Here is a 144,179-nt window from a genome sequence, read left to right on the forward strand (position 1 = left end):
ACTGATAATTAAAAAAAAAAGAAATTGATCGTTCCATCATTTGGAGGTCCTTCGCTGGCATCCATATAAAAAAGAGTTCCAAGACCCAGACAAAACTTTTGTCATAGCTAAGTGATGAATCTTAGTCAGTAATTTATTTGTTGGCAAACAAGTTTCACTGTTACAACAAATATTAGTTATGAGGTCATTCAACTTGGAAACCGTTACAAAAAGGAATAAATAAGAAGCCATAATCATAGCCAATAATAAAAACTTATCTGTACCACTAAACTTAGTTCCATCCTCCATGTGATTACTGTTTAGTAAACAGATAAATAAATATATTTTCTCCTTGAGGAAGAAAAACAAACACTTCCAGTTTTTCTCACTCCAAAAGCTCTTTCTTTAATAAGTAAAACAACCATCTTTCTCTTTTGTACAAGTGCCTCGTGCTCATCAATGTTCAATTTGTTCCCCCTCTCTCTCTTGAAGCACAAGCGAATGCCAGTAGAGATGCAGGATGCACTATGAACCTTTCTGAGGGACATCTCATGATTAACTTGGACTTATTCTGTCTCCTTGTCGATCTGCGAATCAGAGCTCTGCTATCTACACAGTAAAAAAAATGGAAAAGAAATCCAACTGAAACGGAAAGTAGACCTGGAAACAGAGATGAATATTTAGCACAAAGATGGCAGCACGATACGTGTTTTGTTGTGATATTTTTTGTGTTATTTTGCTTCTATTTAGATGGTCAATTCTTGTGATAAAATAGGAAAACTAAAAAAAAACAGACTGGTACCAGAAAACCAGAAAGGTAAGCACAACAGAACAAAATTGCTCCTAACCACTACATTTACAGAGACAAAGGGTTTGCTCGGAAACAAAAAAGAAAAAGCATACTACTGTGTGCAATGCTAGTTATCTGTACAATTACATAGAAATATCTCATAATTATCTTATTAGTTTTTTCTCCCTCTTTTAACAACTGTTATTACAGTAAAATGAAAGAAAAAGAACAGCTATGCTTGAAAGCATACGATCAATAATTCCTTCATGGTAATTGTTCAAAATGTGTGTTTGTGTTTTTTTTGTCTTTTTTTCATCGAAGGGACACTTCAGCAAACAAAATGTGCTGCAACTCACCAAAGAGGAAGAAAATCTTTCAAAAAAGCAATATAGATACAGAAGTATAATAAAATAGTCCTTTTTTTAAATTTCCCATTTATTCTGGTGAAGTCTATAGTTTAGACTTGTATAGATTGGGGCTATCCAGTTCATTCTGACTGTCAGACTATATCTCTGAGACCTACAAATCCTGTGTGAGTAATTGTCTCTTTTCACACCGAGACAAAACACGCCAAACCACACAGGGTTGGAGGGGGGGAACACAACATCAACAGATTCCCGCAATGGTTAACCAAATATAGTCACACATTAGGCCCCATACATAGCAATAATATCCTGTTCGTGGTCAGTAAAAGCGAGTAGAGTCTTTTGCTCTGCTTCAGTCTTCGGGGCACAGAATAAAAAGAAAGGCTACCACTGCCAACGACTGAAGGAACAAGGGGACACGGTGAAGAGGACTACGGTAAGAGGAGGGACACTGGAGGCGTGGGGGTAGGGGTTGTTGGGCCTATAGACTGGTAACCAGGTGCGAGGGCTCCGGCTGGGCTTCGTCTGGAGATAGATCCTCTTTGTTTGGGGGCACGATGAAGCCATCGCTGCTTCCCCGCCCTAAGTGGTAATAGGAGTGCAGCTGATGGAGGTGGTTACGTGAGCCCAAGTTGGGCATGCTTTTGTAGTAAACGTCGTCTGAACTGGCCTCTGGGCTCTTGGCGTCCCCGCCGTCCTTGGAGCCGTCAGCAGGCTCTGCAGACACATGTGGCAGGCCGGGCAGCATGGGCATGCTGGTGTAGAGGGAGTCTCTCTGGTGGTTGTGGCTTGGTGATGAGCCCTCGTCGTCGGTGTGCTCGTTAGTAAGTAAGGGAAAGAAACTTTCGCTGTTCTCCTGGGGGATCCTCCTTCGAGACGAGGAATTGGTGGCAGACGAGAAGGGGTGGTGGGGCAGAGGAAGGGGTGGCGGCGCTGACTGGTGGAGGTGATTGTTCAGGTGGTCCACCGCCTGCAGTGACGGGAGAGGTCTTTGAGGCAACAGGGGGGCATGGGACTCCTCGCGGATTAACTCCAGGCCCAGGCCTTCGTCGTGGTGTGGACCAAAGGTGGAGTGGTCATCCAGGCTCAGCGCCACATTCATGCCCATCCCCATCCCCATTCCCAAGCCCATCCCGTAGCCACTGTCCTTGCCACCGTTGCTGACATTATTGACCAGCTTATTCATAAGGTTCCGGTTCTGCTCAGTTGAGCGCTCGTGGGAATTGTTGAGGTAGGAGGGGATATAATTGGAGGCGAGCTCTTTCAGGATCTTCTTTTCCAGGGTGGTCTCCTTGTGGTTATAGCCCCGATCAATGATCTGGACGCAGTCACTCATGTACTCGGCGCTGGCGATGCTGTAGCTGTTGCCATGGTTACCATTCAGTGGTAGAGTATCCATGACACTTGTATCCCTGGCATTGTTCAGGATTCCCTCTGGAATGACAAACATGGATTGGGTTGGGGGGTAGAGTGGGCAAATGAGAAGGGTGAAATCTGATGGGATGTAATTGCAACAGCTTAAATGTCAGCCGCTTTTACAAACACAAATTACACCCATCAAATTCCGTAACCCTTTTATTCTGAAATATGTCCTGAACCCCAAGCACTCCCAAAACTGAATGTCACCCACACTTCTATAAAGTGCACTTTGAGGAAATTAAGACCCAACAGTATTTGGATTAGGAAAGACATAAAGCACAATACAATATATATCCTGTAAATATGATCATAGACACTTACCTTGTTACAAAAACAACATTTTATAAAACCCAATTTCACTTTTCATTATTCTATGGCAGTGGTGAAAACACAGATATATGTGGGACACACAACAACACAAAGCTCAAGTACAGCACAAACACACAAAGCGTATGCACTACATTCAAGCAAACAAAAACAAAAATCATAGCATGCATTTAACACTTAAAGTGAACACAAACCAGAGCAACAGCTATAAATTTGGACCCCAGCCATATTGTCCCATTTGAGCATTGCAGCGTAACATTGTAATACTGGAATATAAATATTTCTTAATGTCTGCTTTGCCTGTGTGAACATAACTAGTCCTCTCTCTCTCGACATGAATTATTAAAACATATCAACCCACACTGAAAGGAAGGGGACTTTTTGTTCTCTCTGTTTTCATATTTTATCAGTTTGACTAAGTCTATGCCATCAGCTTCAAAGCATGAATTTTGACAATAATTCAAACTACATCATACAAGACTATCCAACTTGTTACAAATGTCAAGCCTACAAGTTTGACCTTTTGGAAACTTGACAAGACTCATTTCTGAGACCTTCATAACATAGGTTGGCTTGATCAAAGTGAACAGTAAAATAAAATAAATGCACGAACAAAGGCACAGGTGTTCAATATTCACTGATAAGAATACAAATAATTGTATATTGATTGGCCTTGATGAGGTGCGTATAAATGGTGACTGTAATTTAATTAACATTATCAGAGTGCGATACCGAACGGGCCAGTGGATATTTGCCTGTAAGAAGCAGCAAATGCCTGAAGTCTTTTTTTACATCAAGAAGTGCAAAGTATAATAAGCAATGAAGTCCAGGATGTGATTTAAACTGATTTTTACAGGTCTATTTGAAATGGTGAGGGCCTTTGTCATAAACGAATGCTATTACTTCCAAAGGGAATGACATTTTGTTTTCATTACCCCTTTGTCAGCATCGAGTGAAAAGAAAGTAAAGCCAAAGTCAATTACATTTGATAAGCAATGTTTAGTTTGACTCCCATACTTGTCTCTCTGTAGGGCTCTTTTTGGGACAGCATGAGGGGAAGGAAAGAAGAAAAGAAAACACAATAAGCATAACAGTGACAGGTAGAAGAGAAATGTGCACATACAGTATGCTGATGACGCATCAAGAAAATGCTGCTGCAATGCAATCTTTTTTATATTATCGTGCAAATAGTGTGCACCCACAGAGAAGAACCACAAGATATCAAAGAACAAAATATATCGAAGTAAAGACATTTTGCAGAATTCTTGAGGTGAAACAGGGCAACGGTAGTATAGTGTCAAATACACCAGTAAATCGTTTGATGCATTTGCATTTCCTTCCAGATATGTCTTTAACATCTATGGCAATGTAGGTGAATTATAGCCCTCTCTCACAGGCTCCGATGCGGTACTTGTATTGTATCCATAAATTATCCCCTGATCAAAGCTCTCTGAGTTTTTATCTCAGTTTCACACAAGTTTCTCAGTTTTACAGACTGACAAAGTTACAGCGATCTCTTATTGACTGCCGAAAGTTGGAATAAAATAACAGCTCTGTATTTCAATAGACTGATCCCAGATTAAAATGAATATATTTGTAGTTTCTAATACTCAAATATAACAATTGGATTGATGTTATATTCAAGTACCAATATATTGACCTCCACCTTTCCTAAAAAGCTAAATAACGGGTAGATCAAACTTACGTTGACTTAATAACCTTCATTTTGAATAAATGAATGAGCAATTTTTACAATTAAAAGTTCCAAAATGGAAGAGCAATTTATTCTTTGAAGGAGTCGGAAAACTGAACCATTTATGGCTTAAAATTGAAGGAATTATATTCATGAACATATTTAAACCGAATAAAATTATTGGTCCTCATTTTTGCTTTTCAGACTATTCTATGAATTATAAATGAATTGCATTTTAAATTTAAAAATCAGATCCAATTACAAATTCATCACAAACAACAATGTTTGACGATCCAACAGGAGCATAAAAAGAAAAATGCTCAAAGAAGAGAGACAAAGGACATGGCACATAAGCTTCACTGACAACATTAGAGCACATTTAAAAATAAATGCCTGGGGATGTATCTAGCTACCAACAGGCACACATTTTTTATCATTTTTGCCAAATGTCTATGTGTGTACTTTGTAACTGATCGGCATGGCCTGACCAGAAGACTCGATACACCCCCAATGAAAACCCCACAGCAGAACAAACCTGTAGGAGCTTTGTGACAAAGCTATAGTTTGTTCAATGCTAAGACACAACACCTAGAGCAGTGTTTTTTTCTCTAATCAAAGCCCTGTAAAAACACTCAAGGGTGAACACTGGTATTTCAGCTCAGTGCAAGTCTGTTATTTCTAACTCTCCAATCATAAAGTTGCTTTCTGTTTCTGGGCATGAACAAAGATGTGAAACCTCACAGTTTCTCCAGGACCAGACAGGAACAAAAAACACTGCCCTAGCCACAATGTTAAAGAATGAAAAGAAGCTAGCACACCTTGTGTGTTGTACATGCCCAGAGGGTTGTTATAGACTGCCGATTCCCCAAGCAATGTATTATAGGGATTGTTAGTGCCATGAGGACGTAGGAGTGCATTAGGTATAAGATGGTTAGCCATAGCCCCTGGAGCAGCCAGAAAGAGACAGAGTGAGACAGAAAAAAAAGAAGAGAAGAAGAGCGTTGAGACAGAAAGAGGTAGGTGGGTAGATAAATTGAGATTTGGACAGAGAGAAAGAGAGAGAACATACATATCAGTTGGGCAGATGCAGCTGAGCAATGACAGCCATTAACACCCAAATGATCACATGATCATTAATGTAAGGGGTGTTTCTACATGAAAGTGGCAGAGCTGAACTGACATGGCTAATGGGCTCGATGGAAAGTGTATTAAATATATTGTTAAAGTTATATTGTTATAATATGCAACAATTTCCTAGAAAACGATGTATAGAGTAGACCGATACAAAAAACATCCCTCTCAATCATCCCTTCTAAGCCATTTGAAGTGTGTGGCAGCGTCTGTATCTGCAGAAACCCTGTCTTCTGACTGTTGTCTTTTCTTCGAATTTTGCTGTTCTCAGGATGTTTCTGGGTGTCAGAAAACAACATTTGGAGCCCACATGGGGATGTAACCCCAAGCCAATAAGCAGGGTGTGTAGCCTGTTCTCATTCCTAAACCAAACACCGCCTGATACAAAGCAATGGAAAGCGGGTTGTTATATCGCTGTGTGGTTTTATGTGCTTCTGTGTGTATGGAGTGTTTTCCCCTCTCAGTCTCTCTGCTGTGCGGTATATTGGACTGTGTCAGAGGCCGAGCGCAGACACAGACGGACAGAGAGAGCAGACAGGCCGCGGCAAGATGAAACATGCCTCGGGCTGCCGTCATTTAAAAAGCTGCACCTTCCCGTAGCTTTGGGAGGAGGTATGGGTGGGTTTATTTGTGCTATAGAACGTAACTGTTCTATAGCACAAATCAAAATGATGTTTTATTTTTCTATGTCAGTCACTCTCGCTCGCTCTCTAGCTGAGCCAGAGAGGAGGGGCACATCTTTAATGCTGTGTTTATAAAAAAGCAAGCGAGAATGTGCCTACATATTATACCTGTAATGCCAGATATTAGTGTTAAGCCTGTTTCTGTGCTCCACATTCAGGCAGTATACTAGTGTTAACAGACAGAAATTACAAAGAAGCATCGACATGGCCAACACAACACATGAACTGTTACATTTCTACACTCAAACAGGGCACAATGCAACAGTCACTCGGGACACTGTTTGGTTTTTGAGGCCGAGTTAATGGGGAAAAAAAAATAGAGTGCTCTCAATTATTGTAATGGACTGTTTGCACAACACCTTCCCTGAACAGAGATTGCAATAATTAGCTTTAACTAAGAACCAGATTAAAGTGGCTTTGATGCAATCATTAGCATGACTGAGAAAAGTAGTTACTACAACAGTAGTAAGCAGGAGGCAGAGGTCAAGCTCTGTGGAAGTGCCTCATACTTGCAATATTGCTAATGGCCAGTAGGGGACAACTATTCTGGTTGCAGAAATAATGTTTATAGAAGTCTATGATACAATGACTTCTCACTTGGTTTATTATCTCGGCAAACACTATGAATATGAGTTTATGCTCTCAAACGCTGGCTTCAAGTCTTTTTCAACACCGCATGATGTTCATTTAGTAAATGATGGTCCCGTTGAGAGTAAAATAGGAAATAAAGCAGACTACGCTTCAGGACCTGGCTGTCTTGTGATAGACAGGTCACTGCCATTGTATTGTCTGGGAGTTGTCTGTGTTTTTAGCTGCCCACTTTAACCCTTTCACAGTGTGTTTTTAGATCCTGAAAGTTAATTGTAACATTTTGGTCAACTAAAAAATGTCTTATTCAGCATCCGGTTGTACTTAGCCCCACCCTCAGATATCTGGACACGACCGCAATCAATTCTGCTGATCTCGATATTGACCGTTGTGTTTGTTTACATTAGATTAGAACATCAACAAATGAGAATCATATTGTTTATTTAAAATATATATAGTCCAACAAAATGACTAATCGTGACAGGCCTAGGGACATGTCCTCTCTTTAATCAAGATAGTTATTCCTTTAACCTGGCTTCCTTCACACAAACAACATTGGCTCATGTTCTATTTATGAGACACTTGTCATTGGATACTTGTTGCTAGGATCTTGCCCAATTACACATCAGTTTCCCAACCACATAACATCACAGCAAAGAAACATTCACAGTCTGAGCCCTGTGATTAGCTGTATATTTGAGAGATCTTAAAACATGAATATAGGGCGGATTCCCTGATGTTTTGGTTTTTCTTTGCCGTTAATAGAGGAAATATATTTTCAAGTGTTTGAATACATTATGCTGAATATCAAATATGCCGGAAATATTCAAGTTCATTTCCTGTTTACAAGACTTGTCAACATGAAATGATGCTATTAATTCTAAAGCAGCAAATTCAAGACTCATGAGGACAATACATGCGTGTGCTTCCAGTATGCTATGCCACAGCACGTAAATGTCTTTTATCTGAGGAACAAGTACACGGCAATTACATCGTCTGGCAGTATGTAATGTTTGTTTTCTAGTGCTCTGAATCTGTCAAACAAATGAAGACATTTTTGTATATTACCTTGCGACACTCAAAGTTGGTCTTTTACTTTTTGAGGGGGTTCTTATTGAATGACTGCCATTTTAAAATAACAATAGATTTAGAGTCTTCTTTCAGCATTAATCAATATTTAGTTTGAGTTTAATATTTATTAGCCACATTATAATTTAGCTTGGGAAACAGAATGTTTTTATTTATCTTTTTCAACAGTAATTTGCTGTTTCTGTTTGCCCTAATTGCAGTGTATTCCATGAACACTAGCCCCTTTTGAATTCTCCCCGTGACAGATCCCCCACTTATTGTGTCTATGTTGGATAAATTGGACAATTTCCAAAGCTTCACTGATTGCACTGATTGTATAGTGCAATAATTCTGAATGCTGGGATAAATTGAACATGCAATGCTATCAAGATGATTGCATGACTCTCGTGAGGAACGCAGCAGGAGTGTCAGCTGCAAGCTTGCTCTCAGGTGCCAAAGGGGGGGAGAAGCCGGGATGTGGAAAATCAAAGGGACAAATCAGCAAGAAATAGTCGCTCCTCAACTCATAATACCGTAATAACAACACAGGAGCAGCCACGGATAAGTGGAATCTGTTCCTTATGATACTTGTGACTGCTGGACTGCTTGTCTCTATCAAATTCAGCCTGGTAAGAAGCCAAGGGTATACAATTGCATTCATAATTACTAACTCCGCCTTTCGACTTTATGGAAGATCTCTGTGAGCTTTTCTTCAACTTTTCTACAGCCCCACCTCCTGCCCCAATTTAGGCTCTCCACAATGGTTTAATACTGTGTCTGTTGATGGTGCTAAGCTGAGTGTCTAATTATTGAGATCTTGACACTTCTTCCCTGTGTCGAACATTAATCCATCATTGTAACTATGCATTAGTGTCGATGCAAGCAGGCGCCCAGAGCGAATTTAGAGAGCAAGCAGTGTGGAACTAGAGCCCTCCATCAAGAGATGCGATGAGTGGGGAGAGTGTTAGGGATGGATGCCAGCCAGGGCGGTATTTGCCACTCGATGTCAAATGTAGGCTGTGATCTATTTTCTCCGAAGTTAACTCTATTCACTGCACCGCTGTCAGCTATGGTAAAATACTTTTTATTAACGTGTCTCTGAGAGGGAATTCCACTGAATTGATTTTTTGTTTGTATTTCAGCACTTTTCCTGAGTCAGCCCAGTTTCCATGTAAAGGTATTTGCAGTCAGATTTGCACTGTTTACACAGCCTTATTAAATGCCCCAAACCTGGAATTTTTATAAACAATTTGATTACATTTCATTTACTTAATTGTGTTTTTTATTGTTTGAATTATATTAAATCATTTTTGTAAACCTTTAATTTACTAGACGGTAGAAATGATTTGTTGATAAAAAAAAATAAAAAACAATTTGTGAAGCAGTATGACATGAAAATCAGGATTTTATCCTTTCCATCACTGCCTTGTATTCATTTCCACATTCTCTTACATACAGGCCAAACTATTTGAGTCGTTACATTTAACTTGCTTTTATATTTGGTGATAATTAACATTTGGGTATAAAAGTGTCTTCTACTTGAAATTTTAATCATTTGGAGTATCTGATGCAAACTTTTGTGAAATGACTGATTTACCTTGACTCAATGTTTGTAGTTGAAAGCTTTGCTTTAAAAAAAAGGATTTTCATAATCTAAAGCCTTTATATCCTATTAAATGGAAAGCGACTGCAACTACAAAATAGGAAATCTTTTGTGAAAAACTGTGTTTTGCATTAGTAATAGTCCAAGGTGAAGGCCGGTGTATTGAGAGAGATTCAAGTAAATATTTGCTGCAGGACCAAGTACCTCTGTTAAGTGATGCAGAGCTGTTGATGTCGCCGGTCATGAAAGAAGACTCTGACTGTTTTCTGACTGTGTCATTCCACATTCGACGGATGCGACTCTGCAGGGACAAACAACAAAAACACGTTAGAATTCACTCTGAACATACAGAAATACAGCTAAAAATTCACAGTCTGCACATGAAGGATAACTTTATTAAAAGGAAAATCAACCACACATAAGCAACATCATCATATATCTGAAAAGTGTATTACTTTCACCTACTATTAAGCACAATAAAGGGTAAGATATGAAGCAAAAAAAAAAAAAACTGTAAGCTTTTTAATCAAGTTTTTAAGCCACAGAATATGTCAGCCGTGGGTATAAGAAACCTCCAATTAAAGATGAGCACGAGCACTGGGATAGGTGAAGTCAATAATAAAGTCATCAGTCAAGCTCTCCGAATCAGCGTCTCAGGTTTCAAATGCTCAATCCAAAAGGGTTCATCCTGGTTAATTATGTTAGTGTCCCCATGGGCTGTTGCACAAGCTAAGAATCTGGGTATCCAACCACGGAGCTGAACACTCTCGATCCTATGCCAGACGGGCTTGGCAGAGGACTTCAGAGATTTTATGATTGAAACACGGATTGGTGATGGTGAAAAGAAAATATTGTTTAAAATGTTTCGTGATGAAATTGCTTTACATAAAAAATTAATTATGGTCTTTTTGGGGGGTTTTAGTCAACATTTCATTTATTGTAAACCACATGCAACATATAACATAGCAGCAGGGCCCAAGAGTAAAGTCATCCAATGAGGCAATACTTTTAACACCTCAAACAGGATTCAGCTTAACTAAGTCATCGACATTTGACATTCAGACCATGAGCATCTTTTTAGACATGTAATTGAACAATTGTCGAAAAGCATGTGGTAAAAATGCCCACGCAGATGTGTTATGATCAAAACGGCACTTCTGTGTCACCCCCAGGTGACACACAGCTCTTATAATCTAACAGGAACATATACTGACACAGACGATTTCATTAGCATATTGTACGTCATCTTGTCCCCAGCACTGAAGACTCAGATGGGTTGGAAATGACACCTCTGCTACTTCTTGTTTTTTGGACGGATAAAAACTTGAACCATTCATAGCTGGCGGGTTTGAATGTACTTTGCTGATTACACATTCATTTAGATGCCTCAGAGTAAGCAACAAAAACAAGCACGTCTTTCTGAGTGTTTCCATTCCTGTCTTGCTCATATAAAGCGACTGAGCATGAGGTTAAAGCCATCTTGTCAAAGCACTGTGTATAATTAAACGCTTTGATCTGTGTGCAGAAACCAGCTTGTATCGTGGGTTGCCACTGCACGCTTGACTCTAAGGACTATTTATATAACTGAACACTGGAAGGAAATCACAATCTTTAGAATATTGAAATTATGTTCAATTACAGTGTATCGTGGCAATTCATCCTATACATCAGGTCAATGTGGGCGGAATCCATTAACAATTGACTTTACAAGGGGACAGAATTAACATATTTTGGCAGAGAGAGTCCAATCTGCATCTGTGAGCATGAACACATTCCCCACAAAGCTCTAGCCAATACTTTAGTAAGCGTCGCTGTACTAATGTGCAGCCTGCTCCAGTGGAAATTAATTGCAGGCTGACTTTATGTACTTACATCTTTTTTTCTTTAGCTTAACAGGCACTACTATTCCCCGCTATCATTCCAAATAAGGACATATGCTGTACTTCCTTGCAATCTATCATGCATACTTAGTCACTTCTAAAATGTTTTCTCAAAGGTTATTAATAACTTGAGCGGTGGTCGGGCGACGTGCAACGCATTCAAGTTTTCTTGTGTCTGAATTCTGTAAAGAGTTGCACATCTCATGGATTATTATCTTGGAATAAGTCGCCCTCGATATGCAGACCGACGACTCAAAAATAAAGTTCAGTGCCAAATGAGGATTAATTTGTCCTGCTAAAGAAGATACCTTTGCAGCAAATGAAGAATGAAAACAAAGAAAACAAAAGGGGGAGTATAACTTAATTTCGCCACCTGTGACCCAGTAGAGTAACGGCCTGGAGCACGAGAGGCGGTGCCTTTTCCAGAGCCGATAGAGCTGTCCACACTTTTGCCACTGCAGCAGTGGGTACGCAGGCATTTCCCATACTCCTTACGCACCTGTATGGAATACAAGCACAGTTACAATGCAAACTAACCACCAGACCAAATCCAAGGGTAACAATATCATACTTGCCGCATTTTGGAGATGCTTTTCAGGCATAATTGCTGAAGCATGAAATGAACCTAATGATCAACTGATTTCACAAGGCTCTTCTTGAAAATAGCCCCATACCTTTTTCTGCAGCACACAGTGGAAGATGAAGATGAACATTCCTTGCAGGGAGTTGAAGATGGTGAACAGGTAGGCCATGACCACCGTGCTCTCGTTGACATACATCAGGCCAAAGGCCCAGGTCAGGCCCAGCAGGCATAGCAAGGCAATGGCCCCTATCACCCAAGATCTGGAATGGAAACAAACAGCCATCTTAAAAAAACATTTGGCAACGTTAGTATGCTAAAAGTGCTTTCAAACTGGTTTTGAACTTGGGAGAAGTGTAGATTGTACCAAACACAATATGTTGTGACAATAAATGGAGGTTTAAAACCACAACGTAAACTACTACTAAATTAGGTATAGAAATAATCAAATCTGTTCAACCTATCATTTATTTGACAGTTAAAGGTTTTCCTATGAGAGGGAGAAAAGGCACACAAATTAAGGGGGAGAAATTGATGAGAAATGAGAATGGCTTTAATCCTCATATATAATGATAAATGGTAATAAAACTGCAGATTTGTATATATACGATACAAGTCTGTACAAATAAGAGCGTAACAAATATGGCATTTTCATTAGAAGGCTTTAAATGAGTACATTCCATGTTGAATATGTTGTCACGCATTGTCAAAGCACAATAACGCACGCAATCAGATAATCTTGATTGAGTATTGTGTAAACAATACCTGACTATCTAAAACAATAGGAAACCGTCCTGCTGTTGTGTACATCAGCGGTTGGATATATCTCGATATTCTGACACCCAGGTAAATACCATCCAAATTAGCGGAGGCGTTGTCAGCCTACAGCTGCTGTGAGCATAATGACGTGGGGATCATAATCCTGGTTATACCACTTATGCTTCAATTTCACAGCAGTGTGACCGTGAATACTCTTAGTGTGAAAACTTTTGCATACGGTCTTGTTTATGACTGATTTATTGCATGCAATGTTTCAGTCAAAACTTGTTCTGCTCAGGCTTATTCCATTATCTAAATAGTAGTCCAGAAATATGAATTTATTTACATGGAACTTATTCTGCTGTTAATTAGGCTACATAAAAATGGATATAGTTTCGGTAATGTAAACTGTTTGAATCATGTATATATTATTTTCAGGTATGTATCTACTGCTTCCAGCTTATTATGCCAACCCTTTTTATCACAATGGATGCAGATAGGGAATAAAAGGAATGACAAGTGACAAATGTAAGCGCCGTATCTACGTTACAGTGCTAATATATCTATAGACTGCACTGTGAAGATGCAGGTGCCATTTAAAACTAATCTTGCTTGTCACATCTGTAGTCTTCATATATCTAAGACAAGAGTGCTGTGTGCACACTAATGTGGCCTTCAACATGACTGAGCACTCCACATTAAATCATGGTAATGATTCAGAGAGGCATCTCGACGGATTTGGGTGCGGATTGTTCATATGAAGGAGTAAATGTAAGATGGAATTATGGGGAAATGGCCCTTCCAATTTTGTCTTACTTGATCTCAGGTTCATAGTCCTGATAGCTGAGCGATATGACGAGAGCAAACATAACAAAAGAAAATAAGCAGAAATCAATAAATTCACATCACAAAACATGGACAGGCGAAATCAAAATGTGTGGCCATAAATACAATGTACAAATGTAGACATTAAGAGGGAAACCATACACCAAGAACGAAGATTACTTATTGTGACAGGGGAGATTCAAGCTAAACTCACAGCATTTACATCTAAACATCAACACCAGACATTTAATACATTTTGGGAGGGGATTTGTTTGTGATTTACAGGTGATAACCCTCATTATCCTGGTGCACTGAAGTATCTAGCTCCCCTCATAAATGCTGGCAGACTTTCACATTTAAGCCGTTATAAATGGGCCAGGTGTGCGGCAAAATAAATGATTTATGAATTCACCAGGGCAACCATTAAACATAATTTTCCCAGGGCCGTCTTAATGACCTGGTGGGAGAGGTACTTCATCAAGACGACTGCCCCCGGAATGGTCACAGAAACACAAGCAGTGGGCACAAAGAGAACCAAATATTGTCCTCTAACGAGTGACAGTTTTGTTCGGCAAATGGTTTATGATGGAGACACGAGAGGTTATAAGAAATGCATCCGCATGGACAGGATATGAAGAGGCTACAATTCCTATTGCACATGGCTTATCTTCGTCTGGAGTCAGATACAAATATGGGGATGAGTTGGAGAGCTGCATGGAAGGAGCCTGAAGGCAAAACTTCAGAGACTGCATAACAGTCACTGAATAGCACAACAGCTCACTTATAAACGAAGAGGGTGCATTTCAGTCGAGTTTTATCCTGTCAGAAATGCTGCATGCCTGAAAGCCGCTAATACAACAGCTACAAATCCTCTCGGTTCATATGTTTGGCATCATTACGCTCAAAAGTGTTGAAGTAAGGAGAAGTACTTGGTAAGGCAAATGTTATGTCATGTTATTTATGAATAATTATAATTAAATGTGTATTTGAATCACATTTGTGATTGCTAAATATAGCATCTAAGCAATATAAGTACTTACTATCACTATGTGCTTTTCAGTAAACATCTATTTTGGAATTTTCCAATGGCTGTGCAGTATATAGCTATATTATCCATCTTTGAGGGTTGCAGCAGAGCCCTTCTACGCTTTCGAAGCACAAAAAAAAAGAGACTTTATTGTGCCAATCGTCGACAAGAATTCCCAAAATTTGTAATTTAGAGCAGAGAACCCCTTCAGACTGTGGCATCAAATTACCACCAATTTCCTTCAAAATGACTTCATTTGCCGAGGTGCCATTCATTGCAATGTCTCAGATCATTTATGCATGAGATCGCAATTGGTCAATTCAACCTGTTTCAGATCTGTATGAAGTCTTTTTATAGGCCGTTTCTGGGAGGAAAAGAGGAAGTGCTGTGATCAACTCGACAGGGTGTTAATTATTCAACCAAAGGTATGCTTAAAATGCTCATAAGTGTTTAAGACATCAATAGCGCAAAAGTTTTTGATGTTGGCAGAGCCGTTTTGTATCTTTGAATTCATCCTTGTTAGCATATTTCAATTGAAGTTTCTTATCTGCACGGGGAGGAAGCTATGCAAGTCAAAAGTCACACCTTTCTCTATAAAAAATATACAGTCCATCATATTCTAAATATACCACATTCACCACAAGAGTGCAAAAGTCATATTGTAATCCATGAATCACAGGGCAGTGGCAGCCGCTGTCTCCATTATGGGGTGAGGAGGGAAAAAACACATCAAACACAATATCAATTCTACATCCTCTACTGAGAAATGTTGCATCTTACCAGTGCCATTCTACAATAACACATCCATCATAATAACGGTAGCTAAAGTGAAGAGGAAAAAAAAAATGGAAGATGAAAAACAGAAAGATGTTATAGATAAACACAGCCTCAGATTTTTTTTAAAGGCAGGATGTGTGTGCTAATCAAAAGAAGAAAGGAGGGCAGGGAGAAAGAGATACACAGCGAAGAAGAGATGAAACATTCATATAAAAACAAGGCAGCGTGATGAAATCTGAACAGAAAATGTGACATCAAACCATAAAGAGGATGCAAACGGCAGAAATATAACACAAAAGAAGACACATCTCATTAAACAGAGATAGATTGACTTAATTAACCCGTAATATCATCATCATCAAACCGCTTCACCTTGGTGACTCGAAGAAAAGCTCATTGGGAAAAGCACGGCAATAACTGACTGCTACACCACATTGGACACTAAATGTTATTTCAGCCCATGTTAAAAACTGAAATACTTAATTTCCCATCATACTTACCTATTGCTACTTGTTTACAGACCATGCCATGATGCGTTTGGTGAAGCAGTATTTTTAGTAAAGCCAGTCGTCTGAAAGTATTTGTCGTGTGTTGAGAAATGGGCCCAGACTTAAACACTGTGTCAGATGAATGAGGGCTGACAAAAGCTGCGCTACTTCATACTATTTTCCAATGGTCATGTGAAACATTGCAGACCGCTTCGGAGTGAGCAAGTCTCGGGGGTCAGGGGGTCAGTTGTTTCGTACATTATGTGAGGGCGGTGTAATAAATCATACGACACTGAGAACTCCAGCAGTCAATATTTTACTGCAGAACAAACTACGCAATGTATCTCGCGGCACTGAAGAACGGCAACATACAGAAGAACCGCCTTGGCAAATATGATCTAAAAAACTATTACAGTGTTTTGGATCAGTGCTTTGCTGAATGTACCTGCTGTTCTGGTCCAGTCGTGGACTGGAGCTTCATCAAAGTTCTCTGCGAAGCAATCTTTTTCCACACCATGCCTCACTATATAAACTGGAGAGCCAATCAAGGGGCTGCAGGTGGTCTGCCTGCGTTTCTGCCAGCGTTTGAATCACAGTAAGTGTTTAGTTCATCGTGGATGTTTGAGCTAGGGACTAAATTAGTTTGCATATGTGTGAACGAGCACATGTTTCTGAGACTCAGTTGGGTAGGTTTCTAATAACAGATCTGCTGCCGATCAGAACCTACACTGTGAGCAGAGTACTCACAATGGTATTTAATTCAATAGGAATAGCATGGGAAAAGCCACGTGTTTCAAAAGCACAGAGCACAGCCAGACATATATTTAGATCATTTGGAAGTCAAGTCTTGATGGCTGGGTCAACGATCCAGGCATCTGCTTCAAAATTCTCTTGTCATAACCTAATTGCTATTCTTTCATTACTACAAAGTGCACACAAGTGATCCAAGTTTTCTTTGTTACGCTCCTGAATCAAATAGGACCAAAACACATAACCTGCTATTTCACAGAATCGTATTACAAACTGGGACAAAGAGGTGACACTGAATGGCTTTCACCATGTAGCCACATAGGAAGATGTCAAGTTTGGACTGACCTATCATTGACATTGCAGGAAAGTATTTGGAGCGGATTATAGCTTTGACGAAGCATGGCAAAAAGAGCAGAACAGGAAATGGCGAGACCTTTATCAGATAGATGAGCAATAAAACAAAGATTGGGTTTCACCAGCTAAACATTCATTCTGAAATAAAAGTTTTTGGGGAAAGTTCTTAGTTACCAATAGATAGTTTCCAACCAGTGATTCACTACATTTGGTTGCACCGTTTCCATGTCTCAGCTGTTTAAGTCTTTAGTAATGTGTATGGTGGTTTGGGACATTTGGAGCAATAATTAGTGCAGTAGGAAGTCACCGTAGCATCCAACATTTTTTAAACATTTGCATTCTAGAGTAAGCTTGACCTTATGAAGAGATGATGCAATCAGCAACTTCAAAATAGAGCAACGTCTGTGTTTCTCAGAAGCGACACATCTAGTGAACGCTGAACATGGCTGAATGTCGCCTCTCCACTTCATGTCATCGTGAGGTAACTGTAATGTCAGTCTCACTTTGGCCCTGCTCAGAAGCAGCACTTAAAAACCACAGCTCCACTCGGGAACATCCTGCAGTGAATTTGTGATTGGGAAACAAAGTATAGTCTGACTTTGTGCCGCTTAAGCATGCTATATCATGCTTGTAGAAGATATTTTTTTTTTTTATGTGTGTATCACTGTGCTGAGAGGAGCAGGGCAGACAGGGCCACAGTGCTGCTGAGACACACACTGTGATGTGATGCCACAAAGAAACAGCTAGAGCGCCGGCCATAAAGTAGACTAATGTGTCCAGAGTGGCTTAAAAAAAGTGAGGGAGACAGCAAAAACAGAGCAGAGACCCTTATCCATCATAGCAAACGGGCGGCAAAACAACTTTACACCATCTGGAGAACGAGTGTGCACTGACACCAGGTAGCTGGAGCTTACACCAAAGTCAATGACCGAAAATGCTGTGTCATTCTACAGGGCAACAGGACCTTAAAAACAACTTTTAAAACAGTGTATTCACATCCAGCCAGACAGGATGAAACTTTTAGAAGTTTCATTGACAGTTTAACTGAACCAATCTATACAAGGTAAAGCTGTGCAGTTTAATGCACACATGGTGGAATGTTTCCAACACTGCATGAGACCACAATACATGTAAAGCTTTAGTTATTAAAGCTGCACTAATCAATATGTTGAGTGAAACAATGGATCACATGACTGACTTGATTTGAGTGTCACGGTTTTTACACAATGGGGGCAAGACAAACTAACATGAAAATGTGTAATACTTGAAATACTATAGTGTATGTTTAGGGCTTTTATTGTGAAAGGTAAGAACAAAAGGAGTGAATCTGGTATACGCTGCCTTTGTCAATATAGTTTTCCATCTTGGTTGGGACTACAAAGCATCCGTGTTGTTTCATAAATATAGGTGCAACTGTTCTGAAAAAAGTATATGGACGTGCAAATGAATAGCTCGAAAAAACGTCCCCCAGTGTGTAAAAGCCTTAAGTCTGCACTTATTATCAAAGGTTACTTTGTAAATATGATGGATTACACAACTAAAGCTATTTGACTTTCGTATCATCTGGAAAAGAACGAGCTCCTTGCAGTATACAAAATATATCTAAATCACATAAAAAAAATAAACAAACAGCATTGTTTGTAATAAATAAGCTCTCACATGCAAACCACTTATATGGTCCTTAATTTTAAACAGACATGTTTTGCATTTCTCATTTCACGAGGGTATATACATTTTAACTATGTATTGCACTCTCGAAAAGATATTTGAAACTTTTACAAGCTGAAACTTAGCAAAAGTTTACTTGGCAAAATTTTAAATTAATTTCACGCGTACAATAAATATATGTAAAAATATTACAACTTTTCCTTGCAAACCTGTTAACAGCAAAGAAAGTTTACATCTGAGTTTTATAATCGTTACTGTCCCTCAAGCGTTCATATCATCTGGAAGCAGCCAGGGACAGGCAGATAAACAGACTCAAACACACACACACACACACACACACACACACACACACACACACACACACACACACACACTATGAATATTCATTGGCGGCATGTTGACATAAAGATAACACCAGGTCAGGTCTGTCAGAATGTCTCCTGGCCTTTTCCTGTGCAGACACCAGTGTTCTTCAGATAATAGTGGGGATGCAAAAGAATACCTGTTTGATTTTAACACTGCCTGACACAACCTTTCAGCCTAATAGGAGGAGCTTACCTTGCAGGCTCAGACTCCCAGACCCTTGGGTTGGGTGTTCGCAACCTTGAGTGCTTTTAATGAGGTTTTCGAAATAGCAAAAAAAACTGGGTGGGCAAGAAAGTGTGAATTGCTCGGGAACATCGGCTTGAATACAGAGTAACATCCCAATGTTGCTCTTTGACCATTGCTTCATCAAACTGAAGAAAACAGGAGGAAAAGTTGGCTCAAATTGAGTCGTACGAGATACAATTCAGCTGTCTGAGTGCATTTGGTGGAAGTGAGCGAGTCACATTGAAACATTCTTTCCATCTGTAATAAACGTCATAAGGAGCGCTATTTCTGTACGACTTTAATGGATATCTGGATGATGTGAGTGCTCTTACTTGATGTTGTCCAGGCAACCGGAGTCTGGTTTCAAGATGGCCGTGTGATGGAACATCTTGTAGAGAGCGATGCCCAAGAAGATGACATTGAGCTGAGAGAGAGAGACAGAGAGAGAGAGAAAGAGAGAGAGAGAGAGAGAGAGAGAGAGAGAGAGAGAGGTTTCATGTTCCTGCTTCAGTTCCATTCATTTTAAATCAGAGCACTTTGTAGCACAGAGATGGAACGCTGCAGCCAGGCTTGGTTTCCCACTTTGCCAAACAGAGCACAAAATCCCATGAAACCTCTACGGTGGTATAACCGACTAAACAGAGAACGGTGAGACAAGACAGCTGCATACTTGTATGAGGGAGCCTTTCCGTCTGACTTATTCAAACTTGTCTCACACTTGGAGACAAGCACAGGGAATAACTGCCACTGCTGCAGAGTTTGTTTTCTTTTGCCTCGGGAAAAAAAAAGCATCTATTTCCATGTATATAAATCAATATATGTATATAAGTCAATATAAACATACTAATCTGCTTACTAAACTGTTAATTATAGTTTGTTTTGCTATGATCATAGTGTATTCTAATTTACATAGCTGCAATGCATTTAAATATGTATTACAATGCGCTATAATCACAGTTATAAATATAAATTATATTTTTCTTCATGTACCAAATGTAGTATTCAAATAACAATCAACACATAATGTGTGTAATCTCAATGAGTTTGACTTTTGCACCTAATTTGCCAAACAAACTAATCATTCAGAAAAGAAATTCCAGAATAAAGGAAAAGAAAATACCTCTTGTGTATCTCGTGGTCGCAGCAAGGGGACTTTTCAGAATGACTGAACAATTGGTAAGATTTCACTGACTTTGCTGATGTTCACAGTTGAAATCAAGCATATATGAGGTGAGTATTAAAACATAAAAATCTGCTTATAATGTATCTGCATAATATTTGCCCAAACCCTCACCAAATTCCCAGTGGACTATTGGATCTGAGCTCCAGCCTTCTTTCCAACATACATTTTTTGTTTAAAAATCTAACAGAGAAAGGAGTGAGTCATGAGGCTAACAGCGATGCATTGTGAATGATTTCACCGAACTGGAGCATGAAAGTGCATTATGCATATTGAGATTTAGCATCCAGCTGAGCAGTAAGAGTTGTGTTAAGAGTTGTTCGAATTTCACATGTTGGGACCCGTGGGACAATAAAATTGTCACGTTGTAGTTGTTGAGGATATTTACTAGATAATTTACTATATCCAATATTAATTATGATGGTTGACTGGTGTCTTGGATAATAAGGAGCACATATCTTGTGGCACAGCAATATGTACAGCTTTGCATTAGCTTAGCAGTTAGAAGAACATCATTCTGACATCAGATTTAAAGCAGATGGATCAATAAAAGAGATATTTCATTAGAAAAGTGGGACTGTCCTAGTTGGGAAAGACACAGAAAGTGTGCGTGTGTGTGTGTGTGCTCCTTGCATACTGCTTGTGTATCTGCCCCCAAAGCTGTCAGTGTGCCTGTGAGCAGGAGATGGAAAAAGGTAGTGGAGTACGAGTTGGAACAGGAACAAAATCAATCATAATCGCAGTGCGGATTACTCCAACACTGCATACTGAGCAGAGTTCACTCTCTTTCTCTCCCCGCTCCCCTATCCCCCAATAATTGTCTTAGCCGGTGACTGCAGCGGGGTGACAAACTGCAATATATTTTCTACACCCCTCATTCGTTTTTCTGGACGGCTCCGTGCCCGGCGGTGGCATATATGCTCAACAGGGCAGAGAAAAGAGGGAGGATAAGAGCCAGAAAAAGGAATCTCGGTGGACCATTTAGGCGATGACCCGCAGGCTAAGCAGGGTTAATGAGCAGAAGGGGTGGGGGGGGTAACGCTTACCATAATTATCAAGGTTGCTGGTCCTATGAAACTCCAAATGAAGTAGGTGTCCAGGCGAAGCCAGCAACTGTAATGAAAGAGACAAAGTGAGAGGAAAGGGGGTTGGGGGGGGGGTACAGAAAGAGAGATTTGAGGTTATAGCTTCATTCTCCTGCTCAGAGGATATACATCAAGTAGGAGGTTGGAGTGACACAGAGGAATAGGTACTTCAAAACATAGATTGCCGCAAGGGGCTTGGAGAATTATGGCCATCAGTAAGAATTTGGAGGAAAGGGGGCTTTCAGGGGCAATGACAGCAATAATGATGGGCTTTCATAGCCAAACAGATGTACTATCAAAGATAAAGAAAAAAACAGAGAACAGAGTGGGATGCAGCTAAAACTGTAAAGGATGTACCCTAAAGGCAGGGGGTGAACAGACTCGTACGATTCTGTTTCAATTTGTCGGGTTAAGATAGGAAATTAACATTACACATGATAATTTATGGAGGATTCAATTGGTTCTCAATTGAATCGTAGCTGTATCACTCCAAAGGAATTGGATTGACCTTGACCCTGACAAGCATGGTCCCACACAGTCCTTAAGCACTCAGCAAAGTGTCTTACATGTTCATGTTAACTGCAATGACTTTCTAGGACTGCTGTAATTATGTCAATAATTAAATAACACACTCTCCTGACCTCAACTCATATCAACACAGAACAGATAGTCAATTCTTCTTTGCCCAGTAAAATTAAATACAGACCAGAAGGGCCGGTGGAAGGTGGCAGTGCCCCTTTGAAATGGCAAAAAATAAAAAATTGATTCATGACCTGTGTTTGAATTATTAATCTTTTAATCTCCGCCGCTGCAGCAGATAGACGCCTCCATATTTGGCCACTGGTAAATTACAGTTCATACAGGCGCGTTGTCATTCAGGCTGACAAAGTGGGAGTAGAAGAATATTAGCTGGAATTCAATAGCAGTTTAATGCAAATTGAGATTATGGGTAACACACCACTGGACTTTAGACAGTGACTGGTGTAAAAAAAAAAGTGCAAAAGACAAAAACACAACAAATAAAAAGGAAATATTTTCCCTTGAATAATAGCACACAGCCTTAAATTCTGATTTCTGAGGAATGGTTAGGTGCCCCTTTTCCATAAAAAACGATTCTGAAAGCAAAAGACAATGGTCCATGATATCATGGATGCTATTGTGGTTCAATTCTCTTGGAGAAAAAGCAGGTTTTAAAGCAAAACATCCTAAAAACCTCATCTGCAATAGACAACTTTGTATACGTTTCACTTTTCGTCACCAAAGAACTCGCAGACAAATGAAAAAGAATACTGTATACAAAGTGTCAGGACAAAAATTGACTGTTCTTTTGTTGTTCCTGGGACTTGATATGTCTCCCCCTCACTGATATCAATGGATGAGAGGAGGAAACACAGAAAAAAACATATGGATGCATAAAGAATTGAATAAGCGCAAACAAAAAGATACACATCATGCAGAGAACTCTGGCAGCTCATCAAAGCACATGCTCCCAACGTCGCGGTTTTAAATTATGCTGACGGTTTCTATTGTCATTTTTTTCCTTCTTCTTCTTCTTCTTCAGATCATAGAAAGATTTAAAGACGTGGTGGGCGGTGGGAGCTGCAGGCTGTTATTTTTTTCTGCAATCCTCTACCTCCCCTTCTTCACTTGTGTCATGGTTTTGGATTTTGGAGCACATCTAGTTTCATCTACCCTCCTAGTATGCTTCTTCGTGTACGATTCCATTAGCAACCAAGCAATAAAAACCATAAACATGTGCAAGTCAAAACACAAGCCGTGCTTGTGCCAACGGTGCTTTGGCATTCTGCAACGATCTGAGAAATGCTGTCCTATGAGCCATGGTAGTTTAATCTGCAAAGAAGTCTTTGCAACAGAGATAGTCATTTCATTGGTGTGACAGTGAGCTGATGACCGAGAGAGTGAGTGAAGTGATGTGAAATAATTGAGCCAAGACGATTACGAGCTGCCTTTTGGTTTGGTCTTAAATCCCGAAGCACATTGTGCATTAAACTATGATTAAAATCCAGATGAAATGAAAAAAAATGCCTTTTTTAACCCTTTCAGATCACGTCGTCAGTGAAATCATGCAGACATGTGTTCCTCAAATGCATATCAGTAGCTTTAAGCTGATACACCAGGAGACATACTGTAGCAATGAGCCAGCAAAAGCCAGGAAGTAAGACCAAGAAAAATGGTACTAAACTCTAAAGGAGCCACTAAATGTACAAGGCCAGAGTGACATGACAGACGCAGACAGGCAAAGGCATCGTAAGCTACTTTTTGGTCGCCTCACTAGCTTGGGAACTTACTAGCTTGAAGAAGCCTATAATACAACTGCCCTTTTAGAAGAATTATACTTTAGATAGTTTTGTTTTTCAATGCAAACATAAAAAAAGATGAGCACATGTATTCCAAAATATATTTATGTTCATTATATTGAATTTCTATATTACAGTTTAAATCTACAGAAATATATATTTAAAATTGTGTTTGGTGTGGGTATGGTGACAATCATACATAGTCACACTCACCACTAGTGTGGTCTTAAGATAACAATAGCTAACACAGCCAATAGTTTGATGTGTCCTGACTACTACATGTCGCTAATGTCAAAATACAAGTAAAGAGAAATTATTTCAAAATCAATAAACCAGGTAAACAAAGTCAGCCTTGCAAATGTTTTATAAGAAAGAAAATGTATTCAACATGTTTGTTAGGCCGCAAGGATACAATGGTTGTGGCGAGAGACACTGCATGTAAACACAAGTGTACTTATTTGAAAGAAACCTCCACCGGACACCTTTGACAACAGCCACCATTATTCTTTATGCTTAATGAAACACACTGGACAGTTACACCAATGCGATTGCTGTAACAAAAAATCTATCTGCTGAGTTTACAGGTGGTTTGATGTATTACTTTCATTAAACCTGGGAAATTACATGGGATCACACCCTGGTTTTGCTGACCACTAGATGCCTTCAGTGGACTTCAGCAGAGTCAAGTTCTTTGCTCAAAGGCACATCTAGAATAATCACTCAGAGTAATTGAATGGAGGTCCAACTACTTTCTTTGGTTCAGAGGTTCCTATTTGAACTCAGCCTTAGAACAGGTGACTTCACAAGCTTGCTGACCTTCAGGCTGCTGCCTTTTTAATGTGCTCAGTTATTACGAGACACTGGGGCTCAGCTTTAGCCATCTAATACACCTGCGTCACTTTCGACAGCAACTTGTTGGATATTTCTGCTCAAAGTGAGACCACCTAGATAGCGCTGCTATGGTCTCCAAATCAATTTGCAGCGGTACGACGTGCCCTACCCCACCTTTTGCTATTCACCACGTATAACGTCTTGTCCTTTCCCTCATCCTTCAATGGCTGAGTATAATTGTTCCACCGGTGGCAGGCTTTAATTATTCACATGATGCCAAGGCTCAGGAGGTGGCAGCTATCACCTCATCCATCACCAAGAACTATGACTCTGCCAATCTACAAATGCACCGTCTATCAGTTGTATTGTGTGTAGCACTGTGTGTGTGTGTGAGGTGTGTGTGTGTGTGTGTCATTTATGATACACATCTTTGAAGCAACCTGCTGATGCTGGTCTTTATTATTTTCAAATGGGTTTGAGATTAACAGAGAGGAATGGAGGCCAATCCTCTGCTTGGCATTACACTGCTTTATAGACCACTTTGTATTTCAGAGGAAAGAGCTTATCTAGCTTCTGTAGGAAATAAAAAAAGGCAGTCTCTGTCACTACCCATCTTTTTGTTAATCTCCTGTCTTTTTCTCTTTCATTCACTCTCCATCTCCCTGTTCATACTCACTCTCCCCCTCCCTTCCTCTTAATCTCTCCATGCTTGTGCTGTAATTTGTGCATCCTAAAATGCTGAAGACATTAACCAGAACAGCCCGCCATTCATCCAGCAACACCATTGCCTGAAGTGAGCATTTTTCACTGTCAAAACCATGTCAATTCAGCAGTGGGGAAATGTACGCAGCTTGAGTAACCGTTCGCCTCCATTAAAAGTTGATGAGCAATGGCTACTGGAGCGTCATCTGCAAGATTGTTAAAGCTCCTGAAACCAACACAAACAGTTGTCATGTTGTTTGCAGGGTTTTCTGTGATTGTAGATACAGTACACACATAATGGCTGTTTATTTAACATATTTGACAAACTGTTCAGTTCAGTTACACTGAGAGACAGAATAAGTCGAGGCGACTGTATCTCAGTCGGTAGAGCTGGTTGGTGCGGGTAGGGGAAGTGATCGGGCCCTCCTGTCCACATGCTGCTCAAGCGTCCTCTGACTGATTTGTCATTGTCCATTCAGTTTGGTGTTCAAGCTATCTGATGTAACATTTCCCCCAGGTCACTCAAGCTTTAGTCTGGAACTTATTTCTCATATTTCTACATTTGCAGACAAACCTAAACAGCATGTACTTGCAATGATAATATTAATGACCAAAAGGATGCAGAGTGGTGTAAATCTTATACCAGACACCTTATTAGTCAGAAAGAAGTCTGCACTGAAAGGTATAGAAATAATTGGGTGATATAAATCTCTGAGGACTTTTGGGAAACATGTCTTATGGATATTTGCCGATGCTCAGTGAATGCTAGACATAAACTAATACAATGTGAAGTAACGCCAATTCTGGTCATGTCCCAACCTCCAGTCATTCTAGACTTCTGTATTTGATTTTTAGTCAAAAGCATTCACTAAGCCAGGGGTCAGCAACCTTTCGTATCCAAAGAGCCATTTTGACCTTTTTCCACCAAAAAAAAATTGTCTGGAGCCGCAAAAAATATTTGATATCACAGCTTCTGAAGTTTTATATATAGTCATATTATATATACAAAAAACTATAGTTTGTTGTATTTATGAAATTATAGAACAAGAATAAATACATTTTTTTTTTACATTGTATTGCTATTTTACCTGTTTATAACTATCAAACAAAAAATAGTCATGTGTCGGCTACATTTAGGTTAATTAAAAACACAACTATACAGACCTTTAGGTCTATCTATATTTGTGGTAGAGTGTTTGCCCTGTAACTGCAAGGAAGCAGGTTCAATACCTGTCCTCTTCAGTGAGTTTTACATTTTAAACGCATATCTTTTGCTACGTTTACACTGAGCGTCCTCCTCACTAGAGCACCGCAACCGGAGGACGGATCCGTTTTTACTAGCGGACGCCTCACTGTCTCATGAGCTGACACAGAACCAGCAGCAGTAGTGGAGTTTGGAGACGTGATCCACTTCCTGAAAGTATATCTATTTTACTCAGTTTGCTGCAGCAGTTGAGGAATCGCTCTTCTGCACTCATCTGCGCGCGAGGGCGGGGCTCTGAATCACCAGTAGCCAGCAGGGGCGGAGGCTTGGCAGCGACGTGACGCACATTTTAGTGAAAGAAATATTTAAACATTTATTTTTATTTTCAGTGACACAATATCACCTAAAACTCCAAGATTAAAAGGACTTCCCTTTAAAAGTTTTTCCACTGGGCAAAAAAAAAAAGAAACAAAAGTTGTCTTTCTTTTTTTTTGTCAAAGCCTCAGGGAGCCGCCGCAGGTTGCCGACCCCTACACTAAGCAATATGGGCCCGACCCCCTTGTGGCCATTCTGGGTTCTACTGGTCCATATTGACATGATATCGTCACGCAGTTGCTGCAGATTAGTCGGCTGCACATCCATGATGTGAATCTTCCGTTCCACATCTCAAACCACTCTGCCCATTCTCTGCTGACCTCTGACATCACGGCATTTCTGTGCACACAACTGCCGCTCACTGGATATTTTCTCTTTTTCGGACCATTCTCTGTAAACCCTAGAGATGGTTGCGCGTGAAAATCCCTGTAGATCAGTAGTTTTTGAAATACTCAGACCAGCCAGTTTGGCACCAACAACCATGCCACGTTCAAAGACACTTAAATCCCCTTTCTTCCCTTTTCTGAAGCTCGGTTTGAACTTCAGCAAGTCGTCTTCACCACGTCTAGATGCCTACATGCATTGAATTGCTGCCATGTGATTGGCTGGTTAGCTATGTGTGTGAACAAGCAATAAATAAGTGGCCGGTGAGTGTATATAAGAGGTCTGAGGGAGGGTAAAGTGAATGGGTAAAGTGAATGATCGACAATAATAACCCTTTAATATTGGTAGCTGTATCCATGTCTACTTGTACACATTACATATACTTATTTTAAATACACTTTTTGTCTGTCTTGTTCTGGTGCCCTCGTTTCCTAACGTGAGTCTTGCTTTTTGACTTCTTCACCCATTGATTGGTATAAAATTAGCAAAATATTTTTATTTGTATCTATTAAATTATTATTGTAAGAAAAAAAAGATATACCGTATATATAAGATTGCTTTTATATACCAATGTAAACTGCTTTCAGTGATGACATGCAAAATAAATAATATGATTTTTTGTGTATAACAGCTAATTTCCAATTGTGAAACCTAATCCAGCTCCTCATGTACTCACACTCGGTCAGTGCCGTAACTACGGTAGTCCACTGCGGCAGAAACGGCCACAATTAGCGCGGGGACCCCGTAGCCGACCAGGTAGAAGTAGCGCCGCCGTGAGTGCTCGCTCTCAAACACCTCCACCAGCATGATGTAGAGCTGCACACCCTCCAGGAACATCCACGTAAACGCTGCCAGGAAGAAGAAGTGGAGCAGGGCGGCGAAGACGGCACAAGCAATCTGGTAAAGGTTTATAGTGGCAGACACAAATGAGAGAGATAAAGAGGGAGGAAAAAAAAGAGGGGAGATGTGAGCATTCACAGTTGAAAACATTTTAATCAAATCTGTTTTAATGTGTCGCTAGAGGCCATAATATGACTTGCAAAATGTCCTCCAAGTGACTATAACTGAGCAGCATTTTCTGACCTCTGCAGATTTGTGTCTTCCCAACAATTAGCATTGCTAAGCTTTGTTTGGCTGAAGTGATTGGATGTTTGCCTGTAGTGACTGGCAGGAGACCGCTGCAGCTACTGAGCCCATGTGGTCTTGTTTGCTGTAGCTGGCATGGATGAAAGAGGGATATGAAGAAGCAAAGTCAATAGTCCAAGAGCCATTTGGAGCTCAATGCATTGACATCGTGGCCAGGTGTGAGCGCATAACGCAGTTACACACTGCCTGAGCTGGTAGAGATACGCAAATGCAAGACTAGAATACAGTAGACTGTCAATCGCGTGTTTGCACTTGCCCACACCCTTTCTTACAATAATAAGATACAGTACTTACATGGATTGATCTAATTATTGGCACAGTTGAACATAACTAGCGTATTTTGTCACTGAAACGGATCCAATTAAATAACTAAAAGGTTGAGTGGACATTAATTGCAGTCCAGGAGAGTGATCTTAGAGCCAGGCTGTGAATCTCACCCATAAAATGTTATGGAAGGGAAAGTTGTAGGGCCAAAGCGTTATCTTTAACCTCCCAGGGAAGTAGCTTTGCAGCCAATCTATGGCCTGTGAGTTTTGGTTTTGATAGTTATGCTGATATTGGCATAGCAAAATATAGATGTGATTTGATAGCATGAGGCTAAAAAGTAAGGACATATAATTTCTTTCTCTATGAATTTAGTATTTCTATAATAATTTCATAATTCCCCTGCACCTATAACACAGTTGTGAACTGTAGGCAATCTTGTGGTAATATCCTATAAGGAATGATTGAAAACAAATTAATGAATACAATTGTGAAAAAGACTATTAGCAATAATATACATTCCAGTGTCTGACCCAATTATAAATTCACAGACACAGAAATAATTTCATACTGTGCACAGACATTCACTCCAGCAAAGCTAACTGTGTACTCTGCCTCATTAGCAAGCAAAAATGACATGATTGCGAGAAGCTGGAGGTGGAATAAAGCCCTCCGCCATCCTGTATACATGTAATGACTCCACATTTGTCTACAGTCTGAGAGTGTTGAGCACACACACTTGAAGATGACTGTGCAGTGACAGCATGCCTCCACCTGCCACCACAGCTGAGCTCTTACAGGAAAAATAATGCCATCCAAGCTACAGTTATTATACTAGAAGATGGTTTTGTGTATTGAAGAGTTTAATCCAAATTAATCTGAAGTGTTAACAAATTGGAAAACTGCACAAGGCGGTGGTTGGGGAGTGAACGGGTGAATTCATGTCAGTGAGTATGTGCAATAGAAGAATGATCTATTATGAGGATGTGAGTTGGCAGGTGTGTGTGTGTGTGTGTGTGTGTGTGTGTGTGTGTTGTGTCTGAGTATGTGAGCGTAATTGCAAGTATGTGTTTGCTTCTGTGCAACCAGGGGACTAAGAAGGAGTGTTTGTTGAATAAAGAGCATCCAATTCTTTCCTTTCAGTATTTCTTCTCAGTAAGCCTGGAAGAATCAAAAGAGTTCAGGGCCATTGGCACTCTCTGGGAAGTACCACTCACAGCACAGCAGGACACCAAAGGTTACATTTTCTCAAAAAAATGCTTGGCTCTTAAATCTAGAGAAGAAAAGATGGTGCACACTCCTCAGAGAAGGTTAATACAAAGCTTTTAGAGAGCCCTTCTAGCAGCCTCGAGGGACCATGTATTTGAAGAAAAAAAAAGATTTTCAACAAATTTTGTGATTCAAGATTTCTTTTTCTGTCAAGGAGCAAAAAGGGGGGCATGTCTATTTTTTATTTTTCATCTAGACACTTGAATGCACCTCTTACTGACCAGATGTACCAAATACTGCTCCGGATTTTGTTACCACAATTGCATCTCAACAGAGCAAGTTGAAGTCACAAAAAAAATATTTGAAAACATGTTTGGAATCTCCCACAGACCTTTCGGCAAACTGTAAACCTTTTTGTTTTCTTCAAGCAATGTATTTTTGTTGAGCCACTTGTATGACTGACATGAAGTCCAGCTCTGTGGAGTGTATGGCTTAAATATGTCCATGGAGAGATACTCTAGCTTTCCAGCTCCTTCAGGGCTCTTTGGTCTCTTTTTTCCCTCTGATGAATGCCCTCCTTGCCTGATTCTTGAGTATTGGTTCTTTCTTGGCATATATAACTTTCCATTTTTTATTAATGGTGCTCCGTTAGATCATGTGACTGGTCATGTTAAGCTTAAGTGCACACAGGTGGACTTTGTTTCACTAAATATGTGACTTCTGAAAATAATTGGGAGCACCAGATCAGATATTTAAGGGCTTCATAGGCAATAGGGTGAATGTGTATGCACATTATCAGTTTTTTATAAAAAACAAATGTGACTATTTTTTGTAGGTCTATTACATAAAATCCAAATAATAATCCAAGTCCAATAAAAGTCCAAGAGAGGAGAATATTTGTTTAAGGCACTGCACAGTATTATATTATATTGCAGTTCTGCCAATGCATCCCCTTAAATGCGGCACACTGTACCTTTAAAGATTTAACGGTTTACCTTGTTTTGCAGTACTTTTTGCAGAATGCTAAAAACAGCGCAAAATAAATTGATACTTAAGTAAGTATCCATCAGCGGTAGTCTTACCGGCTGGTCACCCCGATTGATCCCCACCAGGAACAGGGACTCTGCGATGAACAAGCTGATGCAGAGGTTCTTATGGATGGTGTTACGATCACTCTGGAGGCCGCGGAAGAAGCAGAAGGTGAAGAGGCTGATGAGCAGGCAGACCAGGGACAGGAGGATGCCAACCCAAGTAATGACATCAAGAAGCATGTCATGAACGGGGTCTGTGTTCTGTAGGGGAGGTGAGGAGAGCAAGTGGTCAACAACGTCCAGTCCTCTTCTTATTATTGCCCTCATAACCATATTTGACAAAACTCTAAGGAAACTATACTATGTCATTTACAATGATTCATTTGGAAAGCAAAAAAAAAGAAGAAAACCTGAAAATGAAAACATGACCATACAATTAATTTGTCATTTGTTTTAGGGTGTGAAGTGCATGCAACTATCCAATACACCTCTACAGAGCAAGCCAAAAGTGGCAGATATAAATCCTGAATTAGTCAGTGAGGATCAATCTAAAATGCCCCCCCACACTGTTTCATTTTGGTCAGGCAACACAGTGGAACAAAGTGAGCAGTCCAAAGGGCGGCAGCTGTCTAAGACCAACACAACATAAATACAATCACACCACAATATGGTCAAGCTTTCACTGTCTTTTAGATTCCTTTCTCTTTTCAAATAGTAATTTGCTACCGCAGCCAGTTTTAGGCACTAAAACGCCTTTTGCTGACAATAAATTTGTGCCTTTACGGGAGAGATAAGGATCAACAGTGTTTCCACTGCAGCCATGAAAGAAAATTTACATCAGTCCATAAAAGCAAAGTGCACATAGGGATACTTGGACAGAAGTGGGGGAAAGGAAACGCTCTCTAAAACAGCAGAATCTGCAGAATGACTGACTTCTGTAGCCTTAAACACATGAAAGCAAAGACACTACAACCAACATTCTGCCAATATCCTGCCCAGGGTAAAACGTAGGACTGTTAGGATTGGAGCTTTATTAGCTATGTGTAATAGATGGCATCTTGTCACCTATTACAGGATTTTCTTGCTTGGATGGCAAACTTCATGGAAATCCCCCAAAACAGTGATTTCCCAAACAGGGGTTCCTCATTGGGTACCAACATTGAGAAGTAGCTCAACTAATGTGATGGAATAGAGTTTACAATTAGATTTATAAATAAAAACAGAAAATGAAATAACTAATATACACACATCTAAAACAGATGGCTAAAATAAATAGATAAACAGTCAAATAGCTAAAAGTAATCGATACATTGTTGAAATGACCAACTACTGCTGCTCCAAGTGGTAGTAGTACAACATTCAAATGTGTGAATAATATTGTAGAATCCAATTATAATCATTAAGAGTTAAATGATATCCAGTTTAAAACAATTTCAGGAGAATGTATTTGGAACATGACAGGTGATGCATGAAGGGGTTCTAGATTTATCTGACAAAGCTGTTGGGGGAACATCTGAAGATTTAACTGTGCACAAGAACACGTCAGCGAAACAGACGCCCAGGTTCCCTGTACAATTTGCATATAGTATTAAGGACTGCACTGTCATCTGACAATGTTGTATCATGCTACCTGTAGGGAAGAAAAGACTTGCCAAGACAGACGCCAAATAATGACACAGGCTTAAATAAGTGTCTGCTATATGTAAAACATGAGGATGGGCATCAGAGAGATAATTACTGTATGCAAGCACTTTGGTCAGCTTTTAAGGCTTCCTAATTTCCCTAAGGGATCGTCCTCGTTTTTATCCTGCCGGGCTTTGATTCAAAGGAGGGAGGAAACGAGAGAAAGTGGTTGAGGTGGTGGAGGGGGTAATTTTAAAGAAATCTGCCAACCTTCAGACATCCAGACTATCATTCCTGCTGGGACTCAAGTGCCATCTCAGTACAACTTTTGAGTGTTGAAATGATGACTATGTCTGAATGCTAATGAAGATCAAACAAGAATTATTTAAAAACAGAAGAATGTTGCATATACTTAATGGCAGACGGCTGATTAGCATTGACAGACAGTTACAAAAAAACAGCACAGGTGAAAGCAAAGATAAACTCCTTTTAACTGCCAGTCAGGGACTGGCACCGTATATTAACTACCAGACTTCAGAGTGCAGTTTGGCTCTTTGATATCAAAGATGTGTACGCAGCTTTGGCCTCCAGCAAATAATGTATGACTCTGAGCTATAGCGTTGGACAAACCCAAGAAAATATTTGCTTACGTTGAAAAATACCGCCGCAAAAGCATACTATATATCTAATATGTCTCTCAAACAAGCGCCTCTTTAAATCATATTTCGACCACAGTCGGCAGTATTTTCCGCGGGGGCAGGGAGAGACAGACCGTCAACATCCACGGGTGTTTTGTCTCTTCTTTTTTCTTCCTCACACCAGTCAAGTTGGAGTGAGGAAACTTGGGGGATGACGTATTGCACAAAAGCCTTGTTTAGTGGCAGCTCAGCTAATGCTAGCAGAGAGGGGAACAGATGCTGATCATTAAGGGGCTCTGGTACAATAACAGCCGCAGTGCTCCTCGAGTCTGGGGAGTGCGCTCTTTTGATTTTCCTGCCTGATGAGCCGTTGTGTATACGTTGGAGGGCTGGGGGGGCTGGCAAGTTGTTACATAGAGCAGACGTCTGGTTGTGTGTGTATGTCTGATTTCAGCGCCCTTACTTTAGAGGGGTTTGTACAGTATAGTATGTCCAAAAGTTTTAGCCAAGTTATATCATATAAAGACATATTATATTATGGCAAAAAAGACAACAGATGTTTGTATTTGCATACTGTTTGTAGGTGCATGGTGCATGCGACACATACGTCTGTTTTCAGTCTGCTGCATTACAAAGGCATCGATGCGGTGGGTGGTACGAGCTGCGGCGCATTGTGAGGGGGCCCTAAGGTCTCCCGGGCTAGCGAGCTGTGCACTGGCTGCAGGCTCTATCCATCACAATCTCACATTCAATTGGAGAGGGGCCAGGTCAGAGAGAAAGAGAAGCCAACAGAGCAAGAGAGAAAAAAAGACAAAGCTATAGAAACAGAGAGAGAGGGAGGGTGTGGAGTGTATCTACACCTGGGTGATGGATTTACTGAGGAATGATTTCTTTGTTCTGGGAGGTGGATGATGGCTGAGACGACACCGGCTACAATGTCTCTGCTGAAAAGTTTCCTCTTACTGCTCAGGCAGGATGGCAATTGGCAAATTATGTGATCTGCAGAGCCTCTGCACCTAACCTCACACCGACAGGCCTCAATGATGGGAATCAGTCTAGGGGTCTCCGAAGTGGGCAGACGTAATTTGCTCTGAAATCCACTCTCTTTCGCAAGGGCGGTCGAGTCATACAGCATCCATGTTACTTAGCAGGGCAAAGCACATTTATTTGATTTGTCTTCCAATCTTTCTCTTCTACATTTTTCTTTTATTTCTTAAACACACATATTTTTCATTCCAGACGGTTGCCTGAGGAGATTGGCTTTGCCTCTGATCTGCTCGCACGCAGCACAAAATAAGGTTTCCAGGCACACAAGCAGTCTGACAAGGAGGAGCAGAGGTGGCAACGAGCCTTTTGCTCCGCACACCGGTCAATCCGACAGGCCATCTGAACTTCCCTTCACATCTTACCCATCTATTTACCATAAACATTCCATGTCCAAAGCCAGAAACTCCTGAACCAACTCTCGGGAAATGCGTAAGAGGGTGAAGCGGTGAAGAGAACGGAGCTTCAATCCTTTATACCCCAAAGAACCGCTCTCAGCATGGGTCCATGAAACCAATCCAATTAAAAAGCATAAATCTCGCTATATGCCTCCAGAGCTGGGCTTTGACTCATGAAATACGGTCAGGCAGGGCAGACAGTTGCGCTAAGGGGTAGTGGCCCGCTGCAGGGAGTCATGTGACAAGTTCACCTCCGGTATGACCAAGGATTTATGATCTGCACAGGGATGAGGAACAGTTGCTAAGAGGGCATATGAATCAGGGGTCCTGGCAAATTCGTCACATTTAAAAGGGCTGGGGGAGAGATTCCGGCTTGCTTGGCGGGAGTTGACATTCAACACATGCAGCTAATGTCACACTGTGTTCTAAGCTACAATAACCATGATGAAATGCCCAAGCAGGACGTTCTGTTGCTGTGGCAGTTAATGTGGCCTCTGTCTTCTCTGTCTGTGCCTTAAACATACAAACAGATGTATTTTGAAGCATCTCCCTAGCTGTGTGTATTGTACCGTGCGTATACAACATCGTGGAATACACCACTAACCTTGACTGTCCTTTCTCATCATAGCTGTTGTCTGGTGGTGCCAGGGTGGACATGTTCTATAAAGACAGTGATTAATGTTACCCAAATATCACCCTCTCCATCATCCAGTGGGATGTGCCATTGATTTATACAAACTAGTCTGTCGGGGATAGTGCCACTTACCAGTAGCTCAATGCCTCCCTGGGGCCTATCTTAGCACCCGCATCTACTACGTAAATAATAGCCTGTAGGTGGAACCACAGCAGGTCTATATTTCTTGAGCTGGGGCATATACTCTTGCCCATATTTAAAACATTTATTTTAATCTCAATGCCCCCTAGCAATATTCACAAATGGCGGACTTAAATTCAAAGGAAAGGGTTCAGTAAAGAGCTCAAGGAGCTGGAGTGGGCATGAACCATTAGAAAACCTACCCCTGATGAAATAGTAGCCATTCATGGTTTGCCATTATGACATTGATAGAGCTTCTGCATCTGCTGAAGCAAGACCAAGTGACCCAGAAAGGTTCAAGGGAAATGTATTTATTCACCATGTAATACATAGCAAGCATCTTCAATCAGAGTAAATGCGTTCGGCTCAGAAACAAGACATCTTGAGGTAAGAACCATCAGCGTTCTTAGCAAAGTCACATTCAAGTACACCCACTCTCACATCACTTGTTCCAAAAACCCTGTTTGCTATCATTCTGTAAATATACAAGAGACATATAATCTCTTACACGCAGCTGCCGTCTGTGAGTACAGTTTTAATTTGTTTATTTGGCCAACGGCGCTTCTCGGATTTCGGGATCATTCAAAGGCATCAACTCTCCGGCTAGATAGCTAAAAATGTGCTAACAAAGGCCGACACAGGGAGCAGTGACAGAGCTTGATGCCCTTGGGATCACCTAAGTGGCGGTTACCTGATTCCCTGTATCTCACAGATATGGTAGATCTGACAGTGAGTGTGCTTCTGAAAAGTAGCAGGCTTGGTTTAGATATTTGACTTTAATGAGCTCTTGTGAGCCCGTCACATGAAAAAGATTTAACATTTGGTTATTCGAAAAAAGGACGTTGCATTACTACTAAGGCTCTAAACATCCTTGGGTACGCAGATATTCAAAGATCTACAACATGTGAGTTGAAAATTATTCCGAGGAACTAATTGACTTCAAACATAATTAATCCCGATGAGACACAGTCTGGAGTTTCTCCACTGCTGAGTCTGTCTAGTAATCTCACACACAGTACATTCGAGTTCAAGGGATTCTTATGAATTGGTGGGCAACGTTTTCACCTTCCCCACACTCACAACCACAGCATGATTACAAGGTGGTTAGTGTTAACTGGTAGATTTGTGTGCATTAGTTTTATAACAAAAGTTTGGACCTGGTTGGTAACTGATCTAAAGATCGTGAAACATGTCAAGTATGATTATATAATTATGTATAATGCTTTTAGACAATCACATTTCATTTGGAGAAAATCAACCTCTAGAAATACACTTTTCCAGACAGGATTGACATATTTTTCGACTAGATATGAGCTGGAATATAAAAAACACATTTGTATTCTGCTCATCAAAACTGTTAAAGTTCAAGCGTCCAAAACCATGCTGCAACGTCAAATCACCGCCAAGGACAAAATGACATCGGTCATAATGTCACGCGCACAAGTAGGGGCTTTTTGACACTTCGAATCTGAATGAAGTAGTTGGCACTTCAAATGCAATCTGAACTTGGTGCTAAAAATGTAACGCAATACAGAAGACATCTTATTAAACTGAACATAAAGATCCCCGAATATAGCACATGTCATTATTCACAGCTAGCATGCACACTATCCATCGACCAAAACAACTAGATGAAAGATGATGGTGATACTGTAGTGAGCATCTGTCCTCCAAAGAAAATTGTAATTGCAGCTTGTCTATCTTTTTTTTTTCTTTCATGCCGCTGAGAAATAAACAAGGTTAGAATATAATCTGTTGCTCTGAGGGTAATGAGTAATAACAATGCAGAGATCAGCAGTGGTATGTTCGGTTGCCATGGATACAAAAACAGATAGTCTCTTCAATTTATGAAATTTCTTTCTCTGCCTCACTCGCACACATACACACACACACACACACACACACACACACACACACACACATTCCCACTTTCCCTGCATTCAGTGTGTTCGCATATGTACCACTGTGACAGTTTGGCAAATGAAAAGCCTCCATATCTCCCATTCAGTGGCACCTTCCAAAAAGGGGCCTTTTATAACATCCAAGTGGAAAAGATAAAGCGTAAGGGAGGAAAGAAAGGAAAAAAAAAATCACTGTCACTCAGAGCTGGGGTGTAACTACTGTCCACTTTCCTCTGGTGAATGCAGTGCAACAAGCAAGCCAGGCTTTCCAAAATGTTAGGGATTGGCTTGACTGAAAGCGCTCCTTTTACTGCTTCCTTTTTTTTGCTTTTTTGCTGCTTTGCTTTCACTGCGTGAAGGATCCCATTCTTCGCGGCTCCCTCTCTATTCCAGACTCGGCTTCAGTCCTGCAGAGAACTTAGTGGGTCCAAAAGTCACGGTGCTGAGTGACAAATAGTGGCTCTCTCTCGCTGAAAGTAAACCATATCACCCGAGACCTCCCAGCAGAATTTCCGACTGTGTGTATGATCGTGTGCAAGGTTTTTTCTTGGGTTCGAGCATTGTGACTATGTGAAAAAATGAGAGACGGAGTTGCATTGGGGGAAAAGGGAGAGGAAGGAAGGAGTAGTGGTTTAGTGGAAGAGAGCCAACTGGGACGGCCCTCAGAGTGCTTTTCCCCCCTCTGATTCAGAGGAGAGGCTCTGGAGAGAGATGCCATAACAGATACCAAGAACTACTCTGCCCTGTCAGCAGCAAGCTCCTCAGACTTCCTATGACAGAAACGATTAAGCCGTCTGTCAGCATCAGAACTACGGCACAACTACTCCCCTGACCGGCAATCCTCCTTCCCTTTCCTTATCCAACTCGTTCCATTTTCAACACACTTTTACTTTCTTTTTTTTTCTTCCCAGTAATCACTCCAAACAAATCCCACAGCTTTATTTGAACAGGGTTATTTTTTTACTTCCATTAGCACCTCCCAATAAATAGAGCTCAAGCACTTCACATTTACGTTCTCACTTACTGGACTCATTTCACTTTGTCTCAGTGTTTACCCGGAAGGCAAAAAAGCGAACGGTGTGCAAAAACAAAAGTGCAAAAAGAGGTGCACTGAGACTGCAATTTTTCCTCCTTTCGGTCTTTACATAAATAAATCAATGACAGATGGGAAAAGGCTCGGACTCAAAATAAATCTTGATGTCAGGTTTCAATCCCTTCATAAACATATTTAAGTTTGGCTCTAAACTATTTTGTGAAATTAGGTTGTATTTTATTATTTAGCCTTTGTTTAACTAGATCTGTCCCATTGAGTTTAAAGATCTCTGTTAAACATGATACCTGGCCAAGACCAATAGCAACACAGAGTTGATGCGATTTTGCACACATTTTCACAGACGACCTGGACTCGTTTCACACTATTTTAGGGTTACTATGTTTTGCCAGTCTGTAGATTGTTCCATGCAGTAGTTATATAATATATATAGGTAATATAAAAGCTTTCTTTCCAAAATGCAACTGTACAGTACATATAAAAAAAAAAAAAAAAAAAAAAAAAAAAAAAAAAAAAAAAAAAAAAATATATATATATATATATATATATATATATATATATATATATACACCGCTATATAGATGATAGATACCGCTCAGTCTTCTTACCTCCAGTAAATCCTGGTCGTAAAGGAATGGTCAATTTGCATTTTTTTTCAGGGATTAGATATTTGCTAATTAGCTAAATGGAAGCATAAAGTGAGACATAGTAAGAAGATTCAGACAAATCCGCTTATTTTACTACACCAAAACTATCCCTTCCACTTGTAACCACTCAAAGAGAGGTGGAGAAAGAAAAGTTTGCCATATTTCTGTAGTACAGTACAAGTATGTTTTGATGTTATATATGGACTTTGAAAACGGTTTTAAGGCCAAAACAAATCATTACAAATCATCACTAAAACCAATGTGTAAAAAACAAATATGCATCGTATGATGCAGCTCTTAAACAACTGCGTGCACAAAACACACCAACCACTGGAGCCAATCTTATATCTGGGCTGCTTCATAGAGAGGACTTTTTGAGGTGGCCGTGATCAATACACACTTTACACTGACAGGATCACGGTTTAAAATTATATGAATACGGTGTGTATATTGGCACTTTAAATGTTAGTCTACAAAGTGCTGTGAAGGTTCAAAAACACTTATTCCATTTTACCCTGTGAACGAAAAAGCAAGGGGAATACAACTATATATTGACAAACAGCCACTGCTTTACAATGTTTTACACTGCCTGCACCTTACTTTTCTTGTCAACCTATCTCCTTGGAATGGACGGGCCGGGTAAACCCTAATGGATCAATGCATTTTTTATTTCTCTCGAATGCATTTGGTAAATTGCACATTTTGGTGGATACATATGTCCATTGAGAAGCAACATTAGAAAAAGAACTGGCCTACCTTGACATCCACATGGGCCATGAGGACAGCAAAATTGGTTAGATGGGTACAAGAGCATGTGGTGTGTGTCCTGTTGGTGCCGAGCAAGCGGCAGTCCTGCGTCGACCAGTAACCAGTCATGGTTCTCTTGGAGTAACTCCAGAATGAACAGTTGGGGTTGAAGTTCTCCTCAGATTGCTGTTGGAGGGCAAACACATGAGTCGAATCAGACAGTGGAATTAATAACAGGAGGACATACAGCATTTCCCCTCGCTAGGTGCAACACAGGGGTCTGGAGTTAATCACGTAATAGCTTTGTCCATTTCTACCTTCCTTTGTTTACAGAATAAACATCCTCAAAGCAGGTTCATTTCCCCCCACTGCAATCCGTATCCATTCTAAAGTGAATAGCAGGTGGTTTTACTGTCAGACAGCATCAAGCAGCCCCATGCCTGTTTCTTATTGTGTTTTTTGACCTTTCTCTTTAACTTTCACTGCATGAAAATTGACTACCCCACTGTTTAATGGGTACCAACGCTGTCTATGTCGGGCTACGACCCTAACGACAAGCACACATCCCTGATAACTCGCTTGCCATTTTATAAAAGTCACCGACGACCTGTGAGGTTGTTTAACACACAAGCACAACAAAACATAACTGCTGATAAATAGATACATCAACGTCCTTTCCCTCTTGAGCCCAATTCCTTTTGTAGCTCGGAGACAAAAGGAGTTTACCCTCGTAATCCTTTCTTTTGTGACTCACATCTTCCAAGGTTAAACATGTCTGCTGTTTTACTATTAACACCATGAGGAGCTGTAGTTTTTCATAGTTTCACACTTGCTGTAGGGTAATTAGTCTAATAAGGTTTATCCTCTGTGAATGTAAATTTGCCGCTGACTGAGTTTACCCTTCACACATACAAACCTTGCGTAAAATATTCCATAGCAAGGAGATAGGATGACCCTCTGTTCCATTAATGGATTTAATTGGTCCCATTAAGTGGTGAGGCAAGGAAGCAAAACAATAACTAGAGGACACATCATCATCCCAGAAGACCAGTGATCCAAAACATCATGGTTGAGAAGGGGACTTAAGTGTGGGAATCCCATACAGGAACCTCTGCTTGTTATGAGAGTTTAGGTTTATTTTCAAGGGCAAAGTTGAAGTCAACTCAACATACCTGACATATCCTTTTATTCTGTCTGGTAGCATAATGCAGAGAATAATTTATGCCAACAAGGTTCTCATTTCTCCCCTCAAAAAAATATGGCAATGTTCTTGCCTGCAGCAACGACCAGTTATTCAAAGTGTGCTCTTAGCACCACTTCTGATGGTTTACCAGAGAATAGTGAGCTCTAAATGTGATACACCAGAACGCTGTATTGGCACTGTATGCAAAACGGCAATAATGCATCCAATCAACTTTAAAGAATTGCGCAAGTTTGTAATCATTATTATTATATGATTAATTGTACAGCCCTTGGTGTACATAAAATGCACTCTATATGTAAATTATGTATGTCTGTCACTTTTTTGAGATGACAATACAAGCAGCAGCTCTCTTGCTGCACTCCAGTGTTATTAACACAAGAGGCTATAGTGCAGAAAACACACTTTTCCAAAAGGGCACCGTTTTATTGAAATGACTTGATCTGAGCAAGAAAAGGGTATGAAAACTCAGGCGCCCCAACATTAGACGAACGGAAAAATGACTGAATCTAGGATCCAAATTACAAATTATACTTAAGGCAGGTGAGTCACAGCAATAACTGCGCAGACGTTGCCCCTTGACATTTTCCCACCATTTAATTTGGATATCCATAAGCTCTCTCCTCCTTTATCCCTCAGTGCACTTTTTTTCCTGCCGCTGTTTCTTCCTTCTAAGTCCCTCCTACACATGAGACCCGCTTCAATTCTCTTATGGTTGTTCAACATCCTTGATAATCGCTGAGGGCACTGTTTGTAGACAAAACAGGGATATTTCGAGGGCGGCAGAGTGTGGAGAAGATAATGGAGTCAAGAGGGAGAAGTTGCGACTCCCCACAATGACTAAGCAGCCTCCAGCGAGGCTCAATATGACTGATATTTGTTCTAGAGATCAGGCTGGTATTTGTTCAAACTAATAAACAACAACATGCATCTCCAGCATCACCTTGTGAGCAATTTTTCACACCTCTCATTGAATGAAACATCATATTAACTTAATTTTCTTGGTCTGTGATGGGATTTCTATATTGTGTTGCACTTCAGGGATAGAGAAAATTGTGATGAAAGGGTTCTATTAAAGAGACGCATACAATATGCAAGTGTGCATGTGAAAGTAAAGTAGAAACAGACAAAAAGCCCATTAAATGCAGACACAGTCACATCAAAGGAAAAACAAAGCACATCTCAACTAACACACACATTCAGAGACAGAAAATTACCTGCAGATGTCTAATGGTAAAAATGACAGGGTCGGAGAGATAGACTTTATTCGAGTCCTTGTTGATGGCAGCCGTGATCACCGGTGAGTTGACAATGACGGAGTAATTAGTAGCCATGGCTTCGCTGCCCAGCTTCATGCTGGCATTCTCCGTTGATAGGTAGACCCCAATGTGTTTGTACAGCACGAACGCTATCCGAATCTCACCTGCAAGAAGACGAGTAGAGGCACGCTGTCAATCTTCCACAAATGACATGGGACTAAAGAATACCTACAATGGCCAAAAGCATTTGGACACCCCAACATTAAACCATTGAGTGATTGTTGAACACACACGTTAGTTAGGAAAAAGAGCTATACCATTTCTTCTAGCCTATGACAAGCTACAACCCACACAGCTGCTTGATACACAGTAAAGGTAAATAGCATCAGCCTGCGGTGTATAGTAAAGGTAGTTAGAAGGATGGGAGGTAGCAGCGTCCTGCTGCCGTGACAACAATGTGCTAATATGCTAGTTATATGACTTATATGGTATTGGTCTTTGGCAACTGAAGCAACACCAGATAAATACTGGAAATAACCACTCAGTTAAAGCTTTGTTAACACAAGAATCAGAAACTGTGTAAAATAAAACTGACTAAAAAAAGACCAAATGTCAAGGTTGCCGAATTAGTTCTGCAATAGGAAAAAGAGAAATATTTCCTACATCAACAAACTGTTATTTCAATTCAGCATTAAAAAAATGCCATCTATTGGCATTGAAAAAGGCGAGCATTTTTTTTAAAAAAATAATCTCTCTCACACGCACACACACGCACGCACGCACGCACGCACACACACACACACACACACACACACACACACACACACACACACACACACACACACACACACACACACCTCTTTCCCCTCCTCCTGCCTCAATATTCAGCATTGATATGAAAGAAAATTCCCTCCCGCTGTGACTGAGATCACTCACTCAGATGAAAAGAAAACAATCTGGGTACTGTAGCACTGGATGAGGGGGAAAGATCCGCCACCCTGCTCTAACGATGCGCCTGGGCACGGCTGGACATCGCCTTAGTCATCCAGCTGAGAGGCACCGGGCGCAGCTTGAGTCGATACTGATTTGCATGGGTTGATACTAACTTCTAAAATTGAGGCTGTATTGCTCCTGGAAATAGCTTTGTATTTTGTCTAACTGCCTCATTCACAGTTTAGAGGCAGTGCTTGAATGTAACTAATTCTACAGCTGGGGCGGTGTTCGAAGTCTCGGAACGATCCTCATGCTTTATATGCAGCCCAACAAAGGATTTGGGTGGCACATTGGAAGTAATTTACATGCATCTGGAATGAAATTCCTACAAAACCTTTGCAGCCCCCAATGCAATATTACATCAAAAAAACTTGTTGATTAATTACAGTTGATACACCAAGTAATACAACAGTATTTCTGTGATAGCCGAGTCAAGTTCTGTCCATTACATTTCTGTTGTATTACACACTTGAATAACACATAACGCAAAGACGCTGTGTACAAGGCATGATAACTTTTCAAACCAACAACAGGGGACCATTAAAAGAAGATTCAAAGGTTTTGATGACTCACCATTTCTCCCGTGCTGCTTTAGCGTGTTTGCTGAGAGGTGGATAGATGTGCCCTGTCCTCCAGTTTGTGGGAACTTCAGGTCAGGCAAGTTCCCATCTGTGCTCATCCTCGCCACCTCCAGCTCTTCACCGATACAGAACAAACCCAAGCATCAATACGTTTGATTTTTATGATACACAACAGACATAAAAACTGCCGTTGAGTATACACTGCACAGCCACAACAGTGCACAATATTGAAGCTGAGGCCTTCAAGGAGTTTTACGCATTGTGGGCAATATGGTTGCCCATTCACAGATTTTTTTCTTCTGTTAATAGGAAGTCATAAACATTGGAATTTTCCCTTATTTCTATCTTCCGTCCATATCACATGAACACGACATGAGACATTTAAAAAAGCGGGAATGGCATAACAGAAGTTGAAAACTAACTGAACAATAAAACCGATCATGCTTTGGAGTGAACCTGACCACCTTAAGACTTATTAGTTGTCATTGCCATTAGGTAAAGACCAAACAACTACACTACACAGCAGCCAACAATATACGCATCTCCAATCACTTCACTGTTGCAAAAGCCATTCTCCTATATAGCTGATTCTATTAATCCAAGCATCTCCAATGAACACTAAATGCAACACATCCATTCTTGATTCATGCAGCTTTGAGGGGCTGCCTCCCTCTCAACTCGTTGTATGAAGGGGAGGTTTGTGTTTTGCTATAGGCCTCCTAATGACAATCAAGTGTTCAGGTGATATTGTTTCCTCTTAAGTTTGTCTTCGCCTTTTGAAAGAACTAATTAAAAAGTCATCTTCATTTCAAAGAATCTCTTTCTCGAGGGGAGCGGGGAGAGCAAGAGATACAAGGAGATAAAGACCAGCTACGGAAGACAAGCTCGCTTCAGTAGCAGCTCAACAGCTGTTGTGTCTGAAGCCAGCTCCTAATTTATGGTTCAAAGACTCCGGCGTCATACAGCAGAGGAAAATTAGCTGCAGATAGGAGCTCAGCTGAAATAAAAAAAGCTCATTCCATCAGAGTTATTATGGCATGATACAATTCAGTTTGATCAAGCAGTCGAGTGTGCTCTAATCTCGAGTACCGGTGACCTGCGCAAAGTCTGGGCATTCCTAAATGTCAAATTAACTCCCAAAGCACTGAGACGAATCCACTCATTCCTTGCGAGGCAGAAATACAGAAAAGAAGTTGCACAAATTCCAAAAGATGAGGTGAGCCGTATGGACTTATACAGGTCATAGGAGTAAATAACTAAACTGCCATCACTGCTGCGGCAGATCATTTGTAAATTCAGATGACGTGTTGGGATTTTACATGAGGTTATCTACAAGGCTATTTCTTAGCAAATGAAATAGTCAATGGTTTACTGAAGTCTCGTCATCAGACTGAGGTTTGATGATAACCAGCGGAGCCTGCAGGAAGTTAAATGAGCCTGTCCAAGGTGTTGTATAACCTATTCTTGTCTCTGACTGAAACTATTGCAACGTTTTTTGTTTTTTTTACAAAGGTGATGTCATGAACAATTCCAGTCGAGTGTTTTGGGTCTGAATAACATTTACTTTCATCTTGGCTACCTTCATCTGTTTGAGAGGGTGATTTCCGACCGCCATCAGTCCAAACGTTTCACGGTCAATGACACAGAATTCGCTTCTGCTATGCGAATGCTAATGGTAGTCATCTCTGGCGCAACACAAAGAAATGGTTGGCAGATTAGTCTGCAGTGGAGAATCTCAAACACAATTCCATCCAAGTGGAGGAAATATAAACTTCATTAAGCCTGATAAGGCATTCATCTGATAATCTGATGTCAGTGGACTATGACACCTCTGTCTTTGCTAAAGGTTAGTGCCCACGGAAAGCTACAAGGAGGCCACATTTAATCCTCTCTTTGTATCCGTTCTCATACCACTGCTTCCCATACTTTCTCTTGTGCTTTTGCAAAGGCCAGGGGGTTTTGGTGATACATTCCTATTCAACTTAGTTAAGACAATACCCCAGATAGCTCACCATTCCCTGGATTCCAAGCCTGCCTTTGGAATAAAGAAAGCATTTTTCTTCTCCCTCTCTAACTCTCTTTTCCCTGTGTGGTTGTGTAAAAGAGCTTACGATGGGCTTTAGGGAATTCCTTTGATGCCATAGTCGTTGTTGGACCCAAAGGCTATACCTTCAAAGCCCGTCTAAATAACACACTAATCGGCAGAAATCTGCTCATAAGATTATCATGCGGAGAGTGAAGCACACGCTTGTGCAGACAAAGCCCTCCACGAGCACATGCACTGTGACGTGTAAACACAAACACAGACACAATGGGTGAGGAAATATCCTTCTTCTTTGAAAGTGAAGAAAATAGATCTCATTATGAGCTTAAACCTAAAATTGGAACGAGGCGTCCTTACTGTTGAAGATTAATTTTGAAGCAGACAAACCGGCTCATTGAGAATGTATAACCAGGTGCAATGAGCTACAGTAAACCTGCACACACACACAAAACCCGTCACTTTACATGCAATTCATTGTGAGAGATCAATAATTAGCTGCGGCAGTGATTACTGATGTTTAAAAGCCCCCCCCTGTTGTCATTTAACTACCCTGTATGGCATGAGGGATTGTGGGGGCCAACTGGCTGAAAAAAACAAACAAGCCGAACAAACAGAGAGAGTAAACATGTCACCAGCACATAATTAACCAGACTACCACTATGCGCTATAAAATCTCACCCCAGTTGAGCAGGCATCGTCTTATTCCCCTCTCCAAACGAGCACAGAATCTCCTTAATACCCACATGAATTGTGTGCCAGATACAATAAAATCATTTTATTAATTCTCCTTACGCTTCCTTCCTTTTTCGTCTGTAGACCTATATTTTTAGGTTGCCATGGCAGCAGGAACTTAGAAGAAAAAAAAACTCCACTTCTTCTGAGAGGAGGACGATACCTCATAACATTTTTTTCTTAATTCCCCTTGCCCCACTTGCCACCCTGTGCAAAAAAGGTTATTTAATTAAATTGGATTTTTTGCTTTGTAAATGTCTCTTAATGTAAACGGCAGATTTAAGAGATTCTATCTTTGAACAACTGATGTATCCAGTTTTGCAAAGCTCCACTAGGGAAAATATTGATGACAGTTGTTGATGACATCATCTGTTCTCAATTGGTATTTATACACTGAATAGTGAGCACTGATCTGACTAGTGGTTCATTCCAGCTAATAATTAACATGAGTAAAAGTACAATCATTTGAGATAATTGTTCATTTACAGCTGACTGTCATCAAACATAAGCAGCCCTGCCAAATGTAACTTCCTGCAAGGGAGAAATAATTAATCCTTCACACTTGTTCCACCGCCTCACGAGCACCGCTGTCAATATGAGCGCACCCTGGATCAATAGCTGTATGGTGAACTTCGTAACCTCTGCACAAATGGCAAGACCAGAATGAAACCCTTCAGGCGCATCAAGGGAAGGACTGGAAAACATTATAAAGACCAAACCAAAACATTCAGCTCTTTGAATTTCCAATTTGCAAAATATCATAACTGACAATGCAGAGCCAATCCTCTGTTTCTCAGCAGCTTGAGAAAAAATGAACTTAATTCTGTCCAAGATGGTTTCCTCATGCAGACAGACCAAATTAAAGTGCAATTTGTTTGCTGGCACACCATTCTCATTGCTTCTATAGCTAAAAATAAAGAAATACAGATCTCTCCACCAATTTACTTAATCAGAATTTGATCCATTACTTCTATTTAATTTTGAAAAGTGTAGTAGAGCCATTTCATTAGGAATTCATGGGGTGTCATTTTTCTCTAAAAACATTAAATGAGTGGAGAAAAAAAAACATTCCACACAAAGTATTCTCATATGTCTGAAAACAAATGACCAATTGACAATACATGACATTTTCATGTGAACATTGCCAACTGAAATGTCTTTGCTTGTACTCACGGATGTTGTCAGTGTTCTCTTGCACAATGTCCGTCTTCAGTAGGTTATCAGCCAGGACAAAGGCACCTTGCTCAACAGTGTCCAGCAGCATGGTGGCGGCCCGCAGCTGCTCACCTGTGCTCAGCTCCCTCCATGCTGCCTGGGCATGCGGCTGCAGCAGATTGTTGACCGTCTCCACCATGGCCTGGGGAGTCCAAATCATTGATTTAGTCAACAGAAGCCAAGCTGTCCTGGGACTGCTTATGTTTGACATGGTGATTTGGTAAACGGCGACAGTGAAGGAAGTGAAATGAGCATTCAGGACTGAAAAAACAAATCACATAATCCTGTGAGGTTGAACCAGGAAGAAGCATGAAGTGGGTTTTCTTCCACCATGTTTCATTTCATAATCATCTTTCTACTGAGCAATTTCATGACCGTTTTCCCAAATCATTTACAGGTTATGCTTTTGGATGGATTGTAACTGGTAGTAGCAACACCTGAATCTGCAATGTCATTGTATTAGTCGCTAAATTGCTGTTGTTACTATTTCCTTTTAGTTGTTACTATTTCCTTTTATCTAACTAGAAACCAAATTAATCATGTAAGTGAATCAGAACCAATGCTTACAAGACAAGAGGCTAGTTCTTACATGACTTGAGGCTAGAGTCTTTAATTGGTGTGATTAATGCTCTTCCATGCACCAACACACTTGTCCAAACACTTGTCCAAAACACAAAAGCACGACAAAAAACAAAGCAACATTGCGACATGCCAATAGATGGACAATGTAGTTGCTGGTAGCAACAATCCGCAACTATTCAGCACACATCCTGCATATAAAGTAAATAGCACCAAACTACTATTCTGTCCTCTTTAATCTCCTCACAACAATTCAAAAGCCAATAAGCAAGGAAGAAACTAGAACAAGACATGATGATGAAAAATTAAGAGCTATTAAACATTTAAAAATGCCAATGGCAAGATTTACGAATAGAATACTAATTGCTCAAGCAAACTAATTCATTCCCAGTGCCACTGCACTGAAGAGCAAAGTGAGCCGACTGCAAGTGGAAGAAAAGTTATTTCTAAGCCAACACAATAGGTGTTCAAACAAATAATATATATTTTGGTTTTCTGTCTATAATCATTAATGCAATATAAATATATTTACGTATTAAATACATTATAATACGGACATTTATTTGCAAGGATCATAGTGTGTTATAAGTAGTACGTATAAAAAATAACTAAAGAAAAACACACAAAAAGCTTTAACATTTTTCCTTTACTTAAAGCAAACACTGCCCACAGAGTTACTTAATCATACTACAGTGTAATACATTATGAATGTACAATTTTGTATTACAATTATTGGAATTATAAAATGCTTGATAATTTGTTATGATTATTGTCAATATTAATGGTATTAATTATATAGTGCTACAAACAGCTTATAACGCTTTATGAGTAAGTATATAATGCAGTATAAATATCAAATACCTTATTATGCTTCATGATTGTTATCAAGCACTGTTAATATTTGAGTGCTTATAATTACAGAGTACTACAATATGTAGTACTCTGTGAAGTATGTTTATAATGCATAATAGACATGGGCATCATAGTAAGTGTTGATGAAATTTCCTGCCATGATGATAATCATAACATTTCAGAAGAATCCCAGTTGCACTTCTTCAAAAACCAGCTCAGTTTTGACTTCCTAAAGTTAGATTAATGATGTGGGTTTGAAAACAGGGGGTCTCACCACAGAACCTCTCTCTGAACTTTGCTTAGATCCCTTTTTGATCAATGGATTATGAAAAGGAATAAGAGTTTTAGTATGACTCAAAATCAGCACGGGGATAAAGCCAAAGGCGATAAGAGAAATCATGTGTTCTACTGTATCAAATTCATTCTTGATCAAAAGAGAGGAAAACAAAAATGGCTTTACTAAAAACACCAGTGTTGATCCCCCACATACCTTATAATGTTAAAATGTACATTCGTTTCAAATCACTGTGATAGCAAGAGGAGACGGAGGACTGTATTCAACTCACTGGTGCTGGATGATAATTTCAAACAGCACCAGCTGGCTTTTCCTCATTCAAAACATACCCTGCACACATTAAGCCGCCCAGACACAACCGCACACACACACACACACACACACACACACACACACACACACACACACACACACACAGTGAGAGACTGACGCAAGAGCGAACACACACCTCTGCACCTGCTAGTATACAAAAACACAAGACAAACTCGCAGGCGCATGCACATACACATCCACACACACACCTGCATAGACAGTCTACCAACTTTGATGTAATTATTCATTATCTGCAGCCAATCTCCAATCACACCTTTTGACATTCTGCCAGAGGCAGAGGTTGATTCACTCTCAATTAAGGCGCTCTTTTTCTTCAGGCACTGACATTTTTTTCCCCTTTGTTCAACACTGCAAGATTTTTTTTTCTCTCAGCACTTCTTAAAACACTGAAATAATGGTTATTCGGGGGAAAGGATTGATGGACTTGCAGAGGAAGCCGTCTCGCTTTTTCGCATGCAGAAGAGACTCAAAAAAGAAAGAAAAGAATAATAGCAAACCATAAAGACATAGCGATTGGGTCAGAAACTTGATTATACAACGGATAATTGATAATGAAGTGTGGATAAAGCAACCAAGGGCAGGGTTTACATTATGTATCAAAAATTAATATTATAAAAGGTCAATTTCCATACAGGCCTTTCAGGCATGTAAAACATCGTCCAAGGAAATACAATAAAGCTGACATTCACTCATGATGCATCATTTGGACATGCAATAGATTACCAAATCCCTGTGATGCAAATTATTCATTACTGGTATTAATATGCGTGTAGCATGCCAATTTTGCCTCATTCAAACCAGACAACGACATGTTGATATCAAGACTGGAGAGTACTGTCTCCATGTTGAAAACCAGTATGCTCCACAGATAAGACAATTATCTGAACCTGAGCCACACTACACATAATATATCACGGAAAAGAAAAAGGAAAATATGTGTTTCCTTTGCTGCAGAGGAAAAAAACAAGTCAATCCCACTGCACTTCTGTGTTATTACTTTGTGCCCCTGAGAGTTTTGTTAAGCTATCTATGTTGCCAAAGATCACTAGCGCTATCACTTAAGACACTGTCTGGGACATTGGGGTTTTTGCAAAAGACGCCGAAAGATAAACTCTCATTTGATTACGTGCAGATATGAGAGACTTGTTAAGAGACTCATGTCTGTACGGTAAATATGAAGGTAAGACCGGCAGCCAGTTTGTAAATATCTTAACGTTATCTTAAAGCTAATTGGCTGCTGCAGAGAGGAATCCTTTAACCTTACTAACTTTCAGCAAGAAAACAAATTAACACATTTCACAAAATGTCAAACTATTCCTTTGAGGACACTTCAAAGCCAAAGAAAACATGTGTTCTGTTTAAAAAATGTCTAGTTTTGTAACAACTCCATTGGCAAATTCTTCCAAATCGAGAAGGAATATAATCATTTAACTGAACTAAAAACATCAAAACAAGTTTTGAATGCATAGTGTCTATATGGGGATTACATGTCAGTGTTTTTGAAAATCCTCATTATGGCTCTGATTTACATACAAAATACAACCTGTATGTATACATTTGTCTCTAAACTTATAAGCAGTATGCATGTGTGTACAAGGTGTCTATTTGGCCAATCATTCAGGACAAAAACATAATTTGTTTACTTGATCTATCCAGGTAATGTAATTATGTGACATTTTGGAAGATAGGCTTCTCCATTGTCTTGCTGCGGGATAGATGAATAGATTGATACCACTCTCATGTCTGCATGGTAAATATGAAGCCACAGCCAGCTGCCGGTTAGCTTGGGATGTGCACCCAAGCATCACATCACTATCATCAACACAGTCTGTGCAGGTGAGACGTGATGGCGGCTTGCTGCTACTTTACTGTTATTAACACACTGCCACTCCATCTGTCAAATGTAGCAGCTCAGTCTACTGCAGCAAACTCCCAATAATTTTTTTTGTTTGTTTTTTTAGCGACATGACATTCCTATGCTGAAAGAACTCAAACCAGCAGAACAAAATTAAAGCTATATTCTGGTTCCTGGTAGATGACGACATGTTAATCGTTAACTGGACTCACTGCTGGAATGTTCCACTTGGAACAAGCATGATGACTGGGCGTGAAAAGCTGCAGTGCACAGGCCATTTATACCAATGCAGACGGAAAGAAGGGAGAGGTGGACATTAGCGTGCGCTTGGCAGGAGTCCAAACCAGCCTATGGTGTGTGTGCTTTTATCTGTGTGCTGATTGATGAAATGAACTCTGGGTCTGGGAAATTGATTCTGGCTGAGGCTGATCTCCCTCTCTTCCCTTTCTGGCTTGCTCGTTGCTCGGCTTTCTGTGTACACTCGATTCTCCTCCCTCCTCCCATCCTGTTCACCAGTTGGTTCCTCTCACTTGTTTTCTCTCACTGACGTTGAAGGCTGATCTCAAAATGGGGGGAAAAAACAACACAAACAATCTTGTTCTCTCTGTCCTCTATCTGACTAGATGTCTCTTGGTGCAGGTGAAGCTGTTGCATCATTTCTGTGTTTCTTCTGCCCGTTTCATTTGACCTGCTAGTCAAATCCTTCTTTGAAAATCTCTCAAAGCTTCATGTTTAATATTTCATGAAATCTTCCTCCCCCCCCTTGTAAGTGGGTGGTTGTGTCTGTATTTGAGAGTTACTGAGGGATTACCTCTGTGTTTTTTTGTCTTCTGTGTTAGGCTTAATCTTACAACTGTGCAAGTCCCAAACAGCAGCCCTTTATATATGTATCAATGGCAGAGAGAGTCAGACTTGGAGACCTAAAGTTTTAATTCCACAGCACTAACTCAGTCAGTACAATAATCAGACCGCAACCTCCATATCTAAAAAGTGAATGCCGTAAACATGCATTATTTCTATTGTTTGCAAAAATAAGTGTGATTGTCAATGAGAACATGACCCTACTTCTCACTTGCTTTATTAACTCAACATTGTGAAGATCAGTTTTAGGTCTCAATTGCTAGTTTCAAGTCATCTTCAGCACAGCATGATATTCATTTGTTAAATTATGGTCCCATTGAGAGTAAAATAGGCAATAACGCAGGGTATGCTTTAGGGCGTGGTTACCTTGAGATTGACAGGTTGCCAGCGCTACCAAAGTGGTCATAGTTGACCGTGTTTTTCACAATGTTTTGATTTCATGAAAGCTAGTTCAAACATTTTAGTCGCCTGAAAATGTCTTGGACTAAGCGTCACCTTTTTCGTGTAACTTCTGGTTGCAAAAAAAAAAGGACGGCCGATATGCCGAACTCGAGCCTTTAAAACCGTACATCACAAACAAATAAGTGACGTCTACATCCACTTCCAGTCTTCTAAAACTCAGCACTCTATCTTGAAAAAAAGTTCAAATGAAATACAGTATATATAGTCACCATTTATTTCCAGTCCAGTATTCTTTCGTTCAATGTAAAGCTGCACAGATATTTAATATGAAACGCCTTCCAGTACCTAAAGGCATGCTATCTCTAGTTTCTGGTTGGCTTCTAATTGGAAACATTGTTTTATCTTGAAAAGGATTTCATGACGTGTTTTAATTTTGATGAATTTTGATTAAATCTCACATTGGTCTGCAACTTGCCGTGTGATCGCACTTCTAATTGGAAACGTGCAACAAGTGTTGAGTTTTATTGACGTAACATAACATCGCTAAGAAAAAGAAGCTGTGGAATTAACGACTGAATGAGAACAGTTTTTTTTGTTGAACAGGAGAAGTACGTCGCAGCATAATGGTGAGTATGACTCGTCTGTGAATCAGTGCTGTGACAATCAGCATTACAATTAATTTACTATGGGAAGTAATGAGTGCAGCAGGTTTGGGGAATTTACAGTTTGTATATATGTTTTTACTGTATGTGTATTAATAGAAAAAAAGAACAATATGAAAACCTCATGGTTTTCTTACGCTAAATTATACATAAGTTGGTTGTAACAAACAAACGTGAAATCCTGAGTGCTGGAGAAATCCTTCTTCTCTGTCCACTTTAAGCAGAAATGCTTCATAAAGACTATTCAGGCAGAACTGTGCACTGCAGGACAGATAAAGAGGTCTCGGTTATGAGGATGTGGTTATCTTCATCTTTTAACAAATTGACTACCAGGGAAATGTTATCATCTTGTTACATTCTCGAACGAGGAGCCTCCCCTCGTTTCGTCTGCTCTAAGGTCATCCTGCGCTGTGACACTCCCCCTAGTCATCTTTGCATGCAAAGGTGTCATTTTAATGAGCGGCCTAAGTCAATATCCTCCCTGTATCCTGATAATTCACACTCACTTGGCTCCCACTAAGGCACAATATATTAATTTGTGATAATGTGTTGAAATGGCCACATGCATGCATAATTTAATTGTAAGTCTCAAATCTTCTGCTTTAAAACAAAAATAAATGCCGAAGGAAGAAGCCATTCAAAGCTAGTGTGTTTGACCTAATCACGGTAATTGGACCATAAGGTCATCGCTTATGAACAAGCTGCCGTTACTAGAACCAAAAAGGCACAGGAGGCTGACCGCTATTTTCATCATGTTTATTCTAAATCAAAAGCAAAAAAAAAAACAGAGAAACATTCCTCCAGGGGAGAAACAGAACATAGGGAGGTGATCACTATACAGAGCGCTTTGTAGCTTTATCAAGGCCAAATCCTTTGTGTGGACTTGGCTATGGAATTGGCTATGGCATGTGGCAGTTTATGAACAATCAAGAAATATTCAGAAGTGGTCATGATTCATGGGTGTTTCATCTGCACAGGATCAACAGAGGCACAGAGATTGCTGCAGGTTGAACACTTTGTGAATATGTAATTGAAACAGCAAATTAAGCCGTTTCTATTGAAACTCCCGGGTGCGCTGAACAAGATGAAGACCTCAGTACTAAGTGAATTCAAGTGTCATCTTGTTTACCACAAGATAAAATCCTTCAATCAAGCCGAGAATCACTCATCTCATTTCAACATCAACCTCAAGCCCAGCACTTTATTTTGGACTATGTCCCGCTTCACCACAACCGCACCTGCACTCGCACAATCTGCATTTTCCCAAAGTACTATCGAAGTCTGTTTTCCGCACCGTCTCTGAGCAGAAGGACAGCAAAGGCAGGTGCGCCTCTCATTTGCCTTGTATTCCTCTGCTAATCCCATTTATGTCAACCACCAGGGCCCTGTTGGAGAAAACATTGCCCAATTTCCCTAATCAATGAAAGTCCCTCAAAGGCTGGCAGCGTGAGCAGTCAATGCCTGTGTTTACCTAAGGCCACAGATGTTGCTCCATTATTCCGGTTCGTCAAGTGAAAGCTCCACACTGTTTGTCAACCCAGCGAGGGAACGGATGAGAGGAGGTGCACAGCTTGTGTACAGTTGTGTATGGTAATGCACAATATATCCTCAGCATATACTCCACTACGGAAACATGAACCCAGATGCAGCCGTAAAAGCATATAGATGTGTGCACATCTATTTGTATGTAATTTTCTTTGTTTTCCCGTTCCTAGCGTGGCTGTATCTATGGCAATATTGCTGGGTCAGTCCAACACTTTATTCCAGAGTGAAACATCTTAAAGATAATTGGATTGCCATGAACTTAGTAGATATTCATGGACTGGAACCTAATAACTATGAGGTTGACATTTCCGTGTTTTAGTGAAATGTCTCCCCTCTGAATGAGTGGTAATAACATCTAGCGCCAATATATGTTCAGTTGACTTTGTGTCAATTAGCATATGTTAGCATGCTAACGTGGACAAAGCACTTCGAATTTGGTTGCCGATGGGAGTTTGACTACACAGACAATTGGCATTTGTTGGCAATACAAAGTGTACAGAAATAGGATACTTACAGCCTTGTCCTATGAGCATCTCACGCTCACAAACCCATCTGCACATGTGAGCACGCTCAGCCATATGAAAGCATTCCAGTTGGACGTCATTTGCATAATCACATGACTATACATAGGAAAGGGCCTTCTGACATGCCTCAGAGGAATCGAGGCAAATAAATGTTGCTAAACGTGAGCGCTGCAGAACATACATACAACAACAATAACAAAGTAACTCAGTAGCCCGATAAATAGCTGAGGGAAGCAATAGACACCCCACTAAATTAGGACACACATGGATTATGCATCAGGGAGAATCATAACATGCCATGACTTTGGCTGACTTAGTAGTTACAATTTGAGTTGCTGGTATAATGAGGTCACTCCTTTTGGCTCTTAAGCATTTGCTGAGAAATGTAGGAGTGCATTACATCTCAGTGAGCCCAATTTTTGACTGATGCTATCCTCTTATGTGGGTAATTTCACTGGAAAGAACATTTGATGGTTTCAGGGTGAAACCCACAAAGGAGATATGGCATTTGAAATAATTAAATGAGCAGCCTCATGCTGAGGCCAAACATACAAGAGGAGGTGGGAAAATATATTGACATACTGTATGCAAGCAAGTTACAATGATGACAATGTGGGTTTGAGACACTGAGGTTAACTTGGAAATAGTTCAGTGAAATTTGACCTTTTAATTTAACAACATGTAAATATACATATATAGTTATTTCCACTTAAAAAGGTCAAACTTCAATGACAAGGTGACAATTGAAATGACAGTACAGTTTCCACAATGATGGAATGGAAAGTGGTTGCGGGGAAAAGTTTGGTCCAAATACCTGAACATAAAACCGGCAAGAGCGCTCTCTTTTCTGCAGCTGCAACCCAAAGGAAATGCAAATAGTTAGCAAAAGGTCATCAATTCAAACAATCCCACTTGAATACATTTCCTCTGTTTTTGAAGTAGAGATTTGAGAGTAGTGAGGGAAAAAAAAACATTTTACTCTTGCAACAATCACTTTCATAAATTGTGTGCAAAGTAGTATACAAAGTACATGAATTATACACTACCTAGGAAAAACACGTGTGCGTTAATTAGCACTGAACTGAGACATGCTATACATTTGGGAGCATGTCTCTGACACTGTTAAATCTGATTTCAAGGTTTTTGGTTTCATTTATATTTTTCACTTAAGAAATTCTATGAGAACTCAGGAGAGCTATTTATCTTTTGAACGTCTGCCACGGTTGAAGGAGAGTTAGTGCTGACAACAATTAAGCAAACCGGAAAAATGACAGGAAGCACAGGCTCAAAGAAAGGCTGTCAGCACTCCATGGAGAGTGGATGATTTTAATTGAGTTCTGATACAAGCAAGGTAGCCAACAGTGCTACTATGTGGCTTAACAGTACCATGATAAATCCCATGCAGATTAGCGCCAAAGAGTACCATCTCCCCATAAAAGAGCCTCTTGCTCTACATCACAGCCCACTCTTCTGGAAACGCTCCCGTCCGTACCGTTAGCCAGCAACCCTTTGATCATGAAAACGAAACTGATCTCACCGTTTGCCAACTCAATCCTTTCATTGTCTGCTGGCAGAAAGCATTGTGCTTCGCTATCAAAAAGGAAAATCTTTAATTCGCTTAGCTCTTTGCAGATTGTGTCAAAATGATTGAACTCGGGAGGTAAACATCAGCCACTGCCAGAGCAGAGAGGGAGAGTTCTGTGAGCTCTCACTAGCAAAGGAAGTTGAACACAAGGGAAAGATATTGACAGATTTCTCTACATAGATGCACCAAAATGTAAGGACGGCGTATATATGGAGGACAGAGAATTATAAATCATAAGCAATCCCATGACCTTTTCTTCGTGCCCTTTACGCGTCTTTACAAGAGAAGCTAAAGACTTCAAAAGCAATCGCAAACAGAGCAGTAGCCTCTATCTTGAATGTGGTGTTTTGTGAGAAAACCTTTTTTCAAGAGGTATTATAAACTCTAGTTGCCCCTCAATGTGGATTTGCTCATCACAATCCCTTCTGAGGCCTTTTGGCTATCTTTACTGCCTCCCCTCTCTATTGGCGAAAACTGGCACTAAAATCTCAATGGGGACATCTGTGTCTGCTGCGGCAATGAAATAAAAAAACGTCCCGAAAAAAAACTATCTGCGAACAGGTGTTCATGTTTCTCTACAAGTGAAGCCGCTCCAGAAAATTAACGACTGACATTTTGAATTTCACTAATGTTTGCTTTTCTGTTGGCTGATCAGCAGACAGAAAGTATTATTTTAGATCGCTTTGCCTGACTGGGCCCAACTGTGCTCTGCTGCGAATTGGGGAGTAAATGGATTAGATTCAGGTTCAGCAATATAAACCCCTGCATTCCCACCATTTAGATCCAGCCTAATGAAACCTCACCCTGTCTCATTAATGCAAACCAAGTGGTGCAAGGTTAGTGCTTTTGATGAGCATGACACATGAATAACATCTTTGAAACTACATCAAAGCTAAATAAATAACATACTACGTGATGTAAGAGATATGTCAGAGCTTTCCACTGAAATTGAAGGACCATAGGAAAACGGATATCATTTTATCTGACAGCACTAGGCCAAATAGCAGATCATCAAAAGAAAACCTTCTGTTCAGTTTTGTGTGAGGTAGGCCTGCAAATTTAAAGAGGTCTTGGAATGAAAATGCTGACTTAGAGATTCCCACTTTTGAGTTAAATCGCTCACCTAAAATTCCCATTTTGAATCTGCTTCTTTACAATAGGGTGAACAAGCAGGGGGATGTCTCACCATTCCTGCAAGCCATATTTATCCGGCCTGATAGCAAAGGAGAAGATAAGATAATAACTGGCAGTTTTGACATTTCTTCTTTCATTACCTTGTTCAGGCTTCGTGCTGCACTGTCTTTGCCACCTGGCGTGAGGTTCCTCAGCTGCACGTCCAGGAGATCCACCAGCTGAACCATGGCCTTCACTGTGAAGGTGATGTCTCCTGGCTGAAGATTACGCTTAGTTTGCTCCGCCAACTCCCTGGCAATGACTGCAGCCGTCTCTCCAGCTTTTAGCTGTGAAAAGGGACAAACAGATAACATTTATTCCTCTACAGTTGAACAAGCAAGCCTCACATCATTATTTTTTTGTTTACAGTATAATTGTTTCAACCTAAATAGTGGAAAACAAAGGAAAACATGAAAAATTGCACTATACAAATGTGTGACCCCTTAAAATTAATGCCGTTTAGCCTGTACATTTTCCCCAACGGCTGATATAGTGCACACAATTAATGTGGCAAGACAATATTGTATCCAGAAGCAATTTTTAAATCAACTATTGAGGCAATTTCCCCAGATCCTTCCCAGAAATTATTCTTTTGTTCAAAAGCCTACGTGATTTTTGCCTCTCGGGATTTGTTGAAAACGGAACGATATCAATGATGATTTTGGAGCATTTTCTTTTTGCTGTTGTAAGACTTAAAACAAGGTTTGCTTCAACTTTTCTACTGAGTCTCATTTTGTTTCTCTCACATCTATTTCTGACACACAGACGCTCTACCAACATTATCAGACTCTTTTCTCTCACGTTATTGTTTCACTGACTCTCTCAAAACAATCCACCTTCATATACAAGAACATCCCTCAAAATAAAACCTCGCCACCAAACACCCACTGTCCATTGATAGCGGACGTAGCTTACAATGATGAAGGCACGGCAAGTCTGTCAAGGCTTTAATAATAAAAAGAGTTTCTACAGTGATTTTCAACAACCAAAAACACAATAATAAAAGTGTAATAAATTGATTAAAGATGATCCTATTAAACTGCAATTATTAGCATCAATTTATAGCATACATTTGCTCTGTAGTATTTTTCCAAATATGCAGCTGGTCCTGCTATTTCTGTATTTGGCAATGCAACGTTACCAGATATATTTGTGTTTGACAAACGCATCCATTAGTCACATGCATCATGTACATGGTTTTGCTTACAATAGTAGGAAGAGCCCCAATGCCACTTTTCTCATCGGTGAAACTTCCCGATATCTAACTTATGAGCTTTGGAGGCATCTGTTTATTGGCTAATGAGGCTCACCACAAACCCTGAAACGTTTGCTCACAAACTTTATACTTTGCACAGTTATTTATCCTGGTTTTCAAATTAGTGTGTCCATACAGTATTAACCCAGTTCTCTCATGTGCAGCAGTGCCCCTTGATGTCAACCATTTCCCACTTTTAATTTATGTGTCTCTACTTGCCAGACAGTAAATAAATGGGTCTTAACAACTTAGACACACAACAACTAATTATTTTCAGTGCAATGCCATGTTTTTTTTTCAATTAATATGAAATGCATAATGGGAAATAAAATACTTTGATGAGTTTAAAATAGACCTTGAAAGTCACCAAATCAGACTGACTCACTGTCTATAACCATAACATAAACTATATATATGTAATAGTTGGTCTGAACACTAGTAAGTACTTGAGTAAAAAAACACCCTTTTGGTGTCTTTCAAAGGTCCAGTACCTTCAGCATTTTCCTAATAGTCTAGCTGTGGTGAAATGAGCCTAAAAGATGCAGTTACACCAACTATTACAAGCCAATACTGATTTACTCTGTGGCATCACCTGCTGTCATCGCCTGTGAGTTTATTAGTCAGGCCAATCATGCTGCTTAAATTGGTCTTCACAGAGAGGTGTATGCAGGGAATCTTGTCTTTGCAAGATGTATTCCTCATATCCCTCCCTCATCTCTTAATGAGAGGAGCTGGGAATGCAGGGTAGATAGTTGTGTTTCCTCCCTTTCTCTCTCCCCCCCTCTCTCTCTCTCTCTCTCTCTCTCTTTATCTGATGTCAGTTCATTCTCTTTTTAGTCTCTACTGTTTCCCTTCTCATTTTGTCTCCCGAACCATCTGGTAATGAGCAGTGCCACATTCAAAACAATGGCTCCAGATATAAAATAACGAAGTGCCAGATGGGCATTCCAGATCTCTGACATGTTGATCTTCATTAAAGCTGTCCTGTCTTCACACTGCTGTAGTGTGACTTTCTTTTAAAAGATTAAAATTCTACATTAGAAACACACTGTTCAATGTATGCAACAACATAGCAACAGCCCTTATAGCAAGCTCAGGAAGACATTGCTCTAGTTAATTTCTCCAAACAGCAGTCTGTAGTGGAGCGTTATCGCGGCACTCAAACGGTGCTGCGCTGTACAGAAATGCACCTGATAATTCCTCTCCCTCCTACTTTGTTCCCCAGCAGCCATTCTCCATCCAAATCTGCAAACTGCCGTTTGTTTAATGGGCCGAGCTTTGTGCTGTTGAGTAGATCATAAGTGTTATAACATGCACGCCTCAGGGCCCTATGAGTTTAAGGGAGAACATTGCCTGCAATTCATAACCTGGAACCCTGAACCTCCTCCTCCTCCTCTTTTGATTTGATTCTATTGCAGATTTAAACATAGGAAGCTTTATGTGAGGCTTTGAATAATAAGTTACCCGTTAGGGGAGGAGATACAAATCGTTTATGCTTGAGTAATATGGAACGCAAATTACTGCTGTATCGTGTCGTAGGATAGAAAGTGGTCTGGATCAGCTGTTACCCAGAGAAGTCCACTAAACGATGGAGCTGTGGTACTGGTTTTTACTCCGCCATCGTCCAACCACCGATGCCAAACACAAGCATTACCCTACTATTAAGTAAGCCCTCTGTCTAATCCGTAACATTAATTAACTAGTTAGGGAGAGACAAAGAACAAAAGAGATAACACACAAACTAAAGCTCTCTTAGAAAAAGCAATATACACCCTTGGTTTGCATTGTGAACTATGGTGAATGTTAAGTGGAACAGGCTAAAAGGGCACAGTTTGTTTAAAAAAAACCTCTCTTGAACCAAGGTACAAATCATAGTAACGTGCCATCCTTCAAGCCATATATAGGAGTTTTTCTATAGGTACATTCCAAAGTAAAATACAAAAGACACTTTCCCAATAAACCAACTTTTTATATTAATTTAAGTAGCAGATGTTCTGCTTATTATATCTGCCTGATACCTTCTGACTGATGAAGTTGACCCAAGGGGAAGAACAGTTGCTGAAATCTGGTCCCTGGGGGTCCCAGTACCCTTCTGGACCCACGCACATGTATGAGGCCACACCTAGAGAGAGAAGAAAGAGAGTGGCTTGGTGAGAACAATGGCATCACACTGATCAGCTCAAGGGACACACCCATGTCAGTAAAGAAAGAGAAGCTACAGTGACACATGATTTGTAACATGTGTGTCTATGTACGTGTGTGTGTGTGTGTGTGTGTGTGTGTGTGTGTGTGTTTCTAAAAGATGTCTTGAGGGACAATCAAGATTCCAGACATTTTTTTCTACTCCCGTTTTCGCATGAAAGAGTGATGGACTAATAGACTATGCATTCAGGCTTGTCATCCAACGCCCCACTCTTCCCGCATGTCAAGCACTTTTCTTATTTGCAAAACTTGTCGAAATACAACTGCGATGTACCAAAGAAACACAATTCTTAAGTGATTAAATTATTGGATGTATCAAAATGTAATTGGATAGTTTTATCTTATTGTGACTGAAATTAAGTCGCTTCACTTGAGGCCAGCCAAACTTGCCCAGACAGTGTGTGTATTTAATCATTGAAAGTCAGACAGTGTCTGCATGTGAGTGTTCAACTCCTGCATGAGAAAAATATACCCAATTAGGTGCCAATTAAGTCTGCCATAGCTGAATTCATCACGAAAGGTCAATTAAGTTGGTCTGAGAAAACTTACTCTGCTGACAGATGTGTGGTTTAGGAGAGTCAGTCTTACAATGTTCCATCTGGGCTATAGAACAATAACACCTCCACATATATATCATCTGTTCAGGCTCTCTCCATTCCTACCTTCAACATGATCAGAATTAATAAATGAAATACACTTAATCAAGATATAGAAAGTACAACAGTTCTTCCACGTAGCTCAAATAACTTGCATCTATATTTTCAGAGCTGACATCAGCAAGGCATACATGCTGACATTTAATTGCCCTTGCTTGTGCTTCGAGAGACGGTGTGCTGGCAGGTGAGACGACCGGCATTAGCGGATATACATTTTGATTGACATATAATTTCCTTCCCCTGTCCACCTTGGACAGCCTTATGTGTGATGGTTTTATAAGGTAAGGGACTCTCCATTTCCTCCTATTTTGAAAGGCAGGAGAAAGAGCATGAAAGAGAGAAGGAATCAGAGAGGGAGTCAGACGGGTGTAGGGGGAAACAGAATGACAGCAAGCGAAGTGAGGTAGATGGAAGGGGAGCTCGAGGAACTTTCAAAGACTGGCAGAGGAAGCTCACAGAGTTGTGTTCTGCTTGGCAGTGTCGTCTGAAGAGCAATGGCTTTGAAGAATTTGCCGAGAGGAGGTGGGGTGTGTGTTCCTCTTATCTTGCCATATGACGGCTGTTAGTGAGGTCTCGACGGGTGCTGGTGTTGCCCATTAATGAAGCGTGTGTGTGCGTGTGTGTGTGTGTGTGTGTGTGTGTGTGTGTATCTGAATCTGAGTGCTGACTGATTGAAAGGAACCGATTGTTTTGGGATTCGAGACAGATTTGAGGCTATGATGTCACACATCGCATCTGGAGTGACTTGCTCTTTAAAAAATAATCATAGGGAAGTTTCAGAAAATTCCTTAACAAAGGCATATTTTGCAATTTAACATATCTGATTTTACTTATTTTTGGTTTAACTAGCTAGCTAGCATTACCTGTTCAGAAAGGGCTGATTGCTTCACACTCGCCTCTTCACTTCCTTGGTTCCTAAGCAATAGACCTACCATGACATAGGCGCAAAGGCTCACATCAACATCAAAGAAAAGTGAGCTGTCCCTTGCATGCTCAGCAGTGTTGGAAACCTTTTTTCCCCACCAGCCGGAGGGGCGGCGTTCCGCCTGTGGCCGGCGGAGCCGATCGCGGCCACTCTCGCCGATGTGATTCCACCAGACCTGTAGCAGAGGCGTCCCAGAAGCAGAGACCTGCTCTACCCCTACAAAACACTCACCGTGTGTCCGTTCATCTCAAGAGGTCGCACTGGACTCGACACTTCCTTGAATTCTAAACAATACACCCGCTAAGTGTGAAGTCGATCGGATAAAAATCGACAGACTCCTTCCTTTTAAAAAGATGCATTACCACCACAGAGTTGCTTTATTAATGCAACAATACTGACAGCAGAAACCCACAACAGCAAGGTTTCTAGGTTACCTTTCAGTTAAACTTTAATTCTTCCCTCACGATTCGCAACCTATTTTGAGAATGCAGCAAGATCTTCAACCGTATAACATCGAAGCCTTTACTTTAAAAAGTCTATGCGTTCAGTGACCATGTCTCATTAAAATATAAACTGCTGCTTGATCAGCACTTACATAGATATTTGTACTTTCTGGGGTAAAGCTTTTATATCTGAAGAAGCCAACATTGATTTTATCTTAAAGCAGACTGGACTTCATTCTCTTAGTATTGATACAAAGACAGAGCGTGAACAACATATAGGGAAACAAATGCTTGATAAAAAAGCTCAACAAGCCCTTTTAAAGTGCCTAACACAAACTTGCTTAGCCATTAATTAATTACACTAATTGTATCCTGAGAGATAGGATATAAATATTGGTGTGTGGTGTACTAGTTCCTGGTTTCCATACTGATGCGATGATAAACTATCTTTAGCCTTGTATCAGTGAGCCAGGAATGAAGAGTGAGGCGAGAGGACAGGAAGCAAGACGACGAGAGCTGCAGGGGAAGTGTAAACATAAACAAAACGCACACCAGCAACCAACATCAAGGGGAAGAGCCTGGCAATAGACTGTCTCCAAACGAGAGTATTGACATCCTTACAGAGTGAAAAAATAACAACACATATATATATATATATATATATATATATATATATATATGAATTAGAAGAGTTTAAACAGAGTAATGTTTGACAGAGGAATGTTTGAGGTTTTCTAAGATTAATCAGGTTGACCAAATGTGATTTGGAATATTGCGTTATACGTCATACAATATTGATCCACGTACCCTAAAGTATCCTCCAATTTCAAGGCAAGATCTACCAGAGAACCTGGGGCCAAACTACCAAAAGAAGGACTCCCTTTACCGATTTGACATTACACAAATCCACATTACCTGCGGTTCCTGGTGGACAGGACATCTTGGCCACCAAGCCCTGCTTGGTCTTGGGCCAGGAGATGTCCATCATCACCAGGGGATTGCAGTACTCCACCCTGATGTTGGGAAGCTTGGAGGAAGGCGGCGCCCTGTGGTCTTCTGGGAGCAAACCCTCCACCAGCGTCTGGCCAGGGGCCCCCGCTGTGGATGTGGTCCGTGGCCACTGGGCCAGTGCTGTTGTTGTGGCGGGCATCTTGGTGGTGGTAGTCCTGGCTGTCGAGGTTGTCATGGTAGAAGTGGTTGGTCGAGTGGTGGTCCTCGTCGTCATGGTCGTCGTATCCATGTACACCATTACAGAGGACGACGTTTCTGGTAAAGGAGAAAGAAGCAACAAAGTGAACTGACAGATTTAAGGAAAAATGCACAGAGTTGAGAAAAAAGAAGATTGAGAGTAAATGTCTTTTCTCTTTTCAGTCACACTTCATTAGTGTCTGAGGGAAATTTATTTTGGTGCTGCTTAAAAGAAAAGGCAGAGCATACGCAGGGGGGTTCTATTCTTCCCCCTTTTCCACTCCTCAGTTTGAGAGGAGATAGTTCAAAGAGGATCAATTGGAAGTTGCAGGTGTGACTTGCATGGGCATGCATGGTGTCTAGTTTTAGACCCCCGCCGGCAAAGCTAATAGACACACACCAAACATATACAGCTGTGCAGTATACAAGTTGCTGTTGACGAGGGCATATCTCTGCGAGTCAATAGCTGGGTGTTGTAGCTACATGCTATTTCTGGGTCAGCCGGGACACACTGAAATACCTATTTCCTGGATGTGAGTCTTCCCTGTGGTTACACTCCAGGAGGCGCTTGCTAATGGCACTGTTTACCTCAGCTGTTGGGGACAAGAGCTATCATAACACCAGCATGCGCACACGCACAGACACACACACACATGCACTGAGTAGGTAATCCTTCTCTTCCCACTCAGATTCATATACACCTTTTCAACTCCCTGTCATCAATCATCTCATCTACTTAGCCATCTTGTCCCCTTTATATTCCCTCCCCTGTGTCACTGATTGAAAAATAGGGGCCCCAAATTAATTTAGCAACAAGCTTTTTATGAATGGGTGGACTTGTTTAAGCCACAGAAGGTGAGAGAAAACACAGAGGTCATAACATATCTTTGAAAAGTGCGTTCATTCTTATGAAACTGTGTTCTGTGGAATATCATAATTTAGGAGCATTGCTCTGTGTTACTCATTATACATTTGCATTATTTTTGCTCAAAGATGTTACAATATGCGATACTGGCATTTTCATATGTCATGATCTTATTACTGAGTGTAGTTTGGAATAAGGCAGCTTGCTGTAGCCCCTTTCAATAAAATCCTTCGAGAGAGCACTTCTCACAAACACACACACACACATAATATGGGCCTTTGCAAAAATGCAATTTGGGATAGTTGTCTTCTTCCACCCTGATTAATGCAGAGATACAATCAAAATGACAGAAGTGACAAATGTCCCAATCTTTGCATGAAAGGGGAGCAAAACAAAATCTAATGAGGGTCGATTTTAGGTCGACAGGTATAATGGACATCACACATCCAGAAAGCTTAGATAACGGACATCACTTCTGAAATCCAGTTCAGTGAGATTCAATTTGTAATCGGGCGATTCCTCTGTATGCTGAATTTGAAAGCAGTGAAATAACACTAAATTAGTGCCGCGGTTTGTGAATTGCCGAGACGCCTGTAGGCTGTAGTGACAAACAAGGCCGCTCTCAGCAGTCAATGCACTCATTCAACGAGAGCTAAGGTTGATTAAATATGTTGCCACCACAGCAAAAGTTCCAGGCTGATTGAGTATTTGTTTTATTTAGCTAACAAAAGAGTTTGCTGTGTTTATACGATCCGCAGGTATCTTGGGCTCTCCTGTGGAGGCACTCCATCAGTAACGTGGAACTATAACAAGAATCTCATTGAATTGCAACGTGAACTCGAGGCACGCAGACCCTTATTTTACTCCCCAACTGTCTGATAATGCAGGTTATACAATTTCAAAAATATCAGTTAGATGGAAAGAAGAAGAAGGAAAATCACCTGAGTAGTACACACAAGTAAATAATAAGTGGAATACACAAAAACTTGAAAAGGATGTTATCACACGGGTGAATATGGATGCAAATGCTTGAATAAGCCAGCAGAAAAGCACAGTCCCATGCTCGCACACTGAGAGCCGCACATCAACCAACATAAATTGACACTACAAACCATCAACAGGGCTTTAAAAATCACATGAATACTCAAAAAGGTATTTAACATTTTGACCAGCCACAGAGATATCACCATTTACATTCTATAACCACTATTAGACATCACCATCAATCTGCGCCCTGGCAGCCCAGTACATCCTGTGGCCGCAATGATCATGAAAACAGGACAGGTGATATATCTCCAAGGACACCAGTCTATTTATTGGATTATTCATGAGTGAATTAATTTCTCTATGCAACTGTATTTGAGAAGTGATGATAACCTCAAATATGTTACACCAACTCTTTTGGTTCAGGGAATGGTATTCATTTACGTTTAATTGAAATCAGCCGGCGGTGCTTGAACTGCATATAGTAAAAGAGCCCATAAGGGGACCTCATGGAAATCTGATCATGGAAATTCACTGCTCATATTGAGGTCAGTAAAGGTCACCTTGCACAGACTCCGATAAGGTAGTGGCTAAAAAGGTGTGCAGACAGGCCTATTAAGATAAGGGGAATATTGTACTGGTCAGGACGGCTGATACAGGAGCGAATCTGGATGTGACACATTTTTGCTGAGCGAGTTTGTTACTATAGCGGCCCAAAATACAGACTGATGCAAGTCAGTGAACTGTACAGGGACGTGTGATGCATTAAATGTGCTGAATGCGGAATTCAACGCATTAATATAGCAGCACACGACTATTTGCTATGGAAAAATATAGTGGACTAATGCCGTCCTGAGTTGCTCTCCTGCTTTGTGTGTGTGTGTGTGTGTGCGTGTGCTTTGATCCGCGTTTCTTCGGGTTTTGTGCACATAGACCGGCAGCTGTGCTTTTAGTACACGTGGGCCCCACCGTCCCGGCCGTCATCCATCAGCTCTGTTGTCGTTACTCGTGCCGTCAGTGAGACAACCGTCAACGCGTTGAGAGCCGCGTGGAGGCAATCGCTCAGTCATAGAAGTGCTCCGAGTTTACCATCTTTAACCATGTAGGAAGGCGTAACAATTAATAGTACACCAGACTATGTATTAGACTTTAAAGCATTTCATTCACAAATATCTGCGTCATCAATAACTGCAGGTTTTCCTATTTTTTCCAATTCTGCCGACACTACATGAATGCAATTAGAGTTAACACAATGGGATCATAAGCAACACACATGTTCCCAGTGAAGGATGACGTGTTTACTTCTTTTTAAACATTTGTGATAAAACCTTTGAAATGTTTATCTGTGAAATGCTAAAATCATGTCGTCATATAGTCAGAAAACTGAGTCATTAATGTCAGTAACACAGCAATAACCATCTTTCTAGGTTTGCCATTTAGCTAACATAAGCAACAGTGTGTTTTATTGCTTATGAACTTAATTTGAAAGAGAAAGAATGCACTCTTTTTCTACACCCTTGCTTTGTAGTTCATAGCAAGCAAAAATCCAGCTGTGAGTGTCCCTCAATGTCAAAGACAATTCAATAATTCAATAAACTGATCCTTTTTAAATAATCATAATAATAAAAGTTCTATCACTTTCTTTAATGCTGGGTAACATGACAGTAGAGAGAAATATAGCTTGAGGAAATCGCCATCCACAGCATGAGGTTAATTCAAAGTCACTCGAAACCATGTCTAGAATGTAATTCCATACTGCCAGATGATCCCGTTGAGCCCACTGTATAATAATTTTTTTAACACGCAGCATGTTAAATACGCCTGCAAAGACACACAGGAGGCAGAGAGCAGGAGTGGAAAAGAAGAAAGTGTCCTTGAGCAAACTTGTATATCTTTTCCATGAGATGGGCACAAAAAAAAAGGAAAGCCAGCAGCAGACAGCAGCAACAGTCTGCAAGCACTAACGCCTTGGAGACAACACAAGGACATTTTGTTTTGCTTTGCCAGCTTCCCCATTCTCTCCAAAGGGATGAAGGGAGAATAAAAGCTCAAGAGCACCAACGAGGTTAGAAAAACCTTGGTATTCTCAGTGGGACTCGTGAGTGACCCCACAGGCAGATTTGAATGTGCGTCGTGCTTTGTGGTGTGCAGAACTAGAGACCACAAAGACGAAATACGAGTATAGATTGGTGAATCCTTTTCATGTCCTTGAACAAATTAAATTATAATTGCAATGTTTACTTTAAAAATACTACCTCTTTGCAGTATTCCTACCTAATTATTATTAGGCATTTCACAATTGATTAAAAATGAATAGTGCCAACAACCAGCTATCAGATATTCATGATTCATAAGCTTTGGGGCTTAAGAATGTTCCTACACCTGATCAGGTGACCTTTTCATGCATAGAAGACAGGAGCAAACTTCTGTGAGTGCTCCAGCTTCCTCTCATTGAACAACCAACTCCACTCGTCATTTACGCACCTCTTCTAATGCACAAAATCCCTCAGACTAAATGTACAAATTCTGTTTCCACCACACACCGAGCTTTGTGCTTCATTTTCAAAGCATTCATTTCTAACTAATTAGCCTCTCTCTGTATCCCAGGGCTTGTGGCTTTCACAATTAGATAAGCACGCTCTACTTTGCTCCTGGAAAAGAACCTGCTCTGCTACTATGAAATGAATCCGGTTTATATGACTTGCCATTTCCGCACAGGCAGCGGGCTCGTGGGCTCTGACAAACTTCTGCATAGTCGAGATCAAAAGCGGTGCAAAGGGCTTTCGGGGGTAAAAATGAAACTAGCGTTAGACAGTGAAGTGACTCCACCAACCTTGTGCTGAACCCAATTACCTCCTAATTTTAGTATTTGAACCTTTATGCATGGTTACAACTTCAGTAGTCACTTTCACCGACCCTGGAAAACATTTGACAGTCATACTGTGATGTCACCCGCTAGCTTTCTACTAGCCTGGTTCAAGCCTGCTAAATGGGATTTCAGGGTGCTGGGACATGTATTTTTAGAGTGAAGCGTACTAGAGTGCGGCCATTAGTGGAGCTCTCCGAAATACATTTCAACCATATACTTGTCATTTAGCCGTTTGATGAGAGTGTGCTGCTTCCACACGTTAGTTCAGATGTCAGAACTTCTTTTTAGCAATAGGTAGCAATACAAAAGTGGGTTATCTGATAATTATAGTTGACCAATACATATAGTAACACATTTGAGACTAATGATAAAAAGACGTGTCCTAACGTGACCCACATCTGACAGGATGAAAGTGGAGAGAACTGGAGAAAAGAAAATATATCTGAGGCTTTAATATGTGAACCAATGTGATTTGTTAATTCTCAGCCATAAGCTAATTGAGCATTACTTTGTACAACATGTTATCTTTGATGATTATACAGCACATCTATTTTAAGCCATCTCCCAAAATCAGTACACGTTTCATAATGGCATAATTCTATAAACTCCCAAGCTTATCAATTCCCTAACCTTTATGCTGCATGATCCCACCAAAATGCTACACGACACGATCCCTCGTATGCTGAGGAGAATGGTCGACAATGACATGATTACAGTCCTGTCATTTAATGGAGTCTTTTGTGGCAGGACCACAAATCCATCAGAATGCAACTGGGGTGTGGGTGTAGAAGGATGGTGGTGGTGGGAGTGTGCGGTAAATGATGCAGCTAGACATCCGGTAATGCTCCGATATCATTTGACATGATGAGAACCGTAATGGATGGGAGCTATGCATTGTTTGGCAATTAATTTCTCATTCCGAAGCTCTCTTCCAGGGACTTGAGAGGGCATCTATGGAGGTCACACAGCCCTGGGAGAACCGTATGCCATGAGCTGATATATATATGCACACATGAACGTAGTCCTGGCGAGACACTCACAGTGTTTGAGCTAAATGACAGAGGACAAGTAAGCACAGCCTGCTTGCATATGCACTGGAGTGAGGTACTATAGGGTGAAGTCACAAAACAGATGTGCTGTAAATTCATGCAAAAGCCCAAAGAAACAACTACCGTTTTATTCCCTTAATGTGCATGCATAGCTCATCTGCATTTGCAAAATTAGATTTAGCCACGTAAGTTATATTTATTTATTCAGTATATTCTAAACAGCTCAGATCAAAAACATTATGCAAATATTTCATGCATCTACACATTTATTAATATACTATATAACACAGTTATGGGATATTAAAATATCACAGTCCACAGAAATTCATATTTATCATTGTCCTTTCAAAGCTAAACGGAGGAATGCTGGATTCAGTTTTAATTCTTAGAGCCAAAACTTGAGTCTCACAGACGACTCACAAGGCCAAACATCATCAAACGTACCAGGGAAAGCAAGAGGAGGGAAAAGTAGTATGTGCACATGAGCAGAGGGGATTTCAGACTCACTAAGAGGAAAGGAACACTCCTTCAAAGTCCCATCCATTTGCCAAAAAGTAAAGCTTTTCAAAGGACTCTCAACCAACAGTAGTACGGGCCAAATGGATCGGGCAAAGCTGTGTCGGGGAACTCTGACACTGGTTTTAAAAGAGAGTTTAAGATCCTATGGAGGCCTCCAATCAGATTTTTCTTGGCTGATTGACCACAATAAATCACTTTTGAGCTTGTGTGTCACCAAGCTTGTTAAATGTAATGTGGTACATTTTCTAGAGAAACTGGTTGCCATACACAGACAGACACACATACAGTCAGGAGTAGAGCGGAGAACATTCCACACACACTACAGTACCCTCGTTGCACATTTTTTTCTTCTGTTTGATATCCATTGAGTGAAATCACTGCCAACTACCTGCTTAGTTCACACACTGCACAGCTGATTGTCTGTGTGGGGATAGCTGGGGCGTTTTAACCAAACAAATGAAAGACTGAGGAAACACACACGGTATAATTAGTTTACTCTACACACATGAAAAGGGGGCAAAAAAAGCGGTGTCTTATAATCACCATTCACCCAAACTTTTCACATGAGACAAACTTTCATTTTTGCATATTTTTTATATGTCAGGAGAGATGGATAGGTTGCTGACCCTAATTGAGGGATTGCTTGCCACCCCTCTAACCACACAGGTGATCTGTGTACGATTTCTGGATCAAGGTAGAGCTGCCAAGGCCCATGATGGATGGCCAGTCAGGAGGGACACCAGACAAAATCATGTGATATATTATGCGGTATCTCACAGAATGAACAGACATGCTGAACCACTTGAAACATGAGCTCGTCAGCTCAAAGGTTTCATTTAAAATCCATAACAGAAATATTACAGATGATTTTTACAATGATTTTATTTCACAATATAGTAGAATGTATTCTTATATGAGGGAATATGGCTTTGAAACAGTACAAGAAGCGCTTAAGCACCAACAAAGTGCTCTCTGTTTCCATGCAAAAAAATATAAAGCTGCATTACTAACAGAGCCCCATTGTGTTGCAGCATTAAATGGTTTGCAAGAAGATCGTGCATTTGTGCACGTGTTTGTGTGTGTGCGTGCATGTGTGTACACGATTTAGAAAAATCATTCCAAACTATAATCCTAAACCTTGCACTTTCCCTTGAAGAGAATTGCCCTCTGCAGGAGGTGCACCAGGCATGTGTTAAATGCAAATAAGCATGTAGCCTACATTTCTAAGCCTCAACATCAAAAAGGGATTCATGCAGCATGCAGAGAGTTTACTGAGCAAAATATTTCTTGATGCTTTGTTATCAGGAAAGAAAAGGTTATATGATGACACAAGTCAACTGCAGGGTTTCACTTGGAACTATATAGCAACACATCAAAATGGATCACTCAAAAAGCAGCATGACAGGTATGGGAGGCCAGTGCATCAGCACTGGTGCCAGAGGGACAACGGTTTGTGCCTTTAAGAGCAGACTGAGTCACACTCAAGATTATCTCCACCAGACTCTGCCAGCCAGCATTTACTGCTTAGACAGTCTTAATCAATTTAGCATGTGTCAGGCACTTCCAAATAGAGCCAAGATGGGCCCGAGCTTCCAAAACATCAGCTGCTTCGGCATGAAGGTCGGGGCACCACGTCTGCGGGCTCCCTCCAGGCTAGCAGCGCTGGCATTGTGCCTTGGCCAGATGGCAACATGTGGCAAAATTACAGGAACGCCAGACGATGGCTGTATCTATGACACCAATTGCAGAATCACTCAGACGTCGTCTCACTGGAATGTGAGCTGACGGGAACATCTCAAAGATACTGAGTGTATTCTGTAAATAGTCCTCAACACGCTAGGATCTGACTATTTCAATTTGAATAATAGAAATGAGTGAAAATCAGAAAATACATAATTGAAAAGTACGTATGAAGTCTATAGCGTAAACTCATTTTGGAGGGAAGTTAAAATACTGCGTCTACGTTAACACACACGTGATAATAAGCAGCATGGATCGTACAAGTGCTGCAGCAGCAGCAGGTGTGTGTGAGACTGAGGGTAATTCTCTCATGCGGCTGCCCTTGCCTTTGCAGTCCTGTCGAGTCCGAGTGCAGCCGACGCCGTGGCAGACAGCTCAGAGGTTATTCTGGTAAAGGTGAGGCCAGGTCCAGCAGTAATGTCTTCAGGCAAGTTCAAGGAAACAATACTGCAGGGTTTTCTTTTGCTATTGTTACGGTAGTTCTTTTCGTATTTTGAAGGAAAGTCCATTGTGTAATAAGCCTGTGGCTTCTTGACCTTTTCTTCATCATCTGTATTCCAAGAGGTCTTATGCATGTGTACACAGGTTTGTTTGTAGGTGTGTAGGGGTGTGTGTGATGTGTTCACATGTGTGAAAATCATATTAAATAAAATTAATACAATTCACTGTAAGCACAATCGTCTTTTTTTGCTTTAAATTGAGTTAATAATACTTAATCGTTTTACTAAACTGACAATCAGCACGGAGAAACAAAACAATCTAAATATGATGGGACAGTATTAAGACTACAAAACATATACAGCGGATACAGTAGTTACTCCAAACAGAACGTAGAAATCCACAGCTTTGGTTGATTCTGGATGAGTCTGTAAGGGGTTTGAGACAAGTTTTGAAACTGTGATACTGAACAGAGATAAGTGCTTAAGAGAATGGATGGATGGTTTGCCGAGCACGAACACTCTTTCAGTGAGATGTTGCCCAGATGATGTACTGGTTTTGGAACAGTAAAAAGCACTTGAAAAGGTGACTGCCTGGTCAGTATCAAATATAATACTTCTACTATCTTGACAATGATTTCAAGGAACCTTTCCAATCGGAGGTGTTTGCAAGCCTCTGCGTCTCGCCAACAATCCACTAACTGTCCTTAGTGGAGGGGGATGCTGGAGCAGAACCACACAGTGATGAAAGAGAGAACACTCTAAATGGTGGATCTGGAGAACTGGGTCATGGATAGTTGGAGGACAATTACTTTCAGAAGATCGGCAACCTCTAGCGAGGCCATAACGGCCTTTGCAAATGAGTTAGCAAAATTTTAATTCACTAATAGGACGATGCATTTTTTTTTGTCTACTGGCTATTCAACTATTGTATAGTCTGCGTCTTTTCTTTTATGTTAAAAAAAAAAAGATCATAGAGCAATTTCCCAGTTGTCCTTGGATACTCTGCATTGAATATGATCATGTGAAGTGGATTAATGGTAGGAGAGCTTTTATATCTGCCTGCTAATAGCATTCTGAGCAGCACAGTTTTTATCACCAATTCAGTGAATTTAATTATCAATGGAGTTGTCATGGAAGCACTCTCGGGCATAGATCATCCGTCCTTGAAAATGGCGTGTTTTGGCAAAAAACATATTGCTCTCTCTGTTGAATAGACTTCAACAAATGCACAGATTAGCACAGGAATGTGTTAGGGAGTATACTAATGGTGGTGAAATATATTTCTTTTCAAGAATATCATAACAGGTTTGTTTTTTTGTGTCTTTTTTCTACCAACAGATTGGGGGAGGACTAAATGATCATTTGCGGAAAGAGTTCAAGTTCACAAACATTGAGACACAATATGGCACTGCTTCTTGTGCAGTTCCAGATATCATAACCCTGTCAATGCCTACAGCCCTGTAGCAGGTGCTGTGCCCCGGCCCATGTGGTTGGGCAGAAGGTAGCAGGCTCAAGCTGTGGCCTGGCTGTTTCTCTGCTGCTCTGTTGCCAACATGCCATGCTCCACTTGTATGGCAGGTCACACTTGCACATGGAGGGGGAAATGCGCTTGTGTTAGAGCGATCACAGAACGATACCTTTCTGGGAGTGTCAACAGGCACAATGATCACTGACACAATCGACTTCCAAAAGGCCATGTTTGCAGCAACTTGGTTCTACTTAGTGTGCTGGCTAAATGTAACAGCTTTGCTTCAGGTCAAACTAGAACAAGTTGTTTTGTTTTGTTGGTAAAAGACATGTGCATCACATGGTTTACAAATCCTCATCTTCCACACCTTTGTGGCTCTTTCCAAGGAGCTATTGTTGCTGTAAGTTTCTGTGACTGCTATTTCCAGTTTCCTCCATCACACAATTTTCTACTTAATCTATGCACATTCTCACTCAAGTAGCATGTAAAGTGTTTCAACATTATGATTCAGCAGAGTACAGACTCACTTGTGTGTAGTGAAGGGGTCTACACTGATGCTCAATTAACCAATTTTGAGGCAACTATCCTACAATCTCACAAATAGGCTCCTAGTGAGACAATTGTGTGGAAAATGACAGCTAAAAACACTTGCTTTAACCAGAATAAACCTGCATCCTCTGTTTTTGTATTTGGTTTGGGAGTTGATCAAACTAAATGGTTTACAGTCCATTCAATCACTCCTTCATTTCTTATCAGTCTGTATATCTGACGTATCTAGTGTTCTTTGACTCCATTCATCCACTTAATGTAACATTTGACTATCTATATTCATGCAGCAGCCTCTTCACTGGGCAGCTTATTCTGCACAATGGCAACCAGACACACAACTAAACATTTCACTGGAAAGTCTAGTGCTGAGGATTTGCATGTGAATTAGCCTGTGTGTGCCTGTGTGTGTACATGGAAGTGTGCGTGCCCATTGTGTATCATTGTTAAAAAGTGATGGATAATCATTTAATACAAAAAGCACATTACAACATCATCTCACTCACCTTAACTATAACAAATTATATTACGAGTAGCTGTGTATCATCAAAACCAAACGCTGTAAGCATGGTCACTGAATGAATGAATATATTACAGGGAGTGTTGAAGCAGGACTCTGTGTATAAAAAAGAGTTGGGGTAGAGTAGCAGCCAGCGAAGGAAAATAAATTAAACTGGCAAGCGGCAGGTAGCGAAAGCTCCAGAGGAGAAAGGAGAGGTAGGGACTTCACACTCAAATAACTTGTGACATTTTTGACTAGAGCTGTTGATGAGATAGCGCAAAGAATTACCATGGTGTGTCAAAACAGGTTATTTTTTCGTTTCATGCTTCACAACAAGCACCAATTTATAAAAAGAACAATGGAGGGGAGAAATTAGACTTTTCAAAAGAGTTTTTTGGAAGTCTAATGCGAGCAGCTAGAGTGAGGAAAAGGTTTTGTTTGTGGCTGAAATACAATACGTGAACTATACGTCCAATTTTGCATAGACCAAGAAAATAGAAATTTTCTCCTATCATAAAAGGATAATTGATGAGGCTCATCATGTAAATACAAAACAATGGTTTTATACTAATCACTTCTACTTTATTCCACTACCGTTTTGTCAATTAAGTAAATATACAGAGGAAACACATAAGGCAGCATTTCATAAAGTAAATTTTCGCAAAAGCTTGCCATGCCAAGCCATGATATACAAAATACAAATGTGTGGAGCAAATCAAAGAACATTTTTCCTTTTCTTAGAGCCTTTCAATTAACGAGGCTAAACATGTAGTTTGTTCTCTGCGTGCGAGTAGATCTAATGGGTCATTATTGGCAAATGTATTCATTCTTTAGAAGACATGGATGTGTCAGACAAAGGTTAGGGCTATCTATAGATTATTTTCATAACTAGCATCATTATGGTCTTGTTATTTTTTTGTATCTTTTTACATGGATTTCTCTGTAGTTATATTGCATTGTATCCTGCTTTTGCTTTATACAGGACAATGGCCTGTTGGTGATGTCAGCTACATTCTTATGAAGGGTCTAGATTAATCCCCTGGGGAAGGAATTTGCATAGTAATTTACCACTTACACTTAGATAGTATTTGATGTGGCCAAGTGGAAAGATGGTTGATGTCGAGGAAAGGTCAGTGGATCACAAAATACATTAAAAAAATTATTGACTTGATTGTCATGATTATTATATACAATAATGTGGGCAGTATTTTTTTTATATTATCTTCCGCTGAACCAAATTTAAAGATTCTGTTCCAGAATGTATGTGTAAAAAACAAATGTCATTCAGATTGTCTTACACTTTAACGTTTGGTGTTTTGTTGTCATCGCCATTTGCTCTGAAACACCAAATTGCACTGACCGAAGTAGAGAAGGATATTACAACTAGTAACGTGTATGAATATTATGAGAACTGAATTAAGAAACTTACCGAGTCTGTTGTCCAACGCTCCAAAGTCCAGAGTGTACTTCACGACGTGGTAATTGTTCCAAACGTACAGCAGGTTGTCCCTGGGATTGTAATCCACTGCAGCGATGTACTGATAGGAGTTGGGGAAAGGGATGTCCAGAGAGCCATCTTTGCTTAGCTCTGTGTTGTAGATGTAGTCAATCTTGTTTCCTGTTGCCTCATTGTCATCGTCCTCATACACTGACTTTACTACATACAAGATTCCACAGATCATGAAGGCGTTGGAGGCTGAGCGCTTGTCATAAGCCGTGTCCCAGGTCCCTTCAACCCGTAACGTGTAAGGATTGAGCTGGCTGATGACAATCCGCCCGTTGTTTTGCTCAGTGGCATAAATCACCCAAAGGCCATTCTCGTCAACAGCCAAGTCAATGTCTGACTTCCCTCCCCAGCGGTATGGAGATGTGTCATGGTAGTTAGCGTTAGCAATGATGGCCTCGCCGCTCTTGATGCGAGTCCGCAGGTCAAACTTGACAATGTTGCGTGTGCGCTCCTTGTTGAAGAATAGAGCCCCGTCATAGACCACGAAGCCTGTTCCATCGACACGATGTGGGAGTTTGTAAGTTGTTGTCGGCCTTCCGGCGATAAAGTCTTCTTTGGAGGAATATTCGGTCAATGTGTCAGTGCGGTAGGGCGTCCAGGGCATATAGTAAATCTTATCGGAGGCTTGGAGAGGGTCTTTGCACCAGGCTCCTGACTGGTGGTCCGATTCAAAGAGGTGCTCGCTCTGGTACACCCTGCGCAGAAGCCCTGGGCACAGGAATACTGAGGAGCCAAAATAGGGGAAAGACAAGTACAGAGTTACATTGGCAGGTATTATTCCTCAATAACTTAAACAGCAACTGGATGCAAATGCATTGAAGTTGAAAGCTGCAGCTCAATCTTCTCCACTGTGAAGGACGCATATATTGAGTCACACTCTTTGTCAGTGTTGGGATGATCCGAATGAAAGCAGAAAAGATTACATACAGTAAATGTTGTGACGGTAAACAAGACATATACAAAGCCAAAATATGTTTGTATTATCTGTTTGTATTATTTCAAACGTGCAGTTTGTTATATCTATACAAGAACCTTCCAATTCAGTTAGTCTCTCGGCCTTAACGCAATTAGTTTACAATATCACTGAAAGAACAGACTTATGTGTAGGGGTGAATAGAGTAAGTGAGGGTTATATCTTCTGACTTAATGTAAAGCAGAAATAATTCAGATGATTATATTAAACCACGGACGGACTGACTTACCCACAGGCACTTACACACGTTACCATTTTAGTTTGTTTCCCTTTACAAAGTGGCTTCACAGTCCATGTCTACTATTACATATAAATGCAACCGCAAAAAAAGGTTTCATTCTTTTCTTTTATTAGAACACTCTTGTGACACTTTAATAAATAGTATAAAGCAGACAAACCCAAAGTTGAAATATTTGGATAAATAGCTATGCTGTAATGATTGTCCCTTTGGGAGATAGGAAACAAGACACAAATACAGTAATTACATCATCTATATAATGATTGCCTGTCCATTATTATGTCCCCGACATGACATTTTTAGTCTGCAGCAGGATTTACAATACCGCGCCGTAAACTAATTAAATGTGAAATGGTTTGTACACAAATCTGATAAAGCCAGGCCATGGCAATACAGCTGGAGCAGGTCAATAGCGGAAACTGTTTGCAAAAGCTAATTTCAGTTGATTATAGATTATCAGGGACTGAGGCAATTATAATTTTCTGTCTTTTAAAAATGATGACATCTGAACTGGATTACATTGAAATAAAATCTAGAGTACTTTAAAACATTAATCTTGATAAACGATTACAAAATCATTACTATATTCACACAAAAAAATATCATTCCTTAAAAATAAAACGTATTTTAAAAAGAGAGAAACTGACCGAAGTCTGATAGAAGGAAACAAAGGATTTGCACAGCACAGTTCTCACGTTTTTCACGGGTTTGGGCCCTACAGTACATCACATAAAAACAAAGTGTGTGTCAAGGCTCCTTTCACTGTAATGGGCCAGGAGCCTGACACAGCGCTGACAGGTTCTCGCCGCAGATCCGTCGGGAGGTAAAAGCTGCACGCTTCGAAGAGGAGGCGGAGGAGAAGGAGACAGCGAACACAGAGGCTTCTTTCCCTTGTAATCTCTTAAGATTAAACATGTTGTCTACCTGCAGGTGAAAAATGTGGCGAGATGCATGCTGTTGACACAACGCCTTGGCACACATCTCACCGGTTGCTCCACTAAATGCTAAGAGGGCCGTTTGTGGTTGAAAAAGACGAGATGTGCCGGGGTACAGGGTCAGAGAAGGTAAGCTTTGTACTGACAGCACACAGGGCTCTGTAAAATATGCTTCTCGATGTAAGCTTGGAGGAGGGAATTCAATATATTAGAGAAGTGATACAAAAGCAATCATGGCTTTCATGGGGAATAATACTGTTACCTCAGCAGCACAGACGTCTCTATGAAATGTTTTGAACCCCTTCAGCTTCATTGCTCATTCTCTTTGCCACAGATTTCAGTGTTATGTCATTAATTCATGACTACTATGAAACTTCAATTTACTGCACAGCTATTAAAGCGAAACTCTTGACTCTTGTTTAATGATTCCATTTCCATCTTTGACTTAAATACAGCTTTGTAGTTAACGTCTGACAAAGGACACATTTCCACCTCATGTAGAAAGATAACACTACAAACACAATGCTCCTGAGGCACAAGTGAATATTTAGTATATGTTCTGCAGGATCATGCGGTGCTGGTAAAATAATAATGACTGCTATGATCCGCCGCCAGTATTGACTAGTGAGTCCCTGAAGGTTATAGCCATCATCATGTTAGAGCTATAATCAAAAATGCTGACAGCTTATTGGACAAACTATTGATCACCCTGTATAGCCCTCTCCTTTAATATTATGCAGCTGATAAAGCCGACCTGAATAATCTTCTTTTATTAAAGGGACTGAAAACACCCCGGTGTTATGGGATTTCACTGGAGAGCAGGTCTGTAATGACCTTACCCTCAATAATCATCATATATGTGGCAATGTCTAAAGAGCCGTCAATCTGTGTTACTGTAATGAACAAAGACTGAAGGTCCAGTGTAAGAGTCACCGTTTTGGATGCTGCAGCATGTACAAGACTAAATGAAATAAAGCATTTAGCATTAGCTAAATGCTTTATTTCATTTAATTAGGTATATTTCAAACACTGTATGCCTGATCAATTCAATTTCCCCATGAATGCCATGTTTAACCTCCCTAATGAACCATATAATAAACACACACACACACACACACACACACAGACACACACACACACACACACACACACACACACACACACACACACACACACACACACACACACACACACAATATCAGGCACCTACTTTAGCACCCCGTCACCCACAAAAACAAGCAAGCATGTGCCAAAATGAAAGTGCAAGTGAAAAAGAAAAGTTGTTGGCATTTAGTTACCTTTTTGTTCCACTTCTATTTTTAGGCATGAAGGGAAGAGAGAGAAAGAAAAAAGAAAGAACAGATTAGTGATGTGATAACCGGGAAAAGTCTTTATTTTCTAACAGTCACACAACAGTATCAGAAGAGCTTGGGGTTAGTGGAATAAACACACAAAACATTCAATCATAAGCTTTTAGGAAAGAGAAACAAATACTGCGTCACACATGAGCCTGTTGGGAAAAAGACAGATTAATCGGGTCTTAAATTGTACGAGATGTTTTTGGGCATTTTAATTTTTTTTGCAGCGATGGCTGTGGGATGGGGATGTGTAAAACAGATGACTTTCTGTACAGCCATCAAATCATTCAACTTTATGGCCACTTACAAGCAAGCTTATGAGTCCAGGGTACAACTGCGAGAAAAAGAGCACCCAACATGCAAATAGAGTAGCCTACATTTCACACTACACACAGCTGCAGTATTAAACTGATAACCTGTCACCTAAATCATGGAAATTGCCTGTGGTGAAAATAATTAAAATGTGTCCAACGGACACTGAACAAAGCTGTTTACGATAATCCTCTGCTGTAAAAATACAGTAGGCGCTTGTATGTATGTATAAGTATATCATTTAAAAGTGTGCAATACTACACTGTACTATACTGTTTTTGCCGATGGATACGGAGAGAGGATAAATACGTTACTTTCAGCTCAGTTCCCCATAAAAAAAGGCGTACAACGGATCTTGATTTTTTGAGGAGAGTCTTTCTTTTCGGTGCCCTGTCTACAGCGGTACATGGCTTTGCTACAGTGCTGGTACATCTCCCTGCTTCTCCAAACTAGTGATGTGACAGCCGTCATCTTCTGTAGGTGATACACTGACTATGGATGAGTACCTCATACAACCTTACTTCAAAAGAACAAAGCTATCCCTTCAAGGGTGCTGGTATTGACACTGGTAACTTAATGTTCTTTTTTTTTTAAATACACAGAGATAGTGGTGTAACGGCTCATCATCGATACGTGATCCGTACAAAAATGTAGATGGGGAAATTATAACATAATGATGTGTTTGAGAGGGAATTATGACCTGTTTACACTACCTCTAAGCAGCTTATAATAAATCATTGAACCTACTAATGACACAATTTGTTTTTAATCAATAACAATCAATGAATTGTGTTTGTATAAGAAAAAAACACTATAAATGACTATGACAAAGTAAAAGGATAACATTTAGAATTGTTGATGGTTTACACTGACTTCAGAGCAGTTGAAATTATTTTTGGTAGGGTGGCAAAATAAATAGTCTGGAGCCTTGTAGACCAGCTGCTATAATCAAACAAAACAAAAAAGGGATCTGTATCTGCCAATATTGATTATCAATGATTGGCAAGTAGCATCGGCAGCAAAACAAAGTCATCAGTGATCTCTTCAAGTTATATTTGCTCCCTACCCTTATTGTATATAATATGTATATAAGTAGAGCTACGTGAAACCGGAGTCATATTCAATGTATGTGTGACACACATGGCCGATAAAACTAATTATTCTTTCTTTTGGGCTGGTCCGATCCGTGACTGGATCCGAACCGTTAGTTTTATGATCCGTTGCACCACTACTCCGCTGTAATTGCTGCAGGTGGAAGTGGAATGCAAAAGCTGCTCAACAAGTATTCTGAAAGCCTCTTTAAAAACTGCTGTGGCTATAACATCTTTATTTTCAACACACTATATGTATTGCTTCCTCTAGTGGACAAGCTGTTATATGTCAGTCATGGCATTTGGCCGGTCCTGTCCCTTCCCCTCCAGTAATCCCGGTTCTAATAAGAGAGGATTAACCTCCGTTACCAGGGCTTACAAGAGTCCTCTCCTCCAAATGGAGAGTGCCAGTGAGTGTGGTATGGAGGTCAGTGGATAGGGGCGGGTAGGGTAAAGTTTGAAAGATGGGAAGGTTATTAGAGGAGAACAATATTAATGCAAGGCTGTGAGCCAATGAAAAGCAGCAAGTGAAGTGGAGCCGTTTCAGGCGAGGGAAATAATGGGGAGGGGAGAGGCTTTCAACAAGTCGTCTGTGTTGGTCAGATCATAAAATTGTACACTGGTACAGCCCTGCACCTCATCAACAGCAAACACTCCAGCTGTCATAGAAACACAGTAAGTCCACACAGAGCCTGTGCAACAATAGCTCTGGGCTACATCTGAATCACTATTACCGCCAACTCAAATTTGCCAATAACTCGGAACTACACGTGGACCCCATCAATCAAATCAAAGTAAATAGCCGATCGAAGCCTCTTCACCTCCCATGAGCAACGGCCACACAACAGGGGCCACCGGGAGGCCGGAATTTCTGATTGAGCGATAGCTTACAGTGGCGACGGGAGAGGAGGGTAATGATCTATAGAAAAAGGCATTAAGCGGTGGGGATGTGAGAGGTGGTATACAACGCAATTGCCGTGGGAGATGGTGTGAGAAGGGAGTAAAGGATTTGGATGAAATGCCCGACAAGGAAATACGCCACTCCCGGGGCGACGGTACAGAATGCGGCCCGGTCGCTTGACCAGAAAATGCTGCAGCAAGGTCACTCCTCGGATCACTCAAACCAATTTGTTCGTGCCGCGTCCACTCGTGTTTCACTGCAAATACAGTACAGGCAGAGATATACCTGTGGTACTAGCCCTGAACGTTCCCATTTACACTGTCACAGATGCAAGCGAAGCAGCAGGAAAAGCCGAGTGAGACGGAGAATTGATTCATTTGAGAAGCTTCTTTACTCTGCCCCGCCACCCCCATTGTGACCTTAATGCGATTTTGGTCACGGCTGTCATTGAGTCACTAAAAAGCACTTAGCTCTCTGTCATCCTCTCAACCAATCCCTTTCTCGCCAATATCCTTGTATTTCTCTCTGTATCCTCACTGATGTCTGAGAAGAATGAAACTATTAAAAATATGCACACATAAACAAATAAAGGGTCCTTTTGGAGGTAGCGTCACCTCAATGAAAGGGTTACGTCCTCTTCCATCACACAAAGCAGGCCATTGAGTTGGATACATGATGAATGATCCTGTATCTGCACTGTGGTTCCAAAACACTGGACAAAGACTTGTCATGATATTTAAGGACACAGCATTGAATATATAGGTTATACACAGAACACAGCCTTGCATGTCCCGAGGTGTTCCCGATTCTATACAGACTCCGTTTCATAATGGCTAAGGGCAACAACAAGAGCCTTTTACCTGAGGTCTGTACAGGAGAGACCATGTGAAGGCATACAGTAGAACAATTAGAGATACTCCACTGGATTGTGTGATGATTATGTTAATGGTAATCACTCGCCAACACTTAAAACAGTAAATGAGGTAATGAGCTAATTATTTGAAACAAAGAGATGACGAGTATTAAGTGGCCATGCATCAAAGCATCAATGTAAAAGTAGAAATGAGATGGGGCAATTTTGAAAAAAATAAAATAAATAGGCTCCACTAATTTCATGAAAGGACCAGGCTGCACCCAGGTTGTAGTTTAAGGGTGGACAGGCCCTGCAAGCTCTTTTTCATTTCAGCAACTTCAGTTTGGGCTAAATTACTGCTTAAACCTATAAAAAAAAAAGTAATTTCAACAGTCTGATGGGGAGAGAGACAAAGGAAAAAAAAGCTCATCACTCGGTCGTTGCAATGAGCAGGACAGTTAACAAGGGTCTGGCACATTTTCCTAGAGATAAAGAAATGACCAGCTGTAATCACCCTCCCTTGGATGCCAAAGCAAACCGGAAAGAGGACATGTCATCATTGGAAATGAAAGAAGAAAATCCCCTAAATTGTACAGATCAACTTGTCTCGGCATTTAACCAAGTTCTGTTATTGTGCATTAATTATCTAGGATTCATTTGCCAACACCCGGCTTCACAAAATTGCACATGTAAGCACACCTGGAAGTAGCCAAGTGCACACTGTCTTATCTTTTGGCCATTGAGTAGCAGTTGGGGTTAAGTGCAAGGCACTAAGACACCTTAATTATACTCGCTCATCGACTTATCACAATATAGATTTATCTGGAGATTAGTCTAGGGATAGAAAACTGCTGGCCGCACAGATGTAGAAACGGTCAATGCCTATGAATGAATAGGTGATTCAATATTTAAATGATTTATTTAAATTGTTCTTTTATCTTTTTTTTATTATTTTGGGTTTGTGTTTATGACAGTTTTGGAAATCAGATAAGTGTTCAACCAGGCCATAGTTAAAGTGAATGCATTGCTTGGACAGGTGGGGACAATTTTGGCAACAGGTTTGGGCAAAACAATAACTCACTAAACTGTGTGCATGCAGCTTGTAAGAGTCTGGCTGCTGTGTGGCTCACCCTGCCAGGCACATAAAGCGGGGAAAGGCAACATGGCTGATGCTGCAGCTTACCTAATTGGTCAAGCTGTCGTAACCAAATTTTATGAACTGAACAAGAAATCTACCCTTGAAAATAATACTTTTTTGTTTGGTTATAAAAATTCACAAAAACTAAAACAAAGCAAGTTAGCATGTATGTAGATAATATAGGCAGGCAATGTTGAAGCACCCTGCTGTTCAGCCATACCCTATATAAGTCAATTATATTACCACTGTATAATGCAGTCCATACAGTATTTGCTCAGATAATGAATAATTTCAAATATAATTTGCTCCTGAGAAGTTGCTCTGCATACGTATTGTAGTCTACTCTATGCTTAAGACACACGCTGAGCTGCTAACAATGGGGACCCTGAGCGACTGAGAGCCCCGACCCCATCATGTGAGCTGTATGGATTTCCATTTGAATAATTAACGCTTCCCAATTTCACACTAATGGTTGAGAGGTATCAGAATGGTATCATTAGCCGCTAATAGAGATTCATGGTGGAATGGCTGCAATATTTTTTGCAATTTTTCCCCCCCCTCTTTTTTCTATTCCCTCTCTCTCAACTAAGGAGATGCAGAGTGCAAACCCCTTAACTCCATCCCATCAGCTATTTAATTAATGACACAAATTACGAGGCCTTGAATAGCATGTGCCTAAGGAAGGGGGAGGACACGCAGGCTAGCATCTCTCTTTCTCTGGATTCTCTCTTCATCTCCCTCATTTTTTTCCCCTATCATTTCCCTCGGTTGGTCATGAGTCTCCCACACCATCATTACAGGTTTCATTTCTCAACACCCCTCTTTTTCTTTCAACTACTTGTCTGCTCTCTTTGTGCCCCTTTCTCGTAGCTATTCAATCTCCTCCCTAGTGTCTCCCTTCGGTCTCCATCGCTTTCTCTCTCCCTCCTACTGGGAAGCTGCAACGCTATCTTATAACCTTGACGATGCAGGATGTCGCGTGTGTGTGTGTGTGTGTGTGTGTGTGTGTGTGTGTGTGTGCGTGTGCGTGCTTGTACGTCGGTTTGTGTGCATACGTGTGTTTGTCTCTCTTTGAGGGACAGGTGCAAGGACTTGGCACTCATCCAACCTGCTACCCACGCGGGAAAGAACAACAGAGGGAAGCGCAGCCGAGGCAAAACAAAATGAAATACAGTTTTTGTGGAACATGGCGGCAATCAGAGCAGAAATAACCTAATAGCACCTCCTGAAATATTTCTTGATTTTCATGGACCTTGAAATTATGGAACAGAACAGAGGAATGGGGGAGGATTGTGGAAAATAAAGGAAAGAGGATGTTTTAGCCTGGTGTGTGGCTGGACATGGTGGAACATCAGTGAACAAAGAAAAAAAGAAAAAGACAAGGAAATGCAAAAAGAGCTTTGATTAGTATGGCGATCATTAAAAGGAGAGACCCCCCGAAGAGACCAGTCTCTAATTAGTGCTATATCCTCGACACTTGGCATGTGTGCCTAAGTGTGCGTATGTGTGTGTGTGTGTTGGCAGTTGAAGGAAACACAGATAAAAGCTATGCTTGTGTTTTATAAATGTAAGTGTTTATGAACATTTCTAGAAGCTAGAATATGTTGGATTGTACATTCTTGTCTGTCCATGAAAAAGCATGGGATGATGCTGGATGTACGTTGTATTGAGCGAGAGGGCAGCCGGTGCAAAACAAAAGCCTGATAGATTGCACCATCTTATTCAGCTATTAGCAGTGGAAAACAGTTTCCGCATGTCCAGATTCACCCCTTTCACACGACCATTTATCCACATTGGTAATCACAGCTTCCCTGTGCAATTATCTCGCCTCTCAACTGGGAAAATAGTTAATTTGTATTTCTGTAGGATGTTTGTTAATCCAGCCCCAAAACTGCCATTTTTCAATCGATTTTAACGTACCACACTTTTAATATGAAGATGTAAACATCATGGAGTAGATATACTGTGTGTTATTCATTACTATATATTACATTTTCCATGTGGTAATAGTATTGTTACTTTTTATATGAACAGAATAATAGGAAAATATTGTGTTATCTTTTATCAATTTATGTTGTCTAAATTAACTTTTTGGATTAAGACTAAAATAAAAATGTCCTATAAACTGCAATAAAAACATATTTAGTTACATATATATTGTAACCTATATTACGTCTCTAGCTAATGCCTCCTCATCAAGGAACACACAGATGTCTTGTCCTGCACCACAGTGGAAAACTGCACTGCTAATGTCAGCTTGCAGGCTAGATAGTAAATTAACTAGTCAGGTGTAACAAGCATAATAAACTGCCTTAATAATTGAAAACGGCCAGTTTAGATGTTGATCCCTTTTCCTTAATATCACTTCTGACAAAATCCTGTCTGTCATTGGCTTGTAGGCTACAGTTGTATACGGCCTTTCCGCATCCCTGCAGCAAATGAGCCTGGTAGCTAAACTGTCAATCAAGCAAAAACACTAACACACCCCTCAGAGGCTTGAGAGAAAGGAGCATTTCTTATATATATATATATATATATATATATATATATATATATATATATATATATATATATATATACATATATTTCTTATATATACACATATATATATATATATATATATATATATATATATTTCTTATACATATACATATATATATATATATACACACACACATATATATATATATATATATATATATATATATATACATATATATATGTATATATATATATATACATATATATATATGTATATATATATATATATATATATATAAATATATATATATATATTTGTTCTCCTTTCTTTCAATAATCAAAGCAAAAAAAAAAAAACTGAAAAAAAAACAAACAAAAAATGGGTTTACAATATTTCTGACTGCAAAAAAAAAGAGATAAATCATTGTGATTTCAGTTGGACTATAACATGTAAAGACAGGGTGTTTCTGCAAAGCACAGATTAAAACCAATGTGCTGTGACAAGATCAATCTCTGCAAACTCAGGCCACGACACCAGCGTGAATTCAGTATGTGAAATATATGACAGAAAGTCATCGTCGTCAGAGCTTGCTGTGTGGGTTGGGGAGTGGTCAGCTGTCACTGAGTGATGTGATGGCATTACAGGCCCCCTTCACACATGGGAAGAAGTGGAGCTGGTCGCTCAGGTGGGGAGAAGAAAAAAGCTGTCTGAACAAGAAGGCTAATGCTCACTGGCATTTCGTCAGGGAGTGAGGAGGGTGTGGCTGTGTGATGTATCTGCTGTCACGGAGTTGCCTCCCACCCTAGACCTGATGAACGTGGTTTGGAGAGCTCAAGGGCAAAAAGCCACTGAACTTCCATACAATCTGCTTAGTAGATTTACCGATAACATCAAACGAAGTGATCTACTCTTGAAGAAGCTTAAAATTGCTGCAAGATTATCCAAGGCAAAGAGAACTGCCTGGATGCTTGGAAGACTGCTGATGGTGTTTGAATACTGAGTGGCTATCAAAGCCGAGCTACAATTGAACAACAGATTAGATGCAATTCCTATTAATAACCTAAAATCCTGACGTGTGGAGACACTAAAACAATGGGTGACCGTGACGAGACACATAACCAATCGCATGGTCCACACTACAGCCAGGAAGTCCCATCCTGGTCACCCAGGTGGTGTTTACCTTGGGTGTGACCACTACATAATGGACTCTGTAATCACACCACAATCTGCCCAAGCTGCATTGTACGTGATAGCCATGTGCAGAGCATCAATTTCATGGTTTCACCTGCCAACACAGAAGGACAGAGATTGGTAGCAGGTGCCGAGTAGAACATGCCAAAACAATCTACTCCATTATTCAGTGAGCCCCCCCTCTGTACTTGTTAGGTGTGTTATTATTAGCTAAATGAATTAAAAAACAATTAGGTAAGTTGGAAATTAAAGAACTGGCCAAATTACATGGCAAGTTTCTATGAAGTGTGAGCTCAGGATTATTCCGCTTCGTTCAAATCAGAGAACTGATTGCATGATTATATGTCCTGGCTTAGCTTCCAGTGTGTGAGCCATATCTGACAGGGCTGAGCTGGATCCCACTGTGTGAGACAGGATTTTACATTGTCCTTATTAGCTACAAACAGTGGGGGGAACTAGTGGCTTACGCATAGCAACAGACTGCCAGCGGGTTTTCTGCCTTTGTTCTCCCGCAGTCGTCTTGTCTGGGTCTTTCACTTTCCCTCCACGTCATCTACCATGCATACTGAAGTGTCAATTTTGAAAAGTGAACTGATCAAAAGCGTTTCCCTGAAAGGATGTGTCATTATCCAGGACCTAATGTTTTGGGGACGAGGGGTTTGACCGCTTGCCTGGACCAAATAGATCAGTCAATATGCCATGAAACTACAATGAAAGGTACATCTCACTACTGTACTACAGGAAGATGGCTGATGCTCAGGAGAAGGACAAGAAAGGTAATCTGTCAACAACAGAACAAGTCTTTTAGCGACAAAGCAGGTCTGAATGCGTTTCTTAGTGTTTGAGGGGCCGCAGAGGGGATGTAAGTGCTTCATTACTGCTGATGAAGAACACTGAGTAAGTAGGAGGGAGACACAGTTGTGTTGACCTCTTACGAGCTCGACCTCTGGGAGGAGCTACACGGAGAGAAAGATGGAGAAAGCGAGTGAGAAAGGTTTAATAAGGCACTAAGAGAATAGAGACATTCATCTCTCCACTGAACCGTGGAGAGTCAAGGTGAGGGGGCGGGGCAGAGGCAGATGTTCACCATTGGTGCAAAGTCATGTTTATGAGTCATCATGAAGGGTCAGCACATCACTTCTGCCTGAGGGTAGCCTTACTAATCTGTAAAGTGCATGGGGGAGCATGCAGAAACTGCACGAGTACAACAAAGACAGAGACCTCTGGCAGATGAAGAATGAGTTTACAGGATGTAGGTCAAATTATTTTCAGTTGCATGTATTTAGTCATTTGTTTTTTATCCAGTATTGTTTATCAATATATTTCTTTATTGGTTAGCCTTTCTATTAGTGCCATTTGCCCTCTTCATTGTTCAATGTGATGCCATTTCCTCACACACAGCTTATATTAAATACATATTCAGTTCAAATGAAAGCATGATGGAATGCCTAGTGCTCCGACACTCTCACAGCACAGGCAAACATCGGCACTCTTGTAATGGGAATTCTTTTCTATCTTTTTTTTTACAAGTGATGGAGCAGATCAAATCGCAAATTAATAAAATCAATATTGTATCCGCAGCATGTGTCCATCGATTTAGCACACTCCTCTGCCATTATTAACGGTGGATCTGATTGTACAATCTTGCTGGCTTATAAAGATACGGAGAAGAGAGCGGTAATTTACCCTAAAAGAAAAGAAGCTCCACAAGTAGAATACAGATAAAAGCCGTCAGTGAAGGTGCTCAAGAAGAGAGGAGGGGCAGTTGAGGGAACTGAGGGAACAAATAAAGAAGATGTAGGAGGGGGGGCGCAAAGCAGTGCACTTAAAGGGCAAACTGTAAGCGAGACTGAGGGAGGCTTGGAAGAAAAAGAGTATTAGGGCAGAGAGGGAGAGCCAGAGTCAGAGGAATATAGAGTCAAAACTCCACCACTGATGGAGAGTTGGAGACATGGGCGGCTGCTTCCCTTATTAGACACTCAAATCCGTCAGTCTGTCTCAGGAACTTGGTAAAGAGACTTGTGTTAAAAGGCCATCCACAATTGAGCCATCATGTCTCAAACTATACTACTTTGACAATGTAAACACCTAATTATTCCTTGAATTTCAATTGTTTGAGATTTCCGCCTGATGCAGCCATTGACCTAGAGGTTTATGATTTAAAACAGGCAGCACCAATTTTATCTAAATGCGGCCAAAAGGATTGCCTCATTTGGGAGGCAGAAAGGGAGCGCGTCCGCTGGGCTGTCACAGATGAATTGCATTCACAAGCTGCAATAAAATATGTTTCAAAATCCGTCTCCAGTGACTGTTTGTGATTACACTTTGCTGTCCTGCTCAATATACAAATAAACGCCTACATGACTTCTGCATTGCCAGCATATTTTGTTATCCTTCAATGGTCCTGGACACAATCCATAGTTACACCAGACAAGGTGCCCGCCGTTTCCCTCCCTGGTGCTCCCCTAACAGTGTTACAACATAGCTGCCAGAAGCAGTTTGGGCAGACATTTCCATGTTTCAACTTAGCTTTTGTTAAGGAAGTTGAGTAAATTAGTAAAAAAAGTGGAAGGTGGGTAGTTGAGTCAGACAACTGAATGTGAATGCCATGGTTCTCATGGGTGTCATGCCATTTCTATTTGAGAGGATAGCAGAAACAATGTGTCACATGGTTCGAAGGGTGGCATTACCAATGAATGCAAGCTTTTTTACATGCTGTCATAATGTGTGACTATGTCCAGAATATTATTGATGCAGTTTACGTCCATGTCTGGCCAAAATGTAATTACCTAATAATGTTACCCTATTAGCCATTAGTGCAAAATTGTTAAAATTAGCATACAAATCCTTAATGTAATCCTTGACCTGAGACCACCAAAACAAAAGGTCCAGTTAGACTTTTGTGCAAAAATCTAAGAACTTCCCTCAATAATATCATTGCATTCACAAGAATGGGATGGACATGAGGTCACAGTGACTTTGACCTTGGGCTTCCAAAATCGAATCAGTTCATCTTCGAGTCTAGGTGGAAGCTTACGCCAATTTTGAAGAAATTCCCTCCAGGCATTCCTGAGGTTTCACATTCACAAGGATGGGACGCACACACACCCTCTGCCTTTGAATATTGACAGGAACTCAGAGTTGCACAAAAACTAGACAGTTGATTACATTTTCTGTTTCTCTCCATTGCAGCTTTAGTTGGGTCAGTGTTGTACAAGGACACCTCGGAAAGACACTGACACTGGGTGGCTGGGAAAGAGAAATGTGCATATTGAAAACAGTTGGTTATAAAAGAGCCATCTGCCAGCTCTTAACCATAGGTAAAAATGTTGTATACTTCAAAACATGAAAGCTCTCATCAGGTGGACTAGTGAGGGAGCCATGTAAGAACCTCAAATGTTAAAAAGATGGTTTGGATTAAAATTTACACCCAACTACACCGGGAAATATCTGTGACCAAATATTTAAATATCAGTACTTTATACAGCAAGGCAAACAATATGTCAGGATTCTGGCAGGCATAATTACTGTGGCTTTGGTGTTCCATTTCAAAGGTCATAACACAATACCGAAGGTCACATGGCAATGTCCATACCACTTCCTCTGGCCTCACCTGGATTTCCTCTCTGTGGGTTCATCCTGTCAGCCCATGCTGATTCCTCTCTTCCCTACCCAAATGTTTCCACTCAAATTACATAGAGCTCGACAGGGTTCTTTTACCTGCTGCCCTAATTAAATCTGTTTTACTTACTCCTTTCAGAGATTCTTCACTAGTCTGAACATTAACTAGCGTCCACTGAGCTGAACTGAACTAAAAACAACAAGAACGTTTCATTTGGATGAAAGTCATCCGGCCTTTATTGGTGCTGTGCTAACAGAGACATGACATGATGATTCCTCAAAGATATTAAAGCACCGTAACTGGGGGAGCTGATGGCACTGACAAGCACCATCTGAAAAAGAAATGTAGCTCACGCTTCCCTCGACTGACTACATTAGCAGTTATTTCTTCTTTTTAGCATGTTGTTGACAACATAATTCCCACACAGCCGTATGATTTTGGGTAACAATTTTCCATCGGTCTCAAATAAGTTGCCTGTTGTATCACTTTTAAACTCCATCTGCAGTGTATACCTCGGATCCGCTTATTTTAGCATCAATAAATTACACAACCAATACCCCACAGAGGATGATGTTTGTAAATAAAGTTACTGTAAGCGGGCAAGCTGTTGACATAATTGATAGCATGCAAGATGAAGAAAGTGTTAATCTCCTGTCAGTTAGAAGAAAGACACAGTATCGCATCAATGACTAAATAATCCTCCACACGGCTATACTGTATCATTTTTCACATGTAAACAACACTGTCAATAATATTCACTGCACTCAAAGACGGTGTTATGCTTTTTGGATTACAGGGCTCCTGATTTGTCTTCAAATCCACGACTGCATCTTAATCTGTTTCGCTGGACAGGATGACACATTCGAGATAACTTTGAACATTTTGGCCATTACTCTCGTGCATGTTGATATGGTTGTTGATGAGCTATTGTTGTTGAGGAAGTGAGCATGGCTAAGAGCATGAGGAGGTGCTTTAGAGTGTGAGATAATTAAGGAATACATACTGTAGGGTACACATTCATATTGGACCTCCAGATATTTGTAGGTTCCTGGGCAAGGGTCAGGAAATACATCTGGTCCCGCCACAACAGCACACTGGGTCCGGTTATTACATCTGAAAACAGAGAAAAGAGCAATAATAGCAACATCTTAATAGCAGGCAATTGAGGATTGGCAACAATACACAGTAGCACATTAGTCCGATGTTTGGTGTGTGGTAAATGGAGTCCAATTCTGTTGCGGAGATTATGACCATTATGAAAAGAAATTATTTCTCCAGTCTTTTGGACAAATAGATAGTAACTACGTAGGTTTTTTAATACTGTATTTGGACACTGTAAACGTGCACATAACGGTTCACTTTCATTTTCAAAACGTAGGTTTACAACCAAGTAGTTTTCAGGTTCACTTGTGTGACAAAACTACTTCGTTAAATTGCTTAGGTATCACTTTAAGACAGAAACTGTTAAATGGGGGATTAAATTTAAGGCAATGTTAAAACCTTTGAGAGTAGACACTTTAGTTAAAAGGATACAAAAAAGATTAAAGATTAAGTACTGTTAGGTATTCTGTATTGGAAAATTGGAATTTAACATAAGATGGGTTAAGATGATGTATTGCATTTCAGTAATTTGCAGTGTTTTATTATGTATCTTGTATTTAAGAACATCTGTATTTTTCTTGTAAACCCGTTCTCATATAAAAGTGCATTTTGTTTCAGTTGTCTTGAAAGGTCGACCGTAATGCTGCTTTGGATATATTATATGCATGGGGACACATGACTGACTGATGGACTAGAGATCTCAGATACCACCCTGATTGAGGCAAAGTAATTGAACACATTAAGGGAGTAAAGACAGGTGTATTGGGACAGAGTTGTGTGACATTTAAAGAGGATAGCGTTCATCCTTTGTAGGTTCAGGAGACAATCTCATGGGTAAATTCATCTTTCTGTTGAGGGATATAGTTGGAAGTCATGGACCTGCAACCAGGTTTTAAACCATGAACAGGTCACATTGTTATTACTGCATGATGGATGGTAGTGGTGCAAGTGGAGAGGAGGGGGGAAGACACAATCCTGTGTGTGCGATATCAGCCTCGACATGAAATGCAGGTCTTCATTAAAAAACACAATTATGGTGCTGGTGGTGTTCTCATGTGACATTTTGTTTTGGTCAGTCATCAATCAAAGCCCCACTTCATATGCACAGAGGGCCTTTCGCCAAACATGATAGCAACACTTATCTCGGAACATTAACTCTTAAACGTTCTGACAAGTATTGATCTGTCGCTGCTCTGCATCTGTTTGCAAAATGAAAACAACGGTTATGAAGGTCTGTCCAGTCTGTGATCGAGCTCCCATTGTGTCTGTGATCTTCATGAGGCCAGCTGCTGCGAGCTAGAGAATATACAGGATCGCCGTCCATCCATACTCATTTACGGACTACCATTACCTAGCCATATATAAAAGGTTTTTATTCCCCAGCAAGGCCCGTTCGCTGTATAAGTCTTACGAAGGTCAAGACAGGGTCTGACACAATGATTCATACGCCACAATTAAAGGATTCTCTACACCTTAATTAACATTGATTGGCTGTCGACTAATCAATCGAACCAGTGAGGGACAAGCAAAAAGGGGCCCATCTCATTTCAAGCCAGCCCAGTAATAAGATATGGTCTGCAGAGTCTCGTCCACGTAAACTTTATGGGTTCATGAACCCCCATCACCCTCTGCCACTCACTCCAGTCAGCTGTCTGCAGCCGAACCCTCCCTATGAAGAGTTAATTCCAAGGCAGTAAATGGCAGTCAAATAAATAAGGGGTCAAGCTTATAAAGCTGAGAAACAATTATTGAGGCAGCCTTCTACACCCTTCATTCTTACTACCAGTTTCAGTTTATTCTAGACACACACACACACACACACACACACACACACACGGGCATTGTTGTTGGCTTATTTTGTGGAAGGACAACATGATATAATATATATGTACTTTTTTCAATTCAACATTGCTGCCCCAGAAGTTAAGCTATCTGAAATGTAATCATAATTTGTAATAACTTCCTGATGAGGGATTAAACATAATGTGTATTTAACATGGATTGCAAACTTAATCCCAGCCTTAATATCCATCTTGACCCATATTCGAAATCCCTGTGCTGTGCATTTTTACCTCTGCACACACAGCCACAAATATCTTCTGATCTGATTTCCGTTAGTGTCCTGAAGTACCCGCATCTTACAGGGGAATAAAATATGGTGGAGAAATAATCACAATTAAATGTATCAAGTGCAAATCAATGGCAGAGTAGGAGGGGGATCAATAGCGGGAGAAGCAGCCCACACCACGTGCCACAATGACTTCACAATTACCAATTAGAGGGATAATCAGGATCTCATCAGACCCTTGGCTCTGATGGAGCCCTTTGAACTAGCCGGGGGAGAGAGAGAAATGGATCCACTCTGAGTGATGTATTCAAATATGGGAATGCAGGGTGTACACAGTATAGGTATAGGAGGGAGAACACAGCAGGTGATTAAAAGCGTCAGCAGGCTAAATGCTGCAATTGGCGTCATGCTGGAAGCTCGAGTTCCACTGGTACAAACAAAAGGAGGACATTTATCATTTGAAGCTAGGACTGTCACGATATCAGATTTCCACCACACATTTATCATGGCCAAAACAATTCACAATAACAATATTATTGCAAAATCTGTTAAAATGTAATGTTAAACATTTAAAAAAAACTATACTACCAGTAAAATTAAGTTTTAGTTTACTGTACATTTGCGTGTGTGTATCATATAAATAGATCAATCATATCAATGTTGTCATGTTTAGGAATATTTCAGATCATTTGTTGTGGGGTTATATTTATCCATAGTCAGTATATTACCTACAGTTGATGGCAAGCGACCATTTTGGAGAAACAAACAGTTCCAATGCAGTACAAGTACATATAAACTAATATTGATTTCTTTTGTATGTGGCTAAAATGTTTTGCTGCTGCCCCCGTTCACAGCAGTATATTCAGTATATTGCTTTGCTCCTGCGCTGGTACTCCTCTCTGTATCTTCTAACTATTACTGTCACACAATATCAGTATTACGTTTTTTAAATAGCACGGCTATTGTCAACATCAGTATATACCAACAACACCTATTTGAAATAATAATACAACAATTCTAAGTGTTATTATTAAAAGGTAAAGGATAACATATGTGTGTGTGTGTGTGTGTGTGTGTGTGTGTGTGCTATATATATATATATATATATATATATATATATATATATATATATATATATATATATATATATATATATATATATCTCAGAACTAAGATTCTAAAATAGGACACATAACTCGCTTTTCCAATTTGGCCACAAACCACCGCCCCTTTTTTTCTCCCCGCATTTTCACTTTTCCTCCCTCATAGCTTTTTCCTCTTGTTCCATCATCTGCTGTTTGTTATAACTGGCAGATTAGAGCTCAGACTGCCAGCTGACAAGGGGAGATGTGGCACAAAGCACAAGAGCCCTAAGTAAGCACAAACTGTAATGACTATAATCGCGGACTGATCCTGCTGCTGCCTCTGATGTAAGTGGGTTGAGTCCCCTCAGTCTATTGACCACTGACAGGAGAAAACATTAATACATGAATGGGTGAATAATTTAATCAATGAAAAGAAAGAACAAAAAAGGAAAAATAAGGATCAGTTAGTAGTTTAGGACAGAGAAGGTGCAGCTGCTGTCAAAGTTAGACCGATTTGTCCTTCTTTGAGAGTAATAAAAGAAGAATTGGTGAGCACCACTGTTCCCTTTCAGAACTTGAGTGATTTATATCAGGAGGGAAATACCAACCAAGTGGAAGGACAGAAAGGTTTGCCAGCTTTTAAAAGTTCAGGAGGAAAAAAAATCGCAATGCTGAATCTGCTTCCAATACGGCAAATTGCTTTGAGTGATTTTCCATAGAATTCACATCAAAGAAATTTGGAGTAAGTCACATAAGAACGGAGACGGTTCAGCTCGCTTACTTCATTGAGGGTACGCCTCTCTGTGGAGCTCCCCCACAGTTCCTATGTGTTTGATGAAACAGTCCCTGTCAGGGAGCACAAACTCTCCATTTGCTTTCAGTTAAAAAGAGCAAACAGAGCCAAAGTGCCCCTCCTCCAAGAAATTAACACAGACACACACACACAAACACACACAGGTATTAGTTCCCGTGGTTTGAAGAGAAAAATATGCACAAGGTGCTTAAGGGACTTGGAGAGAATCTGTATGTGTGTGTGCGCAAAGACAAAGTGTATGTTGGTATTGTTTGCTCAGTGTGTACACTGCAGTGTGTGTGTCAGGCTGTGTATACACGTGTGAGAGTTTGTATTTGTAAGAAAAGGGAGGGAGGGGAGCGGGGAACAAAGTGACGGACGGGTCAATATCCCCATCCCTCTACTGGGACCCATTACGCTTTAGTGATGGTCTTCGCCACCCACGGTCGACTTCATTCATTATCTTTCCTTGCTGCACGCCACAGCATCCATCTTTTCTCATTCAGTCTGTCTCCTGGCGCTACACAGAAAAAAACAATGAAAACCTCAAGAAAATGTTACAAGGAGAAGGGGAGCAATGGCCTTGAGCACTGTGTATTTAGCTCTGGAGTAAAACCAGGAAGTATTTAAAGTCCACTGTTGAGTGTTGTTTAGTGTGGCTCTTTTCCGACGGAGGAATTATCAGTCCCTATGGAAGCCTATTGTTCACAGAGACTTGCTAAGGAGCATATGTATCAAGCGTTCTGTTGTGGAGCTGCAATGGAGGAATATATTCTTTATATCTTTTAATTATTTGGAGTTACTTCAAAGAGTTTCTTATAGGTGCACACATGTTTGTATCGGACCGTGTTTTGTAGAGTCCTTTCTTGACAGACCATCTATATTCCCTGTTCGTACTGGCAGCTCCATACATCACATCGTATACATACTGTGTGGCTGGCTACTGACCAGCTCCATCATAGCAGACATGGGCCAAAAGGTTGAGGGTGACTTAAAAGTACACTATATTCCAAAGTTTTCTTTCACTTAAACTTAAGACTATCCTTTCTGGAACAAACATCTCTAAAGTAAAAGAAACATAAGCTTTTAAACCATTACTATTATTACTAATAGTAATATTACTATTCTAAAAGATGCAATTTCCTTTCCCAAAACACTTGCTGAACACAGATTAAAAAGCAGAAGAGGAAGATGGGGAATGAAATGTATACAACATAAACAAAATGGCCCAGTGTGGCGTGCTGAAGGGGCTCACTGTCCTTGAGTATTTAGGTTCACATAGCGCCGCACTAACGTGGGTGAACATCTGCTCGCAAACACATGCATGCACCTACATGTTCCAGCGGATGATTGATCAATGTAAATAGTCACAGCTTGCTACTTGGTGGCATTAGCAACCTGCTACGAAACCACGGGAAAAACATCAAGCTGTCACGCTGTCTTTATAAACACTATGGGTGACAAAACATCAGCCATATTCCTCTTTTATAGGATTAACTATGTGGAACTAAGCAGAAATGAATGAAGTGCCAAGTGAGTGTTCAGTATAGAGGAGATGGAGTGTTTATGTGCATGAGCTATATGAATGACCTTTATCAGGCTCCATTAGGTATGGAATAAGAGTTTCATTAGGGATGGTCAAACAAAGGTCAAGATTGATCATCTCTCACAAACTACTGCTACTGCTTACAGAAATAATATATATATATATATATATATATATATATATATATATATATATATATATATATATATATATATATATATATATAGAGAGAGAGAGAGAGAGAGAGGGGAGCATTCAAGCGTCTTCTTTTTTTCATCCTGACAAACATAATCCTTTTTAGCCATTCACACAGATTAGTTTCATAATATTTTTTTTACATCACACAGTTTTGCCTCTCCCTAATATTGTATTTGGTGGATAAGCTGCATTTTGTCCCAATGCAACAAGCTGTGAAAAACATAGTGGCACTAGCCTTCAACGAGAATCCAGACACAATGCGAGAACATATTCAGACTTTATGGATGTGGGCGATGTATGGATTCATCTATGAGGTCCTTTGCTTGGCCATAGTCCAAGAGCCTGAAGTGAAGCGCGCGCTCAGCTTGATTAACACATGCTTTTCCTGTTCCGCCGTGTGTTTGGACGAGTGGGCTCTTTCACGAAGGTGATGACTAAAATTATATTCTGGAACTGAGAAGAGAGACTGGGCTTGTTTATGGCTGATGATGATGAATGAGACACAAACAACGGTCAAAAGAATTTCCATCTCCGATTTGTCATATTTGTACCTTTCCCCACTTACTGAAGTCCAAACCAGAATGCAATCCTGCATTGTGTTTTTTTTCTTCAGTTTATGTACTTTATATTACCACTTAGTTTTGGAGAAGAAATGTATCCAGGTTATTTTTACCACATTTGAGCTTGTGTGACTGTATTCATTAATATGTATTCAACACCAATGTCAACTATATGGAAACATTCTGTTTGGCAAAGATTAATCTCCACAGCAGCGGTTACGGCAAGTTCAAGTTGTCCTTCAGCAAAATCTAGGGCCTGAATGGAGCACGGCAGTACAACCCAGACTTCGGTTTCTTTACATGTTGGTATTTATATGTTGTGTAATTAAAAAAATTGTGAATACCCATTCACTAAATGTCCTTTCCTTTGCTGATTTTATATGAAAACATGAAACAAACATGAAACAATAATTAACTGACTAGAAAAACATTAAAAGTCTAAAAGATAATGTATTTTTGGCAAAAGGAAAGGGAAAACTAAGACCCAGGTGCACATAATTGTGGAGTTGAGTTCAGGCCAGACAGAGGTTATAACCTCAGGAAACGCACCCCTCCCATGATGAGCATTGCAGACGGGACACTGTTCTCCAAACCATAGGATTTGTCACAAGAGCAGAGACATGTTTACTGACACCACAAGGGCTGATCAGCTGTGGTAAACATTTCCTAAACAGGCATTTTGGAAGATATGCGCAGACTTAAATCAAAAGAAGTGCAACTGAAGTTACTCAATACAACTTGCTGGGCTTGGGAATTTAGCAGATTACTAACACAGATTTTGACCCATTTCATTCGATTGTCTTTAAGGAATGTCTCCTAAGATATTTCATATATTTCTATTTGCTCTACTTTGTGGCACCAAAGCCTGCAACAGAATCTGAAATAAGTCTCAGAAATGTGAATACTACACTGAGTAAGTTTGAATGGTTAAAAGAATGATTGACCTTTGAGCTCTTCAGTACATGTTTACTTCACCTTGAGCCCCAACAGCTTGCTCCAAACACTTCACTCGTGCAAGTGGAGAGCAAAAACTATTTTTGCAGCGGAGTCAATGTGCAGAGAAGAAATCAAGCTCTTTGTGTCGAGTGTAAGGATTAATCATTGATTGTGACCAACGTGAACTACGCAAAAAAAAATCTTTCAATATGGAACTTTGAAATGATATGCATCTTGACAGCTTGTCAGCAGGATAATATCAGCTTTGTGTTTTATTGTGTTTTTTAGGAATAAATGTTAAAAATACAGCTTTAGCCTTGGGACACATCAAACTCAATGCAATTTCTTAGAAATAATTTTGAATAAGACACCTCCTCTTGTTATTTTGAAGCAGAAGTAACCCTGCTGCAAACGGATCAAACTTGCTCAGCTAGCCTCTTTGAAATTAATCCATCTATTTTGGTGCCACAACAGGTATTAGGTGATGCAATTTCTCTCTCCACCTGAAAGGTCAATCCGTGTTTCCGCACATGCTGTAGACATCTATCTGGCTGTGCACACCGAAATTCCATTAAAGTATGAATTTGGCACATGCTGGAGAGTGCTGTGGGAGTTAGACGTTTCCAAAGTAAATCCAGTGGAACTGCTTTTACAAGGGAAGTGCAGTTACAGTTTATACTGCACATGCTTTGTTTAAAATCATACAATCAAAGTTTGGTCTTGTATGATAATTCATTTAGATGAGTTTGAGAGTTGTATTTTTGCAGTTCAATATTATTATTTCACACACTGGCAATATACAAGCATTCTTTTGAACACTATAGAGTGTGTGTTGAATGAATTGTCCTTGACATCAATGCAAGACCTTTTTCATAAATGCATTCACATGTAAAGCTTATCTTTGCTTTCAAGGCAGCAAGTGGTCTTATGAAGCATAGACACAAGTGCGAGTTCTAGCTCTAAAGGGCAAAGAAACTCAGCAGAATAATCCTACGACAGTTCCTCAGATGTCAGGAGATACACACATCTTGGAAATACCGCAGCTCAAAAAACAATGTTGTATTTAAATCAGAATACTGATTCCAAGTTCTTCATATAGTTAAAATCAATAACAATAACAATAAATAATGCATCATGTCTTTGTTCTATTCTGTGAATCCACCATTAATGTTTATTGAAATTATACATTTAGATACAGATGTTCATAATCGTCATCGCTAATTTTAAACTGTGCCCTAAATTAGATAAATGGTAAGCGCTAAGGGTAAACAGAGTTGTGTGTAAATCATGTCATACATGCAGAGATGTATGAATTATATGATGCAGTAGATATGACGGTGGATAATTAAAAAGCCAGCACAAGCACTCAATATATCCCGACTGCTCTCATTTAAAACAAAGGCAACGGGGATTTCTGACAACTCAACGTACAATTTGTAACAGTTCATAAGATACAATATCATTTCCCATGGGGTAGCCGTTTCCCTCAGATATGATCAGTAAGCAACATGTCAATCGTCTTTCGGGCTTGTACATTGCATTGATGGCGTTGCTGAGAGCAAAAAAACCTCAGCACAGTTCTGAACCTAGAAACTAATACAGGAATGAAAGTAATTGGCATGAATAAAGTCATGAGAAGCAGTGGGCATATTATTATGAGACGTTATGACTAAGGTATTTTGACTTTCTTCAGGACCATAATTAAGACCGGTTTTGAAAGCTGTTGCTATGAAGAATAGGCATTGATTGGAAAAGCACTTTCACTCCTACTCCATTTGCAGGCATCCAAACCATGAAGCTAACCTGCTGACACGATATTCGTTACACAAGCCTAAAAAAATACATAAATAAATATCAGCGCCTGATTTAAAAATCGGACAAACACTGGAAGCGTCTAATCTCCTGGTATGTGTATGTAAATCCTAACACCCACAGGGTCTCTCCAGGTGCCTGTAAGGAGCCAGAAGGGAGGATTGAAATGTGCAATAACTTCACGAATCGATTTGTTTGGTGGGTGAGGCTTATTCACTGGGGCCTGCCCGTCTAATGATTTACGATTTCCAGGATGAATTTTTCTATTCTTGCTAACAAATGATGCTGCTCCCCATCGTCCTGGTGACGTTTGATTTATCTCCCAGCGAAGGCCCTTGGGACTTTCAGCCTCGAGGCCCATTTTGAGCTAAGCCTCATTCCAGGAGGGGACGTGTAAAAGTGGGGTCATAGTATCTTTTATAACCGCGTCATATGAATATTAATGAACATATTGAAGAAAAACTATAATTTGATGTGCTAGGAGTGAAGTAATATTTCTGACGTGTGTACTGTGTGCTCACGTGTGCGTCAGTGGCTAAATTGGAAGCTGTGAGTATGAGCACTTGTATCTCTGCAGGCAGGCTTGCGCGCACCCAAACGTGCGCATGCACACCAAATATACTCTTTCTACATCATAAAGCATAAAGGAATCCATCCTGAAATATTCCAGTGACAGGCCCCATCGAATTGCTGACCAGGGTTAGCCTTTTGAACCATCCCTGCTGCGATTCTGAGCCCATCTCAAGAGCCTCTCTGCAAGCGTCAGATTCTTCGGCCAGCTCCCCAGTGGTGCCGCTGCTGTGCTGGCCTTCAGACTGACGGATGGGGAATAGGAAAAGAAAGGCAGAAATGCCACTGCTTTGACTTTTTAAGGCATCAAGTCCTGTTTGCTCCGCACAAAGAGCGGCATCTGCTGCTGGTTCGAGTCAAAGAAGTTCTTTGGGGAGCTTATGTGGCTGTGCAGCGGCAACAAAGAGATTCTAATCCTTTCCTTGGACCATTATTCAATCTCTATTTTGAGAAAATGGAGGAAATTCTGAGGTTTGTCTGAACAAAGAATACAAAACTATTCACACCAACACTCAAACAGAAATAATCTACACACAAATCAATATGCATACTGTAACACTGATCCCCACCGCCATCTCGTTTTCCCTCTCACTTTCCTAAGCGAACACACACACACACACACACACACACACACACACACACACACACACACACACACACACACACACACACACACACACACACACACACACAGGCCTGCCTTTAAGCACAGATTTTTCATTTCTAGTCGCTGTCACCATGGTAACTTCCAATGTCCGACTTGGGCCAGGATGTGCTTCCAGCACTTTCCTTCTTCAAAGCCCTTTTTCAAAGCCTAAAACCGCATTGCTTCACTAACGGTCCCCCATAGTGCTTAGCTTCTACGAGGGTGTTTAGCTTTTAATTATCCCATATGACAAAGGGCCGAATAGGTGTGTCTAATAACAAACCACTCTAACTATACAAGCCAGAAGGTTTAGCAATAAATAAACTTTTCTTTACAGCTGCCGTCTCAAAATCCTTCAAATAAAACAAACAGAATGGAAGAGACTGAAACCTTGCAGGTTTTTATCCAGCCATTTCAAACTGTATGTTTACATGCTCAACTTAACCTTTTTATACATTCAAAATGGCCACCTTTGTTGTCATGAAGAAGGGTGTCTTGGCAGCGACAATCAAATATTCCTGTGTTGACCGATCAATAAACCCCCTCCCCCGCACCTCCCGACCTTCCTCATTCACATCTCAATAATGAAAGACGAGCAGGGGTTATGAGTAACCTCGGCGTTCGATACAAGAGGGGTCAGGCGTCGATGGCTCGGCAAGGGTCCAGGCTTGCATTGGCATGCAGGAAATCACCACAGGTCTTAAGGATTGTCCTGGAGGAAGCATGGCTAGGATTAAAAGCTTGGGTTTGACTGAACTCTCCTGTCTCATGTGTCAATATTCCCAAGGTAGTGTCAGTCACAACGTCAGTCTGAGAGGAAAGTAATTTACTGGCCAATAAAGGCACAAAGGCTCTAATTTAGTACAAGATGTATCAATTACTGCGAGTTGATGGTAGAATGGCAGCAGTGGTAAAATACACAGAGTACAATAACACATTTAACATTTGCAAGATCCTTATAAAGAAAGAAGAAAGCAAACATTATTCAAAAACCTGGAGAGAATGAACATGATGAAACATTGTCTGTGGATGTCACGGTTAATGAGGGTTGTTACTAATGATTATTTTCATTATTGATTATTCTCTCATTATGCTTTTGGATTAATCAAGTCTTTAATCAAGCTTTTTAAATTGTTAGATTGACACTGTGCCTCCCCTTAGATAAAACTGAGAGAACTGCAATTTATATTGTTTACATTTTGGCAAATTGGCAGCATTAAAAGTATGCTGAACTAGTCAATAGGAGTTCCTTTCTTCCAAACTACCCATGGATGAAGAGACATCTCTGGAATATTTCAGTTCTGAAGACAACTTTAAAATGTTAGGATTCTCAGGCAAGTTGGAGTTGTAAGGAGCATCTTTCTTCTATGATTTCTCCACAGATTTGGCTTGAAAAAGAATAAAATATTCTTTATAGAGTCATTGACAGGCCCTTTACTTTATAACATCTTCTTCTTTAGCTATAATTAAGCAGACCAGGAGTGCAAGCAAGGTGAACGAGGAGGGAATTAGAAGTACAAATACTGATATAGTTCTGGCCCTTTCCTCTACTCCGAGGTGACAAGGCGTTCCTTGTATTTCACCCTACGCAGCACCACTGTCCCATTGCATTTGTCAAGTGAAGTCAAGTCTCTTATATACCAGGTCTTCTAAAAGACAGCCTGAGGGTGAGGGTCGCAATCAGGTGGAAAACAAAGTCTAGAGAGCGTCATCCTGTCGGTTTGTTTCAGCTCGGCTCGTTTCCCAAATCTGGTATGTATTTGGTGTCAACGTCTGTTTGAAGCTGAAGATTTATTACAAAACACTTTGAAATGACAGTTTTTTGGAGCAGACTTTGTTGTGCTGTTCTACAGAACACAAAATGTGTTATCCTCACCTAATTCCAGCATTTCTGGTATCTATGATGACCTGAGTCCTGTCTCACAAAGCAGGATTAGTGGGGAGAAAAGCTAACTTTGGGATTAACCCACACTGTTTCTCACAATGACTTCTCAAGTTCAAACAGAGTTATTTTGCTGTGGTTTCTAATGCCGCATACCAAAGCTCCAAGGATCCGTTTTTGTCCAGGCTTGTGGATAAATAGGCACCACCATTTCTACATGGTGCCAACAAAGACAAAAAAAAAATGCATTTACATGGAAGTATAAAGGAGATGAAAAAAACAGTTGATGGATTTATCAATTCAGTAAACAATTAATATTTGTAACACAGTCCCAATTCCGCGCTGGTTATAAAACAGTCTCCTTCCAAGAAACAGAAAAAGAGTTCTCATCTTCACATTTGATTCACTAGATAGCTGCTAAACTAATCTACATTATTCATAACAGTGACTGCAGTGTTGACATACATGTACATGATGTAATGACCCAAATAGAACATCTTTAACATTAAAATTCAGATTTAAAAATGTATTGCATTCATCTTTCTCTGCATTAGCAGCACAGTTTTAGTGCAGTTACAATTATTTATAAATACTTTTAAATGCCAAACTTGCTTGCTTCATAAGAAAGGAGAAGTGCTATTAATTCAAATATAACGTATAACATTTAAATATAACTGCATTGTTTTCTGCCTTTTTTTAATCACATGCAATATCGTACCTTGTCTGTTACTTATTATATGCTGCTGCAACCTAATTTCCCAACTGGCATCAACACTTCTATCTTATCTTTTATTAAATGTACTGCTGTCATGCTTTTCGCACAATCCTCTGTGGTGGAAATCTGAAATTAAGATTGAGAACCAAGTTGTCTTTCAAGAGTTTATTATCACATTTGCAAAAGGACTCCGATCATACAGAGATCAATGGTCTCCACAGAACAAGAGCGCAGTATTAAAATTGCATCTGGTGTTTATACCTTTGCTCTGAAGGATGTATGAAACTGTTAAAATAGGAAATGAGACGCTGTCTGCTTAAAAACAGACAGTTAGGCGGGTAACTGAGAACAGAGTTGAAGGCGAGTCTATGATGTATACATCCGTCAGTTAGACTCGCAGACGTGCAAAAGGCCGCATTGAACATGGCGTCAGGGAAGACACACCGCACCCGTTTCATGCGTACTTGCATCATGAGGCACCTTCATCAAATGGTTTGGAGTCCGTTTGTTATTAACCAAAATTGGAATATGCATCACAAAAATAGACCATGGCCCAAACAGTAGCCCATTGGACGTCCTTGTAAGATGTGATGTCAAATCAACATGGCCTGGAAAGGCATATTCAAATTCTCATCTCGTACCTAACCAAACAGCAACTGATGTCCAAGTTGCAAGTGAACAGAATTGTAAACAACAATATCTGGGAGCAGTGGGCCTTAAGTAAATTCCATCAACTTTTCAAGGTGACACAGGAAACCTGATTGGATGAGGAGTACGAGCAGCCAAGAGGGAACAAGGTGGCAGTGGTGTCTCAGATTAAGCATCTTTCATCTCAACTGCACCCCTCCATCATGTTCTGCAACTATGAACACTGGTTCACTCCCTCCCTTCCAAACAGTCTCCGTATATCCTTATACACATTTTTTTTTAAATGTTGAGAACAAGTCTACTTTTAATAATACATAAATATAATACATACTTCCCTCTATCTATAATACAGACACATTCAAGACATTTCTGGCTCTTCAGGAGCTTGAAAGAAAACAAATTAAGTAACTCAACCACTATGTTAGGGGTGAAGTAAATTATTCTTACCCACAAAATCCAAAATGCAATTTAAGCAAGTTCCCTGATGAATGAGAAGTAGCATCACACTGCAACATGGTAATTATAATAATGATTTGAATAATAAAATCAAATAAATCAGGTCTCCCTTCTCTTATGTGTATCTGAATATCAATGGGAATTACCTGGTGAGATAGAGGTCATATACAGTCCATCCACCCTTCTGTGCAATTGCAGTTCAGGTTCTGATTCATGTTGTTAAGCAACACTTTTTTGCAGTGGTAATAAAGAAAGTAGCTAAGCTTGGATATCAGAATTGATGCAAGTTGGGTGTTTTGCCAAGCCCAATTCTTCTGAAATCCAGAGCAGGGCATCACAGCCTCCACTAGACATTCAGCCCCCACCTCAATGAGCACATGAATTTAGGTCCATGGCAGCAGCCACAAAATCCCCTCTCCTGCTTTATACGCAGCACTTTTGAACATGTTCTAAGCAAATGGTGAATGGGCAGGGCTATAAGCAACACTCCTTTATCGTGTAGCATTACCCTGTGGCAGCTACAAGCACTTTCCCTAAAATCACACCACAGTAAGGAACAACAACAGCCCAGCGGCTGTAAAGGCTATTGATGGAATTAAGGCTCATGAATAAGAATGTAGCGCTGGGTAAGTGAGAGCTCTCCCACTGTGTGTTATTGACATGCTCCAGGTCAGAGAATAGCCCGGCAAAATTAGCTTTCACAAGCAAGTATGGGGGGCCAGCAGGAGACGCAGACAAAACCCCAAAAGGAACGTGTGCGTCACCGAGTATGAGGGAGTGGTAGGGTGAGGTTGCACAATCAATTAGGGGAACGAAAGACAGATCTTTACTGCAGTATTCTCCACCTGGGCACTTCAAGCCAATGTGGGGTCATCATGGGGTTTGTGGGGAAAATATATATATATATATTGATATATTAAAGGTATTACAAAAAAAAATGGAGGCTTGAAAAAGTGAATGAAGATCATGTGATATGGTCAAAAGCACCAGAACCCCTACTAAATGGAACTTAAGGTTAGATTGAGCTGGCAAAGGCTTGACATATATTCACAAACTTAGATAAGAAATTCAGAGAATTTAAGTTGCTGGAGAATTTGGAACATCAAAAATAACTCACATTTTTAAAAGATAAAGAGGAAAATCTATTATTTTCAGCCATTTTGGCATAGTCGGCAGAGCTGCAGACTTGTCACTTGGACTTGTGTCAGACTTCAGATAAACTTGTGGGACTGAATCTTTTGAAAGCTCCCGGAAGACTTTACTTTGGGATTGAAAGGCAAAAACAATCAAGACTCAAGTATGAACATTGTTAATTCAATAAATAATACAAAACTAAATGAGGCAGTGACAGACAGGCCTTGCAAAGCCACATCACTCAAATATGTATTTATTAGTGAAGCAACAGATGTGGTGTCAGGCATGTAAGAATACACTATTAGCACAATATCGAAAGAACAAAAGTTAATACTGGAGACCTGACTTGACTCATTCTATTGATTATGGTGAACACAGACATGAGAAGCTCCAGTGCTTCTTCAACAGTCACAAATGTTTAAATTTAGGAAGTTATATATCAGGATGTCATTGGCAATAAATGGCAGATTAGCTTGATGGTGATGATTAGAATAATTTAAACCATGTCACTCCTTTACGGGACAAGGGATGACAAATTAAATCAATCTATTGTCTTCTAATCTATTAATCTATTGAATTATAAACATTGTTGTGAGTTGTGCATTGCCAACAGAAACCCTAAAGATACGAGCCCACGGGTGAACATTTCCATATGGATTACTGGATATGTATAGAGTTCAAGTGGCAGACTATGAATATTCAGTCACTTGGGCTAGATCAAAGTGAATCATGCAAATGTGCTATGAAACATTGATTACAAGAGTGTCATCAGTTTTCTTCTTGAAGATTGATACATTATGTTTTAGCTTTCCATTGCCTATTAAGCATGCAGGTGGGTCCACCACCTGAAGATCAAACGAGGGGATAGTTATATCATTTTAATTGATGATTTAAAGTTAAAAACATATATATTAAAACAAGATCTAACTGGATAAAGAGGAGGTGGAATTTCAAAATGTTACAGCGCCCTTTCTGATCACAAATCTAGATCTATTTTCCTGCCAAAGGGGAATGAAAGAAGCATATGAGAGTGTCGACTGTGGGTGAATGAGACCATGCTAATAAAACCGGTCCTTTGTGAGGTGCTAACCGTGCAGCCATCAGAAAGTCACAAAGGAAACAAGGTGAAACCGCTCTTCGTCTAGCTCCCTTGATTTTGTCTTGCCAAGTTTGGAGGGCATGCGGCGTGAATGTAGATCCCACTCTCACTGCCCTCGCAAGTAAAGCACCCAGAGACTTTAGACTGTGGCAACTCCTTCATGCCCAGCATCAGAAAAAAAGATGTGCCAAAGCCACAAAGAAAAAGAGAGACATTAAAGTCAAATAAAAGAAACAAGACACTTGATGGGGAGTACTAAGGAGGGCAAAAGGGATTCATAGTAGAAGAGTAATTGAGAGGACAGGGAGGGAGACAAAGAGAGGTAGAAAGTGCTTTGTAATGTGGGCTGAGCAACAACTGGTGGCTTTCCCAGCCAAGCACTTTGAGCCATCCATCGTTTCAGTGGTGCTAGAGTACCTCATCACAGCCTGAACTCTCAAGATGAAGATTAGTCATTTTCAAGCAATGTTCATAGCCAAGCAAGCCAGATGACAAGCATCACCCTACCCACAAAAAATAGACCAATCAAACATTTTAAACATCCATGACAAATTCTGGCAATCCAGTGTTTTGGCAGAACGCTTGAAAGCTGCGTCCTCTTATTGTGGGAGCAAAGAGTTTGACTCTTGCCCAACAAGCTGCATGAAGCTTGGAAAGGACAATGTCCCACAATCTGGAGCAAAAGATTAAGACTTTTCAAAGGCACAAAAACAATTCCAGTCAAAGCAAAACATGGTTCGGAAAGCATCTGTCAAAGTATTGATGTAATTGATAATGATATACTGGAGGTGACATGGGTCTAACTCTAGTGAACCCAAATTGGTAGGGGATTTAAAACTCAATGACAAAGTAAATTCCGATCCACAGGAGACACGTCTGTCCACCAAAGCCCAGAAGGGCTCTCTTGGGGAACAGACGGCTTTTGATTAGCTGGATGAAAAGAGGGTCTCGAAGCCAAATCCAATGACTAACTTTGCATTCATCCACAAATACCATGTTGAAAATAGGCCGAATGGCGACCATCCCTAGGATGCAGTAAGGGTGCAAGTTCTGGCAATAAATAGCACCAAAGGCAGATAATGTGCCTTGTGTTTGAAGAGACACCACATTTCATTCAGCCATAAAATAACTGTCTCTGTAGTAAAACTTTATTTTGATGTTTGCATTTGTTTCACTGAAGTGATTAATAAGGTGGGATTCAATTAGATATGCATACTTGTATATGCAAAGACAGCACCGCTGCTGCCAAACTATGACTGAAGCAGTTTGTTTAAGCAGTTTACTGCATATGATTGCATAAACAAACTACACAATAATCCGGTTTACATGACTCTCCAGAGAGAGTTGTGGAAGATAAATAGTCTGCTCACCCTTATACAATTGTATCAAAATGATTACCATCATAATTCTGATGTACAACATTATACTGCCATTCAAAATGCATTTCAGGAAATATAAATACAATTCTAGTTTTCCCAGACAATGTGATGATTTGTACATCTGTTGCACTAGGGCACCACAATACCAAATACCAAATACCAAAGCGGAACATTCTTCCAATAAATAGGTAATGTACACTAAGCAAAAATTAGATAAACAATTTACTTAGGTTGTTCTACAATTGCAGATTAATATTAAGGAAAGCCATGAGAGGAAAAAGAATGTCATGTCAAGGTGCTAGACGAAGTGGATGAAAGAGCTACAATACGTTTTGGATGTTGCCATGAATCAGCAAATAAGGATTTCTTTTGTTTTTATCTTTGGGGAGAGATGATGTATAGCCAGGAAAGTTATCAAATTCTGTAAAAGTTGCATGCCCTCTCTATGTTACTGAGAAAAAAACAGATACACTGCTTCAGGACAAAATCAAGAGACATCTAATCTGTAGGTTCCCTCTTTTCTCCTGCCAATTAAAAAAAAAAAGAAGAAGCAGAAAACTAGAAGAACAAGGATGAAAGACTATGGAGCGTAGAGAAGGGCAAATATCAGATAGAGGAAAGGAAAAAGCCTAGTCGGCTCCCTGCACTCTGAATAACCACCTGCTCCTGTCTGAATTAGCCCTTTCTTTACTGTTTGCACTCATCCAAGTGAAACTCACTCCCCTAGCTGACAAATGGACTGAGGCCTCCTACTTTTCTTTTAAAAAACATTATAAAAACTCCAAGTTTAGTGCGCCACCACTGTGACGGCCATTAATCTAATAGCAAAAGGCCCAATGACCAGACTGGGCTTCCTGAGGGAAAGAAGCCCAGAATCCAAATATCTCAAACTTCTGGGTTTTTTGGCAAAGTGCTCAACTTGTAGGGGCATAACAAAGTCTATGGGGTATTCCGCTCAGAATTAAAAAATGGACACCGCTACGGTTGATTTAAACCACTGGCTTGGTCGGAGTCAATCTGCTCCTCTTTTATCTGTGTCTCCTGAGAGATACCAATCTGCTTGGTATGGGGAGATGTCCTTCAAGATTCCCCATTTGATAACCCTGGGCTTCCTTTCCTGTCTAATCGCCACAGAGTCTTGTATGGACACTTCTGGAGGCCCAAGCTGACTGGATGGGTTGCAGGTTTGAAATTTACAGCAACTAATTGGCCAAATGCGGCAGGTTCCTATCAAAGAGGAGTCGAGTAGGTTTGGACGTAGGAAGGGGCTGAAAAAAATGACAGGATAATGAATGTCAGGTGATGTCATCTGTCAAAAAGAATAGAATGAGTAAAACAATAATCTCTTTGGTTACAAAAGTCTGCAAAAAAAGGGTTACGCAAGGGCATGAGGCAAACGTGTACAGATGGTGTGGGGGTGGAGGAGAAATTCAGTAATCCAAACAACTTCCAAATGTGTTTATTACTTGTCATGTCTGCTTGATGCTGAAAAGTAGACTGTGTTGTCTCTTTCTGTGTTAGAGATTGTATGAATATCTTTTTGGGATATTAATGCTGGCATGCAAAACCACCCACCATTCTCTATTTGTTCATACTATTACAACAGGCGTTTGTCCCCTGTTGCGCTCATCGGTCATGTTTTTGTTCTATAATTGTCAGGTGCTCAACACATAATTGTATCATGGGGAAAAAACAGCCTCAAATGGAGAATAGGCAAGACAAACGAATAACTCTTGTATGAATAGAGAAAGGCTGGTAGGAAAAGCATGTCAGGACCTCATAGAAACTCTGCTGAGTGATTGATGCAAAATATGCACTCAATATAATCCAATATGCTGTATGCGCGGTTAAAACAAAGTGTACATAATGATATGTATACTTTGTATTATAGGTCTAGTTTGGGATGCCCAGTAGGAATCCAAGTAGAAGTGGTGCTGGATCCTTGTATATGATTAAGTACTACATTTTAATACAATCTGCCGAATAGAACCTTTAATTTAAAGCAGCACCTGCGTGATATTTGCACTTCCAGCATTAAAGTCATGCATTAATTCATCTGACATCCCATTGTTTGGGGAGTTAAATGTTTATGCAAACCTCGACTTTAAACAAGAAAGGCCACTTCTGACAAAGCTGTCGGGGTCATGCATGAGCAATGATGGTATTACGCTCACATCTGCTCAGCATGATAAGCTCTCTCTTAATGTCAATGGCAGCTGTCTATTTGCTTGTATCAAATACTATATTAAGTATTTATGGCTACTATATGAATGTGAATGCTTTCCAGCTTTCTTTAATGCATTAACTATAAAAGACGACTTCAAAGCTCCAAAATTGACGACTATTAAAGGCACACTCCAGCAGTTTAGCGCTATACTTCCATAAAGCCGCGGGACTCACTTGAATCACCAAAAGCCGAGATATCCTGACTTATATTTGGGTCAAGCTCACCGCATCTTACATTTCCCATGATGCAACTTGATAGCATCTTTTATTAAATTCCCTGTACTTCTTAAAGTATATGCACAATTATTTCAAACCCCATAACTCCAGTTTGAAAACGCGGGCTTTCTGTTGATTACAATCTAAATCTGTGGACAGCTACCTCCAGATCAATAGAACTGTTTTTACGGGCTGAGTTAACAAGTAAACTGGACATAATGTTGTTGTTTTTTGTGTGTTAATGATAAATAACTAAGACTAAATACAATTACCTTATTAGCAACCATTGTTTTATTTGAGTACCTTTCTTGGTGACATTCTATGAAATAATTAAGTTATTTGATAAAACACTGATATCTGTCTGTAAACACGATGAAATGCTGAAACCCAAAACAGGACAACAGATATGCGGGAGAGTACGAAGCAGATGGTCTCATTCTAGTATGCGCCTCGCCACCCTCAGAGCTGAGGCCAAGTGAGGACAGGTAGGCCTGTGCTTGTGTTTTAAGTTACCGGTATTCAGGATAATTCTATCATGTTTGGGTTTTGAATGTATATATACCATTACCGCTTAGCCTGACTTTTTTCCTCTTTTGCCTCAAGAATAATGTTTCTTAACATAAACATATATGCTAAGTTAATAGGAATTGTAAATTACAGTCACCTTCCTGAAATAATGGCCCAAGTAAATTTTTCACTATTTTTTTTAAAATGGCCTAAGTCACACTCTTGACATTATACTACGGGATCATGAGATGAATTAGGCAACAAAATATGTGTTGTCAACATTCTTTTATTATTTTATGAGGTGACGATACTTAACTGCCCCTTGATTTACATGCCTTACTATTTTTGGAAACCTCAACATGTTTCTAATCTTCCCCAAAAACCTATAGCATCCTCTTGCAAATGAGTGGATTTAAATGAAGAAGGACAAAAACAAAAACACGCAAGGGATTCTTCAGTTAATCCTACTCTCTTGCTCAAATAAATATCTCATCAAATCCTTCAACTCTGAAATGAGGTCACAAGCCAAGGATAATGAGAACTGGAACGTATGGGAAAGATCACCGGCAAAGGAGAAAGGATCCTCCCATCTGCTTTCCCCTTCTTATCCCTCAATCATTCTGGTCCCTCTGTCAGCTCGTGTTTTCATCCGACGGGAGAGGAGCCATTTGTCTCATGTATTCCTGCCCGAGTGTGGTGAGGTAAATAATGGCCGGGAAGCATTTATTTTCCACATAAACATCATTAACAGGAAGGTTCTCAAATGTCAACTGTCACAAGGCCAGCAAGTTCAAATCACAGGTTGCGCTCATTTAGTTTTATCGTCCTCAAGAGCCTCATCAAGCTGTGATATCCATTAACCTTCATCATTAGTGTCATGTGCATTAATACAAAATGCTAGGAGACAAAAATATGTATTGTTCTTCTAGGTTCCTTGAAATGACAGGTGTGATGATACAGCAGTCAAAGGAATCCCAGAGAGACTGAGGGAAAAAATTGAAAGCGATACGGAAAGACAAAAGAGGGACAAGAATGTGCATGTGTGTGTGTGTTTGGGTGAATGTGTTTGGTGGGTTTACACCTTCCTGACCTTCTTTTCTCCTTCAGGGGTCATGCACAAGCCTGCCACAATGCTATCAGCTGTCCCTTAAGGTGCCTGCTGAGGTCTACTGAGATATAAGGTGATATATAGCTTTGATATAGCCTGTAATTACTGGCCGTGAAGGCCACACTGCCTTGGGGAAAGGAAAAGGGGAACACAAAAACAGGGAGGAGGGAGAGACACTGGGACTCTGATGAGAAAAGGGTCACTGCTGTTTGATAGCACAAGTGCCCGGCCTCTCCAGTGATTTCACACAGTGGGGAAATGGCACTAGATCTACACATGCTTTGGAACGAGGTGGATACAACAGACGCCTCAGCTCCCAAACAATAGGCTCCAAAAATTGTCCAAAAGGGAATAGCAATGGTTGCAAAAACCACAGGCTGCAGCATGTGTGCAACACTATGCAAATACTGGCCTTAAAATGTGCCGAATCAATCCTTGGTAGCAGGTTTCAATCACAGCATCATTAGCCTCCATCTAGCTTGCAACACGGCACCACCTATAGGTGCCATGCTTCTCCAGAGGCGGTGGATTCTGTGCAGCCATAATGCTCCCAGCACAAAGGGAGGGATGGCTAATGAAAGAGAGACATTCATTTCATCTAGTCACAGCATGGTGCAAGACAACCTTCATTTTGGGATGCATTACCAGCACTCACAAGCTCAGTGGCGCGCTATCACTCAGATACAGGCTGCTATTAGCTCTCACTTAAAAGACTGTAATGGAACCAAACACCTTGCCGAAGTGGCCTGGTATACACCTCTGTGAGTGGGCTTAACTGGAAAAGGTAGCACTTGGGTTTGATAGCTGAATATCAATGGAGCGCTGTTAGTGGCTGGGGGAGCAGGGGGACTGAGCTGCCTAAATGTATATTGACAGCTCGCGAGAGCCGGTGACATGGTTGGGCATTTGCTGGTGATGGATGCTAGCCTGGCACACAGACTAAGCCGGCAGCAGCGTGGCTCATCCTCAGACGGGACGTGAATGCTAAATACCACACTTGCCAGTCACCACGACTTAACTGGTGCCAGCAGGAGAGGCAGGTGGTACACAGGCTCGGCGAAAAAAGGGAGCAGAGTCCCACAAGAGGAAAATACTATCAGTGCATTCACAAGCATGCTAATTAGATCTAAGGTAACACTGGCATTATTACACTTTAACCAGTTCATCTTTGTTAAATTAAACAATCAGATTAGATTAGTTGCCAATCTTGTCACTGTCTATGCTGTGTCCAAGTGCTATACTTCAAACTAAATATATACAGTTATAGCTGGTGGAATCCAAGAAAAATACATGCTTTATTATTTTCACTCCAACAGTAAATTATCAAAACTACTTAATTTTGTCCAGTGTGAACACACCACAAAACCTGCTATGAATAAGTATGTAGTATTGAAATGGGACACAGCCTCTCATGTCCTAAGAGTGGGAGATAACTTAAAGATGGAGTGGACTCGGCTTTAAGTAAGATATAAATTAAATGATCTGAATACAGTTCACATCATCACCGCTCACCACCCTGTTGTGAGAAGGTCGACCCCCCACCTCCCCTGAACCTGAGCACCACAGCCCATTCATATTAAACATGTTTTATATTTGCAAGAAGCTTTACAGATTGCATCACTCTCACTAGCTGGACTTTCAACAGTGTCTGTCTTTCGAATATTATTAGAGGGCAATAGTTGTTTTGCTTTTATCAGACTGATAAATCCACTGGGGAAAAGCATTTAAGGTATCCTTATCAAAAATGCAAGGTTATGTTGCGCTGCCATGGGAACAAATATTTTTGGGCAATATAACCATTATTTATACCCCTATTCTTTGAAACTCAAATAATGATTATATTGATTATTGTGGAAATCAGGTACATCTACATGCTTTAATCGCACTAATACCTAGCTTGGGTTATAGTGTGCTTGTAAACATACTGTATGATCAATAGAGGGGGAGAAAGTAAACAGGAAAGAACGAGACGGGGGAAAAAATAAAGCTAAAGTATTAATGAATGAGTGTGCTTGCATCACTGCTGATAGACTCATTGAGAATTATAAAGTTGACAATATACTGAAGAAAAATAAGTTGAAAAAATACAAAATCGGATCGGGGTGAAATGCCCCCGGTAGCAACCAGATGCTAAATAGACTGGCTTTTCGCGAGTACTTTATGTTAGTTTTGTGTTCTTGACAGTAGCAGGACCGGTTGATTCATTCCTGCAGGGATTTTTAGTCTGAGTAGGCGGCTAGAGAACAAGGGAGCCACAGGGTGCATCAATTATCTGACACCATGTTTCACACAACCTCTTTTCACCATCAGCTGCTTTTCACACAGCTGATTATCTCAACTCTATGGTACCAAACTAAACAACCAAGAGCATTTGTTTGATAAAGCCCAAAGGTCCATTAGTATTCTCCCAGGGGGCCGTCCAATGTGAAACTAAAGCTTTTGAAATCAAAAGCAGTAGACTAAAGTTAACACAGAGCAGCAATTTAGACAATGTCCATCCCTTCTAAGTGCTGCAATAAGTCAATAAAAGAGCAAAGATGTACAATACATATGTTCACTCCACACCTGCCTTGAGCTCTACAGTTTCTTAAGTCCAGACTACTCGGTTAAACCCCAAAACATGTGTATATATTACCTTAATGTTAGCAATCCTTTATACTGGAAAAAAAAAAAGCACGGGGATCCTATACTGTGTCTGCCTGACAAATAGGTCTCCAGGTCCCAGTCTGTGCACAGTGGGGTCGTAACTCTGGAAACAAGACTCACATGTGGCAGAAAAGCTCATCAAGAACAATTCCATTTTGACAAATAACTCATTATGTATTACTTTAAAAAAACAGTGATCTGTGTAAGACAAAATGTATGACTGATGTGGATTAGCAACCAGGTTTAGTGAGGTTTACTGGGATTCTTGAGCCAAATAATCCATACAGGGGTATGTTACGAAGCCACACAGCAACCTAAAGGAGGGTTTTAGTATTCATTCATAATTATTTCCCAAGCCACTAATGGCTTTACTATTTGAACATGCTCTCGTATTCTCAGTGTTGCTAATCTCAAGGGGCAGTCCTCATATTTGTCACACAGATCAATGTATGAGATGTAGTGTGAAATCATTTTTTACAAAACATTTACATTTACATGTCTTGTCTACAATGTGAATAAGATCAATAACTACAGTAATTTCATGAAGAAGAGTATGTCTCAAGGAGAGCCACATTTAATTCCATTTCAGCAGACCTCAAATGTGAAATACAGCATCTCTCATTAACTGAAAATTTGCTGATTATGTTTTCAAGATGTTTTTAACAAACAGCTACTCAAGTAAATTACTTAAAATGTACCGTGTGAGTGTTAGAAACCTAGTTTATATTATAATGTTGTGTTGTCATCTATAGCGCTTTAACATGACTTAATATGAGAGAGCTTATATTGTAGGTTTAAATATGAAACACTGAAGGTAGAAGAGAAAATATATAACTTTTTATATTCCAAAGTCAATCTTAATTTTGTATTCTGCTCACTTATGTAAGGAAATAAAAACTGTGTACTGCCCATCTAATAACAAACAGAGACTTCTAACAGACAGACAAAGACAGATCCTTCTTCCCTAAAGACTATTGAGGTTGTCTTTACTTCACCATCATCGGCAAAACACAAGTTGACTTCTTAAATCCGGCTACCTTCAGAAAACGTCACGAGAGCAGATGGTAGTCTGGAGAACCGAGCCAGACAAATTTGACTTTATTGGACTAGATTTTGTATTTATATTAAATCCATGAGGGATGATCCACTCAACATTGAAAACATTTCAGAATTAATAATCAGAATACAATGTATGGCCTTAAATTGTAAAACCATAAAAAATAAACATTTGTGGCTGTATTTGGAGAAACAAAGATGTGCCATGTTGGGCTACTAACTGGATCAAGTCACATCCCTGCAGCCTATGAACGTTAATACTTAATGTTTATTTTAACAAGCACACATAGTGTTGTAAGAGTCCCTCTGTCCCTGGACAGCATTCAACGTGAATATTGACATGAGATTCCAAAGTTAAGACCATTTATTAAATTAATTAAAATATGTCAAAAAGTAATTAATGGACATTGTCGTACCTCATTGACATGATCTTGTATGCATCTGGCAGGTAACACCGCGTGTTCTCCATCTGTGCTGGGTCTGCGTCACAGATCTTGTCATCGGTGCGGCCGTAGTTGGCGCTCTCAATCATGATGACGTCCGTGCCCGGGCAGCGCAGCTCGATGGGATAGCTCTCGCACGACAGCTCCCTCCTCACCACCGCCATGGGGATGGGTGCTCGACTGAAGGCTACAGAGGGGACAAAAAGAAACTTAATGTAAGTAGGAGTTATTCAGATTCCTTCCCTCGCTACTTTGGTTAAAGGGATACTGCACTGAAATGTGAAAACAACTGGAGTTAAGTTTAAGAGACCTGAATAAAAAATAAAAAACCTGTAATCAAAAAGGTCTGACACTGAGACATATGAGAAGAGGTTGTCCACCCTGGTCTAGAGAGTGTGGGCGGACAAGATGCTGGCTGTTTGGAGTGGGAGGATGAGCAATACCACAGGGGCCCTCGAGAGGCCAGGAGTTGAGAAAAGAGAGTGTGAGTTTGACACAGATCAAAGAGAAGGAAATAGACACGGTGTTTGCATTTGGCTGTGAGAAAATAAAAATTCACTACATGGGCATTCAACAGAGAAATTAGACGAACAGAAACAGAGCAGAGCGTGGATTATGTGAATTATTACTATAGACTTCCAGACCAGAATCTATAAATCATAGGGGACGCTTCATTCTTTTGTCTTTTAAAGCCATACAATGCACTTCATTTAAAAATGCACAGGCAGGAGGCACAGGGTCAAAAGGTGCTTGTTGCCTCAAGCCAAAGCTTAGAGTCTTGGAGTCTGTCTGGCAAAAATCTGCCGTTTACCGCAAAGCCAAAATGGCCGGGAGTGCTGGTGTGACCGAGCGGCGGCAGTTCAGAGGTTGCTATTTTTCCTCTCCTTGACACAGGCGCACGCACGCACACCCACAAACGTCTGCAGAAGCTCACACTTGCGCACAGGCGAGCATGTGCACAACAGGCTGGAGAAGTTCTGTGTTTACTGTGAGAATAAAAAATGAGCGAGAAGCGTAAACATTGGCCTGAGTGACTGTAGGAGGACTGTGGCAGTTATAGATTTTTGGATAAACATGCCTTCAGACAAGCGTCTGAGCTGCAAAAGCCACCACTAGACGACGAGCAGCACGCACATTCATCATGGAGGACGGACGGACAGGGAGGAAGAAGGTTTCCACATGTGAGGATAACTAGGGGATATCACCTGAAAGCAATATCATGATGAACTGTAACATTTACCTTGGTAAAAAAAAAAAGTTATCTTCATTTTTTTTATTTATTTTTCATACGCAAGATTATCTGGGACTCTAAATTCAGTGTGTGACAGAATAATCTAAATGTAAGCTCCAAGCACTTCCTTTTACTCTGATCTTTAAACCACACCTCTCAATGGGATGACCATTTGTCATCCTATTGAAAACAACTACGGTAGTAACTGTACCTCAATTTGAAATTATTTTGTTGCAGTGATAAACTGCCCTGTGTCTTAATAGTGTGTGAGAATGTTTTTTTCTCAGCTATGCAATCAAATTATATGACATGGTTGTCATTCAGGTGACGGTAAAAATGCTCGCATTTCCACTGGAAACTGAAAAAGTTACTATTTTCAATCACTCAATCACTTTTTTCACTCAACATGACTTACTCTATTTGGAATAAAACCACACAAAGAATGTAATTATGAGCCCAAAGATACTTTTCCCTGAGTGTCTTTCTGCTCCTCTCTACAGAGCATTACATCATCTTTCAGCTCATTGCAACTTTACCGTGTTACGAAACACAATCTCTGCCATTTTCACTTATTCAAATGCCATCCAGGTACCAATACTTATCTTTCTTTAAAGATGAACCAAAAACATCAGGAATCACAAAGACACGCATGCGGAGAGGTGAAACAACAAAAGAAGCCCCTCATTATCTTGTCACTTCATTGTGCCTCAGAAATCCTCCAGATACCAACACAGTAAAGCACACTTGCTATGAAAACATCACAAATTGGAATAATGGTATTCATTCTGGTGATGAAAGCCATCAATTATCTTCCTCTTAATGGGAAGATGCATTTCGCCCCCTGAAAAGTACTGGTATGGATCGCACCAAACTTCTTTGAAACTGACAACCACAAAGGAAAAGGATAACATAGGTTGACTTTGGAAGGTGCATTTAGACAGATGACAAAAGAGTAATTGACTCTGAATGAAAAATACCAATCTTGCTTTGTTTATTGATCTTCATTCTTTTGAGTGTGGTTTCTCTTTTTGGAGAGCTGCCATCCAAAGTGGAGGAAGAAAAAAAAACGGGAACATCCCAGTTAAATGGTTTCTATTATACAAACTAAGAAAATTTGAATCTTGACAAATTTGATCTCAATGATTTCTCTTTTTGAATAATTCTAAGCCTCGTTACCCTGAAAAGGCAAAAGGCTCAATACACGCCAGCTTCCCCATAAAAAGCATGTAATAAACACCATCGTTGTGAGCATGACGCCGCACCAGCAATCCCCTAATGTAAGCAAGTAAATGCATGCCAATGGTGTCTCGGATTACCCGCCTAGTCAACAACTGTAGTGTAATTACATTTGTGCCCGGAGGCGGTGATTGATAGGGCTCATATTCCCCGGGTGCCAGAGCCAGCATCCTGCCCCACTCGCACACATCGCTGTCTACCTGTGCACATCACTGACAGAGCTATCGAAAATCCAAATAGTCTTATTGAAAGTCCATTCTCTTATCTTAGGCCTATGTTCTATTCCCTTTCTCCCTCTTCCCTCCTCTCCAGCTAATACTGTAGAGGAGTATTCACATGCAGAGCGGATCTCTTTGCAGATTCTCCCTGGATAATTCCTCTGCGTGCACTGCAGAATATAGGTAGAAAAAAGAAGTAGTAGTTTGGGGAAAGCCAACTGTCAGGGTCACGCCTGATGCTTCCATTACATTCACACCACAGAGCAGTGTTTGTACTCCCGATGCTTACAAATGACATAACTCGCAAATGAATAGTTAGAAAAATGCAATTACTCACCAAAAAGGGCAACAGAAAGGTCAGAGAGAAAAATGGTCATTTGGAAAATGTCGATCCCCCGCAGAGCTTTTAAAAAACATTTAGAGGGGGAAACGCTTTGGCGTTTTGATTGTGGGTGTGTTAATAGTAACAAAATAGTTACCGGTAGAGTATATAGTGAAATGGACAAAATGTTGCCGTTAAAAAAAACAAGGCTTATTCTTTGGTCACTGACACATTACCTTTTCCGAATCACCGAGCATTGAAGTAGAGACAGAGCAGAGGAAGAATGACATTTAAAAGTCATCATTAGTAACAAAACAGGAGCCTTAGGGGGCTTGTATTTTCATTTCATCTCCCAAGAAAATGTGTCAGGGACAAGGAGTTAAGGTCAACCAGCACACATTATGACAATGAGCCTATATAAATGAGCCTCCATCACTCCGATAAACAGATGTCGGGGACATGTGACAGCTCTCAACAACATGGTTTCAGATCACTTTCAGACTTTAGCTGAAGTGCATAAGTGCAGACACAACGGCTAATTTCCCAATAAATAATAATGCTCCCCCTACAATTAGGCAGCTGGATAGTCTGGCAAAGTGCCAAATGTGTTCCCAGTAAAGAAGGCAAAAAATGGTTAGGCTATTAATATGTGAGGATGTAATAATTTATCCGTTTAAAAGGAGACTCAGTCTCTGCAGTAGATGATCCCAACTGGAAAACTTGATGTGTATGTGCGAGAGAGGGTTGTATTCAAATGAACTCTCACTTCATTGAATTAATGTAAGATATATGGAAGAGAGAGAGGGAGATGGCAAGGGAGCTGATTCAACAGATCAAATGTCTCTTTTTTTACCGAGAATCGCTGGATGGGCCCGGCCCCCAGAGCTAGTGATTAATTAGTGCATGAATCTAGTTATTTGATTAGACCAATGGCAGCCTGTCACACCCACTTCCTAGTTTCCAACAAATGACATTTTCTAGAGGGGGAAAAAAAAAAAGAAGTAATTTGCAGGACTACTTTGAATTTCAACTCAGAAAAAAACTATAGCATTTTTAATAATGCATGAGGGATTATTTATCTTGAAGTGAGAAACAGTTCAGGCAAATTGTTCTCTCAAGTAAATTACGTTTACATATGGCCAAAGGCAAGTGAAATCTCAAAGGCTTTTGCGCAGAATGCCAAATTATCCAGGAAGTGAACTGTCAAAGAACTCTGCAGATAGAGCATTTAATGGAACAGCATCAAAACAATAACATGTGTGCTCCATGAGAGGAATTTGAGGCTTGGAATCGGTGCACTCACTCTTGCTTGCATTGTCAAGGTAGTCAGACAACTTTGGACAAAGGAATTAGACTAAATACGCCATTTTATGCAGCTGAATGACAGATAGTACCTCTGTAATGATGAATTCATGAGCTGACCACGGGAACGATCGTGACAAACCTTTCAAATCGACTTGATGGCTTTTGACACTTTGACCAATGATGCTGCAAAGCACAGTTAGCATTACTCATTATGACAGGACCCAGATATGCATTCAGCACGCAGAATGAACGAGCCATTTGTTTCGCTTCTACTTGCGTTCACTGACACACATTTGAACACATTAATTGGCAACACACCACGCACTTGCAAATTCCAGCAGAGGGGAAAGACTGATGGTGTTTTTTTGCTGGGCAGGCAACGTGCAAATGCCAGTTTCAAACCGTCAGTCAAACTGCCCATGATGCCTGGAGGGAAATTAGTTCTCACTGTTAACAAATTAGCTCAGAGGGAGGACCAGATACAGTGCAGTCATACTAAATAAACTACTGCAGCACACTGGATCAACCTCTGCATGGGGAATATTTTATCTGTTTTTTTGGTTTGTCTGTTTTTGGGAGGGAGGGGGTTACGAGAAGCTGCATGCAACCATCTCCCTGATGAAATCGAAAAAATAGCAGTCATTACTGAGTAGCGGTGTATTGCTTTTTTCTCTCCTACGCTAACAGTGTATCGACACCATGAGAGTTAATAACTGTGAAAGTTAATAAATTGGTCAGTAGAGGGAGGGAAATCTGCCGAGCACAGCAACCTCCTTCCCCCCTGTGATATGCTTCCACTAGACAGTAACCTCATGTTTGCGTACACACAAGTAACAAACACCAGCACCTTGCCATCACTCCATAACGGCTTGATTCACATACTCAGAACACAGGGGTGAAGTGTCTTTCCATCCTGCCAGCATTTTCATTTAATTAATCACTACTTCAATTCATTAAGTGTATAGCCGTGGCAAGAAAAAAGAGAAAATGGAAGGCAAGTCTCGCATTAAGGTCTTATGTTCAAACCCACTAGTTTCTGAGGTCAAATCCACTCCAGCTTTCAACCAGTGATCCCAGTCAGTGATGCTCAAGTAGTTTGTACTTTTTTATTTTTAGATTAGCTGAATTCATTTGAAATCCATCAGAATTAAAGGTAACTTTTGTTTGAAAAATAATTCCTGTTACTAGTTGCTTTTAATGGCCAATTCAGAACAAATATTGGTTGTTTCCCAATTCCCCAAGTGTAAACAGAGCAGAGGTGTGTGTCCTGCTTCCTATCGGAGAAGCCGTTTTGTCTGATGGTTCAAGCCAGAGGTGAGTCTGTGGAGCTGGCAGCTGCCATGGCAGTGGCTCCTGACAGAGAGCTGGGCTTTGTTCAGCTCCCGTCATGTCTGACATCGTTTTGCTATTTCCTCTCCTTTCATTGCCTTCTCCCTCTTCCCTGTAACCCACCCACATGTGCAGGCATCACTCAGGGGAACATCTCAACCAGGACTAATGCACCTTGGCCCTCACCTACTGTACGGAGCCTCCCAGGCTAAAATGAACACAATGACATACACTGAGGAGACAAACACACACACACACACACACACACACACACCTCCCAGAGCAGGCATGACTCAACATGCCCCTATAGTAACACATGCCCCGATTGTAATTGAGGTCAAAGAACAGAAACAACGGGCTGATTTTCGTCTTGTGTGAGGAGAAAGAGGTCTTTTCCTCCCTCTTCTTTTACCACACATCATCAGATAAAATTGCCTTAGAGCACACTGGAGGCAAGAGCTTGGCTAAATTTAGCATTGCGAACGGAGAACTGCAGCTAATCTGAACCTCTCAGGGAACTGAGGTTGTTCAGCCTCCAGACAAGGAAAACACGAGAGTACAGAGGCCATGCATTCAATATGAAAAAAAACATGCACGCTTTCTAAAACATCCTGAGGGAGCTATTTTGGTGTTAAATTTGTGATACTTCTTTCAGATTTCATAGCAAGACACTTCCGTGTAAGACTTAGTGTATTTTTTTTTAAAAAGGTACCACTCTTAAACACCTCCTTATATACACACACACACACACACACACACACACACACACACACACACACACACACACACACACACACACACACACACACAAACACCCAAGTGGATCACCTTTAGAAAACACCTTTGGATCACCTTTAGAAAACAAAAAATGGAAATGGATAAAATTCTTTCTTTCTATAAAACAATATTCTAGTTAGCTTTGCATTACAACTTCAGCAACTAATATACTTGTATAGGTGGTGGGAACTCTAAATGGTATTCGACCAGGGTGGCCACTTCCAAAACCTATATGCAAGCATAGCAATGTGGTGAAGGAAGTGTAGATGCTTCACTAAAGTAAAAGTAGCAACACCGCAATGTTAAAAGGATGAATTACAAATAAGTAAGTAGAAGTAGAAGCATACAAGTACTACCAGCACAATGTACATGGCATTATTACTGATGCATCAATATGGAAGCTGCATTTTGATATTAAAGTGGAAAAAGAATGAACACATAAATACGGATGGGTGTTTAATCTATAGTTATCACATTTTTTTTCTTTTTTATTTAAGTTGATGATATGATTTGTATGTAAATTATTGATCTTCTATGTAACTACTAATCACAGCTGTTGAACATTGATCTATTTTTCATTAGATATGAAGTAGAATTAAAGTAGAAATGTCGCATAACATGGAAATAACCAAGTAAAGCACCTTAAAATTGTGCTAAATGTGCTTGTGTATTCTGCGAAAAGCATTTGTGACGAATCAGTTGTTGTCGTAAAATTCGACTTGTTTGCTTGTAACACATAACATGTCTTCAAAATAGACTTGTTTATCAAGTTGTAGACCATGTGTATTTTTTCAATGACAATTTGTTTTTTGCTTACTTTTTTAGAACATGATTTCCTTCAGTTTGTCCTCATCTAGCAGGTTAACACATACACTCTGATATACTGATTCAGTCTGATTTAGAGTATACCTCCACATCCCTTTCTTCACTGATTGCACTTCATTTATTGCCATAGCAACATACACTATTGAACATGCTCTAGGAGCGCCTTTCACACAAAATACAGCACAGGCCGATGAGAGAACACCTAGAAAATGCTTTCTCTTGTAATGGATGGATGTCTGAATGGATCCCAGGGGCTTTGCTCATTATAGTTGTATTAATAGTGCAATAGTGAGTGCAAATGGAGCTGAACCCCAGCGCCAACATACTGGCCACTAGGTTACCACCATCACAAGCAAACTGATAACGTTCTGCTTTGGCACAAGATGATGTGTGTCTGTTGATCAGGGCGATAGCAAAAAATAAATACAATAAAGCGCTTAGTCTTAGATGATCCCAATCAGTCTACAACACAACACAATCAATTGTACATACAAAAACAAATGTGTTTTTCAACTTGAAAGATAGTAACATCATTTACATAAAACAGAGCATTGTTTTTTGATGAAATCGTAAGAAATTTCCTTTTCCGTTTCTCATGAAGCTGTATGAAAAAGGTAGCCGTGTTTGGAATTCGGGGGTCATGGGAAGAAAGGATGAGGCTTTTTCAATTTCTCACCATTTGAAGACAAAAACAGGAAATTGAAGCTCTCTTTCGCAGCGTCCTTGCTTGCATTCTACTGCATCAAATGTATCTACACACAAGGTACGTACATGAATTACATTGTACTGATTTGTTTTCTGCAGCAGAGCACATTTGGAAATGAGCCTAAGCCAGTTCTCTTTCCCATATTCCTGCTTGTGGAAATGTTACTGCAGTGTAATATCCAAAGCGCAAAAAGCATGAATTAATACAAATTAAAGCTCAGCGCTGTAATGTTTACCTACATAATGAAGAACAAGAAATTATTTTAAATTAAAATGTGATTTCATGCATAAGCATTCGTTAAGTTTTAGGTTAACAAAGACATTACCTCATAATTCCAAAAATATGTGTGCCAGTGAACCCATGTCCATAATATCAAGCACTCCTACTTGAGTGTTATTGCAAATATTTCCATACAACGAGTCACACAAAACTAGTGTAAGCTGTACACCCCCACAATTGTTTTTTCCTGAAAGGTATAATTCAAAAGGCATTTGAATGAGTATAGATGACAGTGAGATGATGAGGGGAATCGGTTGGGGGTTGGGTGTGGGGGTTTGCCCTATATACACTGTAAGAATCCAAAGGGTGGTGCAATCTCATGTGCAGGGTGGCATCAGCAGATTAAGGGATGTTTGTATCTGTAGTTAAAGTAACTGCAAGCTGCTTCTTTTCTTTTGTTCATCCTTGTATGTGTTTGTATGTGCAACTGCCCACTTTAATACATGCATTGGGTTGGGGGGGGGGGGAGTTCCTCCCGAGGGACATGTTTCTATCTGGCAAACACACCTACGCGTAACACCGTTCAAGGAGGACCTTTTTTTTTTTTAAAGCCCCTTTCTTGCTCAGTTTCACCTCTTTTTCTCTGAGCTACAACATTACTAGCTAGGTACCACTGATTCCATCATACGCCAATTGTCTCCCAGCATCCCAGCCTGTCCTAAGGGATAGTGCAAGCCACCTCATAGGTCATTTCAGTGGTTCATACTGTACATCTTTAGGAGGTCTCTTTCAGTAGGGTCGCAGACTGCATACATATTATCCAAATTTGGGGAAAAGCAAAAATCGATTTCAGAGAGAAGCAGACAGAAGGGTCTACACTATGCATTTGAAGGATGTATTCAGGCTGTTGAACTGATTCAGCAGCGAAAAAAAGGTTAAAAAGATAAAAGCTAAATCACAAAGCAAAAGTGAACGACCACATCACCTGGAGATGGAGGCAGAAGAAAATGAAATTAAGGACCAGCGTTGTTTCTGTAAAGCCCGGCTTCATCTTTATTCACTGTAGCAAACATTAACATTTAAAAAACAGAAATCTACTTCTAACCTCTCCTGGTAATGAGTATCACTATTGCACAACGTTTGACCATGACTAGTTCAAATCCACAAAACCTGCCTAAAAATGAAGAGAATTTGGAAACGTTTGCATTAGAGCACACAGCCGAATAGTTGTCAGACCCTGGACAAAACTGGCCAATGCTATGCTACGATTGGCCTGTCTGCTTTTGAGGGGCTGGACTCAAGGGTCAATTGTGCGAGTTTGTGGCAATGCGCAATGGTTAACATTGGCACTCAAGAAGTTGAAGTTAACAAAGCAGGAAAGAGGGATAGGAGTGTGTGGTGACATTGTTGTAAAGGTGGAAAAGTAAAAGGTCAGGAGTGAACAAGAAGAAAGTAGGTTAGAAAAAAAAAGTACTAGAGACAAAAACCTAGTGTTGGTTAAAGAAAATTGTGTGAAAAAGGAGATTATTTAACCACCCACAGAGTGCGAAATAATCTCATTCCCCATGTACGCAATCAAGGCAGTGCTGCTGAATATGCCTGGTTGGCTACGCTACATCTGAGACACACAGCTAAGATGATCTCCTTTGATCGTCTTTATTTCTGTATTCAACATGACAGGTATCAGACATGGGTTTAGCGAGCTGAGATAATGAGCGCTGAATATGCATGAAGCAACATCTACGTGGTGCCCACGCATCGAATCATCCGACTGCAACTCTTAACATGTGGCATATTGGACTCTGACAACAAGCATAAGAAGCATAAAATAGAAAGGAATGCAACATTTCTGGAAAAATTAGCCATATGGTTTCACACAAGCAGGTTCAGAGCTGTAAAGCGTGCTACAGTCGCACATTGAGATAGCTTTGCACCTCAAAAAAACAGCTCTTTCACTGAGATGCTTCAGAGTGCTGCCAAGCATATGGTCATCTACTGAGTTTTATCATTTTGCTTTAAGATACAGCAACAGAGTTCTTCCCCCTTTGAATATAATTGTTGGTTTTCTCTCCCTTTACTCACAGGATGATGACATAATAAAAACATACAAATGATGGCATGGCTTATAATGCAATTTTCAAGATAGGCTAGGCCACTTGTAAATATCAGTTGGCAGGTTTTTATGAAAACCTGTAACTGCTTCAGAGTTGCATGGACATGACACCTTGAGGATAGTCCTAGTTCAAGTGTTTGCATTGATGGGTGATAAGATAACTTTGACACTACATTTATGGGTTAAAGCTGATTATTTTGAAGACAAGATCTGAAACTATAATTAAATATAAGCTATAACTTAAACCGTGCGTACTGCAATCCATTTAACACACTTATGTCATGGAAAATGTAGCAAACGGGCACTAGGGGTTAAATCCAGACCTCCCAAGGGAGGCCCCCGTGATCTTTACTGTGACCTCTTTAAAAAATACCCACCATTGTATTCTGCAGAGGGCCAGCATGCCGCTGAGTAACATCTGCAGTGGTCCTATGGAAATGACCCATTTTGTTTGATGCCGTTCCTCGCTGTGGAATGACATTGCTCATTCTGCCTCTCCAGTTTCAACCTTTTCCTCAGTCCATCTCGTGGCAGAGAAAGGAGAGCATTATCACGGTGAAAAAGGATCTCCTAACCCCCTCCTTCTCCTCCTCCATCCTCCACCAAATGAGGAGGGGTGATCACGGAGGCAGCGTGTGTGTGTGTGTGTGTGTGTGTGTGTGTGTGTGTGTTTGTGTGTGTATGAGTGCTTGCATGCCGTAATATGTGTGTGGAGAATGGGAGGCAAGAGGGAGTGCACCACTGGGGAATGTGCACCTGCAATTTTTCTCATTTGACACAGTTGGTCTTTTGTAGGGTCCCAGGCACAGGGAGATGTCTGTGAAAGTTATGGCTCTTGCCCTTTACCCCACCTCCCAAAAAAAGACATCTTCACTATACTATTCTCCATCTCAGTTTAGAATAGTCTACGTCAAAGATTAGTGTGCGAGTGTGTGTGGGGGGAGGGAGGGGGTTATTCAACAGATGACCAGACAGCAACACGTACACACATATCTTATCTTAGTTGAAAGCTACCAGTAAAACAAGTATATGGTTATAAACATTGTCAGCCAATATTATTTGAAATAGAAAACAAATGCAAACAGTTGACATGTTTACCCAAACTGTCCATCGCTGTTTACAGACTGGTTCAACGTTGACCTTTCATACTGCGTTTTTATGAATGCTTGAGTTTTCTGGCCACACCTGACTTGTCATGATCTCAGCAATTAATTTGGCGAATATAATGTCATCCTACTCAATGTAAATTATTCCAAAAACAACAAAAATAGGACCTACCGAATTATCCTTTAAGCCAAGGGTCAAGTGTGTCCTTTAGGGAGTATGTTTGTATGGATACCAGAGATCCATAGCCTAAACTGATGATTCCTCCCATGTTGACAGCTGGGATGAGAGACTGAAGCCAAGCAGTGAGCCCCAGAGTCTAGATTCAGTCCATCTGCACGGTATGTGGTGGCTAATAAGGAAGATTTGTGTCTCAATGTGTGGGAAGGCTCGAGAGAAGCAAGATAAAGAGAGGGAGTGTTTTCGTATATCTCTGTATTCTGTCCGTGCAGTACATTAAATACATAAACCACAGTGTATTTCCCATCCTGTGAATAGTATGAGACCTGTAGACTACTTGACCCTGGCATCCATCCAAACAGAGATCCAGACTGAGGAGCTACCATTACTCCCGCGCTATCCATTCCCCACTCTCCTTCCTTTTATTTTAATGAGTGCACAATTAATAAGGAAATGGAACAGCTTCCTTCACAATGGAACCCTTCTTTTGTCAATGGCTGTATTGAATTCCCCTTCAAGGCCACTGGGCCATATTGGAGGCCATCTCCAGTATCGGCCCACCTCCCCCACACCAACACCAATGCCTCTCTGTTGCTTGCTCCCTCTCTCGCTTATCCTCAAGGTCTCATGGGCTAATCTGTGCCCCAGTATCATTTGATCCCCCCACCCCCACCCCTTTGCTCGAAATGCAGACTTTACAATACTTCATATTGATTTCCTGAGACAAAATCACCAGTTACTGTGCATGCTTGGTTTATTCAATGACAGTGCTGAGGGAAGAAAGAGCAGGGTCACACACCATCTTGCCCATAATTGTTTTTTGCTACATCGGTACGGACTAGTTATACGCAAATGGTATCAGATCTTTAGTATTCTCTGGCTGTGTATGGATACATTAAAATTCACCCGATAGCTTGAGTGCTGCAAAAGAAAGATCAAAAGGTAAAATAACTAATTAATCTCTTACCCCTTTTAATTTTCAATGATTACCTCTGTTGGTCAAATAAAGGCGCTATCGCTTCACCCTGTCTTCCAAGTCAGACAAACAAAGGCCCCTGCAGTTCTCTAATACCTCCAATTGTGCCTGATACATTCAACAACAGCGACAAAGTTTGATGCAGCAAACAATACAAGACTATAATCAAGATTTACTAACAAAGAGCAAATAAAAGCGGCAGCCGGTTGTTTAGGCCTCAATGTACCGTTTTAAAAGAATTGTTAAAATAATATGGTCTTCATTTCATCTGAGGCAACTGGAAAAGCGCTTCACTGTTTGCTGTTGCGGGGCCACTGAGTGGCACAACTCACATAAACTGAAGCAGATTTCCAATCCCTTGAAATAAGACCAGCATGTCTCAATGGCACAAACACTGCACCTTGATCAATAGTCTTAGCTAGTCAAGAAAAGAAACGAGTCAGAGATCCAGCTATCAATACACAACCACAGCTCAGACGCAAAAGCCTGAAAAATGTTGATATGCAAGATCTTTCCAAGAGACTATCTTCACTCTCTGCACTTCTATGCCTCAAGCCTGTGATCTACATATTCACACTAAAAGCAACATCCACATGTACAATATCGTGTTGACATTGCATTTACGACATGCAATTGTATCACAAAGGAATAGCATCCAATTTTTGTTATGTATTTTAGTCACATTTGTATTATAAAAAACAGTAAAAACATTCATTCTAACGACAGCTTAATCAAATGGGCTTTGGAGTGTGGCACACACACACACACACACACACACACACACACACACACACACACCTAGATATCAGTTCCTTTTTATAGCAACATGTGGTTTATAATGGGGAGATTCTAATCTGAATAATTAGCAAATATGCATATTGTATGGCCTTGAGGCATGTTTTGCAATCATGTGCTGCAGCAGCATTCATCATGTGGGTGGGGGGCCCTCGACAGCCTCTCTGTGCTTCACTCGCACACTGTCATACTCATGATCGAGGAAGCCTGATGGTGGAGACCGAGCTCATGGGGCCAATCCTACAAAGCTGAAACATTTGCATACACAGCACTGTAATGTCGAACATTTTAACATGTAATCATCTGCCCAGTCTTTCACAGCACTGACTGTGTCATCAGAATACAAATGTGTCAGACATGCAAACATGCATGCGGATGCATTGGATATATGTTACAGGCGTGGAATTAAAAGCATATGTTCCACGTATAGATTTCACAGTAGGAAGGAAAAAGTAATTCATTTCATAAATTGAGCAAAGAATAGGTCACTGCTTTGTCTCTCTGCGTGGGTTGTGTTTGCCCTTCCTGCTCCTCACATTCCACCCACGCCCCAAATTACTGCCTGAGCCCTGCTGTTATGCTGTGTGGGAAACCCTGTGGCATTACACGCCCACCATTTTTGCCCTGTGAGCTGGTCTGCGGGGTTACTGCGCGATTCTCTCTCCACTCCACCAGACACCACAAACGTGCACTACGTACATGCGCACATTATGTGGCCTAATGTAAACTAACATCCACTGCCACTTGACCTTGCTGTCAATATCTATCCTCATTAAACACCAGTCGGCCAGCTGCAAGTCCACTTTAAATGGCATCATTCAGCGCTTACCAAATTATGCCTGTGCAACTGGGCTCAGTGAATGGGGAGTCTAATTCATTTATTTGGAAGATATACACAGGTTCCAGTACGGACACCTATAAAACATGCAGCGGCATTTAACCCCACCCTGCCATTCTTAATGTTGCTGTCATCCATTTCTCTTGGGTTGCAAGTTCTGACAGCAATTTGGCAATGTCTACTGGTGCCATGGGCAGCAAAGGCCATTCTTTTATTCCCCCGATCAAGCAGGTATTGATTTTTCACTCATTATAGAAGAGCATAAAATGAGAAGGGATTTCTGCGAGCCATGCACTCAAATTGCTACTGGGAACAACATGGAAGTGAGAACTGAAATTGAATACAGAGAAAAGTGGATCTTAAACCAAAGAATATTTACTTTAAAATTGAAATCTAACAATTCTATTCAAATAAGAACCCATGTCCTGAACAAACAAGACCTGCTAGAACTGCTAGACAGAAAGCATTCAGAAAGAAGTCATGAAATAAACTGGCATCTGAATGACAACTATGGAGGCCACCCTTAGGGTAGGTATACAATAACTATTTTATTTTTCCCATAAATGCAACACTATTATCTGTTTTCAGGAAGCCTTGTGTGGCTTATGGGAAAAGCATAATTCCATTTCCAGGAAAAGGATTTGAGAATAAAACATTTTAAAAAACTGTTAAAGCATTAAACCCAGAGGGTTTTTCTCAAAACCATTTTTTTCTTATATGAAAGTCAAGGAACACAATTATCTGAATTTAGCATTTTGCCAGCAATAAATTGCTTCATCATTAGATTAAAATATGTAGACCTCAAGTCAGAGCTTCCCAGCCGTGCTCAAAATAAAACTCATTTTTAAACTGTATCTCTATTGTCTATAATGCCGATACTTAAGACTGAAGGGAATTATGTTCATCATCATCATCATCATGTATAGTGCTATATTTTCAGCACAGATCAAGTGCAGTGACCGTGCACCGAGGACGTACTAATGCCAAAAGGCATAAGCGGATGTTTTCATGCCTGCGCCCGTTTAGTACTTTCCTGGCCTTGCCTTGATATTTATTGTCCCAGTATGGGCAGTACATTCCAACCTCCAATTTGAGCGATGTTGTACACATTTCCAGACCCTCATCCAGTGTGAATGAGGCACACTATCTTGCACGACTAGCACTGGGGTCTAACGAGACACAAACAAGGTTGGAAATAAGAGTTTTCAGCAATGCGAGTAGTATGGATGGCAATGTGAGCCGGTCTTCCATTTAGATCCAGATTGAAATATTACTATTGGATAGATAGCTGTTAGATTTTGTACAGATATTCATGGGCCCCTGAGGATAGATTAAAATGACTTTGGTGATCCCCTGACATTTCCTCTAGCTTCACCAAAGGTTGACATTTGTGTCTTTAAGTGGAATATCTTAACAACTATCCACTATAGGATGGATTACCATACTATTTAGTTCAGACATCCATGCCCCCCTCGGGATGAATTGCGATCACTACGATGATCCTGGACATTTCCTCTAGCAGCATCATCTGGTCAAATTTTCAATTGCAAGTATAGCCAGCTTATTAAAATGTAAGCATGTTAACACACTGGAGCAGGATAATGATAAAACAATAGTTAATAAGGTAAATTGCCCAAATTCCTTGGCTCACTTCTTTAACTTGTGTAGCCTTCTACCACCCATATATGCATTCAAATGCATATATAATTTTCTACTATCCGCCTGTACATTGTGCACTGCAAATTAATGATTGACACCCACCCACTCCAAAGCCCACTTATTTTCAAAGAGGCATCTCACAGTCACAACAAAACAGTACATGCCTCAGTGGGCTCTACAAAGAACTTTTGCCCGCTTTGAAATATGAGCACAAATAAATCATTTGTTTAATTAATTAAGCAAATTAGGCAAATCCAGGGACGCCTTCGCGGATGGAGTTTGTGCCCTGGCACAAGGAGATTAATTAAGTGGATCCGTGCGGGAACAGTGAGACTGACGTTGGAGTTTAATGCCCTTGTTTGGCTTCAGTAGATACAGCCATCCTTAGTATAGTGGTGCAGATACCTCAGAGTGAGCAACAGAGTGTGTTTGTAAGGTGCATGTTGGCTTAGAGTCAACTTTGTGGAAGTTCTGCAAGAGAGTAAGAGCATATAGAGGGAACAACAAAAGCAAGATGGATGTCATATGTATATTCTTTCTACACTGTTTCTTAGCGTCTCTTGCAGAATCGCCACTTACCTGACGCTTCTCTGAAAGCGACAAATAACTGCAAACACATATAGGCATATGCGTCAGGTACTTGCTGTCTCATTCATCCCTCATTACATACCTATCCCCCCAGCAGGACGATATCTGCTTCCAGGCTTGATGTATGCACTCGCATCTGACCATGAAAAATATGTGTCAGACTTCACGCTTTCATTTCTTGGATTGGTCCACAAGACGTCATCCATTATAGCCGCTCTGCCTCAGATTCCATGTGGTGGTATTAAGTGGAATGAATATAAAATCCTTTGGGGAGGATTTTACATGCACAGAAACACATGATTAATGTGCTGCTCAGGCATGGCCAGAGTGTTTGGGACATTGCTTTTTCATTGTTATTCACTATAACCAAAACAATGACAAGGGTGCATTTTACTTATTTTTCAACCCAGTGACAGCATCTGTGATAGAACTTTTATAATAATCTTGCAAGACTTTGTTGCTATACTTACAAACAAACACACACACACACACACACACACACACACACACACACACACGCACGCACGCAAAAGACACATCTCCACCCACACACAGCCACAAATCCCTCACCTCTCCTTAAGCTGCATTCTATCATTGACTTTATTTTGTCACGCTTGTCCAGAAATATTCCCCATTTTCCTCAGACAAGTGTAAAATCTCAGACAGCTGGTTATGTGTTGACATACAAATGAAGACAAGGAAGGACAGGACGCTGTGCAGCTCCAATTGCAGACTCTGAGCTAGCGCGGTATGTGCACGTGTGTGCATTTTCATACACACACATGCTGTGATTATTTTGTGAAACTTGGCACGCGTGTCAGAAGAAAAGTGATATTCCCAGTGTTTGATTCTATTCATATGAACATACCTGTGTGCCTGACTGAATATAGACAAAAGGGACTGTAGATCTCAAAGTAGGCCAGCATCCCCCGGAGTACGCATTCCCAACACTCTAAGGGAGAAACATGCACGATGACACTGTGGTGAATATACACTAAAGCTTCCCCAGCTGCAGAACAATTCACTGGCAACAGCTGGATGTGTCTGCTTATAGCATCAGGTTTTGGTATTACATTATTTATTTTTCTTCGTAAAACTGCCAAATGATTTACTTGGGATGTCAACCACTTCATCTGGTGTTCAAACAAGCCCAAAATGCTTAAATGTGGTTCCTTTAGGCCATTAGATACAGCACCAAAAAACATGACGACTAGATGGTGTCAGCTGCATGTCACCTATTCCTATGGGATCAATGAGTGATTGATTATTGTGTATGTGGAATGAAGCAGAATGATTGATTTACAGGACTGTGCAGCTGTTTCTGAATGTTTCAGCTCATTTATGACAAATCATGCATGTTTTGCTGCTGATCATTTTTCCCAACAATTCACACTGCTTTTAAGATTGATGAACACTTTCTCCTGCCCCTACATACCATATTGAGATAAACTAAAAGCAATGGAAGGTTGGAGGGTAGAAAAATACTATCACCAATACAGAGGATTATGGGATGCTTAGAAAAAAGTAATACTGCACAAATGTGAAGTAATACCAAAACCCTGATGCTATAAGCAGACATATCTATATTAGCTTTGTGGGAATTGGGCTAAAATATTGTATATGTAATACATGCATGCATGCATGTATTACATGCAGACAGACAGACAGACAGAATCCCCAAGGGGAAATTTGTTGTCGTAGTAGCGCCTTACAACTTGAAGATACCAATAAACACACAAGATAAAATATATAAAGCAACAGGGATGAAAGATATATACAAAATTAAATTAAAATAAAGTAATATATATATATATATATATATATATATATATATATATATATATATATATATAAATAAATATGCACAATACAATAGTACAAATAATACAAATAACTGGAATTAAATATATGTACAGCTGCAGAGTATATTCATTAATTAAGCAAATTAAATGTATACAATAGATGGTGCAAAATGCAAAGTATGTATGTGAAGTGTAATAAGCATACACGTGTACAGTGATAATTAATCCACAGAGGATCTAGCAAGCGGTGACTTGTTGTAAAGTCGTATTGCCGTAGGCAGGAATGTTCTCCGGTAACGGTCCTTGTTGCAGTGGAGCGTGAGGAATCTCTTGGAGAAAGTGCTCCGCTGACCCTGCAGTAGGTGGTGGAGAGGGTGGTCCGGGTTGTCCAATATGGACAAAAGTCATAGCCATATGCTCCAAATAAATAGGAGCCTTAATTTCATCTCTACCACTTGGTCCATACAATCTAAATCTACAGTGATCAGTTATACAAAAAAAAAAGCCAACTTGTAACTCACAGCAGAGCAAAGGACAAGAAAACAACATTTTATTCAATGTAATCCAATAAACAAAGACTGTTATTGACAAGTCCTTGGTGCAGCGCTACTTCGTCCTTACTGGTCCTCTCATGTTGGACTGAGGGCAGACTGGACTCTCAGGTGGTATTACAATACAAGATGCCAGGGATAGTTGTTATCATGCTCAACTGTAACTTATTCACATTGTGTTGATGATGTTACTTCATTTTGTAAATGTTTTAACTTCCAATTCTGGCCAGATCTCCTGCACCTCACATTGCAACTTTAAATAACCCAGGTCTCACGGTGGACACGCTTTTCAGACACATCTCTCAGACGTCCATCTCCTTTAAACCATCGCACATCAATCCCCATGACACCTTCTAATTGGATGAGGCTACAGTTAGGGTTTATCCAGCCAATAAACCATTGATATGCATTAAATCCCAAGACGAGCTTAAATGCTTTTTGTTCCGATGGTGTTTGAGGACAATAGATTTCTCGTGAAACGACAGTGTACACTTTTGAAAACGCAGCAGTGAAACAGAAGATTCACACGGTTAGGTCTAGAAATGCTTCCACGCTGTGGGCTTGACACATCTGATGGACTGATGGCTAACCATCGTTAAAACTGACGCATGTATGGAAAGCACAAGAAGAGGAACTGAAAGAAAAAGGACAAAGAACATTCTTTGGTAAAAACAAACACCTGCTGGTGGATTTTGAGTTTTATTAAGTGTTCACATTGGTGAGGACGCATCGTGATGTAATGTTTTCATTCCAAAGGTCAGCTAACTAGGTTCCACAAGGGGAGTGGAAGCTAGCACTGATTCCAACTAGACATTACTTTTCATTATTGTCATTTCAATAGCTATTGAATCGTTATACACACACACACACACACGCACACGCACACACACACACACACACACACACACACATTACTGAAAGGAGGGCTCTAGTTCTACTGAAAATGAATTCCCCTAGAGAACACTTATGTCATGGGTGCCATCGTTGCAGAAAAGTAAATATTTGTTTTCTTTCTAATATCTAAAAAGTGATCAAATAAGTAAGTTAAAAACAAACACCAAAGGTGTAATTTAATTTCAGCTCCACTTGAACCGCAACCTATATTTCTCATGGTCAATAGAGCTCTCTAAAGAGAAATGCTTGACATATTGCCGTCCCCTGACCTCTTTCTATTGAACGTTAAGGCAAAACTAACGATGCCGGAAAGCGTGCCGTCATTAGCACTTGATGGTGAATTCAGTTGTCTTTGCCCTGCGTAGATATCGCAGCATAAAAACTATTTAATTAGCTTGTAATCTCCTATTAATGGTTTTAGCCATATCTAATTAACATTGCTATGGGCTATTGCCCAACTTCCAACACTCCCTACATCCAAACCCTGCTTGATTGTGACCAACACACACACACACACACACACACACGCACGCACACACACATTTCCATACACCCATATACCACCACTACTGACTTATTTTAATCGGAATTTAAATGACTTCATTTAGATTGCCTCTTAAACAATTCACAGAAGGCCAAAGTGAAATGCTGCAGAACTACAACGGTCTCCGTTCAACTTAATGCGTGAAATGATAAAAGAAGTATTTTTTGTTTTCCTCCTGCGCTTCTTACGAAACTGAATATGCACCACAAAGCCAAAGCGGTGTTAATGATTCTTTAAAAGCTATTTCAGTTCATTTACTAATGCCAGGAGAGCGGGAGACTGAGACAGGAGGAAGAGGGACATAACTAAAAATAGATAGAAAATCTAAGACAAGAGAATGCAAATAAGAAAAGTGGAGGAAAAAAAGTTCCAGGTTCCAGTTTAAGGAGTAAAAAACTGCTAATTAGCAAGAGAAGATAGAGACGCGAAAAACGTGACAGACGTAAGTAAAATGCTTTTATCTCAGAAACTGGCACTTAGAGAGCAAAAAGAGGAAATTCCGATACAGCTTCAAATCATGCCAGTCACAAACTGCAATGGTATGTTGATGTCCCACATCTGCTTCACATCGACACAAACACACACTCTAATGAGCCAAACTCACCCAGAGCGGCTGGTGCGAAGAGGCTGGCGAAGACTAGCAGGCGTGCGGTCCACATGGCCTCCTCCTCTTACCGCCCGCTGCTGAAGGTCCCAGTTGAGTTCAGTCTTTTGCTGGCAAATGCCCGAATCGGGTGCTTCCTTTATGGCACAGCTCCCTCCACTGCGCCACACTTCCCACAAGACCACAAGTCCTGTTGCTCTGGTGTCAGATGCCGTCCAAAATCTGTCAAGAGTAAAAAAAAAAACATACATGTTAGCTGAACAGAAGACTTTCAATGAATGGGTCATTTGTTCATTTACAGGAACAATTAGTCTTTTTCAGTGAGAAGCACAACAGATGGATGCACCATGGCTTTATCATCCTTGCGCGCAGCCCTTATGGCATTGTGCGTTTCAAGTTGTCATCAAGTGACATGATGCAAGTTGCGCAATCTCCAACAGGCTGAACTCCTACCGGGTGAGATCAGCCAAACACTAAGACTGTGTGAAACACAAAATGTATTTGCGGATATTCTGTTGATGTTTGCTCATCAATGTGTTATCTCCTCCAACTCACCGGCAAATTACTCCCACAAAGAGACAAGCCTAGGCGATGAAGTGCATGCTGCTTTGAGCGGACAACTACGTGTGTGTGTGTTGGGGCACACACCTTTACCCATGGGCTCCAGACCGTGTGTGTATTCCTGCAAGGCCTGATGGTAATTGACATAAGAAAAGCGGCGGTGTTTTCCCTTTCCCGTGGGCATGAGCTTGAGTTTTTGCACCTGTGAATGTATCTGCACGGCCAAAGAAACAACTACTGTGCACACTGGCTTCGCTCTAAAATTCCAAGTCAACAAAATGGCCAACGAGATCTACTCTGAAGAACTGATTTAGCCAGAGCTTCCTTTGGCCTCCTCTCATCTCATGGGAGTGCCGTCACCAGTGAACTCTTGACACTGGATGAAGTCATCACTAAGCTATTGCTGGTTAACATGAAATGAATTAAAAGAACATGACATGTGATACATATGGTGTTGGCTTGTGACTGCTGTGAGATCAACACTTTTCAATGTGGATGTGTCATTATTCACAAAATAGTGTGTGAAAATGTGCAACTCCACATCCCATAAGTAACGTATGAATATAGAAAAACACTGTTGGATGAGGACAAAACATGGTGTTATCTATATTCTGATGAGATTTTCTGATGGAAATGATCCCCATCAAACCCATATCATGATATTAAGGTTAAGTCAGCTTTAATGATTAGGTAATCCAAACCCCTTGATTATCCACCATCAACCATGATCTCCTGCAGGAATCTAATCTCTGCAAAATGATACAAGCCAAAGAGTGCACACACTGCCACCATCCTCAACACAAGCATTATCCCTGAACATCAGGCATTCCATACTGCATTTGACATCATGGGGAGGTAATCCCATAGTGAGACATCAGAAATCTGGGTTATAAAAGGTCAAAACGTGAGCACTGCACCAAATGACAAAGCCCTGGGGAAACTGACTGTCATCAACATCTCAAATTATACTGACACTACATTTGAAATACACTTTTATCAGACTTTCCATCCATGCATGGAGCTATGCGTCCTATGTCCCAGCAGCATTTACCCATCTCAACATCTAGTTCCAAATACCCAATCAAAAAATCCTCGATTAGAGCAATCAGATTTTTTTTGAGCAGATATTATTGGGTTTAAGAGAAGGGCAGCAAGTCTTTTTTCAGCATAAAATATTAAGGTCAAAGGTCTGTGTGCTCATCAGCAAAGGCCACGAGTGAACAACATTTAAGCCTGAACAACATCTACAATAGATATATATATGTGTGTATTTTAAGATGTGAAAGAGTGTATTTGATCAAAGAAATATCCTTGTGAGTAAACAACGCTTTTAATAAAATGCTCTGACAGCTGCAGGAGAGCTGAATTAAATATGACATCAAATCAGATGCTGTGGCTCCCTTGACAAAAAAAATACATTATTGCAAGAATAATCACATTTAAATACACTGTCCAAGCGGCAAATTAGACCTGAAGTTTATGCTCCATGTAAATTTCTAAATTGTAGATACAGACTCAAATGGACGCACAGGCAACAGCATGTAAAAAATATATATTAAACACGACAGCCTTTCACTGATTTACATGGTTTGCCTGTTGGCATATACAATTTAATTTCTATTTGTTTTTCAGGTTTTGCACCCAAAGTGTAAAAAAGTAGCAGAGATAGGGACTGTTTCTACTCCAGAAAACAATGAGTGCTTGTAGCTTGCTGTGCGTCGCCGTGTGCGAGTGAGACTATACGTGCCATATCTCACAGTAAAACCGAGAGAGCAGCAACTACTTGCACAGGTGTTACTTAGAAATTATCATATAAAATGAAAAACACTTCACTATCACAGTCATTAATTTGCTCTCAAAAGAAATGTGTGGGCTTAGGTACAGGAACTGCTATCAACCGCCAAAAGAACACATCATAAAATACATATTTATGAGAAGGGCTTGGACCCGGTTCAGAGAAGAAGAAGAAGAGTTAAAAAAAAAAAAAGTAAAAATAAAAAACTGAGCAATACAAAACTGAGCCAACTCGTCTTGTATTCCAGAAGGAGCCGTATGATACATTACGGTACTGACGTTTCAAGGGTACTCACTCTGAGGGGGATTTAGGATAACTCCCTTAGATAAGTTGGCCAACATTTAGCAGCGACCGCAGCTTGTTCTCAGCCAGATCAAGGAGACTTCTTCATTACCGTCTCGCTGTATCCTGCAGAACTACTTTTTCTAATCAGTGATGTTGTTTTTGTTATTTCAGTAATCATGCGTGTGCCAAGAGGCCCAGATGAAACCTGACAGATCTAATTAATTGACTTTTCTATCTAGATAAAGCAAAACGGAGCCGGGTGATATATAGTCACAGCAATACTTGATGGAGGGTAAAATATGATGCCTCGCAGCAATCGTGTGACTTGGAGAAAAAGACAAATGGGAGGCACAGAGCGTTAAGGGAGATGAAACCTACTATATAAGTTAGATTTAAGTTTGATCCTCAATTAAGGCTGCATTCAAGAGGCTTAGGACAAATTGAGACTAAAAACGCTAAAGAAAATACAGTGGAATTTGTCTCACATGTAAATGTAAATTCAAATATATTCACTATTCCTGTGTGATAATATTGCAAATGACAAAAACATCTGTAAAGGTGTTGGTACAGGATTACAAAAATTATTTACTACTAAACAACCTAAACACCTCCCGCCATCTTCAAATATACTCTTTTCATAGCAGCCATATTGACACGAAATAGCAGGCAAACACCGGTTTAATGAATGAAATTAATTAGGAAGCCGTTCCACTTAGTGTAGCAGAGCCTTTTCAGCGAGTCAATATGCACAATAGCCCCTTTCACAGCAGCCATTTTTAAACATGTCATTGCAGGGTAAACACAGGTGTAATTAATAACATTAATTATGGCCCTGTTCCATTTTGTTGGGCCGGGGCCGTGGCACTGTGCATGCTGGCTCACTGGAAAGGCTGTGACACACAAAGTAGAACCATAGTTCATTTGATCAGTTTCCTCGGTACCCTGCGATGACATGTTAAAATGGCTGCTGTGTAAAAGGCCCACAGCAGCACTCCGACTCCATTTGACCTGA

General features: G+C 40.4%; 1 protein-coding gene across 1 annotated transcript; it reads right to left on the bottom strand.

Annotated features, from left to right (window-relative positions):
- Positions 1-1,615: 1,615 nt before the first annotated feature.
- LOC306734795 (adhesion G protein-coupled receptor L3) lies at positions 1,616-119,889 on the bottom strand (the record flags this gene model as incomplete). The annotated part of the gene is made up of 22 exons (XM_079216185.1): positions 119,684-119,889; positions 93,884-93,993; positions 81,231-81,245; positions 77,709-78,509; positions 65,025-65,375; positions 61,902-62,005; positions 58,730-58,915; positions 56,685-56,723; positions 47,921-48,104; positions 43,964-44,086; positions 42,356-42,561; positions 39,947-40,123; positions 31,126-31,335; positions 28,101-28,321; positions 21,572-21,638; positions 19,678-19,769; positions 12,201-12,369; positions 11,900-12,025; positions 9,851-9,947; positions 5,392-5,517; positions 3,898-3,915; positions 1,616-2,568 (listed from the first exon to the last, which is right to left on the bottom strand). The coding sequence occupies exons 1-22, from the start codon at positions 119,872-119,874 to the stop codon at positions 1,616-1,618; spliced, it is 4,566 nt and encodes a 1,521-aa protein (XP_079072311.1). The 5' UTR covers positions 119,875-119,889.
- Positions 119,890-144,179: the final 24,290 nt, after the last annotated feature.

Source organism: Taurulus bubalis (assembly GCF_910589615.1).
Source record: "Taurulus bubalis genome assembly, chromosome: 3".
NCBI classification, from domain to species: Eukaryota; Metazoa; Chordata; class Actinopteri; order Perciformes; family Cottidae; genus Taurulus; species Taurulus bubalis.